Source organism: Lathyrus oleraceus, chromosome 5 (assembly GCF_024323335.1).
Source record: "Lathyrus oleraceus cultivar Zhongwan6 chromosome 5, CAAS_Psat_ZW6_1.0, whole genome shotgun sequence".
Lineage (NCBI taxonomy): Eukaryota > Viridiplantae > Streptophyta > Magnoliopsida > Fabales > Fabaceae > Lathyrus > Lathyrus oleraceus.
Genome location: NC_066583.1, coordinates 139,678,552 through 139,822,730, shown reverse-complemented (window position 1 = coordinate 139,822,730; position 144,179 = coordinate 139,678,552). Strand labels below are relative to the sequence as shown.

Below are 144,179 nucleotides of genomic sequence, written 5' to 3'. Positions count from 1 at the left end.
TCAACTGATGGATTTGGAGGTGGGAGAGGGCTAGAGACACTTCATTCATGTCTAAACAAGTTTCATTTGACATTTCAAAGATCAAGAATGAAGAAAATAAAGTCAGATGGAAACTTTCCAAAAATAGAAAGTGACTTGTAATTCAAAATTGCCAAAAATGGAAAGGTTTTCTCCTCAAAATTACATGTCCAAAAATGCTTCAAATGAACTTTTGTCCAACATGAAAGTTGTAGATCTTGCTCTCACCTTTCCAAAAAGTCCAAGGACATGAATTTCTCATTTGTGGTTGGCAAGTTATGGATTGATCATTGTCAAGAAAAGTTGAATTTCAAAGTTGCATAACTTTTGATTCACAAGGCCAAATGGAGTGAGACTTTTTTGAGCAAAATTCTTTTGATCCCCTCTATCCAAAACAAGCATTACATGTCATGAATTTTGCTCACACAAAAAGTCCATTTTTCAAGTGGACTTAATTTGAATTTTGGAGGGAAAAAGGTGTTTTTGCAAAATATTCATTATTTTCACTCCATTCCATTTGCATCAGCTCACAAACATGTTTTAAAACTTGCTCAAACCAGAAATTGGCACTGTTACATTGCATTGCACATGTGTGGGTGAATTGACCAAATTGCCATTTAGCATGAAAACTTGATTTTCACTAATCCATTGTAATTACACTAATCATGATTACTAACATGTTTAACAATGCATATATAAACTAAATTGTAACTGTTTTCTGATTAGCAACAACAGAATCAAGATCTAGATCTGAAAATCACAAAACCTCTTCACTTTCTCTCTCACTTTTTTTTCCAAAAATCTCCACAAACCTTGCATGAATCTTCACATATCCTTCATTCTTGAGCATTTTTGAAGCTAATTGGAGCAAGAACTAGTGGAATTCAAGCTGAATTTTGGACTGTTGCATCAAGCTTCAACAATGGCAATTCAAGTTTTGAGCTAGATCCAAGGCAATTGAGCAACAAACCTTGTTCCATTCATCAACTCAAGCATCATAGAAGATCTGTTTTGGCATTACAAGGTGTAAAACACGCGTTTCCAGTTTTGCAATTCATAGAAGGTCAGATTTCGATTTTAATGATTCATGAAATTGTTTGATGCTTCTTGTAGATCTTTCTTAGTAGGTCATTCTGCACTTTGTTCCATTAAATTTGGTTGAGAAACGAACAAGTTATGTTGATTTGAAATTTCATGCTCAAAGATGTTTGCATTCGATTCTCTTAAACTAGGAAGAGTTAGGTCAAATTAATGTGATATTGTTGATGTACGTTGGAAGACCTTTCCATTGATGTATGGTTTGTCAAATTTGGTGAACGTTTGTTCTTGGACGTATGAATGTATGAAGAACATTGATGAATGTTGAAATAATTTTCCAGAATTGGCTTTTTGATCTTCATTTCGTGTTTTTGCCATGCTGTTGATGTTTGTGGTACTGTAGCGCGCTACTTTTTTCAAATAGGAACATGCTTCGATCCTTGCCTGAGACAATTCCACTTTGGCTTTTGCAAATTATTTTCATGTGCTTCACATGATTTCACATGCTTCCATTTCATTTTTTTTATTTTTCTTCAACATTCAAAATTCATATTTCCTAAACCATAAATCCAAATTGATTGAAATTTTTTCCACCATGATCCTTGTAATCTCTAGTATTTTTTGGTGATTTTTGTGGAAATTGTGCACGTGTGGTTTTTGGAATGGCCTAGGGTTTGTTTAGATGTATTCTTTCATGCACATTGCTTGATATTTTGATCATGAAATGATGATGCTTAATTGGAAATTCCTGAAATTTTGTATGCATATTCTAGACAGCTTAAGGAAAATTTTGATATGTGGTTTGTGACTTTTGAGTTTCTGGATTGTGAGATATGCTATGATATTTAGAGGTGTGATAATTTGTGTCACACCATTTCATGTCCAACTTCATGATTTTTGTTACCATGCCATATGAATTTGAAATGAGCTGAAATTTTTTATGTTGATACTTCTGGATGTTAGGTTCGCATGTGAATTTTTGTAGAATTTTTGGATGTGTTTCCAATTTGTTTGAGAATTTCCTTTCTGTTTGACCAAATGTGGACCTTTTGTGAGTCATGATTTTAAATGATTTGTGAAATTCTTGATATGTATTGGATGGACTTGAAATTTTGTGGAGTGATTCTAGACATCTTTAAGTGTATCTTGGTTTTGGTTTGGTGCATTTATCATGTTCCTATTCTGTTTTATGACTGCTTGAAGTTGATGCATGATTTAATGCCTTGTTTGGACTTGTTTGAGCTTGCTTTGACTTGTGGATTTTAATTGACTTGCTTCCCTTTGTCCAAATGGCCTGAAGTTTGGTGTGTAGATCATGTTGTGAATGCTGTTTAGACATGGATTTTTTGGAAATTTATTGAAATGTTTGTGAATTGATTTGAATTGGATCTTTCTGTTTGGTCCTTTGAGGTTCTAAATTGCATGCTTTGTACTCTTTGCCTCATGAAATGATAATGGTTGATGATATGAACATGAGACCAATTGGATTTGATTATTAATTGATTGATCTTGATTTTTGATAAGTTTCATGTTCTGTTTTGGTTTATTGTTCCCATTTTGACCCTAGTCTTGTACTAGTGGTTTGTGTTCTCACATTTGAGCTTTGTTTCAGGTCAAAGAGCACAATTGCTTATGCTTGATGATGTGCACTCAATTAGGATTGGTTTATTGCTTGTTTATGACTAACTTGAGTTTGTTTTGTAGGCATTGAGACTTATGCTTAGGCCTTGTGGCTTGCACCTTTGTGCATTGATGCTTGTTATCTGTCTGTGCTGTGGACTTGTAATTTTCTGTTTGACTTTTGTTTGTCTGGTGTGCTGATTATGTTGGATTGATTTCAGGTACATTAGTTGCTATAGTTCATTGTGAACTTGCTTGTGCTGCTGCTTGGTTGTGTTAACCAATTGAGGTAGAATTTCTTTTCTCCATGTAGTCTGGAAGACCTGGCCTGTTACTTGGCCAGGCACCTGTCTGAAGTCCTCCTTAAGAGGCAATGCTTGTGCTTGTTTATCTTTGTCCCCAAGCAGGAAAAGACCTTTGTTAAGGCAATTGGCAGACACAAGAGGTGTGTAGTCCACCTCCTGCTAATCTGTTGAGTCGTCCCTTGGCTCACATTACATGTTGATGCCTTGTGGATCCTAACCCAAGATCCATGTACAGTTGTACAGTTGAGTCGGTGTCATAAGTGTAGAAGGGTTCCCACTTTCTGGACCCACACTTCCTTTGTCTGAAGCTCTCCCTGGCCAGGGATAAGAGCTGTGAGGCACACCCCTCACTTCCACTTCATCTGGCTTCACCCTGACTCTCAATGTCAGGGTTAAGAGCTAACATCACCTGATACAGTTGGCTTGCTTTTGCAGCCTAACCCCTTTGTGTGAGCCCACTTTGTCTGGATATAGTGTGTGCTATTTGTGATTGTTTGCTTTGATTGTTTTGCCTGTTTAGGATTAGATTGCTGCCCGTGCAAGTTAGGATAGAAACCATAACATAGGGCTATGATGCATGATAACATCTAGGCTCGAGTCCAGCTCCCTAGTAGTGTGTCTCCCTTTGTATCTGGTTAGAATTTCTTTCCCGTTCAGGGGAACTACGTTGCCCTGATCCTCATACCAGATGAGGTACGTAGGCAGGAGGCCGTGCGAGGTCTCTCCGGGCACCCTTTTTCTTTTTTGTGTGTGTTTTGCTTGACCGTTGCTAGGCTCGAGTTCCCGACTCCTTAGTAACTTGTTGTTTGTTTCTTCTTGTGTGTGTAGAGATGGATGTAAGCCCAGCAATTGGCATTCCGTATCCTCTTGTTGTGTGCTTGGAGTCCGGTATAAGTCCATCAAGTGGCATCTGGTTTCCAGTGTGGGTTTGTTTGGTTCGGAAGTTGATGTAAGTCCAGCGATTGGCGTTCGGGTTCTATGTTTGCCTTTTTGTGCGTGTGTTTTGTTTCGGCATGCGTGAACCGAACTACGGTAGCTCTGATTCTCGTTCCAGACGAGATACGTAGGCATAGGATGCGATATCCTAGCGAGCCCTCTCCCCTCTTCCTCCACCTGTGTTGTCTTCAGTGTGTGTGTGTGTGTGTGTGATGTTTGTTTTAGCAACCTTTTTCTATCTTTTGAGCGTGGATCTCGTCGAGTACGACGGATGCGTAGGGGTGCTAATACCTTCCCTTCGCATAACCGACTCCCGATCCCATTCTCTTTGGTCACGAGACCATGCTTTTCCCAGGTTTACTTTGAGCGTTTCCTTTCCCTCTTTTGGGATAAATAACGCACGGTGGCGGCTCTGTGTTGTTTTGTTTTAGCCCGCCGGTTGTTTTTCGCGGATGCGACAATATGTAATCAGGTTTGTGAAGTTTGATAAGTCTCTTTAGGGATAATATGTAGGGAGCATTAACCACTCTTTTAATGTTCTAGTAGAGGCTCTTTATAAGGACTTATACTTGGGTCTTGCTTGGGAATTAGTAATGTGCTTCTACTTTTTCTTTGTTGATTGCTTCTTTTTTAATTTAGAGATTGTTAAAGTGAATTCTCCTTCATGTTGAATAAGCTCATCTCCTTGCTCCGTGAAATTTGCCCAAGAGTTATTGAGGAACTCTACATCCACATTTGCGACTTATTTTCCTTTTACTTCAATCACTTGGGTAGCTTCCATAAAAAGGGACAGTTGTGGTTGCGAGTCCTCAGACGGTTGAGAAATAAAATTGAGAGAATTGTGAGGAACAAAAATAAAATCCACATGATGCATTGTCTCATATGTTTCAGGGATGAAATCCCTATGAGGACTATGTTCCCTTATTTCACTATCATTAAAGCATTGAGCAGAAAAATCTTCAGGAGGTTTCGCTGAAGGTTTATGAACACAAGCTGCTTTAGGTTTTGGAATTGGTTGAGTGTTGGTTTTCCTCTAAAGTTTAAAGGCTTGAAAATCATGACCTGTTTTTCTGCAATGTGGGCAAAAGTATGGGAGATTTTTATATTTTATATCTGTGAAGAAAGCAAATCCTTCACGTTCTACCAGTACATTGTGATTTATAGGTGTTACCATGAGAAATCTCTAAGGCATGTTGAGGCGTAATTAATGAAAGGGTCTTGTGAATTTAGGGTTTATACCCCATCAAAGGGTGGAGATGTGCCTGAGATAAGCAAGAGTTGAGAGAAACCTAAGTTATCAAGGGATGAAGCCGACAGAAGAAGCACGTTTGGTCGAAAGGCCATTCCGTCGACTGAAATGAAGCTGGGGACTTCAGAAATTTTGGATCGTGCCAAACACATAGAAGACAGTGTCGCCCTAAATACCTGGGCGGGAGAAATTTGAAATTGGAAAATGACTAGCAGTTACAAGAAGAATAAAGCGCAAGAATATGGAGCAGTTTGCAGAACGTGGATAGAGGAGTTTGCAGATTATGTGGCACGACGTCTGCTAGTTTCAAGGAGTTTTGGCCTATAGGCAGTTTCTTTAGTTTAGTATAAATAGGATATCCCACGAGGGGCTCAAGGTGTTCACCTTGTACTAAAACTCACTTGTAAGAAACTTCTCATTCCCAGCGCGAGGAAGCAAGAGTTTTTAAGAGTGCTATGTACGTGAGTTACCACATTTATTTCGATGCAACTTCCTTACTTTTCAATTGTTCCCGTTGAACATTTTATTTTAATTTCATTTACTTTTGAGTTATCACTTTACGTTGTCGTTGTTAGATGCCCAAAAGTGTTTATTTGAGCTATCATATGTGGGCATCTTTCACTCTATTTCCTTGCTAAATTGTCAAAACCACCTTTGTTTTAGATGAAATGCATTACATTGATAAACGATCTTGGTACCTTTGATTTGTGTGTTATTGTGCAGGAAGAAGGCATGAAATAATTGAAAATGAAGACACAAGAAAGTTGGCAAAGGAACCAAAGAAATCAAGCATTCATCAGCCTGCTCGCTAGGCGAGGGCTGTGGCGAAGCACTCGCTAGGCGAGCGCCCAGCGAAAAGCTCCAGTAAAATATCAATAAATTCGCTAGGCGAGCTGCTAGCGAAGGTGGTAGCGAGTTCGTTCAGTTTTGGTGAAAAGCGCAGCCAGCACTCACTCGCTAGGCGAGGCTCTAGCGAGTTCCCAGCGAGCATTCCAGTAGCCAAACCTCTCAACCTCGCTGGAGCGAAGGTTGAAGCGTGCCCTTTGCTAGGCGAAGGTTTTGTTCGCTAGGCGAACATGACAGTCTGAGATAGACTGTGTCTCTGGGCGCATGTGCCTCTTGTGCCTCAATTTGACCCTCGCTAGGCGAGCCATTCTGCTCGCCTAGCGAGCATGACAACCCAGTACAGCTCTATAAGTAGCAAGTGCCACTTTTGAGAGCCATACCTTAGTTTTACCTAATTTTTCCACTTTTGTACTTTCTTAGAGATATTTTCCAGCATTGTTCTTAGGATCTTTTATGCCCTAGATTTCATTTCTCTTCATCTTGTAACCATCTTCTACAAAAAGAAGGTGGATTCCCATCCAATCTCGATTATCCGACTTGGATGTTGATCAACCTTCTTCCGAAACTTGCCGACCAAGCTACCATGAAAATGAGTAGCTAAGTCATCCATTTGTCAAGGTTAGATGTAGGTGATTACTCGCTTTGTGTGTAAATGTAAGGATCTTCATGTGTAAACTCTTTAATGGTGAATATATGATGAAAACTTTGTTTCTATTTAAAACTCTTTGTGTTGGTTTATGATCGAGAGATGTTTACCAACTCTTGACCTAGGTTTTCATCCAATCTTGTTTGTTAGCTAGAGATAGTAATGAATGATTTTGTTCACCATAAGGTTGAACCAAAAAGTTGTCATTTTGATAGATTGTGTTCGAGAGAAACAATGGATCAAAATGGGAAAACTCACAATGTGTGTTCGAGAGAAACATATTGGGAGGACCTTGTGAAATGATTTATCATCTAAAGGAGTTTATAAGATTGTTGACCGAACAAATACATGCAAAGTGATCATCGAACCCTAACTTTGGCAATATTTCTCATTTATTCAAACCAAAACTTTTACCGCAATTTATTACCTTTTTATGCAAGATAACGTGACAACCAACCAAAACCCTATTGTTACATTGAGCTAGAATTAATACAATCATCGAACGACGGTGATATCTTACAATCCCTGTGGATACGATAACAAAAACCCGACACTTGAAAAACAACTAACAAAATGGCGTCATTGCTGGGGATTGTAAATTGATATTGCGAGCATCGCAATGGTTGTTTAAGTTTTAGCTTGTGAATTTTTGACTTGTGCTTGTAATTTGTTTGGTTTAGTGTGCAGCTTACGTTTTATGCGAGGGTAAATCCCTGTGGATGAACTTCTTTTTGATCCCGAGATCGAGAGAACCGCAAGGAGGCTAAATAGCAAAACGAGACGTAGGAGGCAACAGGCTAGACAACGCCAAGAGCAAGGAGAAAGTTCTTCGACCACAAATCCACCACCATTCATACCAAACATGGAGCCACCACCACCACCACCTATTTCTACTCCATGCATAAATAGTCCAAGGAACACCGCTCAGTTTGCCAACCACACAGGAAGGCAAGCTGAGATGAAAACGGGAACTCTAAATTTATTATATGGAAGTCCATTCACCGGAATGGACCATGAAGACCCATTTGCTTTTCTCACAAAATTTTATGAGATAGCATTGGCTGCCAGAGTGGATCAGGCTCAGGAGCTTCCGTTGTTCAGACGATTATTTCCCCACGCTTTGCTCGGTAAAGCAAAGGATTGGTACTTAGATCAAACACCAGCCGTAATGACAGACTGGAACGTGTTAGAAGAGAAATTCATTGAAAGATTTTTCTCCCATAACCGATTCATGGAATCCAAGACGACCATCTCGGTGTTTTCACAAGGAACCAGTGAATCCTTAAATGAAGCGTGGGAAAGATTCAAGTCCATGCTTCGGAAATGTAAAGGGCATGGATTTGATGAATTGACTCAAATCCATATCTTCAAAAATGGACTTCAACCAAACTGCAAAACGTTGTTGGATGCTACCTCGGGTGGCTCTTTATTGTCAAAAAGTGCCGAAGAAGCCACAAACATCATAAATCGAATGGCTTTAAATGATCTTCAGAGTCAAAGTCGAGGAAACTCTTTGAAGAAGTCGGGAGTGCTTGAGCTAGGGACGAACGATGCCATCCTTGCCCAAAACAAGCTCATCTCACAACAAGTGGAACTCTTAACGCAACAAATCAAAGAGTTAAGAGAACCGTCAAAAGCTAAACAAATAGCTTGTTGTGAACTTTGTAAAGGTGAACATGACACCGGATTTTGTTCACCTCCCGGTTTTGACGAAGTAAACTACATGGCCAATCAACGGGACTATCAACCGAGACAACAACAACAACAACAACAACAACCTTATCAACCGCACCCTCAAAATCAACAACAATTCCAAGGGAACCAAGGGTTCCAACCTAGAAGAAACTATTATCATAACCAAGGTTATGGAGGTGGTTCTTCTAGCCGTCAAAACCCTCCCCAAAATCCGTATCAATCTCAACAGCCGCCGGTCGTCAATTCTAAGTTAGAAGAGACATTGACGCAATTCATGCAAATGTCAATGGCCAATCAAAAGAGCAATGACGCGGCTATAAAAAATCTCGAGACTCAAGTTGGGCAACTTGCCAAGCAACTCGCGGAACAACAAACCGTTCCTAAGGAGCATTGTAAGGCGATCAAATCCTAAGGAGCATTGTAAGGCGATCAAATCCTAAGGAGCATTGTAAGGCGATCATGACGAGAAGTGGGAGGGAGTTGGGTAGTGAGAATAAAAAAAGAGTTGAGAGTGAATAAAGTGAGAAAGAGAAAGAAATTAAGGAGGAAATATTGGAGGAAAATGTTGATGGTGAAGTAGGAGAGTGGAGTGAGGGTGAAGAAGTTGAAAAGAATAAAAATAATGGTGAAGTTGAAAAGAAAAAAAGTGTGGAGATTGAGAAAAATACAAGTGATGAGGTAATAAGGGAGGTAGTGAAAAAGCCTAGATGGAAGAGTGCTAGAGTTGCAAAGGGAAAGGAGGTAGTGAGCGCTACTCCAATCCAAAACCTTCCTTATCCTCATGCCCCGTCCAAAAGGGAGAATGAACGACATTACGCCCGGTTCATGGATATTTTTAAACAGTTGCAAATCAACATTCCATTTGCCGAAGCCTTGGAGCAAATGCCCAAGTATGCCAAATTCATGAAGGACATACTAACAAAAAAGCGGAGGTATACGGAACCGGAGACCATCGTCCTTGATGCGAGCTGTAGTGCCATTATTCAAAGGACGCTTCCTAAGAAAGAGGTTGATCCTAGAAGAGTTACATTGCCGATTAAAATTGGTGGCGTCTATGTCGGGAAAGGACTTATTGACTTGGGGTCAAGCATTAATCTTATACCTTTGTCAATTATCAAGAGACTTGGCAACATTGAGATTAAGTCCATCCGAATGACGTTGCAATTGGCGGATAAGTCGACGACCCATCCTCATGGCGTAGCCCAAGATGTTTTGGTGAAGGTCGACAAATTCTTTTTCCCGGTCGATTTTATTGTTATTGATATGGAGGAAGATGATGATGCTCCGCTCATCTTGGGCCGACCGTTCATGAAGACCGCACGAATGATGATAGATGTTGATGACGGTTTAATGAAGGTGAGAGTTCAAAATGAGGAAGTTACATTCGATCTATTCGAGGCAATGAAGCATTCAAAAGATAGAAATGATAGCTTTCGCATCGATGTGATCGAAGACGCTATTATGGAGGTTTCAAAGCATATTCATGAGATATCTCCTATGGAGTTAGCTCTTGACGACTCATTGGAGGTTTTCACTGTTGAAGAAGAGCTAGCTCTTGAGGAATGCTTAAAGGAACTTGATAGTTTAGACGACCTACAACCATGGGAAGTAGAGGAGGAAAACTTGAAAAAGGAGGTTATTGACGAAAAAGCGCCAATTGAATTGAAAGTGCTACCCTCTACTTTGAAGTATGTATTCCTAGATGAGACCGAGGCAAAGCCGGTCATCATAAGCAACCTTTTGACAAATGAAGAAGAAGCCCGTCTAATCATTGTGCTAAAAACAAATCAAGAAGCCATGGGTTGGACTCTTTCCGATCTAAAAGGAATTAGTCCATCCTATTGTATGCACAAGATTTTGATGGAGGAGGATTTTAAGCCGGTGGCTCAACCACAACGCCGCTTAAATCCTACCATGAAGGAGGTTGTTCGAAAGGAAGTTGTAAAGCTATTGGATGCGGGAATGATTTACCCAATCTCGGATAGTCCGTGGGTTAGTCCTGTGCACGTTGTTCCGAAGAAGGGTGGAATTACCGTAATCCGAAATGACAAGGACGAATTGATCCCTACTAAAGTTGCAACGGGATGGAGAATGTGTATTGATTATAGGCGGTTGAATACCGCGACTCGAAAGGACCATTTTCCACTCCCATTTATGGATCAAATGCTCGAAAGACTATCGGGCCAACAATACTATTGTTTTTTGGACGGCTACTCCGGGTATAACCAAATTGCGGTTGACCCGGTTGATCATGAGAAGACGGCTTTCACGTGTCCGTTTGGAGTGTTCGCATACCGAAAAATGCCCTTTGGGCTGTGCAATGCACCGACAACCTTCCAACGATGTGTGCAAGCCATTTTTGCTGATCTGATAGAGAAAACAATGGAAGTCTTCATGGATGACTTCTCGGTATTTGGTGGGACCTTTAGTCTATGCTTGGCAAACTTGAAAACGGTGTTGGAAAGATGTGTGAAGACCAATTTGGTGCTTAATTGGGAGAAGTGTCACTTCATGGTGACCGAGGGGATCGTGCTAGGCCACAAAGTCTCTTCAAGGGGGCTTGAAGTGGATCGAGCTAAGGTTGAAGTGATAGAAAAGTTACCCCCTCCGGTGAATGTGAAGGGCATCTGTAGCTTTTTGGGGCATGCCGGGTTCTATCGGCGCTTTATCAAGGACTTCTCAAAGGTGGCTAAGCCTTTGAGCAATTTGCTCGCTAAGGACCAGGTATTTCTCTTGACCGATGATTGTTTGCAAGCTTTCGAAACTTTAAAAGAAAAATTGGTTACCGCTCCAATAATAGTCGCTCCCAATTGGAATGAAAATTTTGAACTAATGTGTGATGCGAGCGACTATGCAGTTGGAGCGGTACTTGGCCAAAGAAAAGATAAAAAATTTCATGCGATACATTATGCAAGTAAGGTTCTTAACGAGGCTCAAATAAACTATGCCACCACGGAAAAAGAACTACTTGCAATAGTGTATGCGCTAGAAAAGTTTCGGTCTTATCTTATAGGGTCTAAAGTCGTTGTGTATACCGACCACGCGGCGATTAAATATCTGCTAACCAAACCGGATTCGAAGCAAAGGCTCATCCGTTGGATCCTCTTGTTACAAGAATTTGATGTTGAAATCAAAGACAAGAAGGGGTCGGAAAACTTGGTAGCGGATCATTTATCCCGCTTAGTGAATGTGGAGGTTACCGCGTCTGAAAAGGAAATCCGGGAAGAATTTCCTGATGAAAAACTGTTTAAAGTTCAAGTTAGGCCGTGGTTTGCAGACTTTGCGAACCACAAGGCTAGTGGTTTTGTGCCTTCCGACCTAACTTCGAACCAAAAAAGGAAGTTCCTTTCGGATGCCAAGTATTATGTTTGGGATGACCCATACTTGTTTAAGTTGGATAGTGATAACCTATTAAGGAGATGCGTAACTGGCGATGAAGCGCAGAGCATCCTTTGGCATTGTCACAACTCGCCTTACGGCGGACACTATAATGGGGTTAGAACGGCCACTAAAATTCTTCAATCGGGATTTTATTGGCCCACTATTTTCAAAGACGCACATACCCATGCGCAAAGTTGTGACAGTTGCCAGAGAAGCGGAGGGATTGGTAAGAGAGATGAGATGCCTCTCCAAAATATCCAAGAAGTGGAAGTATTTGATTGTTGGGGCATAGATTTCGTAGGACCATTCCCACCCTCTTATGGGAACGAGTACATGCTTGTCGCAGTCGATTATGTCTCTAAGTGGGTTGAGGCGATTGCCTCACCTCGGGCGGATGCGAAAACGGTGATAAATTTTTTGAAGAAAAACATATTTTCCCGTTTCGGAACCCCCCGAGTGTTGATAAGTGACGGAGGGTCACACTTTTGTAATGCACCTTTGGAAACTATTTTAAAACATTACGGTGTATCGCATAGGGTGACAACTCCGTATCACCCACAGGCTAACGGGCAAGCTGAGGTCTCTAATCGTGAGATTAAGAGAATCCTCGAAAAAACCGTGTCTAATTCAAAAAAGGAGTGGTCCCAAAAATTGGACGAAGCATTATGGGCCTACCGTACGACCTTTAAAGCTCCAATTGGCCTAACTCCCTTTCAATTGGTGTTTGGTAAAACTTTCCACTTGCCGGTTGAATTGGAGCACAAAGCCTTGTGGGCCCTAAAATTTTTAAATTTTGAAAATGAGTTGGCCGGTGACAAAAGGAAGGTGCAACTACTTGAGTTGGAAGAGATGCGCAATGCCGCATACCACTCAAGTCGGTTGTACAAAGAAAAGGCAAAAAAGTACCACGACAAGAAGCTCCGAAGCAAAGAATTTGTGCCCGGACAGTTGGTCCTATTGTTCAACTCCCGGTTGAAATTGTTTCCCGGGAAGTTGAAATCAAAATGGTCCGGGCCATTTCGGGTGAAAGAGGTGAAGGAGTACGGGGCTATTGTCATCGAAGACATGGACAAGAAAGATAGTTGGACCGTGAATGGCCAACGATTGAAAGTTTATCTCGGCGGTCATGTGGATCGCAAGAGCTGTGAATTCCGCTTGATGCTCCTCTGTGAGCATCACACCGTCGAGCTTAGCCGACGTTAAACAAGCGCTAGTTGGGAGGCACCCCAACATTGTAAGTATTTACTGTTTTTTGTGTTGTGTTGTGTTGGGTTTCCTAGTGCTAAAACCATGCTGTATAAACATGAATTGCTGCCTTTGAAAAGGCATTTGCTGTCATGCTCGCTAGCTGCTCGCTAGGCGACGCAGTAGCGAGCAGACTCGCTAGCTGCTCGCTAGGCGAAGCAGCAGCGAGCGCTGCATGACAACACTTATTTAAAATCTCAGCAGGGCACTCATTTTGCCCCAAACACAATTTTTCTGTTTTTCAACTCTGCTGAGGAAATTTTTACAGAGCTCTCCACACTCTCTCATTTGCATCTCTCTCACTAACAACTTGGTTCCCTATTTAAAGATTGCAAACCCTACTCCACTTCACATTTCAATCTATCACTGTAATTAAGGTTTGCCCTACTACATTTTCTTTATGTTTGAACTCTGTATTTCCAATTTGAATGACAATTAGGATGAGTTGTGGTATGGGAAACTTTAGGTTTGCATGAGGGAGTTTAGGTTTTGCAATTTGGGATTTTAGGTTTTGGAATTGGGGATTTTAGGTTTTGCATGTAAATGTGTAATCCCCAATAGCCATAGAACGTTTGTTTAATCGATAAATCATTAGGTTCTGAAATTGAAACCATTAGAGTATGGGTTTTGGGAAATATTCTTTGAACATGCTGAAAACCCCAAAAACCCGTAAGGTTCGCTAGCACTCGCTAGGCGAACCTGGGGCGAGCGTTCGCTGCCACTTCACTAGGCGAAGCAGCAGCGAGCCTGACAGTCTTTTGAAAAATGGTTTTGCTGTCTAATCTGTTTGGTGTGTGTTGTTTCCTTTTATATTTTGCAGATGGAATCAAGGTCTGGAGCGTCAAAGAAAAGAAAGGGAGGAAACACTTCCCGGTCTGTACCTATCCAGTTTGATAACGACAAATTTGTCGGCCCGAAGCAGGCCGCCAGGTACATTTCTCTGGAGAAACGGAAAATTCTTCCGGAGAAGCGATTCCTCATCAACCCCCAAGGCACAAACAGAGCATTTGCCGGGTTGATGGACACTATGAAGTGGGATCGGTTAATTTCCCCACTTGAGCATTATGACATAGCAACGGTGCGTGAGTTTTATGCAAACGCATTGCCTGATGACGACGAGCCCTTTACTTGGATATCTAGAGTGGCCGGGCGTCCAGTTGCATTTGATCGGGATGCCATCAACCGAGTCCTTGGGGAACCGCTCCAGCTGGGAGCTGAAGAGAGGGACACATACCACACTGACCTACGGCTTCACCGGGATGTTCCAGCCATTTTTGCCGCCCTGCTATTAAGGGGGAAATCTGTTGAGCTGAACCCATCTGGGGTTCCAATGAGGTATCACAGGGAGGACATGACTCCCATGGCTCAACTGATACTGCTGTTGGTGCTCACGAACATCCAGCCTAAGTCCCACACCTCTACAGTGCCGATCCCAGTGGCACATTTGGTCTATTCTATCCTCACCAACGTCCAGATCGATGTGGAGAGGATCATCGCTAATGAGCTTAAGTCCGTGATTGAGAGCGGGCTAAAGTCGGGGGCTCGTGTGAATTGTCCCCTAGCTTTCCCGTGCTTGATCATGAGTTTGTGCATTCAGGCAAAGGTGAAGCTTCCGTCTCGGGGTCAGGTAAGGATCCCGCCACCTATCGATGACCGGTACGTGGCCAAATATTGTAGAGCGAAGAATGCCAGAGGCAGTGCAGCTACAGAGAGTACCCGGGCTTCTGATGGTCCTGGTACTTCTACTCCTGGACTTGATCCCTACCTGCGAGCTGTGTGCGATTACAGTTTTGAATGGATGGCGGCATCCCAAAGAGCCAGGATAGATATGCACGACTATATGCAACGGTTACAGCTGCAGGGAAGTGGTGCTCATGCCTTGATGACGCGTGAGCAGTTTCTGCTTAACGCCAACTGGCCTGTGGACAGGCCTGTCTATGGTGAGGGGGCGGGCGCTGGTGCGTCTTCAGGTGCTGCAGCTGATGATGATGATGATGCTGAGGATGATGAGGCTACCGGTTCTGAAGCCGGTAGCGAGGAGGATTCTAAGCCCTTGGAGGATTAAGTTGTTGTATTTTTCAGTTTTTATGTTTATTTCTATTGTATTTTCGGATTATGTATTTTGACTTTGGTTTTGTACTTTTGGGGTGTTTTGTCCCCCATGAACAAATTTAAATTTTCAGTAATGTTATTTATTTATGTTTTTAATTTTGTTTGTTTAATAAATTTTTGGTTGATTGAGTGGCAAACCTTCTAGATTGGTTGCTCCTCAAAGAAGTACCCAATGAAGGTGCATCCGAGCTTGGATGGCAATGATAAGAATAAACAAGTGAATGAGGCTAAGGTACATGGTTACCTTCGGCTAGAATGTTAGAATGCATTAGGAACTTTACTCTTTTTGGTAAATTGAATATTGTCTTTTTGCAACATAATTGAATGAATGTTTCATATAGAACTTAAAACCACAAATTGTGAGGAAACCTCCATTGTACACTTAAATGCTGGATTCTAATAAGTTTTGTTGATTCATTTGATTCATGCTTTGTCTTTTATTATTGTGAATATGTGGAAGCAATTAGAAATGATCAAGGCACTTGTTTCTATCGAGCACAACTACATCCAAAAACAACTTACCTGTGAGCAGAGAGAGTATTCGTTAACCCCTTTGAGCTTAAACAGTTGAATCTCAACTTGAAATAAAGCGAGATTTCAAAAATCTTTTTTTTACAACCCGGAAAATCTTGATTATTGTTCTTTTGCCGTAAAAAGTTAAGAGCATTCACGTAGGGTGAGTAAGAAATAAGTTGGGGAGAATCGGTAAGTACCACAACTCTTGGAAAAAAATGAAAAACCAAGCAAGCATTGAAAATAAAAATATAGAAAAGAAACATCTGTTTTGTAAATATGATGTGAAAGAAAAGAACAAAAATAGAAAGAATGAAAATGAATGCTTTCTTGGAAGAAAAATAGTGAAAAATAAAAATTGAGTTGTGAAATAAGAGTTGTGAGGGTTTCAAATAAGAAACAAATGGAACGAAGTCGAGATGTGTGAATATGTGTACAGTGAATGTCTCTTTTGCATCGGCAATTTCGTTTTCCATGGCCTTAGAAATGACCCTTGTTTGTTAACCTGACCAAGCTTCAACCGAAAAGCCCTTAGTGATCTTCGTGCTTCCACATTACCATTTATAATTGTTAGACATTGTATGAATCGAATTGATTTCTTCATTATTTGTTAGAGAGTGAGATTATTCCCGCGGTTGCAAACGCGTAAATTCTTCATTCCTTATTCGAAGAGGAGAGATAGGGTGATTCATTCAGAATAATATTGTTGTAGATAGATAAATATTTCGGATAGCTATTAAGTTTTAGTTCATGTGTATTATTTTATTCGAACCGTTGGAAACTTGTATATGCTGACTCACTTGTGTTTGAGCCGTTTTATCCAACTTCGGAGAAACCATTTTCTTAAAGCAAATCCTCTTGTCCTTCAAGGGGCATACTTTGCTTGAGGACAAGCAAGAATCTAGTTGGGGAGAGTTGTTAGATGCCCAAAAGTGCTTATTTGAGCTATCATATGTGGGCATCTTTCACTCTATTTCCTTGCTAAATTGTCAAAACCACCTTTGTTTTAGATGAAATGCATTACATTGATAAACGATCTTGGTACCTTTGATTTGTGTGTTATTGTGCAGGAAGAAGGCATGAAATAATTGAAAATGAAGACACAAGAAAGTTGGCAAAGGAACCAAAGAAATCAAGCATTCATCAGCCTGCTCGCTAGGCGAGGGCTGTGGCGAAGCACTCGCTAGGCGAGCGCCCAGCGAAAAGCTCCAGTAAAATATCAATAAATTCGCTAGGCGAGCTGCTAGCGAAGGTGGTAGCGAGTTCATTCAGTTTTGGTGAAAAGCGCAGCCAGCACTCACTCGCTAGGCGAGGCTCTAGCGAGTTCCCAGCGAGCATTCCAGTAGCCAAACCTCTCAACCTCGCTGGAGCGAAGGTTGAAGCGTGCCCTTCGCTAGGCGAAGGTTTTGTTTGCTAGGCGAACATGACAGTCTGAGATAGACTGTGTCTCTGGGCGCAGGTGCCTCTTGTGCCTCAATTTGACCCTCGCTAGGCGAGCCATTCTGCTCGCCTAGCGAGCATGACAGCCCAGTACAGCTCTATAAGTAGCAAGTGCCACTTTTGAGAGCCATACCTTAGTTTTACCTAATTTTTCCACTTTTGTACTTTCTTAGAGATATTTTCCAGCATTGTTCTTAGGATCTTTTATTCCCTAGATTTCATTTCTCTTCATCTTGTAACCATCTTCTACAAAAAGAAGGTGGATTCCCATCCAATCTCGATTATCCGACTTGGATGTTGATCAACCTTCTTCCGAAACTTGCCGACCAAGCTACCATGAAAATGAGTAGCTAAGTCATCCATTTGTCAAGGTTAGATGTAGGTGATTACTCGCTTTGTGTGTAAATGTAAGGATCTTCATGTGTAAACTCTTTAATGGTGAATATATGATGAAAACTTTGTTTCTATTTAAAACTCTTTGTGTTGGTTTATGATCGAGAGATGTTTACCAACTCTTGACCTAGGTTTTCATCCAATCTTGTTTGTTAGCTAGAGATAGTAATGAATGATTTTGTTCACCATAAGGTTGAACCAAAAAGTTGTCATTTTGATAGATTGTGTTCGAGAGAAACAATGGATCAAAATGGGAAAACTCACAATGTGTGTTCGAGAGAAACATATTGGGAGGACCTTGTGAAATGATTTATCATCTAAAGGAGTTTATAAGATTGTTGACCGAACAAATACATGCAAAGTGATCATCGAACCCTAACTTTGGCAATATTTCTCATTTATTCAAACCAAAACTTTTACCGCAATTTATTACCTTTTTATGCAAGATAACGTGACAACCAACCAAAACCCTATTGTTACATTGAGCTAGAATTAATACAACCATCGAACGGCGGTGATATCTTACAATCCCTGTGGATACGATAACAAAAACCCGACACTTGAAAAACAACTAACAGTCGTCTACGCTGTCGACACTAATTCTATTATGATAATAGAGTTCACAAAAAGCGTGTTCGTCATGTACGTCTTTTGAATGTTGTAGTGTTGTCGATCACGAGTCACCCATAGGCTATAGCGTCGTTTAAACCTTTCATGTGGAAAAACCCTGCGCTTGTTCAATACTTTGTCAGGAGCCGTTCCTCACAAAGTTGTTCCGTCGAATTGAATAAGCCACACTTGTACTGGCACATGTCTTAGGATCAACTGGTCGATCCTGCAAGTAACCCTTAAGTTTCAAGCCCTAGGGAGGATCAACGGTTGTTTACCAATTTCCAAAGTAAACAAAATGGCACACCTGATGGGACAGTGCTAGTGCAGTTGCGAAATTGCATGAAACTTAGAATTGGAAAACTATATAGTGAGCCACAAGAAACTTTGGAAATGTCAAATTCCAATACAGATGAAGTGCCACAAGGGACTTTATCCACTATGGAAACAGTAATTTCACAGGTTTCCACTTTGCCCTCGATGACAAGTGCAACCCCAACGATGTCGACTACGGGTGCGGTTGGAACATCAATTCCTCTACCTCCACCGGGGGGTTCAGGATCAATGATAACGACGTTCAAACCTTATATGCCTCGCTTTGGCACCACAGGTCCTCTTTATGGAATGTCGTATTCCTTAATGCCAGGATATCAGTCGACATCAAGTGCAACATTGTTTTCAGACAACGCTCCAAACACGAACCCCTCCTTGCAAGGATCAACGCAATGGGGCAATATTAGGAATAATATTCAAAACAAAACCATGCTGCTCTCGAACACTTCAATAGAGGTGTTGAGGCAGCAAATGGATGATAGTAACCATGAGTTGGTTAATATGTTAACAATCAAATGGGTACAATTTTTAGTCCAATGATACAGGAATCTGCTGAAACAAATAGGCAGGTGGCGAATCAGTTGACGCGCTTGTGTAATTTTCTGGGGGCACTGGCTCGACAGATGGCACAAGTGGTTAGGTAAACCGTTCCTATTCAGATGGAGATAGGGGCAGCAGAAGATGAGACAGTCCACGAGGGACAAATCCTTAGACCCCAACAAAATCAAGGTGTTAAATCAGGAGTCGCAGGACGTAACCAGATGGTATTGGTTAACCAACACCAAGATGTTGATCAAATTGTCGATCAACATCGACAAGAAGACTTAGTAGTAGAAAATAATTTGACAACTATTGTCAAAATGATTATGGCTAGAAATGGTATGGGTGCCACATTGCAAAGGCCACTGTACGCCTCCCCGTTGGCTGAATTTATTCTCCAAGTCGAGGCACCTAGGGGAATGAAAGTGCCTAAGTACACTAAGTTTGGGGGAGAATTTGGTGAATCGACAATAGAGCATGTTTCCAGATATCTAACAGAGTCAGGAGATTTAGCTCATAACAAGTGTTTGAGAGTAAAAAACTTTCCCTCCTCCCTGACTAAGGCTGCCTTCACATGGTTCACTTCTTTGGCCCCAAGTTCAATCGATTCGTGGGCCAAATTAGAAAAGAAGTTCCATGAACAGTTTTATGAAGGACACTCCAAAATTAGTTTGGCAAAATTGTCTAGTATCAAGAGAAGGTTTGCTGAGAGCATCGACGATTATCTGAATCGATTTAGATCATTAAAGGCCAGGTGCTTTACGCAAGTACCAGAACATGAACTTGTTCAGATGGATGCAGGGGGGTTAGATTATTCCATTAGGAAGAAAATAGACCCAACTTTTGTGAAAAGTATGTCACAACTGGCTGATAGAGTTCAACATCTCGAACGGCTAAGGTTAGAAAAAGTTAGACACAATAAGGCTAAGAAAGAAAAAGTAGCGTTTGTTGACTACGACGCGACAAATCCAATATATGAGGCTGATTATGCCTCATCGATTAAATTAAAAATTGACGTGGCTGAGTTAAAGCCAGGATCTGCCTATGAGTGTCGATCATTACTTCCTACGCAAGGAAAAAATCCTGTCGAAAACAATCCAAAATTCCCTTCGAAAACTTATACTTTTGATGTGACAAAGTGTGAGGAAATTTTTGATCTGTTAGTCAAAGATAGTCAAATGGTGGTGCCACCTGGCACTAAAATACCACCATTAGAACAAAGACAGAAAAGAGGATTTTGTAAGTATCATAACTATCTTGGTCATAATACCTCTAATTGTTACCTTTTCAGGGATCTGGTTCAGAAAGCGATTCAAGAAGGCAGGCTGAAATTTGTTGGCCGTAGAATGAAGATCGACGTTGACCCTCTCCACCAGGAGGAAGCTCTATTCGTGGAGCCAGTCGAAATCAACATGGTCGAGATCACCGAATACGATGAGGCCGACATGCTGGAGCAAATAGGTGAAAGCCCGGATATCGACATAGCTGAAGTTTACCCAAGGGATGATGAAGGCTTGGTAAATTTCCTATATTGCTACAAGAATAAGGGTTCACAAGTTTGCCTGTTCCTTAGATGTGGTGCTGTCACCGACAAAGTAGCCACAGAAAATTTCCAAAAGCTACAGTTGGGCAAAAGCAAAAGAAACGGGCCGAACAGAGAGCGCCAGAATGAAAGAGACTCAAAAAAGGCTGTGGAAAATGCTCAGGCGAGGCCTAGGAGCTTCGTACCGTCGGCAAGTGTCCATAGAGGCACTTGGGTCAAGCCTCGGGAAAAACAAGAAACCCCACAAAGGGCTGCTGCTGCTAGAGGAGGTCTAGCAATTAATTATAGGCGTGAGTTCAAGTCTGAAAAAATGACTCATGTCTCTGAAAATTATTTGGGGAAGAATCCCATGTCGAGGACTCAATGGAGACGCTTTCAGAGGCGTAAGCAGGCCGAGAAAGAGGCTGCTAGAGGAATAGCTGGAAAAAGCATGGCCAGTGGGGCGAATGCTGGAAAGAAGGTTGTTATGAAGGTCGACACAGCAGCAAAAGAACGGATCAGAGAGTATGTCCGTCGACCAACTGAGAAATGTTCTGATGAAGTTACTAATGACTTCAATTCAGAATTTGAAGCAAGTTTGGACATCTTGGTCAACATGGTGTCAATTCTACCACAAGAATATAATTGTGTGACTGAAGTGGAGGGTCAGTAGACGATGCTGACGCTGAAGAAATGGCTTTACACCAGCCAAGATGATATTTTGTGTTAAACGATGGTTCTGCTGAAAGCCGAGAAGCAATTTTCGAAAGGCCCACGATGACTATGAAAAATCATTTGAAACCGTTGTTGATTAGAACCAAAGTGGAAGGCGTAACTATCAACAAAGTCCTGGTCGACTGTGGCGCCACTATCAACGTCATGTCACACCATATTCTGAGGAAGATTGGCAAGTATGATACTGACATTAGATCCAACAACATGGTCTTGTCTGACTACGGGGGAAAAACGAAAAGCACCATGGGTGTGATTATGGTGAATATCACAGTGGGTTCAATAACTAGACTGACACTGTTTATGGTGATAGATGCCAAGCTAAGTTACAACTTGTTATTTGGAAGAGAATGGCTCCATGGTGTTGGAGCCGTACCATCTTCAGCACATTAAAGATTGGTGATTTGGAGAGAAGATGAAGTGGTCGAAAAGATCGAAGCCGACCAAGGATACTTCATGGCTGACGTGAATAATGTCGGTAAGAAGGAATTCGAGAGAAAGCTGGCCAACATTTCTCCTTATTTTCCAGCTGAGGATGTGTATGCTAATCTGAGTGAAGCTTTTGTTTCTCTAACTCTACACGAGACTCATGGCTTCATTTGGGATGTGGAACATTTGGATGATCCACCCTATACAGGTATCCGACCGACATGCTGGGGAGATATCATTGATGATGACTGAGCTAGAAGCTCTAAAAAGGATTTTGACATACGTTGCCAAGAACAAAATAAAATCGGCTCTAGAGGCTGAAGAAAACATGGCTGTCAAAGCCTATGTGTTAAAGAAAGAGGGTAATGTGGCTATTGAGCCAAAGCCTCCAAATAAGCCAGTTTTGGCTAAAGGAAACGTCAACATGCAGCGTTTGGACTGTATCTATGACGATGAACCTTTAGGGTTTGAAAAAGACCCAAAGGCACCAGAGAAAATGCGACCAAAAGACCCCTTGGAGGAAGTCGACCTTGGCGAAAATGGCGAAAAAGGCCAACATACATCAGCGCTAACATTGACAAAGAACTAAAATCGAGGTAATATCCTTACATAAAGAATTTAGAGATTGTTTTGCTTGGGATTATAAAGAAATGCCTGGTTTAAGTAGGGATTTGGTCGAACTAAAACTGCCAATAAAAATTGAAAGAAAGCCAGTAAAGCAGACGCCTAGGCGTTTCACACCAGAGATCATGGCAAAGATGAAAGCGGAAGTAGAAAGGCTCCTGAAAAGCAAGTTTATACAAACTGCAAGGTATGTCAAATGGTTGGCCAATATTGTGCCAGCAATTAAGAAAAATGGGTCTTTAAGAGTATGTATTGATTTTAGAGATCTAAATGCTGCTACCCCCAAAGATGAGTATGCCATGCCCGTAGCGGAAATGCTGGTCGATTCAGCCGCTGGTTTTGAATATTTAAGTATGTTAGATGGTTATGCTGGATATAACCAAATTTTTATTGCAGAAGAAGATGTGCCGAAGACGGCGTTTCGATGCCCAGGAACCTTGGGAACATATGAGTGGGTTGTCATGCCATTCGGCTTGAAAAATGCCGGAGCAACGTATCAAAGGGTAATGAACTCAATGTTCCATGATTTTATTGAAGATTTCATGCAAGTATACATTGATGATATTGTGATAAAATCAAATGGTCGACATACTCACGTCGAACATCTTCGAAAGGCCTTTTTAAGGATGAGGAAATATGGATTGAAAATGAACCCATTGAAGTGTGCTTTTTGTGTGAAGGCAGGCGATTTCCTTGGCTTTGTGGTGCATAAAAAAGGTATTGAAGTAAACCAAAGCAAAACAAAAGCCATTATGGACGTCAAGCCTCCGTCGACCAAAAAGGAATTATAATCTTTGTTGGGCAAAATAAATTTTCTTAGAAGATTTATATCAAATTTAAGTGGCAAAACAAAAGCCTTTTCACCACTACTTCGACTGAAGAATGAGGATTTTAAGTGGCAAGAAGAGCACCAAGAGGCTTTTGACAAAATCAAAGAGTATTTGACTAAGCCTCCAATACTGGCCCCTCATGTTAGGAATAGGGCAATGAGGTTGTATATTGAAGCCTCAGAATCGACTATAGGAAGTATGTTAGTCCAAGAGGATGAAAAATGTGTCGAAAGACCTGTGTATTACCTTAGTCGAATACTTAATGATCCTGAAACTTGGTATAATGATATAGAAAAACTATGTCTATGCCTGTATTTCTCTTGTATGAAACTAAAGCAATATATTAAGCCTGTTGATGTGTACATATCTTCTCACTTTGATATTATTAAGCACATGTTATCTAAACCAATTTTGCATAGTCGAATTGGTAAATGGGCTTTGGCGTTAACTGAGTACTCTCTGACATACGTGCCCTTGAAAGCAATGAAAGGGCAAGTAGTGGCAGATTTCCTTGTCGACCATTCAATGGTTAAAATGGCGCAAAATTACGTAGACATAGTGCCATGGAGATTATACTTCGACGGTTCAAGGCATAAGCATGGATCTGGGATAGGAGGAGTCATAATTTATCCAGATGGAATTCCAGCAGAGTTCAAATACAGAATTGAAGAGGTATGCACAAATAATGAAGCATAATATGAGACGTTGATTACAGGACTTTAACTACTGCTAGAATTGGGGGCAAGGAATGTCGAAATTATGGGAGACTCTGAGTTAGTGATTAAGCAGGTATCAAAAGAATACAGGTATGTTAAAGAAAATTTAATCATGTATTTTGTGGTTACCATCAGATTACTCAAGAGGTTTGAGCAAGTCAACCTCCAGCATATACCACGGAAAGAGAACCAGAGAAAGACCAGGATGAAGTGGTCCAAGTAAGAGAGAAAGTACGAGCGACATTGTTATCACCATCAGATTTGTCAATTATAAAGTTAGAAGATGTAGATAAATATCATTTTGAAATTCTGCCCGTCAACGACGAGGGAGAAAGTGATTGGTGTAAACCGATAGTCGACTATTTACGTAATCCTATAGGGTCGACAAATCGAAAGGTAAAATATAGGGCCTTTAGCTACGTCTTGGTGAATGATGAACTATTCAAAAAGACAGTTGAAGGAGTTTTACTAAAATGCCTAGGAGAAAGCGAGGCATATGTGGTTGTGTCTAGTGTACATGGTGGAGCGTGTGGGGCGCATCAAGCGGGTTTGAAGATGAAATGACTCTTGATGCGCTCAGGAGTTTATTGGCCTTCAATGTTGAAAGATTGCATTGAATTTGCTAAAAGCTGCCAGGAATGCCAATTGCATGGGGGCATACAACATGTGCCTGCAAGCGAGTTGCATACAATTGTGAAGCCCTAGTGTCATACCCCAAAATTTGCCTGTTAATTTTTATACTTTCAATAGAGGTCTATTCATTTTTCAAGGGAACACAGACCCCACGCACAGCCTACCAAATCCAGAAGATGACCTGAATTGTCATGCTCGCTAGGCGAGCAAAACCTTTGCTAGGCGAAGCCCACGCTTTCTCCTTCGCTCCAACGAACCTTGTTGATTTTGCTACTGGAATGCTTGCTACCGGCTCGCTAGCTACGCGCCTAGGAAGCAAGTACTAGCTATGCTTTTATCCAAGTCTGGGAGCATTCGCTGGAACACTCGCTGAGTGTTCATCTAGCGAACCCTTCGCTAGCTCACTCGCCTATCGAACTCTTCGCTAGCTCACTCGCCTAGCGAAGCTTGCGGATATACAAAAATTCTGGGCCTGAATTGCCTTCAGTCTGAGCCCACCAAGACACAAAAAATCAGTTATAAATTCCAAGACTTCATTTGAAAAGGGGAGGAAGAAAAAAAAACCCCGGAGATCAGAAAAACAAAAGGGGGAAAAACCCTAGAAGCTAATTCAGAGAACTCATATGCACAAAGGTTACCTCCACCAACCCTATCAGGCATAAACCCTAAGATTGCTCTGCAAACCCAACGGTGCAACTCAACTTCGTCCGATCCCTCCAATCAGGGTTGCCCTATTCCCACTACTCTATGCTCCCAATTTGAAATTTCTAAAATGTATGAGGCATTATGGTTGAATTTGGGAAGGCGGATATCGTTAGGTTTTGCATGTGGGTTTATATATGCATAAATGTGTAAAACAATACTTTGAATATTCGATCACGTAATTCCTGTAATGGATGCCATAGGGTTTGGGGTTTCCGAAATCATACCAGTATCAAAGAAGAACCCAAAACCCGCAGTCGTTCGCTGGTACCTTGCTAAGCGAACATGTGGCGGGGGTTCGCCAGACCCTCGCTAGGCGAGGCAGTAGCGAACATGACAGTAGTTGTTTTTTTTTCTATTTGCATTCTGGTCTATTTTGTAGTTGTTTGACATGTTTTCTATTGCGTTTACACGCTGTTTGCCTGACACTATTATTGCTATGATTCTTTTGTTCGGTGCAACTCTTGATTGCACCCCATCCCGTTATTCTAACATGTTTGCTGAGTTTTTGTAAGGGCTCCCATGATTCTTGAAGAGATAACTCGGTATTCCACTTTATTTGTGGGATACCATTGTGGAGATTTATACTGATTACTTGGCTGATTACATTGCCTTTGAATACGTGATCTTATCCCTCTTTTTATTTCCTTACGATATTACGGTCATGTCCCGCGAATGTGGGGATACCCTTAACAAAGACCCTTTCGATTAAATCATCATCATCCCTAAACAGATAAGTCATAGTCCCTTCGATCAAAAGGTCAATGTCCCTACAAGATAAATTATAGTCCCTCAAACGTTGCCTTCGAATATATGACCTTGTCCCTCGAACGTTGCCTTCGAATATATGACTTTGTCCCTCGATGACCCTTCGTTGTAGCCTACGATTAAATGATGATCGTCCCTTCGAATGCTAAGGTATCCTTACAAATGTTGCCTTCAATGACCAATCGAAGACCCCACGATGTCCCTTTACATCCAAAGGATAAGACTACTTACTTCTCAATAGTAAGGACAATTTTACCCTCCTAAGGATAGGAAATACCTATAAAGACCTTGGTTAGGTATAACTCTTAAATGCTTTCTCACAACTTAAAATACTTTTCACACCTCACACTTTTCAAAACATCTTTTAGAAAATCACCACTTGGTATACATTCGCACCAGAATCATCGCCGAGTTATATTTTTCTAAACAGCTTTCAAAATCAAACGAGATAAACACTTTGTATACATTCGTACAAGAATCATTACAAAGTTAAACTCTCCTTTCAAAATATTTTCTAAACACACCACATTTCTCAAACACTTTCTCAAACACTTTCTCAAACACTTTCTCAAACAAGGAAAACATAAGTGAGTTAAGCGATTAAGAGCCCATGGATAACCATGGATACAAAGGGTGCTAACACCTTCCCTTTGTATAATGTACCTCCCGAACTCAAAATCTAATCAAGGTCTTTCCTGTTCTTTTCCGCCTTTCCTTATTGGATAAAAGAAAAGTCGGTGGCGACTCTTGCTATCCGCAATATAGCTTTTCAAAGCAAAAACACAAAGTCAGTTCACCGTATCACACCTAGCCTTTTCGAGGGTGGGCATTTGATGTTATCGGAGAAATAAAACCAGCCTCGTCGAAACAACAAAGGTATGTTTTGGTCGGTATCAACTATTTCACAAAATGGGTCGAAGTAGTAGCATTAACAAAAGTAGACCAAGAGGCTGTGATAGATTTTGTCCAAAGTCATATCATCTGCAGATTTGGCATCCCAGAAACAATCACAACTGACCAGGGGTCAATTTTTAGTGGTCGAAAAGTGCAAGATTTTGCAAAAGAAATGGGAATCAAATTACTGACTTCTACCTCCTATTACGCACAGGCGAATGGCCAAGTCGAAGCGGCCAATAAGGTGATCATCAGCCTAATAAAGAAACATATAGGCAAGAAGCTAAGAAATTGGCATAAGACGTTAGATCAAGCTTTATGGGCATGTCGAACGTCACCAAAAGAAGCAACTGAAGCAACTCCATTTTGACTGGTATATGGGCACGACGTAGTGTTACCAGTAGAGATTCAGGTTCAGGCAGTCAGAACCCAAAGGCAATATGAAATACCTTCTGAAGATTATTGGAGCATGATGATAGATGAACTGGTCGATTTAGATGAGGAGAGAATGTTAGCCTTGGATTCACTACAAAGGCAGAAAGAAAAAGTCACCAGAGCCTACAATAAAAAGGTGAAAGGAAAAATGTTCGCTGTCGACGATCTAGTTTGGAGAGTGATCTTGCCTATGGATAGAAATGATAGAGTTTTGGGTAAATGGTCCCCTAATTGGGAAGGACCGTTTAAGGTTTTGCAGGCCTTCTCTAATAACGCCTACGAGGTCGAAGAATTGGCACCAGATAGGAGAATCTTAAGGGTAAATGGAAAATACTTGAAAAAGTATAGGCCTCTCCTTCAAGAGGTCAAGATTTTGACAGACTAAATGACTGCCGAATAAATTATGTTGGAGAAAACTATGTTTGAAACCAGCTACAAAAGGCACAGAAAATAAATATACACAATGCTGAAATAGAATGATGACATTAAATTGGCAAAAAGCCATTGTTCAAATATTACACAAAAAATAAAAGCGGTCAAAGTTGACCGAATTTGGATTGAAAAGATTGAAGCTCAAAGTTGTAATGGAGAGACGTAGACTCTAAGGTGTCGGTCTGGGCTTTAAGCTGTTCAAGCTTCTTCTCAACAGTGGAAAGTTCTTCAGCTATCGCCAAGGCATCGCTGGTGGTCTGCTCCACAGTGGCTTGGGCATGTTTTATAACCTTGTCGACAATACTCGACTCCTCCTTAGCAACTGACTCCAGTTCAATGTCCAGCACCGCAATTTGACGACGAAGTTCATCAATTTGCTGGTGTATCTCAGCAACCCTTGTTTGTTTGGAGGTCAATTCTTTTTTTTCCTCCTATATCATCCCCAACAATTTGGTGACCTCTGTGTCAACATTCATCACCAACTCCCATTTCTCCTTCACAAAGGCCTCAGTAGATCCAATCTGGCGTTCATTTTCCCTAACGTTGTCGAGATGGCGCAACATGGGAACCAGAAGTTGTTCTAAAGCGGCCGTTGCACGCTTAGAATATTCTGAAAGCTGAAGATCTTTAAGTTGGGCAAGCACGTGCAAGATCTCTGGGCCGACAGCAGGTTCATGCATGAGCACAAAAGGGAGGTCCGGATTCAAGGCGTGAAAGAGAACTTTGTCCATTAAAGCATTGGTCTTCGTCGCCTCAAAACCCATTTTGCCAGAGTGGTGAAGCTGCTCAGAGTCAGAAGAAGCATCATGCAATCTCCCTAGGTTATGAAGCCTATCAATTGCTTCTAGGGTAGAAGGCTTTATCGCTAACCCCTGGGAAGATGAAGGAGAAGCAACTGACAGAGGAGTAGTTTGAGAAGGTGGGTTTTTAGTGGTGTCGACATCCACTGGTCCCCTTGAATCCTACAAAGGCAAGGAAGCTGAAGAAATACTAGAGTCAGAACTAGTCGAACTGGAATCCGTGTACGTTGCAGGACTAGTAACTGAATCAGAGTCACTATCACTAATCTGGATAGGGAAGCCAATGAACTCACCAGCGGTGTCGACAGATTGTAGTGGGTGAGCTGGAGAAGGCGCCGGCGACGAAGGAGTATAGTCGGCAACAGGGTGAGATGGCTCAGCAGAGGCACCAACCTGTTGTAAGGAAAAAGATGTTTGTAAGAGAAGTCCAGTAATCCAAGGGAAAAGACAGTAAAATAAGTGATTACCTGTGTCTACACAGGGGAAAAAGGCATCTAGATTTTCTTCCCCCAAGACAGCAGCAGCGGGGGTACTAGTCGACTGCGAAGCTCCCACAGTTGGATCAGGGGCTTTGTTAAGAATGGAAGTGTCGACCACAATAGTGTCGGCATCTAAAGAAGAAGCCTCTGGAGTGAGCACTTTATGGTGTCTCTTTTTCTTGGTTTCACCATTCCTAGAGGGAGAATCATGCTTCTTCCTTTTGTGGCCCTGATGACTTTTGGATTTGTGGGAATGCTGAGAAGATGGTTGGGTCGGCTGGGAAGTCGGCTGAAGACATGAAGAGAGGTTATAAGCAGATATTCTAGTCAGAAGATCAGACAAGCCGACAAGAAATACCTCAGATCCTGTGGCGACAGAGCGTTTGTGTTTTTTGGATTTCTTGGAGTGAGAGGAGACAGTTGGGTATGCCGAACGTGGTTGACCCTGCACATAAGTAAGAAGTTAGAGACCACGTAGGGTTTTCCTTAGAAAAATCACAAGGATGAGTGAGACTGCTTCACATAGGTGCATACCGAAGAATTGGGTTTTTTCAAAACTTGAGCAATAAGGCGCTCATCATCATCAGAAGATTTCTCAGGAGCAGCCTGCAATAGGGGAAATGATGGTTAAGAATAAAAAACCGAGGCAAAAGAAAACGGCAATTCAGCCAGAGTCGAACCTGAGTCTCTTGTGTCGAAAGGGTGGGTTCGTTGGCAGGAGTGTGATCCACAGGGTCTAGAGGCATCGCTGTAAAGAAACATATAAAAAACACAAGTGAGCGATGAAATCCAACTGAAAGGAGGTGTTAACTTTCCAGAGAAGTGTTACCAAGTAGTGTGGATTCAAATACGCTAATATATTGAGGATAAATATGAAGTGGCCCTGAGTAGTGAGGCAGATAATGCTTCATCGGTACCACTCTGTCGACCTTTTACTTATAAGCATTTTGTACGTGTGAAAAACGGGACAATAAAACCACTCTGGAACCGAATTGCCAAAGGCCAAAGCCAATGGGCTAGATGGCAAAGGAGGGAACTTGATGTTTCCAAAATGAAGGACGTAAAGATACTTGTCTTTCATGTAACCAGGGATTTTTAGTTTTGGGAGCCTGTCGGTTACCTTCTCCTTTAATTCGGACGCAACCTCAAAGATGGTCCGACGAAGATTATCTGGTCGATACACAACTTAGAAATAGTTCTGAAAAACGCGAATTTGTTTGACATGGAGAGCCTTACACTTGGTCGATTTCGCCTGCAAATAAACAAAAGCCTGAGTTAGTTCAAATAGTTTGGCCTCAGGAGCGTCAATATAAACAGCAAGATACGACTGCCACCAATCATCAAAGTAGAAGAAGGCTAGTCGAAAGGGAGTGGAATGGAGCTTTGGTCGGTTTCCCCAGAGGGTCTCAAGATCTTCCTGGATCATACTCCAGGGTTGATCACAAAGGATATTTGTGAGTAATCCAGGAGAAGAATACATGGACTTGGGAATAAATTGACAAAGGCCAAATTGTCTGGCTACCAAATTAGGTTGATAAACAACTAGGCATGGGTTGCTACCGGAGGTCTCAGCCGACAGAAATCGAGGGACCAAAAGATGTCTCCAGATGAGGAAGGTTTCATTTTTATGCTCATCTTCAGTCGGAGGAAAAGCCCTGGTGAGCCATGCAGGACCTTCAGTTCGACGGCTGAAAGGGGCCATAGAAGGGAGAAAGTTGGCGCGGGTCAGCATGATGTTGAACAAGAGGCGAGACACCTTGAGGTCAGGGAAGGTTTTGTCGACGGGCATCAGAGGGATCAATCGCTTCCAAATGAGGTGTCGTTCCTCTGGGGGACACGCAACCCTTCTCATCCCATAGGGGACTATGTCTTTAGAGAAAATGACATTTAGCCACGACTGTAAGGACCAAAAAGGTCTATGGATCAACACATTTTTCTTCTTTGAATTCTCAGGGTCAAAGAGTTTGATTTGACAGACGACTTCAGACAGAGATTCATAAAGAGAAGCTAAAATTAATTGGCCCAGGGAGATGTCACACTCTTGGTGCAGCTGGGTTGCCAGGAGAGCAAAATGTTTGGCTATATGCATAGATCTGGAGCAGAAAACAAAGCGAGGCAGCCAAAGAGTCAGGAAAGCCACATGTTCTTCGTCGGTCACAGGGCCTGAAGAGGTGGCATGGTGATAAATGAAATTGTTGTACGTCGGCTTGCGAGAGTCACCAACGTTAAACCGCAGAGAGATTGAAGCTACGACTTCACAGTCGAAGACTTCGCCAGTCGGTTTTAAGCCAGTGATGGCAGCAATATCCAAGAGTGTCAGCGTAATCATGCCACACTTGGTATGGAAAGAATTGGTCGAACTATCCCAAAATTGGAGGGAAGCCAATAACGTGCCACAAGATTGGGGAGGGCCACAACGGGCAATCTGTAGAAGGGTGTAGATGGATGTCCTTTTCCAATGGTTAATTTTCTCTATTTCAATCAATCCATCCAGGCGCAAAACTTAGGACAAATCTTGGGAGGAGCAGTCCTAAAATTCCTGTCGACATAACGAAGGGAGAAAGGTTTTTGGGAAGAAACTAAAGGTTTAGAAAGATGACTACTGGGGAAAAGGGAATCTGTTTTGGTTATCTCAGGGCGACGGTTTTCTGGAAGTGGACCTAAAAACGCTAAAGGTTCGTCAGCCAAGGAGAAAGGGATAAATACCTGAGAACGCCAGATTTTTGCCTTCTCTTCTGCGAATGGAGGTTCAGGAACGTACTCCTTACCATCAATGGTGAGAGGATGTGTGAGTTTAGCAGCGGAGGGAAATGATTTACTTTTACTTGAGCTAGCCATGGAAGAAGTCAAAGTTTTTTGGAGAAGAAGGATTGCTCTTTTACTAAAACAGAGTGCAAGAGATTATCGTTTGCTAAAGCAAAAGGCCGAAAAAAGAAAAGAAGAAGAAAGAACAAAGGTTTTATAGGAGTTAAACCATGAGAAAAGAAGAAGAATGAATGTTTGATATTCTATTTTCAACACGTATACCCATGTTCCCACGTCTGCAGACACGTGGAGGAGAGAAGGCAGTTATGACGGTAAGCACATTTCAGTCATAAAGACGTGAAGTGATGGAGACGTGATTTTGTGCGTCTCGAGGAAAAAAGGAAACGTTCGTCATGATTACATGACGTCATCAGCGTGGGACAAACAGGTGTCCCATTAAGTAGAAGTGGAAGTAGTAAGGAGCAAGTCGACATCTCAAAGATGCCATCATCTCACAAACATCGACATTCGAAAATGGCATCTCTGGGGGGCATTTTGTTACCACGAGAAATCTCTAAGGCATGTTGAAGGCGTAATTAATGAAAGGGTCTTGTGAATTTAGGGTTTATACCCCATCAAAGGGTGGAGATGTGCCTGAGATAAGCAAGAGTTGAGAGAAACGTAAGTTATCAAGGGATGAATCCGACAGAAGAAGCATGTTTGGTCAAAAGGCCATTCCATCGACTGAAATGAAGCTAGGAACTTAAGGAATTTTGGATCGTGCCAAACACATAGAAGACAACGTCGCCCTAAATACCTAGGTGGGAGAAATTTGAAATTGGAAAATGACTAGCAGTTACAAGAAGAATAAAGCGCAAGAATATGGAGCAGTTTGCAGAACGTGGATAGAGCAGTTTGCAGATCGTGTGGCACGACGTCTGCTAGTTTCTAGGAGTTTTGGCCTATAGAGAGTTTCTTTAGTTTAGTATAAATAGGATATTCTACGAGGGGCTCGAGGTGTTCACCTTGTACTAAAAATCACTTGTAAGAAACTTCTCATTCCCAGCGCGAGGAAGCAAGAGTTTTTAAGAGTTCTATGTAAGTGAATCACCACATTTATTTCAATGCAACTTCCTTACTTTTCAATTGTTCCCATTGAACATTTTATTTTAATTTCATTTACTTTTGAGTTATCACTTTACGTTGTCGTCTACGCTGTCGACACTGATTCTATTACGATAATAGAGTTCACCAAAAGCGTGTTCGTCGTGTACGTCTTTTGAATGCTGTAGTGTTGTCGGTCACGAGTCACCCATAGGCTATAGCGTCGTTTAAACCTTTCGTATGGAAAAAACCTGCGCTTGTTCAATACTTTGTCAGGAGCCGTTCCTCATAAAGTTGTTCCGTCGAATTGAATAAGCCACACTTGTACTAGCACATGTCTTAGGACCAACTGGTCGATCCTGCAGGTAACCCTTAAGTTTCAAGCCCTAGGGAGGACCAACGATTGTTTACCAATTTCCACAGTAAACAATAGGTTGAGATAAATCCATATCTATCAAGACACAAACATACTAACCAAAAGTTCTATCTATGATTTGGATGAAGTTGTATAAATGCATATTGACGTACCTACATAGCTTGCGATTGCGAATAAAATTCTAAGTCTCCAATATTCCTGAGAGAGACCAAAGAATCTAACCCATACCTGAGCTGAAGTATTATGTTACAATGAGGGATTGAAATCCTTCGATCAAGCAAATAGCTTCAACGATCCTGGGTTTAAACTTAGAGAACCAGAAGCCCTAACTTTTCTCATGTCCTCAACACTTGAAAATGTAAACTCATAATATCATTTCCCAACGATAACATTCCCCAGTTCTTCACTTCCGACCAGAGCAGAGAAAGCTTCACGCAAAGTGCAACCACCGTGAGAGGTGTGTATCCTTTTGGCCATAGAACTCTGAAGATTATTCTTACATTCATTAAGACATGTTTTGTATTCTTCTTTTGGGGTGGTGATAGAAGGTCTATGACCTTGATAGCGGCTTGAGGGAGTTGCAAAATCGGGATGTCACAGACTCCTTTTAGAGCTTGAGCGAAAGACTCCAAAGCTTGTTGAGGCGGTGCCTTTGATGTTGATGGAGTATAGCTTATGGAAAGTTTTTCATGAATCACGGAGGCTATGATGTTTATGGGAAAAGATCTTTGAAATCCTTGGTTATCCTTAAAAAGAGATCTAAAAAAATATCCGGGTGAGACTAATGTACTACAAAAACAAACATTGTCTTATATCTTTTTCTCTCTGCAATAGGGATTTGGATTGTCTCCGATGTTAATTTCACTGGAGGAAATAAAGTGCACATCATTACCTTTAATTCTTTTTAATAATATTTTTGTTGTATTTGATAAAAGAAAATGAAAATGTGTGATTTCACTGGAAAAAAACTTCACGGGAGACAAACTGCTCCCCTGTAATAGAATGACATTTCACTTTTATTTTTATTTTTATATTTTAATATTTTATTATAAAAATAATATCTCAGTTTTTAATATAAAAAATATATAGATGATGATGATGATGGAGTATCTACTTTTAATATATAAAAGTTAATTACCACCATAATTACTTAATTACCCTAATTACAATCCATAATACAGCTACTTTCATGTTCCTATAAGTAATTTCGTACTAAACTCTATTTATACTACTAAAAAATATTACCCTTATTTTATTGTTGTTGCAATCTTATCATTCCAAAATGAAATCAATATTCTGAAATCAAATTAATTAGTCTTTCCCCATCGATCCAATATCTCACAACGATGATTAAGAAATGCATATAAAAGATATACAATTAAGTAGTCTTTCCCCATCGCGCAATATTGTTATAAATAATAAATAAATATATATAAAAGATATATTTATTAAGGAGTCACGGTCCATCAAAAATGTATATTTTAGTTTAAAAAAAATAATAAAGTAGTCATCCAGTACGTTCGCACGAGTCGTGCAATATCATTATATATAGTAAATAAATATATAGTGATGATTAAGTAATGTATATAAAAGATATATTTATTAAGGAGTGACGATCCGTCGAAAATGTATATTTTAATAAGTAAATAAATTGCACAATGTCACTTACTAAATGTATAATGATGATTAAAGAATATATATATATATATATATATATATATATATATATATATATATATATATATATATATATATATATATATATATATATATATATATATATATATATATATATATATATATATATATATATATATATATATATATATATATATATATATATATATATATATATATATATATATATATATATATATATATTAAAACATTATTTTATAAGTGTCTATAAAATGTAATTTACAATTGTATTACAATATTAAATTATCAAATATATTTTTTAAAGGAAATTAATATACAATTATAATTATCAGACTAAATATTAAAACTCTGTATTTGTTTAGTTTTTAGATTTGTAATTTGAAATGTTATAATTGAATCATTTATAACTAATTAATAAAGGATTATCACATTAGTATTTTAATCGTACATTAATTAGATAGTTATAGCGAGATATGCAAAAGTGATTTTTTTTTATTCTTCTCTATTATAAATTATTTATAAATATTATTATATTAAGTAATCTACGTAGTATTTTGCTGTAAATAAAAACATAAGAAATTTGTAAAATTATTTAACATAAGAAATTTTTAAACAGTACATTATTTTAAAAATGTATCTATGTTAAAAAATATTTAATTCTTATTATACTAATATATACATATATATATATATATATATATATATATATATATATATATATATATATATATATATATATATATATATATATATATATATATATATATATATATATATATATATATATATATATATAATATATATATATATATATATATATATATATATATATATATATATATATTATATATATATATATATATATATATATATATATATATATATATATATATATATATATATCATTTCTCCATATTTACACATAGTTAGAGGGTAATGGGCAATTCTTGAATCTCAATCTATAAAGATCTCAAACAGTATTTGTAAAAAAAAAAAAAGTTTAAGACATTAATTTATGATTCTCCACTTTCTATGTGGTAGGATCATCTTCAAATCCAGAGTTATCTCTTCTAAGAGAAGAATCCATTTATTATCTTAAATACAAAAATAAAGCAAAACCCTAAATTATGATTATATGTGCGAAATTACTTCCAAGAACATAAAAAATTCCATTACATTAGTTTTAATCAGGATACATAAGTAAAATTCATAGATATTAATTTTTTAGTAAAAACAATAAATGAAATAATTAAGTAGTCATCTATTCGTTTATTCGCACGGGTCGCGCAATATTGTTATAAATAATAAATAAATAAATATAAAAGATATATTTATTAAGGAGTCACGGTCCATCAAAAATGTATATTTTAGTTTTAAAAAAATAATAAAGTAGTGATCCAGTACGTTCGCACGAGTCGTGCAATATCATTATATATAGTAAATAAATGTATAGTGATGATTAAATAAAAACAGTTTTATTTAAATAAATATAAATGTATAGTCATCCAATATATTTTTATTTACTGTAAACAGTTTTATTGCTTTTGATTTTAATACATTTTTATTATAATTCGGTATACAGAATGTACGTATTTACTATAATTATTCTGTTGAAAGGATAAAATATGTTAGTGCAAAGATAACAGCGGTATAAGATTCAATATGCCAGCGTGTTATTGCAAAATTACATCTATGTAAAATTCAATTAATAATAGATTGACATTGGAATGACCCTATATTATTGTTCATAATAAGTAACCGATTTTAATGTATAGAGTTTGGATCTCAATTAAATCAAATCAAATCAAATAATAAATATACTATTTAAATTTTAAAAATATTCTTATCATATATGGCGGATAAATATCAATAATAATAATAACAATAATAATAATTAATTGGTAGGTAAATTAACAATAATATTAAATAGTTATTTTTAATTTAAAGTTATAATTTAATAACATATAATTATACAATCAAAACAATGTTATATATGTGTAACATTAAAGGTTGGATCCTTTTCAGCATTTTGTCACACACCTCTATCAAATTTATATACTCTTTTTTTTCAGGTTATTAGGTTTGTAATTTTATAGTCATCTAAATTTGCAGTTACATTAATTTTTGAATTTTTTTTCAGTGAAAATGAGTAGAAAGGTTGATTATGTGAAAGACATCAATGACTCAAAAGAAACTTGGCGTCTTGCTGTTCGAATAATGGATGTTTGGAGTGTTGTGAATAATAAGGGTATTAAACATTTGGAGATGATTGTTATGGATTCCTTGATAAATTGTTTTTCTTTTTTTAAGTATAGATTTTTGTATGATAGTTAGTAATTACAACAAAATGCTTTTTTGTATAACATATAAAAAGAAGATTATTTTCATTTTGTTAGGGTGATCGGATTCAGGTCCTTATTCGTCATGACCATTTACTGAAATGGAAAGATGTCATTAAGGAGAATATGACCTGCATTATAAACAATTGCAGTGTCTATAACAATGATTTTCAGTGGAAGGTATGTGATCATTCAAAAAATTTTGTGTTTCTTGGTGGTACCACAATGAAGGCAATCGAACTTCAAAATATTCCACCTAAAGGATATTTCTTTAAAGATTTTGGTGAGATACTTCAAGGCAAATGCAAAACCGATAGACTGGAAGGTAATTTAAATTCTATTATAACTTATATAACTTATATATTTGCAAACACATTCAATAATGAACCTTACTTTAATGTAGATATTATTGGTGCTGTTAGTGAGATAAACCATATCCAATCCAACACTCCGGAGAAGAAAGTTGTTGTTTCTGTTGTGCTGAAAGATTTGAAGTAATGCGCATTGTTTTCATAACTTATGTGTTTGATAAATTTATATATTTTGCATCACTGAATCCCATCATATAATATTGTTTATTTATATTGCAAAATAGGGGTAATTGCATAAATTGCAATTTATGGGAAATCTATGGATCAAAATTTTTGGCTTACTACAATGATCCTAAAAACAATGGAGCTATTGTAATTCTGCTCACTCATGCAATGGTAAAAGATGGCCAAGGTATTACACTATCAGACTTTATAAATACATAGCTGATTTGTATTTTTCATTATACGTTCAATAATTTTTATATTAATTATACAATTTACAGTGTCAAATGCATGCAGTGGTTCCAAATTGTTGATAAATGAAGACATCCCTGAAATTCAAGATTTTATGTCTAAGTATGGATTTTATTTATTTATTTATATTCAGATTATTATACATAATTTTTAATTTCAAAAACAATCTTATTTCTATAGGTTGCCTACTAATGAACAGAAGGAGAAGCCTACTCAATCTGCAAAATCTCTTTCTAATTGGTCTGGTGGTTCTCAGTATTCGCCAGTAGAAAGGTTTGTTCATAATGCGAAACGTATGTCCTTAAGTCAGTTCTGCAAAATCAAACATGTAAGTTGAATACTATAGAGCCGAATTTATCTTTACTATTACAATTATATTGTTTGCTTTTTGAAATTAATATCATTTTTGATTTGCTTTTAGGAAACTTTATGTGTTACTGTAGCAACCACATTGAAACTTTATGTTTTATTAATATCATTTTTGCTGCACAAGGTGTTCTTCGAAGGCACATAATCCTGAAAAAGCTTATGAATGTTCATGTGGGCAAAAAGTCGAACAACCTATACCAAGGGTGAAGAAGTTGATTTTGAAGCGTCTAGCGCTACGCAATTATCAGGCACCAAACCATCCAAGAAATTAAAGATAGAACCATCTTCTTAATTAGAATTTTTGGAAATTTGATATTGAAATATATTTTATGAACTTTTTAACACCAGAATGAGTTTAAGTATGAAGTTGTTAAGAACATGATATGTTTTGGTTATAGGATGTGTTCTTACTTTTTTGAAGTGTTTATTTTGTGGGATTATAATTGACATTTATATTTCATGTATGGTTTAAAGGATGATAATGAGTATTTAATTCATGTGTGTGAAATTATTCAAAATCCTATGTTGTTATGTTGAACATTGTGTTTTGTGTGTTCTTTCAACTACAAAATTTATATGAGTATCATATCTTCAAATGTTATTAAGTATTTTAGATTGATAACAAAATACGTTGTCATCTTATGAAATATGTGTATACGACTAAATTATAAATAGATTATTGCATGTCATGTTTGGTTTCAGCATGCCTAATGGTGTTAGAAATTAAAAAAACAATTACATAAAAATTTATTATGAAATCCTTCAAAACTAATTATAGAAAACATATAGAAACACATTTTTTTACAATTTTTTTCAAAGTCTAATACATATGTTAAAATTGCAGGTAGTTCAGAAATGTTGGAGCAATGTTTGAATCTTGCATTCAACTGAATTAAGGATTTATAAAAAAAACAAGGTATAATTATCATATACAGTGAATTGTCTTTTGATTGGTAATGGAAAATCTACATTGTTTGTTTGAAATGATTAAGTTAAGCATGCAACTATACTTTTTACCAATCTCACGTCATCATATATATTATTATAACTCAACATATTTAAATTATTTATTTGCCAAAATATAGTTGGGGGTTGAAATGAATAATAATGTCCACTGCCTCCTTTCTATTGGCTAGGTCAGTGGAGTATTAAAATAATTCAGCCGTAAGATAATTAATGTTATGCATGATTTGTAATAAATCAATAAGAATATCAATTTTTTATACATTTAGTTGTACAAGAAAATGATTGTAAATAATTAAAGTGGGCTAAGAAAATGGGCCCCACTAAATCCCACTATATATTATATAAAATATAATTAAAAAATTGATTCAAATATATCAAAATACATTAAAAGAGAGTTTTTCATTGGGTAAGGTGATGTATGATATGAGTAATTTCCAATGGTTGAATTATTTTATGGATTTGGGATAAAAAGAGAATTTTGAAATCTTGAATCATGGTGTGGATTTGGAATAAGAGGTGGATTTCCAAAATATGGCGTGTTTTGTTGATTTGAGATACAAAGAGGACTTCCATAATTTTGCATAAAATTGGAGCATGTGTTATGTTGATTGAGGTTCATTTTCAAATGAAATGTGTACACAAAAAAATTAAAATTAAATAAAATAAATTGGTCAAATTTAGACTAGATGTGAGTGAAAAATGTGATAAAATAAATTACCTATTTATACTACTAAAAAATATTACCGTTATTTTATTGTTGTTGCAATCTTATCATTCCAAAATAAAATCAATATCCTGAAATCAAATTAGTTATTATTGTAGTTTTTTAAGGTTGCGGGCAGGTTTTGAATCATCACTTCCTAAAAGGTTGCGGACAGATTTTATATAAATCCAGTTTTTTAAGGACCAAAGAATTGTACGAAGTTAAATCATTTTTGTTGCTGGACTTATTTCTCACAATTTTAACTAAAATTGTGAACCTTTTGTTTCAATATCTTTTGTTGCATTAAACCTTACTGTATCAATTGCAATTAATTTTAACATTTGGTAGTATTCATTACTATATTTTAAAACAAATGAGGTTCTGGTATTTCTTTTACATGGTTTATGTATTTTGGTTAAATAATCATTTATTACGAAGGTTAATATTTGTGCTTTTATACCTCAAATTAGTAACAGATTGAAAAATTTCATCCATTACTAAATAAATATATTTTTATTTCTTATGTCCAAAATCTCAATGATAAATGGAATGTTTATTCATAACATTAACAATGGAATGTTTATTATATATCAATATATCAATAAATTGTAAAAATATTTTTGTATTATATTTTTTGATTATTTTCTTAATATAGTATACAAAAAAATTAAGCAAATTATATTACTATAAATTAATAATGTTTTACTTTATTATGTCCTAAACTGGAAAAAATTATTTGTGAAAATTTTTTGAACCTATTTATTGATCATTTAACATCCATTACATTAAAAAAAAACTCTTATGCAATAAATTTGTGTACGTTGATCCAACTATATATATATATATATATATATATATATATATAAACAAAAAAATATATTATATTTTAATTTTTTAAAAATAAATTATTGCACTTGCGCGACCCGTGCGAACGCACGGATCTTTTACTAGTTGCACATAAAAAATCAACAGAAAAGAATAAAATAAAAATATAATATAATATTAATATTAATATATTAATATAAATTATTGAGATGATTAATAATTACATTTTAAAAAGTATATTTAAATCATTAAAAAATATAAAAAGAATATATTTGAGTATGTTATTTATATTTAAGTATTATTGGTTAAACCTCGATTGAATATTGGTCAAACTTTTAAATCTTAAACTTGTATTTACACCAATTCAATATTAGATATGTTTTTTATTACCTTAATAATAATAAATATTGTGTTAATGATGACATCAAATAATAATAAAAATAATAATGTTGTGTTGCTTATTCTTGAAGGAAGAACAATATTAAGATTCTCTATGCTACTATATTGATAAATATTTCTTGAGTTATATTGATCAAAATAACCCTTTAGCACGATTGATAGCCAAGTTAAAATACATTATTAAATTAAAACTTATTATATGGAATGAAACACCATAACCATAATCTATAACAATTATTTTGAAGTTGTTGATAGATATTTCAAAAGTATTATAACAATGAAAGTTTAAATATTTAAAAAAAAAATTATTGTTTTGGGAGGAAATATGAGACAAATTTTACTCGTTATTTGACAAGACATGACGTTTAATTTTGTTGTAACTTTATTAAATTTACTATCATTACAAATACACAGTAACCTATTGTTTACATATATAGCAAAGTATAGATACACAGAATTTCCTTACGTTGTTTAATGACGGTGTCGAGTTTTGTTTCCATATAGATTTTCTTCATGTCGTTGATTGGAATGGCTAGTATCATTTTCATTGCTGACGCACATTAACTCCATGACAGAATTCGTATAGAAGAACCGTACCGGTTTTGTTCTCTTATAGAAAACGCGTTTTGTGAAAATAAAAGCCAAATTAATTATGTTTGAACTTTGTACTAATATCACTTTCTCACAATCGTACAATATCTTCATGCAAGTTATCATCATATTGTGGTCCAAAAAAAGGCATGGAAGTTTGCTTAATAAGATCAATCAAAAGATACCGTAAGCTCTAACGTATGAGCTAGATTACATTTTCTTGGTTTGTCTTTTGTTTCTGTGCTCCTGCTTTTCAAGCACACATGGCGTTTCAAATTGAACACATGAGACAATTTTATACATTCAATCTTGGAAGTTTTTAAATACACTACGGGGCATACACACAATCACGCAACCAGTATTTTGTTTTTTGTTTTTTATTTGTGGTAATGTGTGCATGTCAATATTATCCTCTTGTCACACTTGAGAGAAAATAAAATATAGAAGATTAATTAACCTTGTTATTGTGATACAATATCAAACAGGTTAGATATATATTGTGATGTGAAATGCAGATTCATCAATTTCATCCAGCTGTGATGCAATATCAAACAAATTACTGTAGTACAATTTTTCTCTATCTGAATGACTAAATCACCACTATATGTGTATCAGTCAACAGAACTATCTATTGATCGTTAATAATTTAGATAAAACAGGTACAACAATCTCCCATCTTTGACTACCATGGAGAAGGCCACGAAAATAGCCACTTAGGAGGATGTGTGGAAGATGAAGTCAATTTTAATGGAATTTTTTTTAAAAACAAAAATAGCCCATTCTCAAACACCTACATACCCTCTTGGAGAAATCATCCAATGATAACCTTGGTAAATGAACTAATAAATGGAAGTAGTCCCAAAACATATATCAACTTCAAAATATTTCAATCAACAACCTACAAAAATCAACAACATCAATACTTAAATCAAATCAACAACCATAAATCAACACTACTAATCACCTCACCAAATGCAAAAACAAAGGTATCGGAATGATAGCCATCAACAACAATTTAAAGAGCAGACTTAGCAGCCTAATCTAACAAAAGAAATTGCTCATACAGATGAAACTTTGAATCATTTCATACAATTCTCACAAGAAAATTTCAAGAACATGCAGTTGACTCAAGAAATAAATAGTAAGAACACTCAAGAATCTGTCAGAAATCTAGAGACATAAATTGTGAAACTTTCAAAGCAGTTGGCAGTTAAATCCACAAATAACTATGAATGAAACAAAGTAGGCAATACAAAGAAGAATGAAAGATTTTATGCAATTCTGGTGCAATTCGACGTCTCACGAATTTTGATTAACAGAGGAAATTCTGTTGGTGTAAGCCCTAGAGGCCAATACTTTTGGTACTTGTATCGAATTATTTATTAATAATAAAAGACATTTTCTTTATTATGGTTGATTAATAAAGTCCCTGGAATAGATAGTCCGTTTAATGTATTAAGTGTGACTTAATCATGAGAGCACATTAAACATAAGGACACTATTCTTAAAGTATCCGTAGTCGAGCTTTAGTGTGAAGTGGGATAACATTAAAACATTAAGACTATTATGTTTGTAGACTGATGATCACATCTCATGGATCATGGATAAAGAGTTATCAAGTCTTAAACATAGGTATGAATATTAGGAGTAATATTTATACCGGATTGACCCGCTATGAGAATACTATATAGAAAGTTATGCAAAGTGTCATAAGTTATTCTCATGGTGATAATAGTGTATACCACTCTTCGACCTGAAACCACTATGGATCCTAGATGTAGAGTCGAGTGCTTTATTGCTGATCCAACGTTGTCCGTAACTGGATAACCATAAAGACAGTTGATGGGTACTCCACAAAGCATGCTGAGGGACATGAGTGTCCTAGATGGAATTTGCCCATCCTGCGTAACAGGATAAATGTCTATGGGCCCAATATTGAATTGGACAAGGATGACACGGTCTATACCTTGTGTTCAATATAGACATAAGGGCAAATGGGTAATTATACACATAATTATTATCACAGGAGGTTTTGTCAGATCACATGACATTTTCGTGTCTTGGGTAGCAGTGATGTGTTGCTAGATACCGCTCACTGTTTATTATGTTAAATGCGTGATTTAATATAATTGCCAACGTCGCGAAAACCTACAGGGTCACACACAAAGGACGGATTGATGAGAGATAGAGCAACTAAGGAACATCGTAAGGTACAGTGTACTTAAGTAGAATATGAAGTATGGTAAGGTACCAAATACTTAAGTGATTTTGGCATATTATGAGATATGGGCTAGAATACGCTTAAGTGGGCTTTTTGGCTTGAAGCCAACACAAGTGGTTCTATAAATAGAACTCTTGTGCAGAAGCATTGTAAGGGAATATAACACAACTGAAGAGTTGGAATTTCGTATCTCTCTTTCTCTCACTCAAGGCCTTCATTCATAACAGCTAGCACTGCGATTGAAGGAATCCGTCCGTGTGGACTGAGTAGAGACGTTGTCATCGTTCAACGTTCGTGATCGCTCCGTGGATTTGTATCCAAGGTTTTGATCGTTACAAGGGATCTGCACCAAAGGTTTGAATCGCCACAAAAGGTAACGATTCTATCACTAATCATGCCCATTCGTAAGGATCACTAAATGGAGAAATTTTTAAATTCCGTTGCGCCTTGGATGACAATTCTCCTTCAAATTCGTGTGCAATCATCTACTCGTATCAGTTTGAAAAAATGGGCATAGATAAAGGAAGCATAATACCATATGATGGCTCGGATTTACAAGCGTTTAATGGAACTACCACTCCCCTAGGGTTACGTAGAGCTAATAGTATATGTAGGAGACGACAGGGACCTCCAGTCCATCAACACTAAGTTCCTGGTCATCCCATGCAAGAGCATTTATAACTGCATGCATCAGGGTAGGCCGTTCACCGCAACATTGAACATCATAGCGTTAGCCGTGCACTTAAACCTCAAGTAGCACAACCTTCATGGAGAGCCAACTGTTTTGGGTGTCGACCTTGAAGCGGCCAAGAAAATATGCCATGCGCTAGAGGGTTCAAGGGGAAGGTGCAACTGTGGAAATCAACGTGACCTTCCTCCCACATATGGCAACTCAGCACGCCCCGACATGACTAAAGAGGGAAGAAACCCATGGAAAAAATAAGAGGCGGGAAAACCGCTCGATTATGTTTCATTATGAATGAAAATACACAAAGTCTAAAATGGTTGTTGCTTTATGATCATGTTTCAGTAATATAGAACCGGGGTACAATCAATGCAGTTGGCGTCCAACTTAAAGATTTCAGGGGTGCTGTTGGTGATGATTTACACGTCCGACCAAAGTAATCAAATCCGCTCAATGTCGAGTGCGGCTCCAGATTTCAGAGGTATTGTTGAAGACGCTTTGCACGTCCAACCAAAGCAATCAAATCCCCACAACTCCTTGCGCGTCTCCAAAGTTTAAGGGTGCTGTCAGAGACACTTTGGACGTCTGAATACATATATAAATCCCCCACAGTGCCTTATATGGCTTAAGAATACAACATTTAAATACCTCATGTCGGAGACGCTTTGCAAGTTTGACTACAACAATCAATTCCGCAAGGATGCTATCGGAGACACTTTGAATGTTCGAATACAACATTCAAATACCTCATGTCAAAGAGCTACATGCAATCTTGCGTAGCTGGTGTACCTCTTTTCAGATCTAGCCAATCCAAGAGATGTCAGTGGTGGAGCCTAGATACGTCCACCTCGATCTGAGCCATAATCTCGAGGAGTGGGACCTGGATTCTCTACCCTTGGTTGGGGAATGATCCTTTGTGACGCTGAGTGTTGTCCAAAAAGCATAGCCATATCTAACCGGTTTCATGTACCTCGTCTGTAAGTACAATTCAAAACATAACCATATTTAACCGGATTCATGCCTTGTTCCTATAAATATGATTCAAAGCATATTTGTGCCTAGTCGGTTCCATGCAAAATCATTAATGGTGCGATTTAAAGCATAAACACATTGAGTTGAGCTCATGCCCGACCAATGTGAATCTAACGAATATATACATCAAACTGAACCAATGATTCACCTACACAAGTATGTTTCTATTACAGCTGTATTCGACTGACTAACCATTTCTCAAAGATAATTTGAACATCTTAATGCGACATAAAGCGGCCATACAAGGCCTCGTAAAAGTCTTAAGAACTCAAAAGAAATCCATGGGTTTTCTCAACTCTCAATATGCAAAAAGTGATGGGAAACTATAGTTTAAAATAGTGCAGTATGAAATCGAAAAGCACAAGCATGCAAAAGGCAATAAAACAAATGAACATCTTTTACAAACCGAAGCCCACAACTCGAAAAATGGCTAAAAAAAGGGGGGCAAAGTTAGGAGATCACTCAAGAATAAAGATGACCCTCTCATATTGAAGTATCCAATTTAGCTTTTGATTTTTTTTTATGCATAGATTCGGTTGCTCGATTTCTTATAGAGTGATTGCTACATTAATCCACCTTAAGTTAGAATATAACTAAATTCAGTACTTTAAGCTTCGGTTTGTTTTTTCTTTGTAAATATTGTATATAGATTATCAAGTTGTTGGATTTCTCATTACGTTGCAAATTCGACTTTGTAATATTATTTTTGCTCGACTTCTTATAGAGTGATTCCTACATGAATCCACTTTAAGTTAACTTAGGGCTAAATTAAGTACTCTAGATTTCGATTTATTTCCGGTCCTTTGGCTTTCTCTTGGGTCTTCTTACAATGAGCTCCTTGTTATTTACATTTAATCAATTAAGTAAATCTTATTTTTGTTAGTTGATTATGTTAATTAAGACTGATTAGCTTGCTAATAAATTTTTATTAGTTTAATTAATTGATTTAATCAATTCTTATGTAATTGATTAAATGATAATTCACTTGTTTAATGAGCTTGTATTTTAATCGCTTTATTATATCCCCAGTCGACAAAACGTATCATTCTTTCATGGTTTGTAATAATATTACTGCTTTCTTTTATCATCCCTAAATTTAGAATTAATCAAGAATAACTTAAAATGAACCATTTCAAAAAAAGAATAAAAATAACACTCGATCCAACATCGAGTAATTTTCACAAGTCAAGTAATGTTCCATAACGTGAGTGCTTAATCCAATGTCAAGTACCTCTTCCACTTCATTTCAAGTTCTTTTTATAATCAACTTCAAACACTTGATCCAACGTCAAGTTGTCCGTTTTCAAAATCCTTTCATAATAAACAACCGATTGACAAAGGGTGGGGTGGAAGTAATTTTCTTTTCCTTTCCCCGAATGTTCATGTGATGACCGCACTTAACCTATTGTTTAAACATTCATTGATCACATCAAAACATTTTTCAACAATCGAATCAAGTTAATTCTTTCATGGACGTAAAATGATTAGAGTGAAATTAATTTTCTCCTCTTTTCCCCGAGTATTCATGTGATGGACGCGCTTAACTTATCGTTCGCGCACTCGTTGCCTGTTAAAGAAACACGACTTGATTCGTCACACAAATTTCGTAAATAATCCGATTGAAAATGGATTAGAGCGGAAGTAATTTTCTCCTCATTTCCCTGAATATTTATGCGATGGCCGCACTTAGCCCACCGTTTGAATAATCGTCAATCATCCAAAAATATTCAAACCAATTAAACTTGTTATCCGCCTTTACGCGACTTCAAAAACTATTTCAGAAACGAGTATGCTTTATCCATATCGACGTGAAACAAACAAATGCTTCAGCCTCCAAGAGCGAGCAATAAGCAAGGTTTAACCATTCGATATGTCTAAAGTATCACTCTATAAAAGCAACCAACAAATAGTTCTTTTCTACAAAGAACTACGCAACTTTGAGTTCTCCATCGCACCTATAGACGACACCTGCTTCTTTAGGAGGAACTCCATGTTGAGGAGTTACTCAGAATGCTGCCAAGATATCAGTATCTTTGGTTTGATCATCATGAGTATAATAAGTCAATTTATAATCTTTAACACCAATTTTGAACCTAACATTTTCTTTCGTTTCTATTTGTGGTGACATAAATCTCCCCTACAATGCATGATTTAAGAATTATAGCAACAACAATAAGGTCTACTCGACATAACTTAGGAGTTAATAAAACCTTTTTACAAATGATCCATCAACTAATATTACCAATGAATCCGAATGGGTCATTGTTAAATTTTACCATGATATTTGATTTGGGAAATACATCATTATTCTATACTCTTTCATATGTATGGCACAACCTAACCGTTTTTTTTTCCGAGTCTCTTATTATTATTATTTTTTTAACTTTGGAATATCATATTCTAATATAAATAATAAAAATTCTTGGCCTTGACAGTGATATACGTTGTATATCTAAATCCTAGATGTAAAAATCGGTAGAATTTTCTCAATAAAAAGAAAAATTGGTAAAAATGATATCTAAGTATAAGTCCTATGATGAGGAAATAAAAAAGAATGACCAATGAGATAGAAAAATGGAATCATAAACAAAGTTCAGGTTCGAATTCCATAGATAATATAGATAGTATTGTCTATAATCTAGATGACTGGGTTGACCTTGAAAAATCAATCATTGAAATTTTAAAACAATTGAATTGATTGGATGGTACCAAGAAAAGATATTATTAACTTAAGTTTATTATTCAATATCATTAGCCACTTGCTTTGTTATCAAACATTTTTTTCTATTCTTAATTTCATTTTTTTTAAACCCCCGATACTTTTCAATATGATAATAACTCCTCCCCCTTCTGATACTGAGGTTTCTGCACTTATAAACAAAAATTTGGGGCGTATCACGCAAATAATCGGTCTGGTACTCGATGTAATTTTTCCACCATGGAAGATGCTGTAGCGGGGTATTCGTTACCTTTAGAGATATTGACTAAATCTAAGGTAAATCATACAAGTCGAGTCGCCACCGCACTTCTATTTATCAAAAGGAATGGCTAGAAAGCGAACAAAAACCTAAAAGTTTTATCGAGTCAAAAACTAGTAAAAAAGTCAGAGATCTGGGTAAGGGGGTTGGTTATGCAATGGGAAGGTATTAGGCACCCAAAGCATCCTAGGTACTCCTAGGGAGCCCTTTTCACACTGGTTGTAAGGTTGGTATTTTGTGAAAATTTGTTTGTGCAAACATGATTGAAGAGATGAGGAGAGAATATACAAGTTATTTACATTTTGTGTTTGGATGGATGAACCCATTGCCTACGTACCATCTTAAAAAAGATTAGGATCAAAACCTCGTAGTTCGGGGTAAAAATCTCAAAATAAGTTGGTGAATTGATTGGTCCAAAAGCCTTAAGGTCTTTTGTTATCCAAGGGAAAAAACTCAACCAAAAACCACAAATCCACCATGTGAGGATAGCTTCAACATGCTAGTGAGGGGTTAACCCTATAATAAGCATGGAAGACTTATTGTCCATCACTAAGGATAAAGGTGAGTATTACATCTACCTCAAGGATAACTCAAACCTAATAGCTAAAGGTTATGAAAAATTTGATTAAGAAGGTGGCCATTGAAACCACAAAAAGACATTTGGATGGGTTGTATTTACCAATCAAAAGTATTTACGAAGTGGTCAAAGTTGACTTAGAAGTTCAATTCAAAATAAGTATTAAGAAAGGAAAGTTTGAAAATCAAAAGCATAAGGCTTAGGTTTCTAATGTTGAAAACAAGTGTTGAATGTTTGCACAAAAGATTTGGCTAGGGTTAGAGTGGAGAGAAGAAGAAGAAAGGCTAAAGTCCTAGGCATACAAGAGGTGAGGGATAAAGAATAAGACCATAATGGAGTTCCTCTCTTGAGATCATATTGATGATCCAAGTAGCTCCCGTCCTTTGGAATAAGCAAACACATAAGCATAAAACTCAAGCAATCAACAATCAAATGAACTCTTGGGAAGCTCCTCAATATATCTTGGATCCCTCTCTCTTAGAAGTTCATGGCAATGGTTCCTCAATTTGGATCAAGTTGGAATCCCTAGCACAAGAACACACACATCAAAAAGTTCTATTAACAATAAAAAAAATGGACAAGAGGGAGTTTGGAATATAGTTCTTTCAATGTTCATCTTCAAACTTTAAGCATTTTAAAGGCATGAGGCCTAGTTGCTCTTTGACATTTAAGCACTCTAAAGGCATGAGGCCTAGTTGCTCTTCAAACTCCACTAGCTTGGGTAAAGTCCTAAAGTCTAAGTCCATTTTGTCCAATTCTTTGCATTTGGTTCACAACAAACAGACAAACACAAGCACAAAAGATATATACATAATTATGTGCTCAAGTGAGCAAAAGGCAAATTGCATTAACATAAACATGTGCTCAAGTGAGCAAAGGGAAAAGCAAATGAATAATATGTACAAGAATAGTAAATTGCATAAGTGTAAAGTGCAAAAAGTAAATGTTAATGGTTAATGGTTAGTGTTAGTAGTTAGTGAGCCATAAGGTAAATTTAGCGCTATGTTAAGCAATCGTAATTGAACTTATGTAGAAGTCACAACTATCTGAGGCCGGTCAATAATAATGTAGGCAACAACACAAGTTAGAAGTCTTGATTAGTGAACCAAGTTCCAACAACTTGCTATGCCAAAAGAAAAGAAAATTGATCTTGTATTGGTTTAAGTCCTTTGCATGATTTAGGAAACAGCCTATCCTTAATGCAAAGCCATTCACTTGATCAAATGATCAAGATGAATGAGATTTGAATCAAGGAAGATTAATTCTCCCTAATCAATGCTAACTTATCAACCTTCAACTCATTGATCAAAAAAAGAAAAGAAGAAGAAGAAGAAGAAGATGAATAATGGAAAATGGAAAAGGAAAGAATAAAGTGCATTAAATGAAATAAAATGTACCAATCAACAAGTGTTGATCAATGACATTGAGGATCATGGTCAAACAATCAAAAACAGAAGTGAGATGAAGATTGGAAGTCAAGAAATGAACAAACTATTTTTGGCATTTTTTAATATTTAAAATAAACTTGAATTAAAATAATAAAGAAAGGTCAAACTTCAAAATCACTTCAAATCAACCTTGAAAGGTCCAAGTGATTTATCCCAAGTTCAACAAATTTCAGCATTTTTAAAAGTCAGAAACTATTTTTAATCAATTAAAAATGAATAAAAATAACCTAATAGAACTAAAATCTCAAATACATCTCAAATCAATTAGAAAATTAATGAGAATATTTTTCATAGATCCATCATCATTCAAATAGGTTAGGAAAATATTTTTGTATTTTTTGAATTTCAACAACTATTTAAAATGAATTAAAAATAACCAGAAAAGAGAAAATTCAAAAAAAATATCAAATGACAAAATAAAAAATATTAAAAATCATTTTTAGAAACTAGAATTAAAATGGAGAAGAATGCAATTGGTCCCATATTTTTTGGATTAAAAATAAAGAAGTTATGAATTTTTGAAAATAAAGGAAATAAAAGAAATTAAATCAAAAATTAATAAAATAAAAAAAAACAAGGAGCGTTTGATCAAGCCTCATTAATTGACGTGGCTGATCAAACGCTCCAGAAGCGCGCTTCCATGGTGAGTCCAAGTCAAACGAGTCACACCTGGCATTAAAACAAGTAATCCAAACGCATGGCTGAGATTAAAACATGGGAAGTGCATCCAACGATCCAGATCAAATCTGGCATGGTGGACGGTGGCCAGCGCCACCGTCTTCTCCGGCGAGCACTCAAGCTCCGGCCAGAGTTGTAGGTCCTCCAAACTCAACCAAAATCCATGATCTAGGTACCAAATTAAAGCTGGGGTGATGTACATCACCCCTTGTAAGACCCCAATTTTGTCCCTGAGATCCCTCATGGCATCATATCATTTCATTACATAGCCTCAAGGATCATCTGAGCATCTTGCCTTCATTTCCTTGGGTTAGGATCTCCTGTGAGTAGTTTGAGATCACCAGGCATTGCTTGCATTGTATATCATTGCTTTTCTTGTTTTAATCACTAACCAAAAGTACCAAAAATATGTCATCTAACATTTGTTTTGCAGTTTAAGCAGTCATCAAGTCATGCAATTCAAGGTTTTCCTTTGTACAAGAGAGGATGGTATTTTCTTGGTGTGAGGACCACATGACATTATATTGAGCTTATATGAGCTAGAGGTTCATTTTGAAGCAAATTCCCCAAGTGGTTGAAGCTCAAATTCATCAGGCATTGTCAAGGTCATCTGAGGACCATATTATCAAGTGTACAGTCAATTGAAGGCTTTGAGGTGTGGGAATTGATCTTAACATCCTCATTCATGTTCAAACAATGCCTATTCATCATGTCAAACATCTACCTTGAAGATTTTGAAGCCAAATCAAAAGTTTTCCAAAATGGAAAGTGACCTGTAATTTCAAGTTTCCAAAAATGGCAAGTTTTTGGTTCACATTCAACTTGACTTTCCAACATCAAATAAGCTTCAAATGAATTTTTGGTCAACATGAAAGTTGAATATCTTTCTCTCCCATTTCCAAAAAGTCCAAGATCATGATCATCTGATGAATGGTTGAGAAGTTATGATCCAATGATTGCAAAGTGTACTTGGAAGTTCAAAGTGCCATAACTTTTGATCCAAAATTCCAAATTGAGTCCCTCTTTTTGCATAATGCTTATCATGACCAATAGTTTCCAAATCCATCATTGCATTGCATGAAAATAAAATCACATGATCATTTGTCCATTCAAGTATTTTGGAGGGAAAATGCCTAATTCAAATTTGGTGCATTACATGAGCTAAATTCCAATTCTATGTTGTTCATGAGCTGATTTTAAGTGATTTTACACCCTCACATGGCACTGTTCACGTGTGCTTTTGCCATGCATAGGTGTATTTGCTAATTTGGTCATACACCTCATATTTCATTAATTCTTCATTAGCCAATGCCTAATCTTTATTACAGCATGATTAAGGGACCATATAAAAGCCAATTTGCTAATCACAATCAGGAGAATAACAGAATTTTAGATCAAATTTTCATTTTCCCTCTCAATTTTCTCTCTCTTCATTTTTGAAATTTCTTCATCCAATTCATCAGAATTCTTGCATAATCGTGTTCAGCATGTGTTATTGAGTAGGATCAAGCTATTGGATTGAAGAATTGGAGCAAGAATCAAGCTATACAAGCATATGAAGATGAACATGGAAGCTTCAATTTGAGCTAGATCCAAGCCTTTTCAGCTGATAATTCGTGCATAAAGCTTCAATACACAAGTTGAGGAGAAGATCTGGACATTGCTGAAGCTTGAATCAAAGAAATCAACTCACTGCTCTCCAAAAAGGTTGGAATTCGAATCTCATGATTCTTCATTTTATTGCCATGAATTGATAGATCTTGCTGTGCTGGTGATGCTGATGCTTTTAGATTATGATTTGGTTAAGAATCTCATGAGATATGATGAATTAAAGTTTTGGTATGCAAAATGTTTTCCTTCGATTTGCCTTATCCATGGAGTTCTAGGCCTAGATAATCATAGATCTGTGTTCCTCATTACGAGACCTTTCGATCCATATGCCTATTGCTAAATTCTGCAAAAATTTGAGTCTTCTCCGCCTGGCTGGCCGGAGAAGACGGTGGAAACCTCCACCAGCCGCCGTCTGTATTTTATGCTAGGGTTTCCTGTGCTGGCGCCACGTTTGAGCTCCGTTGGCAAAACCATTGGCTATCGCTCCTTTGACTGAGCCTTGTGGCATTGACTTAGCTGAGTTGGCGTGCCACTTCATTAAGTGGTGCGTTGTGTTTTGATGCAAAACGTGCTTGCAACCTTGGCTTCCTCTGTTCGATTCCCGGGCCATGCATTTGTTTTGATTTTATTTTCCAACGCTGCTTTGACCATTTCCACCTCTGTTCGATCCTTAGCTTGACAATGTTTATTTGATTTAATTTGAAGCGCTCTTTTACCATGACTACCTCTGTTCGATACCTGGCTTGGACAAATTGTGAATATTATTTTCCAGCGCTTTTGTTAACCTTAGTGTCCTGTGTTCAACACTTACTTCCAGCATATTTTCAAAATTGCATCCAATTTTATTTCCCTCCATATTTCTTTCATTAATTCATTTTATTTCATCAATTTTCAAAAATCACCAAAAATAGCAAATTAATCCAAATTGCTCCCAATTTTTTTCACTTGATTGTATTGATGTCTATTATTTTTAGATGTCATTTGTGTGAATTGATTGCTTCTGGTTTTTTAATTGTGATTGTATGTTTGAACATGTATGCAAAATTACCATGCTTCATTTAATTGATTGTGAAATGCTCATAGTTTGTCCATTTACCTTGAAATTTGACATGCTCATTCATAACATGTAACATGATCTCGTGGCTTTTGTTTGGCATTTTTACCATTTAATCTCACTGTTTTACACACATGGACATATGTTGCAACATTTGGTGTCACATTCTTGATCTTATACTTGTGCATTTTCATTCACATGCCATTTGTTATCTTCTGGACTTAATTTTTGGTATGATGCTTGTTCATAACATGTCAAGTGCACATAAAAATTTTCATGATCATCGGATTCATTTCTGTTTTAATGTGGATTTTCTGTGTTTGATATCCAATTGTGATCACATTGTTTGCCTTTGCTTCATCTTGTTCAATTGATGGCTTTTCTTAATGATTTGGCTTTGGTCCTTTTGAGGCATTCCTTTTGTTTGATTAAACATACTTCATATGAAATATTAACTTTTGGTTTGATTGTTTGCCTTGTCTTTGACCCTAGTCTTGGTACTAGTGGTTTGTACTCACCAATTGTGTTTGTGTTTCAGGTATTTAGCACTAATGATTGGTGTGGCCTCATCATTTGAGATGCCATTTGCTTTGTTTACTAACCTTTATTGTGTTGTAGGTCCCTTGATGTGATGAATTCACTTGAGTGATTGCATTTGAGACTTACCTTGTGTATAACTGTTGGATGATTCCTCTGTTGTCTGTTTGGTTTTTATGAATGTAAATATTGTCTGTTTGGCTTTTGTACAGGTACATTAGTCGCTTTTAGCTCTTGCTTGAGCTTTGCTTTGGTTTGTGGTTGGTTTACCACTTAGGTAACCTCTCTAACTCCATGTAGTCTGGAAGTCCTGTCGCCTTTTTGGCAGGCGTTTGGCTGAAGTCCTCCTTAAGAGGCAATGACTGTGATTGTTTATATTTGTGCTAAAGACCTCCTTGTCGAGGCATGTTACTTGTTAAGACCTCAAGATGAGGCAATTGACAGATAGAAGGGATTTGCAATCAATCCCCTGTTAATCAGTTGAGTCTTTCATTATGCTCGCACTACGTGCTGATGCTTTTGAATAAACACCCAAAATCTTGTATAGAGTCAGTCATGTGGAATAGGGTCCCTCATTCTGGATCCCCACACCTTCTTTGATTCAAGCTCAACCAGGCCAGGGTTAAGAGCATGAGGTCTTACCCTCATTTCCTTTCATCAGCTTCACCCTAACTCTCAATGTTAGTGGTTAAGAGCTCAAAAACACCCCTACAGTTTTGGCTTGTTTGTCGAGGTTGATATGACCCCTTGACTAAAGCCCAACTCTTGTATGAGCCTTTTGTTTGCATATAGGGTGTGATACTTGATTGCTTGTTTGCTTATTTGTGAATCATTCATATGTTTGCTTTTCATGCATGTTTGTTTCTTTTGTGGAGTCAGATGTAAGACCATTGATTGGCTATCTGTTTCCTGTTTCTTTTGTGGAGCTAGATGTAAGACCATTGATTGGCTATCTGTTTCCTGTTTCTTTTGTGGAGCTAGATGTAAGACCATTGATTGGCTATCTGTTTCCTATTTTATTTTGAGGAGTTAGATGTAAGACCATTGATTGGTGTCGCAACCTGAAAAATACAGTGCGCGAAAAAACAACCGGCGAAAGAAAATGACAGAAGAGTCGCCACCGTGCGTTATTCATCCCAAAGGAGGGAAAGGAAATGCTCGAAGTAAACCTGAAAAAGGAAAGGACAAGACGGGGTCTTGCAACCAAATCTTGGGTTCAGGAGTCGGTTATGCGAAGGGAAGGTATTAGCACCCCTACGCATCCGTAGTACTCTACGGGATCCACTTTTGTAGTTCTTGTCTAAAGGGTGTGGGTTTATCTAATGTGTTATTTACTAAAAAAAGGGGGGTTAAATGAAAATGACTCGCGCGGATGTCGCATCCACTGCATACGTATCTCATCTGAATATGAGAATCAGAGTCTTCGTAGCTCGGCTACCTAGGGGTTAAGGGTAATTGTGCTCGCTAAGACATCGCGTCTTATGCCTACGTATCTCATCTGGCCTGAGAATCAGAGCAAGCCGTAGTTCGGCTAACTATGGGGTTATGGATTGGGTTTTGGACGAACGACGTCACTACGCAATCTACCGGATGCTCGACCTTTGGAGACTTACTCGCCTGTAGTAGAAGGAGTTAACGTGTTGCTTTGGGTTTTAGGGTTTGGGATGCTCAAGGGCAAAAAGGCAGTCCTTGACGAAGGAACCGCGGTACCTGCAGGGATACGAACACATACAAAACAAACATGTATAAAGTAAATGAGCCAACAAGGGGCTCAGAAGTAAATAAACAAAAGAAAACAAATGCCTCCTATCGAGGTCTTCCAGCTAAGAAAACGATAAAATGCGGAAAAAAAGTAAAAGTACCACACGGATAAAGATCCGAAGTAACAGCAATTAAAGGAGTAAGAAACCCAGGGATCTCCCAAGCTAATGCCATCAAAGAAAGGTGAGTCAGTACAGGTAATCGGAATGAACCTCCAGGGGGTATCCCACAAATAAAGTGGAAAACCACGCAAGTTATCCCTGCAAAAGTCATGTGAGCCCTCACAAAAACTCAACAAATAGGTTAGAGACAAAAAAAATAGGGTAATCAAGGGTTGCCCCCAAATCAAAATGTAACCACATGAATCATGCTCTTTCAATTCACAAAAAAGCTCACAAAAAGCAACCAAGGGTAGGAGGCCTAAACCTCTTGTCAAACACATGCATCAAAAGGGTATCAAATTCACCCATAATACCTCATACACTTAGAGCATTCAAATTAAAGGCATAAAGATGATGGATATAGGGCAAACCTAATTGGAGAGCTTGATTGAAATTGAGTTGCACCCGTGAGGTTTACAAAATAACCTTTAGGGTTTATGTGAGGCAAATGTGATTCTGTGCAGTTGAGTTCCCTTCAGGGTTTGGAGACTGCTCTGAAGTTTGTTAGCTCTTCTCTCACTATCTTTTTCCTCAGGGTTTTGTTCCAAGGAAACCTCAGAGTATTTTTGCTTTTCTTCCTTTTTCTCAAGTGAAGCCTTGGTATTTATAGACTGAATTTCATGGCTTTGTGGGCTCAAATGAGAGAGGTCCAAGTCCAAGTTTTTCTATTATATATATATATATATATATATATATATATATATATATATATATATATATATATATATATATATATATATATATATATATATATATATATATATATATATATATATATATATATATATATATATTTTTTTTTTTCTTTCTTTTTTTCTTTTTTATTTTTTAAAGTTTCTTGGATCTAATTCTGATTGACATGATGAAATGCTAAATGAATGCATGAATGAGGATGACAAATTTTGGGGTGCTACAGCTGCCCCTATTCAATCATCAGCTAACCCGAGTAGGATGAAAGCGAATAGCTTATCAGACAAACGGGGTGAGCTATGATTGAATACCAAAGACAGACCGAAAATTTGCGCTCTGAGAACACCACAAAAACGCGGAAATACACCGCGCTATTTATTTTTCTTCCGATCCTCTGGCTGGATCTGAATCAGTCTTCTGGCTTAATCTGGAGTTTCGATCCTCTGGCTGAACCTATACTCAATTTAGTCCTCTGGTTGGATATTAATTTTGATCCTCGGGCTGGATACGATTTTGATCTTCTGGCTAGATCTTCTTCGATCTTCTGGCTAGATCTCCTTCGTTTCGATTCTCTGGCTGAATCTATTTCCTTTGATTCTCTGGCTGAATCTACTTCGATCTTCTGGCTAGATCTAAATTGTTGCGATTTTCGATCTTCTGGCTAGATCTTCCTTGTTTCGATTCTCTGGCTGAATCTACTTCGATCTTCTAACTAGATCTGGATTGTTTTGATGATAAATTCCCATCATTAGGATCCCGCATCTGAGGCATGCGCTGGTTGACCCTCTTTTGAAATCTACACCCAACCTTCATATTAGATATGCAGCTTCGAGAATATTCCACTTTTGGGCTTCGTACATATTCTTCGGGCTAGAACATGTTGTAACGACTCCTCAATTAGACTTGGGCTTGCTGGGGAAATAAAGCTTGTAGGCGACTTCACTGGGGAATCTTCAAATTGAGCCTTAGGCTGGCTTAATGGAACACGATTCTCAGGCTGAATCTTCGAAATGACCCTCAGGCTGGATCACTGGAACACGATTCTCAGGCTGAATCTTCGAAATGACCCTCAGGCTGGATCACTGGAAAACGGATCACTGGAAAACGATTCTCAGGCTGAATCTTCGAAATGACCCTCAGGCTGGATCACTGGAACACGATTCTCAGGCTGAATCTTCAAAACAACCCTCAGGCTGGATCACTCACGCTTGATCCTCTGGCTGGATCTCATGACCTTGGTTGTAAAGTAATTCTTCAGTCTGCTTGGAAGAACCTATTTATCAGCTTATGTGTATGCTTGATATGATATGCATGCAAATGCAAATGTTATGCATGGTGTAAAAAGAAATCTGCTTGGGGAAGCAAACTCCGGTAGGGAACAAATCGCTGTATCAATCCTTGAATGCTCTGTGGGGAATGATCCGTCTGCCGGGACCAATGAGCCACCAAAAATAAATTGGCTGCTTGAAAAGTTGACCTTGCGGGGGGAGTATCAACTATGGAAACTTTGTTCGGCGAGGCTCTGTGAGGAGAGTCTGTGGGGAAAACACTTCCTGGGGAAATGTCGTAGGAAACGACCTTTGCTGGGGATATGAACTTGCTAATCGCCCTCAAGCTGGGGATTAACAAATTTGTTAAAAATAATCTGCTGGGGAATGAGATGAACACTGGGAACACCACCCTCTCATCTGTTGGTTATGCAACCACTCCGCTGTTGCTAGGAAGATACAGTCTGACACTGTCAACTCCGCTGGGGATATATAGTCTGGATACTGTCAACTCTGCTGGGGAACATGCTCTGCTGAGGAGAGACTTTGTCAACCGCTTGGGGATGAGGAGTCATGACTTGGCATCCGGTTCCTGTGACCTGCAACCAAAAATACACGTATGCCTCGGGGGAATTACTCGGTTTGAATTCACCGTCCGGGATTAAGCACATTCAAAGCAATTTTAAATGTTTTCCTGTGCAAATCATCTGCAAAAGCCACCATTATGTTCATATGCAATATGTTTTATCAAAAATTCGGACATTTTTGCAAACAAACTGATAAATGAAAAATAAAGAGGCTCTTTAACTGAATTATTCGACTCTTACTGGGGAGAAAATTTGTGCCAGGAATAGGCGAGGGTATCAGGAAGCTGATCCCTAAAAAGAGGTGATCGCTATAAAAAGAGAACTATCCTAATGGCAATGGGGATACGGGGTCCCACCGAGTTTCGACTCTGCTATGGCTCGTATGTCCTCAAGACGCTCTGCTCATCTTGCTTTCTGAAGTGGATGATTAGTCGATCTTTAAACTTCGAAGATTGCCGGATTGAATGAAACGGTGATATAACACTGATGAACTCAGATCACAGTCATTCGCTTATTCCCTAACTTTTGCCTGGATCGCCCCCTTTTCGGGTTTTCAATCCACCGGGATACCCATTTTTTCCTGAGCCGCCCTTTTGGGTTTTCGACTCACCGGGTGTACTCTTTTTTTATATCCCTAATTTTTGCCCGAACCTCTTTATTCTTTTTTTTTGGTTCGTCGGGATGCCCTTTTTTTGCTTGGACTATTCTTTTTATCGTCCAGCGGGTCTATTTTATGCGAAGTATTTTTTTTTAACTGCGTCTGAGTTAATAGGGGACGAGAATCCTTCGCCATCCATGGTTGTTAGCATCAAAGCTCCGCCATAGAAAATCCTTTTAACCACGTACGGACCCTCATAGTTCGGTGTCCATTTGCCCCTGTGATCTGTGTTGGGAGGAAGAAATCTTTTGAGTACCAATTCAACGACTTGATACCCCCGAGGGCGCACTTTCTGACTAAATGCTTTCTTCATTCGTCTTTGACCGAGATACGTCAATTCTGGGTACGTAGTTCCAGCATAGCACCTTAATCATCGAAGACAAGGTAAGCAAAGCATCAACAAATTGGTTTTCTTCAAAAGAAAGTCAACAATCTTCTCGTGTAGTCTCTGTAAGGAGCCAGATGAGGCTGAGGTGTATACCATTTCCCGTTGGTTTGATTGATGACCAAAGCTGAATCCCCGTATACATCCAGGGTTTTAATCTGTATATTGACGGCTTCCTCAAGTCTTAGGATACAAGCTTCGTATTCGGCTTCATTGTTGGTGCAGGGAAAAGTTATTCTGGCACCAAATGGCATATGAACCCTCTTCCGGTGTGATCAACACTACACCAACTCCGCGACCATTGACGTGGACCGCCCCATCAAACATCATAACCCATTTGGATTCAGGGTCAGGCCCCTCCTCCGGGAGTGGTTCCTCTCAATCTTTCGATTTGAGAAACATGATGTCCTCATCAGGAAAGTCAAACCTCATAGGTTGGTAATAATCAATCGGTTGCTCTGCAAGATAGTCTGACAAGACACTTCCCTTGATGGCTTTTTATGAAGTGTATTGGATGTCATACTCTGTCAGTATCATTTGTCACCTAGTAACCTTTCCGGTAAGTGCTGGGTTTTCAAAAATATACTTGACTGGATCCATTTTTGATATCAATAGAGTCGTGTGAGTCAACATATATTGTCTTAGTCGGCGAGCAGCCCATGCCAAAGCGCAGTAAGTTTTCTCGAGCAATGAGTATCTTTGTTCACAGTCGGTAAACTTTTGCTAAGGTAGTATATTGCATGCTCTTTTCGACCTGACTCGTCATGCTGACCGAGCACACAACCCATTGACCTTTCTAACATAGTCAAGTACATGATCAACGGTCTTTCCTCTCGGCCTGTAGACTTGCCCCGATCTTGATCTCTTTCTTGTCGTCTGCGGTACCGATGTTGACGGTCTCAATCACCTCCTGATAAGGTGTAATAGCTCGGTCTTCCTGTTTCAACAATCTGGCTAACCCTTCAGGCAATTCACAATCTTCCTCAACCCCTTCTTCGGCTTAATAGATAGGATTGTCGAAGTCATACTTGGCCATAGCAGTGTCGTTAGTAGTGAGATCCGGGTGGTCCGCTCTGCATGATGGAGGATCATGCTTTACCTTAGAATGAGAGATTTTTTTTGGAAAGAAAGAAAAAACGAAAAAAGAAACATTGCCATTTTTTTGTAAAAGTAAAAAAAAACTGAAAGAAAGAGAACACAAAATTGTTTGCAAAAGCCGTCCTTTATTGATGATAAAAATAATTGCGAAATGTAACTAAATGGATGGCCCTACAAATGAGCCGTTACACCTTGGGCAAAGTGTAAGACTTTATTATGCATGTAATAAAGGAAAACAATAAAAATCACTCTTTCAGTAGAGTAACCCAAACGGTTTTTTCAGACGACCAATTGTCGAGCTTTTCTCCCGGGACACACGGGCGAATCCAGCTATCTAAGTCACAGTCGCTGTCAGCCTTGTCTTCATCTGCAGCATTGACGATGTGGGGAGAAACCAAACCCCCACTGGAGAGAGTACCGATTTCATTCTTCTGAGATCCCGGAGCATACCCCAATCCAAACTTGTCTTCTTTGATGACTGACTCCACAAATTTGCCCCAGCCTTGGGCATTACCAGCTTTAACCACTTCGACAGCTTGCTTGTATGAAGAGATAGAAGTCCCGACCTTCTCAAACTCAGGTGAAAAGACAGCTTCGGGCGCGACCTCATTTATGTTTATGGCTTCGAAGCCCTGACACAGCATCTCGTGCATCTCGCCGTCCATCTCTACATACTTAAATGTAGACAGGTGGCTAACAAAAATATCCTCTTCACCACAGACAGTGACGACCTGACCTTCTAGTTCATATTTGAGCTTCTGGTGGAGGGTAGAAGTAACAACACCGACAACATGAATCCAAGGCTGACCTAGCAGACAACTATAGGCAGGCTGGATATCCATCTCATAAAAGGTGCTCTTGAACACCTGCGGTCCAATCTTAACTGGCAACTTAACTTCGCCAAAGACAGCTCTTTTAGAGCCATCAAAAGCCCTCACAACTAAGTTACTTGGCCTCAGGATGGTGTCATCGCAATCCAACTTCGTTAAGGCTTTCTTTGGAAGAACATTCAGAGAAGAGCCTGTATCAACCAAAACATGGGAAAACACCACCCCTTTGCACTCCATTGTGATATGCAAGGCTTTGTTGTGATTCCTGCCCTCAGATGTCAGGTCATTATCGGTGAAACCTAGCCCCCGGCTAGCGTTTACATTGGAAACTACCGACTCTAGATGGTTAACAGTTATCTCCGGTGGAACATAGGCCATATTCAGTACTTTCAACAAGGCTGCTCTGTGCGCCTCAGAGCACAGCAATAATGACAGAATAGAGATCTTTGAGGGTGTCTGATTTAGCTGGTCGACTACCTTGTAGTCACTTTTCTTGATAATCATCATAAACTCATCCACTTCTTTCTCGAATGCGGTCTTAGGAGGATCTTCCTCAGTAGTAACCTCTTCGGCGGCCATCTGTTTCCCTTTAGCCTTGGCAGCTGCCTTGGCTTCAGTATTCGCGCGTAATGTTGATGGTGCAAATAGGCGTCCACTACGAGTGAAGCCACCAACCCCTCCAACATTGTCTACAACGGAGCTACCAATGTCAATGTCTTCTTCGTTAACTTTCTGCCCCTGGCAGTAGATATCAGCCCCATAGTGCCACGGGATAGCACTGTCTTTCTCATACGGAACGGGTCCTGGTATTGTGATGGTGATCGGACCAACCAAAGTCGGTTGAGGGCTGTCAGAGTAAATTGCAACTGGTGCTGAACTTTCGATGTTCACCGCTGCTGGTTCTGTACTTTCTGGGAAATATATTGTTGTCGAAGCGAGTCTCTCGGGAACATATATTTCTTCAGGAGTGAAATAAAACGTCACCGTCGATACATCATTCTTCACTGGACGGGCCTGATCGAACTAAAGACAACCTTCATCTATCAGTTGCTGAATACCCCTTCTCAAACTGTCACATCCGTTTTCGGCAGCTTGACAATTTCTGCATTCTTCCCCACAGCCCGGGAAAATCTATCCTTTCAGAAGTCGGTCTTTAACCACCGATAGCGAAGTCTTCACCTTAGTCACATCAGAAACCAAATTCAAAGTTTCCCCACTATCAACAGCATTAATCCTCTGCCCGCCGTGAGCCAGCATCGGGTTCTGGATAACATTAGGCACCGGAGCAAAATTGATAGCCTGAGCATCTCTCAAATCTTGTACCTTTAATTGGAGAGCCTTGCAATTATCTGTAGTATGGCCAGGTGCGTTGGAGTGAAAAACACATCTGGCGTTGACATCATAACCTCTAGGCAAATTATTGGGATCGATTGGTGGGGCCAGAGTACTCAACGTAACCAGATTCATGTCAATTAGCTTGGGAAGTAATACTGAATAAGGCATTGGGATTGGCTCGATGACCCGGTCCGTCTGCCTTGGACGTTGTTGATAGTGTCTCTGCTGACCCGGATTACCTCCTTGTTATTGATTGTTGTACCTGGGTTGTTGTTGCGGATGATATTGCGATTGAGGAACAGGTGTTGGAATAGTGACTGCGGCCACTTGATCTTGATAATAATTAGGGCGTCCTCTACCCCTGACTCTGCCGGCATACACAATGCTTGCCTCGCCTTCTTTTCTTCGCTGACCGTTACCAGCAAACGGTCTCTTGGGACCTGATGAGTTGGAAGCACTATTGTCTTGAATTCGGCCCATCTTCAACAGACTCTCGATTCTTTCTCCAGCAATTACTATCTCTGCAAAGTTGATTGACGGGCAAGCAACCAATCTCTCAATATAATTGCCTTGAAGAGTGTTCATGAACATGTCCGCCATCTCCCTTTCAGACATAGGGGGTTGGACGGACGCAGCAATCTGTCTCCAACGCTGAGCATACTCTCTAAAGGTTTCCTTGGCAGTCTGAGACATACCTTGCAACAAGGTCCGATTTGGAGCCATGTCCGAGTTGTATTAATATTGCTTGACAAAATCCTCTGCCAAGTCTTTCCAGCTCTTGATGGTAGTACGAGACAAATGAGAATACCATTCACGAGAAGCTCCAGTTAGGTTGTCTTCAAAATAGTACATCCACAGCTTTTCATCTTCCGTGTGAGCTCTCAACCTTCCCAGATAAGATTGGAGATGAGTGCGTGGGCAAGAAGCCCCGTTGTATTTCTCAAAAGTAAGGGGTTTGAACTTGTGAGGAATCCTTACTCCCTGAACCAGACCAAGATTTGTGACATCAAAGCCTAAGGAATTTCGAGACTCCAATGATTTGAGCTTCTCAGCAAGCTCATCCATACGGCGAGTGGTCTCGAGGGCCTCGTCGTGCAAAGAAAATTGATCATACTGATAATCTTCAGTAACGGGGCGCCCGTTAATCCGAATTCCTTGATTCACATTGTACCTTCCGTCAATACCATTTCCAACATTCCCTGTGTTGCCAACATTACCCAGGTTTCCATCAGCATTTGCGTTACCCGCGTTACCAGTGTTCACAGGGTCATCAGCGTTCCCAGGGTTACCAGGGTTTCCCTCAGCATTTGGTATCTCCACCTCCGGATCGGGTCTCGGTTGCTCAACCAATTCCCTCAACTTTTCCTGGCCTTCTGCCATACCAGTCATCAATGTCATGAACTGATCCATCCTTTCACGCATATCAGCCAGCTCTTTCTGTACTTGGTCCATCGCTAGCTGTGGACGATTTTCCTTTATCGGGTACCTGTGGACTCGCTTGGGACCAATAACTGTCTGATACAGGGAACAAACATTAGACACTGCGGTGACACCTGCAAAACAGACAAGGGTTAATATACATGGTATGCGATGCACTGCTTGTTCAGTTTTAAGGCACCCCCGTTTTGAAAGGGAATACCCTGCAAATGAATAAGCATGAGATGTTGGATGCAAATATGCAGATGATGTTATGCAATGCAAAGGCATGTCAATCAGAATTGATGGATCCGCTTGAACATCTGTCAGGTTGCACTGCCTGGAGAGAAATTCACTGAGGAATATAATACAAGACCAAAACTCTGCTCCAGAAAACTGGGTTGGTTGGAGGTTAAGGTTTCCTGAATTTAGCCCGCCCCTCACTGGTAGGTTCTAAGAACAGAAGTTCGTCAGCTTCAGCCATTCAGTCGCGAATAATACGTTTACCACTGAAGGTTTGGTATTATTACGGGACAAAAGACCTCCATTGACTCCCCTCAACAGGACATCCTAATAGCAAGTTCCCAGTCTCGGGATCCTCGGATTGAGCAGCGAGAATGCACCCACCAGAGCTAACATAATCACGTCTCGGAGGAGAGGCCTCGACTGAGTTCTCGGGAAATGGTCACCAGAGTCGACGATTTCTAGAGGAACATCCTGCCGTTACGGAACACCCGTAAGACATAATATATCCAAAAGAAACCTCATCTGGGTGTGGTTCTTCACGAACGACTTAACGTAGCAACACGCCACGCAAGCCTCATGATAATCCACTCTGAAACCTGTGTGTACACTCAAGCCTGGGTAATGGGCTTATCTCTCATAGAACACCCCATCCCAACAAACAAACAAACAAATCCAACAGATACAACAGATGCATGCAAGCAGGTAAGCAAATAAATGTACAAAAGCATGAACACCCAATAAACAAGAAATCACACAAGCTAGGAGGGACTCGCTTAGGGAAGATGGACCAGCAAGAGGTCAACTTCTTAGTGTCCCCAGTAGAGTCGCCAGCTGTCGTAACCTGAAAAATACAGTGCGCGAAAAAACAATCGGCGAAAGAAAATGACAGAAGAGTCGCCACCGTGCGTTATTCATCCCAAAGGAGGGAAAGGAAACGCTCGAAGTAAACCTGAAAAAGGAAAGGACAAGACGGGGTCTTGCAACCAAATCTTGGGTTCGGGAGTCGGTTATGCGAAGGGAAGGTATTAGCACCCCTACGCATCCGTAGTACTCTACGGGATCCACTTTTGTAGTTCTTGTCTAAAGGGTGTGGGTTTATCTAATGTGTTATTTACTAAAAAAAGGGGGGTTAAATGAAAATGACTCGCGCGGATGTCGTATCCATTGCATACGTATCTCATCTGAATATGAGAATCAGAGTCTTCGTAGCTCGGCTACCTAGGGGTTAAGGGTAATTGTGCTCGCTAAGACATCGCGTCTTATGCCTACGTATCTCATCTGGCCTGAGAATCAGAGCAAGCCGTAGTTCGGCTAACTATGGGGTTATGGATTGGGTTTTGGACGAACGACGTCACTACGCAATCTACCGGATGCTCGACCTTTGGAGACTTACTCGCCTGTAGTAGAAGGAGTTAACGTGTTGCTTTGGGTTTTAGGGTTTGGGATGCTCAAGGGCAAAAAGGCAGTCCTTGACGAAGGAACCGCGCTACCTGCAGGGATACGAACACATACAAAACAAACATGTATAAAGTAAATGAGCCAACAAGGGGCTCAGAAGTAAATAAACAAAAGAAAACAAATGCCTCCTATCGAGGTCTTCCAGCTAAGAAAACGATAAAATGCGGAAAAAAGGTAAAAGTACCACACGGATAAAGATCCGAAGTAACAACAATTAAAGGAGTAAGAAACCCAGGGATCTCCCAAGCTAATGCCATCAAAGAAAGGTGAGTCAGTATAGGTAATCGGAATGAACCTCCAGGGGGTATCCCACAAATAAAGTGGAAAACTACGCAAGTTATCCCTGCAAAAGTCATGTGAGCCCTCACAAAAACTCAACAAACAGGTTAGAGACAAAAAAATAGGGTAATCAAGGGTTGCCCCCAAATTAAAATGTAACCACATGAATCATGCTCTTTCAATTCACAAAAAAGCTCACAAAAAGCAACCAAGGGTAGGAGGCCTAAACCTCTTGTCAAACACATGCATCAAAAGGGTATCAAATTCACCCATAATACCTCATACATTTAGAGAATTCAAATTAAAGGCATAAAGATGATGGATATAAGGCAAACCTGATTGGAGAGCTTGATTGAAATTGAGTTGCACCCGTGAGGTTTACAAAACAACCTTTAGCGTTTATGTGAGGCAAATGTGATTCTGTGCAGTTGAGTTCCCTTCAGGGTTTGGAGGCTGCTCTGAACTTTGTTAGCTCTTCTCTCACTATCTTTTTCCTCAGGGTTTTGTTCCAAGGAAACCTCAGAGTATTTTTGCTTCTCTTCCTTTTTCTCAAGTGAAGCCTCGGTATTTATAGACTGAATTTCATGGCTTTGTGGGCTTAAATGAGAGAGGTCCAAGTCCAAGTTTTTCTATTATTTTTTTTTTATTATTATTATTTTTTTAAAGTTTCTTGGATCTAATTTTGATTGACATGATAAAATGCAATATGAAATGCTAAATGAATGCATGAATGAGGAGGGCAAATTTTGGGGTGTTACAATTGGCTATCTGTTTCCTGTTTTGTTATGTGGAGTTAGATGTAAGACCATTGATTGGCTGTGTGTTTCCAGTTTGTTTTTGGAGTTGGATGTAAGACCATTAATTGGCACTCCGTTTCCAGTTTTTGTTGTTCTCTTATGAGACCCTGTCTATTTGCTTATTGCTTTGTGTTGCCTAATTCCAAAGGAACTTACTTGGATCATTTCTATGATCTTGAGAAAGCAACTCCTGTGTGTGGCTTTGTTCCCTTAACCCTTTTGTGCTTAACCTTGATCCATATTTTTCACCCTTAACCCAAACCAGAAAATCTTTTGTGCAAACATTTGACTTGTTTTCAACATTAGAAACCTAGGCCTTATGCCTCTGATTTTCAAACTTTCTTTTCATAATACTCATTTTGAATTGAACTTTAAGTCAACTTTGACTATCTTTGTGAATACTTCTAATTGGTTAATTCAACTCACTCAATTGCTTTTATGGCTCTTGTCCACTCCTTAATCAAATTTTCATGCATTAGCCATAGATCTGAATTATCTTAGTGGTTGATGTAAATCTCACCTTTTGTCCTTAGTGATTGAATTGTAAGACTTCCATGCTTATTATAGGGCATAATCCCTCACTAGCATGTCGAAGCTGTTCTCACATGGTGGACTTGTGGTTGTTCAGGTCGAGTTTTCTCCCTTTGATAATGAAAGACCTTAAGGCTTTTGTTTAAAATCAATCCACACACTGTTTCGAAATCTTTTACCCGAACTACGGGGTTTTGATCCTTATCTTTCATGAAAAGGTACGTAGGCAATGGGTTCATCCATCCAAACACAAAAATGTAAATAAACTTGTATATTCTTCTCTCATCTCTTCAATCATGTTTGCACAAAATAATTTCATAAACAATAACCAATACAACAAGTTGTGAAAAGGGCTCCCTAGGAGTACCTAGGATGTTGTGGGTGCCTAACACCTTCCCATGACATAACCAACCCCCTTACCCAGATCTCTGACCCTATCTTTTACTAGTTTTTTTTGTAAAACTTTATAGGTTTTTGTTCGCTTTCTAACCATTCCTTTGGATAAATAGAAGTGCGGTGGCGACTCGACTTTGTATGATTTATCTTGGATCTAGTTAATATTTCCAATGGTAACGAATACACCGCTACAGAAAAGTGGCGACTCCACTGGGGAAATCCCTTCCTGGTGGGTTTTGCCAACTTTTCACACTTGTTGTGTTATACTTGTTTATGATATATTTTTGGTGCAATTTGGGATTACTGTATTGGTTGTAATGTTTGAATTGCTTAATATATATCAATTGCTTGCTTGCTTGGGGATCTCTGTGAGATGAGTTCTATACCTGAACTCGAGTGCACCTTATGATAGGAGAATGACATAGTCTCGTCGACTTGTGTGGAGTTATTCCTTAGCAAGTTGACTTGCGAGTCCATTCACTTGGTGGAGGTCATGTTGGGATCAATAATGTCACACGAGTTATTCAATGAGATATTTCCAGATGCAATAAATGTTAATATTTCAAAAATGAGAATTTTTTTCAAGGAACTTAAGGGGTTTCTTTGCAAAAATTTTCAGACATGGAAAGACAAAGAGTTATTCAATGAGATATTTCCAGATGCAATAAATGTTAATATTTCAAAAATTTGCAAATAAAACCCTAGAGTTCTGTTGAAATAAAAACAAATCATATGCACCAGCATTTCATGCATCATTTGCATAAGCAGGTGTTGTTCTCAGCCTCTGGTCCTGTGATCTGACTCTGTTGCTCTTCATTTATTTTGAAGTCTGACTCACCGGTACTACACCAGAGCCAACTCTTCCAGATTGATGGATCATCTAGAGCAAGAGAACCGTGAGCTCAAAGAGGAAATCACCAGACTAAGTGCTTTTGATGGAATTATTCCTGGTTAGCCACTTGTCTTCCTTCTCATACATAGATGCTGAGGATAAAGTTGGAACTCCTTTCCAAGCTTTATCTATAGCTGAGCCTGTTGAGAAGAGAACTCCTTCATTTGCTTCCTATCGAGATGCGAAATTGGCCATTGAATGTGGTGCAATTGCTGGTCTAGGAAAAATGATCGAGCTTGAAGACAATAAGTCCCGGGCTGGCATTGGCTTTTCTTCTGGGGTCTTCAATGAGAAAGGGCTGTTCAAGAATGGAGATTTCATCCACGCCGGTCAGAAGGAGGAAGCTGCTGCTATCTTAGAAGAGGATGCAGAGGACTCTGATAATTTTGTCATCCCTGGAGGGGTCTGCCACAATTGGGTCGCTGTGGATGTTCCTACAGTTATCCATAAATCAAAGTAATAATCACTTTGTTTAAAAACTCTTCTCCCATGCCAAAAGGAGAAGTGATGACATTGTTGGCAACATTAATACAATGATGTTTTCATTCAATAAATTCATGTTAAATGTTTGTTTTTCCATTTGTTTTCACTTTTTGCTTTTTGCATGAAATTGGTGATCACAAAAAACCCTAAAAAACAAGAATAAAAGCAATCTTTTCATCTGCATAATGATTGCCTTGTTTGATTTCTAAAAAAAGCTTTCATATCCAAAATCATTATGCAGGTTGATTTTCAAACCCATTGAACATAATGATCCAACGCCATCTCCCAATTTTGAATTCCCTGTATTCGAAGCAGAGGAAGATGATGTTGAAGGGATTCCTGACGAGATTACCCGTCTTCTTGAGCATGAAAAGAAGATCATTCAGCCGCATCTCGAGAACCCGTAAACAGTCAAATTGGGGTTTTACAAAAAAAAAAGGGTGAAAAACAAAATCAAAATCAAAATCAAATAAAAAAATCAAAATCAAAATCAAAATAAAAAAAAAAAGAAGAAAAAGTGATGACACCTTCAAACCCCAAGTTGACTGATGCCGAATGGGTTCAGAGTCGTTATGACCAGCTGAATTTGATCGAAGAGAAGAGATTGACTGCCACGTGCCATGGTCAGTTATATCAACAAAGAATGAAGAAAGCATTCGATAAGAAGGTCAAGCCTCGTGTGTTCCGAGAAGGTGACCTTGTGCTCAAGAAAGTCTTGTCTTTCGCGCCCGATTCCAGGGGCAAGTAGACTCCAAACTACGAGGGTCCATATGTTGTCAAGCGAGCCTTTTCAGGCGGTGCTTTGATGCTTACAACTATGGATGGGGAGGATTTCACTCGTCCTGTGAATTCAGATGCAGTAAAGAAATACTTCGCCTAAAAAGAAAAACAGAATAGCTCGCTAAGTTGAAAACCCGAAAGGGCGGCTTAGGCAAAAATGAGCGTCTCAGTGGATTAGACCCGAAAGGGCAATCCAGGCAAAAATTAGAGACATGAGAAAAAAAACGAATATTTGCATCCCGCTAGATTGAGTACCTCATCATGGGGCAATCTAGGTAAAAATTAGGGATTTGGCAAGTAACTGCATCTTGACAAGACTGTGCTCTACATCTATCATCTATCAGAGATTCCTGTTCATTCGTCGTCAACTGAAGCTTCGAATACATCGAATCCGGAATTGGTGGAGAAATGGTCATTATGTTCAATGTAGCCCTTTCCAATATATATCACCAATTTCAAACTTGTAAAAATCTATGGAGTCTTGCCATTTGCAGGCTACCATTCCATCAAATGAATTTGAGCCTTTATCCAATTATTTGCACTCTTATTTGTTTCAATTCAACAAATGTTTTGCATGTTTTAATTGATAAAATATCATTGTTTTCAAAATAAACAAGATTTTCACAAACAGTTTTTAAACAAAGTGACACATTCACAATGATCAAAAGATACTTAGGAGATCCTCAGTGCTCTCCCAAGGGTGGTATGATTCCCAACAGGGTAAGACATTTGTTCATATCCCTGGAATTTGATTGCATCTCTCTTTTTCCGGAGCCTTTTATGGTTTTCTCCCGAGCAGGTTGCCTTTCTTGGCTTCGTTCCCTCGCCAGAGTGTTGGGACGATTTATTCACACTCCAGATTCCCAATAGAGCAGTAATTTTCTCCCCTCGGGTGTGTTCTCTCTGGAAGATTGGATTTGGTGATTTCTTCCTCAACGAAGTCAGTTGAAGCAGTAGTCTTCCCTTCATTCATCAGATAGGCTCCCCAGTAGAGCTTCTCATGTGGTAGATTCCCTACCGAGATATTGCTGTTTCCTGGCATATCTAGATCCCAGCTAGAGTGATTGGTCTGTTGGATCTTATTTACGATGATGTTATCCCCTTCAGATGATATTGCTGTTTTTCTCTGATCCGCATAGTTTTTGGTGATGGATTTTATCTGTGATAATTCATCCCAAGCAGAGCAGAGTTGTTGGTATGGTGGATCTTACCTGTGTTGACGGTTTCCCCAACCAGAGTTGCTTTTGTGACAGATTCTACTTGCACAATTAAGCACTTCTCCCAGCTGAGAACGATGATTCATCCCTGCGATGATTTTGTGTTTTCATTGCTTCCTCAACAGAGTTACAGCTGTAGCAGATTTCGGCCTGTGCAATGAATCTTTTCTTTCCAGCTGAGACTTTTGGGTTTATCCCTAAGCAGAGTGTTTGCTGAGATGTTCACCACTCTCCCCCTCAGCGGAAGAACGATTTTTCTCTCCTCAGCAGAGCGTGCTCTCTCAGTAGATTCCTCAGTGGAGTTCCTGATTGATCCCCCAATGGATGTGCTCTCAGTGGTTTTCCCCCCAGTAGAGTTGTCAGTAGACGTCCCCAGTGGAGTTACTGACAGTATCCCCAACCAGAGTTGCTTGTGTGGCAAATTCTACTCGTGCATTCTGTCCTCCTCAGCAGTGTCTGCCTGTGTTGTGGACTCTTTTCCTTAGCGGAGTTGTTGGTGTGATGAGCTTTATCTATGTTGATCTATCCCCAACAGAGATACTATTGTTTTTTGGTATCCGGATCTCCCAAGCATGAGTTGCTGTTGTGGCTGTTTTGCCTGTGCGATGATTCCTTTCCTTAACCGGATTGTTTGATGATCCATCATTCAGAGATTTTGTGATTTCTGTGATATCTCTGATTCTCCTGCAGAGTCTTTGCTTCCTAGCATCTCAGATCTCCAGCAGATTGGATACTCTCCATCAGAGTTTCTGGCTTTCTCTCTTGAGATGTAGTACCGAACGTTTGATTCCTGGCCCTATTTGTGTTAGATATGTCTGTTTGTCAGCATTCATCATACATAAACCATGCATATACATGCATAATCATTAACATTCAGATATTCATGTTGCATTCTTTTCTATATATCTTTTGTTTGTTGTCTACTGCTAGTTGGTGATATACATTTCCCCAAGCAGATGGGTATGTCTGATCCTTCAAAATAGAGTCAGCCCCTTAAGCAGAAAGTGTCTATCTTTCCTGCCATTTCCCCACTGAGTTCTATCCTCGTGGATGACGGTTGCTTCCGTTTCCTCCCAACACACACATTGGGATGGAGTTTCCCTAATTGAGTTATATCCTCATTAGGATGAGTCTTGATTCAATTTGCCTTTTTGGTTTGATCCTAAATTGGCGTTTGAGACTGTTTTGGTGTTCCTCAGTAAGGTCACCAATGGTTTTTCACCTTATCTTCAGTCCTATTTCTTTGGCTTCTACCTATAACCCGGTAGCTGTAAGTCCTATTTCTCTGGCTTCTACCTACAACCCGGTAGCTGTAAGTCCTATTTCTTTGGCTTCTACCCAGTAACCGGTAGTTGTAAGTCCTATCTTTATGGTCTTCTACCTACTAACCGGTAGTTGTAAATCCTACTTTTCATCCCCTAGAAGAGGTAACCTTTGTGGTTCATTCTGGTTGATGGCGGATTTTGTGGTCTTCTACCCAATATTTGATAGTCGTAAATCCTATTGTTTCACCCTCCCCATCGGAGTTTGTGCTTTCCCGCGGTATAAATGAATGTCTGCTCAGTAACCGACAATCATTCATCTTATCCCCAGTGGAATTTGTGGCTTCTACCTACAACCCGGTAGCTGTAAGTCCTATTTCTCTGGCTTCTACCTACAACCCGGTAGCTGTAAGTCCTATTTCTTTGGCTTCTACCTACAACCCAGTAGCTGTAAGTCCTATTTCTTTGGTTTCTACCTACAACCCGGTAGCTGTAAGTCCTATTTCTTTGGCTTCTACCTACAACCCGATAGCTGTAAGTCCTATTTCTCTGGCTTCTACCTACAACCCGGTAGCTGTAAGTCCTATTTCTTTGGCTTCTACCCAGTAACCGGTAGTTGTAAGTCCTATCTTTATGGTCTTCTACCTACTAACCGGTAGTTGTAAATCCTACTTTTCATCCCCTAGAAGAGGTAACCTTTGTGGTTCATTCTGGTTGATGGCGGATTTTGTGGTCTTCTACCCAATATTCGGTAGTCGTAAATCCTATTGTTTCACCCTCCCCATCGGAGTTTGTGCTTTCCCGCGGTATAAATAAATGTCTGCTCAGTAACCGACAATCATTCATCTTATCCCCGGCGGAGTTTGTGGTTTTCTACCCAGTAACCGGTAGTTGTAAATCCTATTTTCTTGCTCTCCAGCAAAATTTGTGGTTTTATACCATGTTGGTGGTTATAAACCCTAATTGTTTTTCCCCATGCGGAGTGGTGATCCTTTCGCTCCTCATCAGAGTTTGTGGTCTCTACCCAGTATCCGGTAGTTGTAAATCCTATTCTCTCCCTTTTGCAGAGTTTACCTTTTTTGTTCATCCTAGTTGATGACGGTTACTCTTTGGCGGTTATCATTATCCAGTATTCGATATTGATTTTCCTTGCCCTCTTTTGGATAATTGCTTTGATTAATCAATGTTATCCCCAACGGGTTGTTCCCCTTTTTATGGATAATTGCTTTGATTAAGCAATGTTATCCCCGTCGGGTTGTTCCCCTTTTTGTGGATAATTGCTTTGATTAAGCAATGTTATCCCCAACGGGTCGTTCCCCTTTTGTGGATAATTGTTCTGAGTAAGCAATTTATCCCCAGTGGGTTTTCCTTCATTTACCGTTTGTCGGTGATGTTTGTTGCTCCCCCTCTTTTGGATAATTGCCGTATACTCGCAATTCGTCCCCAGTGAGTCATCTTTCATCTACCCTGTTGTCGTTGGTAACGATTGTTTCTCCCTTGATTGGTCATCTTTATATACCTAGGTTGGTATCCCGATGCCTTTCTCCTTCGGTTGATTTATCCTTTGTTAACCCAGTAACCGGTTGTGGATAATCTTCCATGCGAGTATATTATCTATGTTCTGACGGTAATAGATAATATATCTCATGCACTCTTCTGCCGAAACCTTTTGGTCTTTCCCCAGTTGAGTAAGATTCGTATTTCCTGTTTTGGAATCAAATATCCCTTTCCGTGGTTTTCTACCCAGTAGTCGGTAGATGTAATCCCCTATTTGCGGTTATCTTCATCCAATATTCGGTGTTGATATTTCCCCCCTTTTTTTGTTTGGATAATTACCGTATGCTTGCAATTTATCCCCTGTGAGTCACCTCTCATTTATCCTTTGTTGATAATGATTGTTTCTCCCTTTGGTTGGTCACCTATTATATACCCAGTAACCGGTATCCCTGGTGTTCCTCCCATGCGAGTATATTATCCATGTTCTGACGGTAATGGATAATATATCTCATGCACTCTTTGGTCGAAGTCTTTTGTTGTTCTTCCCCAATTGAGTAAGATTCGTATTCCTTGTGGAATCGAATGTCCATCCTTTAACAAGTCTGCTTTTCCAGCTTTCTTCAGGATGATGAGTGTTTTGGCTCACAAACAACCTCACGTTTCAGACGATTTATCCTTTTCTAACCTACAACCCGGTTGTGGATAATCTTCCATGCAAGTATATTAGCCACGTTCTGACGGTAATGGATAATACATCTCATGCACTCTTGAGTCGAAGCCTTTCGTGTTTCCCCAGTTGAGTAAGATTCGTTGTCCCTTTGCGGAATCGAATATTTTACCCCTTTTGTTTGGATAATTGCCGTATGCTTGCAATTTATCCCCAGTGAGTCATCTCTCGTCTACCGTTTTGTTTCTGGTAACGATTGTTTCTCCTTTTCGGTCGACTTATCCTTTTCCAACCTACAACCCGGTTACGGATAATCTTCCATGCGAGTATATTATCTACGTTATGACGGCAATAGATAATATATCTCATGCACTCTTCAGTCGAAGTTTTGTCTTTCTTCAGTTGAGTAAGATTCGTATTCCTTGTGGAGTCGAGTGTCCATCCTTTAACAAGTTTGCTTTTGCTCTCTTCCAGGATGATGAGTGTTTTGGAACACAAACCAATTCACTATTTCGGTCGATTTATCCTTTAACAACCTACAACCCGGTTACGGATAATCTTCCATGCGAGTATATTATCTACGTTATGACGGCAATAGATAATATATCTCATGCACTCTTCAGTCGAAGTTTTGTCTTTCTTCAGTTGAGTAAGATTCGTATTCCTTGTGGAGTCGAGTGTCCATCCTTTAACAAGTTTGCTTTTGCTCTCTTCCAGGATGATGAGTGTTTTGGAACACAAACCAATTCACTATTTCGGTTGATTTATCCTTTAACAACCTACAACCCGGTTACGGATAATCTTCCATGCGAGTATATTATCTACGGTATGACGACAATAGATAATATATCTCATGCACTCTTCAGTCGAAGTTTTGTCTTTCTTCAGTTGAGTAAGATTCATATTCCTTGTGGAATCGAATGTCCATCCTTTAACAAGTTTGCTTTTGCTTTCTTTCAGGATGATGAGTGTCTTGGAACACAAACCAATTCACGCCTCGCTCGCTCACCTATTATATACCCAGTAACCGGTATCCCTGGTGTTCCTTCCTTTCGAGTATACTATCCATGTTCTGACGGTAATGGATAATATATCTCATGCACTCTTTGGTTGAAGCCTTCTGTCCTTCCCCCATTCGAGTAAGATTCGTTTTCCCTTTGCGGAGTCGAATGTCCATCCTGTAAGTCGATTTGCTTTCTCAAGCCCTTCTTTCGGATGATGAGTGTTTTGGAACACACACCAATTCACGTCTTGGTCGGTCACCTATTATATACCCAGTAACCGGTATCCCTGGTGTTCCTTCCTTTCTGCTCCCTATTATGACCTCGGTCCCCTGTGGAGTCAGATTTTTCTGAGTCGAAACATGCCTTTTCAGGTCTTCCTCAAATGATTTGGTCGATTGATATCTCTCACCCGTACACAGGTCTTAAATATTCATTCTTCCCGAGCTTGTTACTCACTAACCGGTAACACCTCATTCCTTTTGCTTCCTCTGGAAAGTCTTTTGAGATTTCCCCAGCGGAGTTACTGTGGTGATTCGCCTTTTTGCTGTGTTGGCGTAACTCCCCAATACATGCATTTTTCCCGGTAGAGTTGTCTTGTCAGCTCTTTCCCTAGCCCGAGTCCGGATTTTCATCCGATGTATCCTTTTGTGGGTAGCTTTGCTGTGTTGGTGTTTTTCCCAGCACACGCATCTTTGAGTCAGCTTGAGTCTTTCCATCGGATTTGCTTTCCTTTGGAACTTTTTTCCCCAGTGTTAGTCCTTTACTCCCCAGTAAGGTCTCCAGTTTCAAGTCGTGTCCTGCTCACGCATTTTTCTTTTCTTATTCCCATAAGAGTCCCGTTAGAGTCTCTGTCCCATTAGGAAGTGCATTATTCCTATTGATTTTCATATTTCTCCTGATTCCCATAAGAGTCCCGTTAGAGTCTCGGGGAGATCAGAGTCACAAAAACTCAAATTGTTACAAGCGGTGATGTTTGCAACAATGTTATCAAACTGTTCTAGCGTGACATCGTGATCTACGTACGCCACATCTAACACCTTCTGCAGAGCTTCTCGGTGTGGTTCTGAATTCAATAGTAGTGATAACACATATATTTTGGATGGCGTTTGTAGAAGCTGGTCTACAACGTTGTACTCGCTTCTTTTGATGAGCCTCAACATCTCATCACAATCTTCTTTCGCATTGCCACTCGGGCCAACAGAAGCAGGATTTTCCAACATAGAGGAGGGCTTAGCAACAAGTGCCGGATTCAGAGTGCTCACAACATTCCCAATCGGGCGTTCAACAAAATCAGCATCAACACTTCCTCGAGCATCAACTTGAGGTTTCATCGGAGCTGAAAATACACGACCGCTGCGGGTCAAACCACTGACGTCCGCAACATTTACAACAGACGAAGAGGGCAAGGGCACCTCTTTCCACTTTCCAATGCTGCAGCATTGTAGCGATAAGGAAACGCCTTCTCGGAGGAGTACGGTACAGGTCCGGCAGGCTTGATGACGAGAGCTGGAGAAACCTTCTGCTTGCTACCATCATACTTGATGACAACAGGCTCAGGTATCCGAAATACCGGAGAAATTACGTTGACTTCGGGCTCATCTTCGTCAACATTTCTGTTTTGAAGGATCTCAATGACTCCTTCGTCCAACATCTCTGCGCACCTAGCGACACCCTCTTTGGTTGACAGAACAGACTCTGCATCTATCATGGTCGTGCTCATAATGACTATAATCACACAGCAAACGATGCAACTCAACCAGCGATTGCCGGATATGGCTGACGTATTTAACTTTGTACTTGCCAGGACAGCCCTGGACCATATTAACAGACTTCCCATGCTCGGGCAATGGGTTCTTCTTCACATTCAGACCTACGTCCTCGAAAAAAAATCCCATTTCTCACAAGGTATTGCACCTTTGTCTTCAAGGGATAACAGTTCTCTACGTCGTGTCCAGGAGCACCAGAATGATACACACAATGAAGCTCAGGCTTGTACCACCACTGGGGGTTAACAGGTACAGCGGGAGGGTCTCGCGGAGTGATTAACTTTCTATCGATCAGAGATGGATAGAGTTCAGCGTAAGTCATCAGAATTGGATCAAAGGTGACCCTCTTCCTCTCATAGCTGGTACTAGCATTGTTGTTGTTGTTTCGAGGCTGGTAGGCCTGCTGTCGCGGATGCTGTTGTTGTTGTTGTTGATGATATTGCTGAGTTTGCGGTTGTTGATAATGTTGAGCTTCCCTGAAAACCGGTGCTATATGAGCCACCTGATGCTGACTATTGACCGGCCGAGCAATCTTCCTCTTCACAGAGGGTCTTCTCTTGACATGGGAAGACACAACATGTGCCTCTCCCTCCTTCTTTGCAAAGCTTCCATATCTCTTTGCTAAAGAGCCTTCTTCTCGAGTTAAGCGTCCTTCACGAACCCCTTCTTCCAATCTCATCCCCATATTCACCATCTCGGTGAAGTCTGAGGGAGCGCTGACTATCATCCTCTCATAATAGAACGAGCTCAAGGTCTTCAAGAAGATCTTGGTCATCTCTTTCTCCTCAAGGGGAGGCACTATCTGAGCTGCCAATTCGCGCCACCTCTGGGCGTATTCTTTGAAGGTCTCCTTATCCTTCTGCGACATTACTCTCAATTGGTCCCTATCAGGAGCCATATCCATATTATATTTATACTGCTTGACGAAGGCCTCGCCAAGATCGTTGAAAGAACGGATGTTCGAACTTTCCAGACCCATGTACCATCGGAGAACGACACCAGATAGACTGTCCTGGAAATAGTGGATGAGCAGTTGATCGTTATCAGTTTGCGTCGACATCTTGCGAGCATACATCACAAGATGGCTGAGTGGGCACGTATTCCCTTTAATCTTCTCAAAGTCCGGCACTTTGAATTTAATAGGGATCTTCACGTTGGGCACAAGGCACAACTCAACAACACTCTTACCAAAGAGGTCTTTCCCCCTCAAAGTCTTCAGTTCCTTGCGAAGCTCAAGGAATTGGTCTTTCATGTCGTCCATCTTCTCATAAACGTCTGGGCCCTCGGATGGCTCAGAATGATAGATGGTATCTTCAACCCTTGGTAAAGTGTGCACGATAGGAGGTGGCATTGAAAGGACCGGGCTAGATGCCGGAAAAGAAGCAAGAGTTGGAGCAAAACCCTCTAGCATAAAGTTGGCATGCATTCCCCAAGGGAATCCGAATGGCATAGATGGCACAAAGTGAGCTGTTGCAGCAGGCACAGTAGAAGTCACGATCTCAGAAATGACCGTCCTCTGAGGAGGAGTTGTAGGTGTTGGAGAAGACTGGCTCTGAGTGGCTAAGAATGACTCCATCAGGGCAGTCAATCTGGCTACTTCCTCCTTTAGCTCGCGATTCTCTTGTTCCAAATGATCCATCAGTCTCGAAGAATTGGCTCTGGTGTAGTACCGGTGAGTCAACTTGTCTTTAAAATAAATGAAGAACACGGAGTTAGACCATAGGACAAGAAGCCTGGAGCAAAACCTGCTTATGCACATGATGCATGCAATGCTCGTGCATATGATTTGTTTTTTATTTCAGAGGAACTTTAAGAGTTCTACTTGCAAATTTTAGGAAATATTACGTTTTTATCACATAGGGAAACATCTCATCAATAATATCTGGGAAATATTTTCACACCAAAGGAGTACAACATTGGTAACCAAATTCAAGAAAAAAGGAAAATAATCATTCTATGGATCCCTAAAAACAATCATCTAAAGCTCGGGATACAGGAAGATAAGATGCACGAAGCCTCTTAACCTCCTCCTCATAGGCTACCTCCATATCTGCCTTCTCCTTGGCGAGTCGATCGTACTTCCTCTTCCAGAACCTAGAAAACTGAGGAAGTAGAGAAGTCCATGCATCATTAGGATCATCAATGACCTGATGTTCGAGAAACTCAATCAAAGCATCCTTCTCCTTAATCTGCTGAAGCAACTCTTCTCGTTCACGGATCCAAGCACGTGAACGGTCTTCGTCTCTCAACTCCTCTACTCCTTGGTCAGGGAGGGTTGAAGGCCCAGCCATAACCAAAGGCGTAGGTTTTGGATACTCGTAAGGCATGAGATACTCAGAAGCTCTCTTCCTAACTCAAGCAGTGTAAGGCTCCAAAGCGACACAGTTCTTAGGACCCAACTCATTCCTTCCTTTCCTATGAATCTTGCGCCAAGCGCGAACCATCCTGCCCTTCAAGCCTTGGGGATCTTTACCCTCCTGAAAGAACACACCTTCTAAAAGAATGTTATTGGGTTTATCCTTTAGGGGGAACCCAAGTTGACGACGTGCCAAAACAGGATTGTAGTTAATCCCACCACATGTACCAAGACGAGTGTAGCGGGGTATTCGTTACCATTAGAGATATTGACTAAATCCAAGGTAAATCATACAAGTCGAGTCGCCACCATACTTCTATTTATCCAAAGGAATGGTTAGAAAGCGAACAAAAACCTAAAAGTTTTATCGAATCAAAAACTAGTAAAAATGTCTGAGATCTGGGTAAGGGGGTTGGTTATGCAATGGGAAGGTGTTAGGCACCTAAAACATCCTAGGTACTCCTAGGGAGCCCTTTTCATACTTGTTGTAAGGTTGGTAATTTGTGAAAACTTATTTGTGCAAACATAACTGAAGGGATGAGAAAAGCGTGTATGTTTATCTAATGTACTACTTACTAAAAGAAGGGTCAAAAGAAAATGACTCGCACGGACGTCGCATCCACTGCATACGTATCTCATCTGAATCTAAGAATCAGAGTCTTCGTAGCTCGGCTACCTATGGGTTAAAGAGGAGTGTGCTCGCTAAGACATCGCGTCTTATGCCTACGTATCTCATCTGGGATGAAAATCAGAGCAAAGCGTAGTTCGACCACCTATGGGGTAAGGGTTGTGTTTTGGGGTGAACGACGTTACTACGCAACCTATCGGATGCTCGACCTTTGGAGACTTACTCGCCTGTAGTAGAAGGAGATAACGTGTTCTTAGGAGAAGAAAAATCAATGAGTTTGGGGTGTTTAGGGATGCTCATGCAAAAAGGCAGTCCTAGATGAAGGAACCGCGCTACCTTAAATGACATGCCACGAGAGGCTATACGAAACCTAAGAAATCGGTAACATGCGGAAAAAGTAAAGGGATCGAGAGATCTATCGTACAAATAAAGATCCGAAGTAACATCAATTAAAGAGATAAGAAACCCAGAGATCTCTTAAGCTAGCACCATCAAAAAAAGTGAGTCAGTACAGGTAATCGGAATAGACCTCAAGGTGGTACCCCACAAATAAAATGGAACACAAAGCAATCTCTGCAAGAGTCATGTGAGCCCTCACAAAACAAAACTCAACACACAGGTTAGAGAAACAAGATAGGGTAATCAAGAGTTGCCCCCAAATCAAAATGTAACCACATGAATCATGCCATTAAAATTCACAAAAAGCTCACAAAAAGCAACCAAGGGTAGGAGGCCTAAACCTCTTGTCAAACACATGCATCAAAAGGGTATCAAATTCACCCATAATACCTCATACATTCAGAGCATTCAAATTAAAAGCATAAAGTAATAGGAATAAGGCAAACCTGACTGGAGAGATCGAATGAAATTGAATTGCCCGGTTGGGTTTGCAAAGCAATCTGAGGGTTTATATGAGATGGAATTGGCTCTTTACAGATGAGTTCCCTTCAGTCTCTGGAGGTTGCCCTGAACTCTGTTAGCTCTTCTCTCACTATCTTTTTCCCTGCCAGGGTAATAGGAATAGAATTGCCTTTTGTTTCACTGAAACTCTGAATTTATAACCTGATTTTTGTGGACCTTTGGGCTCAAATGAGAGAGGCCCAAGTCCAAAAATTTTCTGTTATATTCTATTTTTTTTCTTTTTTTTTAAACACGTGGGCTTCGCCTAGCGAGCATGACAGTTCATGAACAAACTTTTGCTCCTTCAAGATTAACGTTTTGACTGACGAATAGACCCCATTTGAACCTGTTGGAAGTATCTCAAGCCATTCCCTTGTGTTGACTGATCATCTAAATAGAACCCACAAAGTGTCTTGGATGATACTCAAGCTTCAAACAAAAGATGTTAGTGACACATTTTTGTGCTTTTGGTTAGTAAACAAAAGTAAGAGAAACAATGATGTATAATTCAAGCATGCTTGGTGATCTCAAACCAATCACAAGGAGTCCCACCCAAAGGCAAAGGGAACTAAGATGCTAAAGATCCTTGAGGCAATGCAAATGCAATGTTATGATGCCATGAGGGATCTTAGGGTCAAAATTGGGGTCTTATAGATGCCTCTATTTAAGGTCATTCTAGCCGGAGAAGTGAAGGTTAAAATCTTCGTCTCGACGGGGTAGAATGGGCTTCAATAATAACAAAGAGACGAATTTTGGTCCCTAAGAGACCTCATGATGCAAATGTAGGTATGAAGAATGGTAGCACTCTGTGGAGATATGTGTCCACAAAAGCAAAGAAATCAGAAGCCACTGATAATCCATATGAGCAATTCACTCCATGGGACCAAGACCCTGGGGACTCTCCTGGGGATAGAAAAGGGATAAAAATGCGCGAGCAGGTCACGACTCAAAGCGTGGGGAACCAAATTCCAAAGGGAAAAGATCCAATGGAAAGACTCGAGCTGACTCGAAGATGCATGTATTGGGGAATATGCCAATACAGCAAAAAACTATCCACAACGGATACTTCGGATAAAATCCGGATGAAAACAATCCACTAAGGGACTTCGCTGGGGATGTCCACAAGGACACTCCTGGGAAAGCAGCGGGACGAGGTATTATCGGTTACTGGGTAATAAGCTCAAAGAGACATGTGATCTGAACGCCAGGTATGAGGGTGAGAGATACAACATGCTCAGGAAGAATGAATATCTAAGACCGGTATAAGGGTGATAGATATCAATCGACCAAATCATCTGAGGAAGACCTAAAAGGTATATTTCAACTCAGGAACTCTGACTCCACAGGGGGACAAAAAGTCATAATAGGGAGCAGAAAGGGAGGAACACCAGGGATACCGGTTACTGGGCATATAATAGGTGACCAACCAAGGCGTGAATTGGGGAATATTCCCAAAACACTCATCATCCAAAAGAGGGCTAAAAGCAAACTCGATTACAGGATGGATATTCGACTCCACAAAGGGGATACGAATCTTACTCAACTGGGGAAGAACAAAAGGCTTCAGACCCGAGAGTGCATGAGATATACTATCTATTACCGTTAGAACATAGATAATATACTCGCATGGACGATTATCCACAACCGGTTACTGGGTTAATAAAGGATAAATCGACCGAAAAGAAAAGGCATCAGGATACCGAAACTAGGTATATAATGATGACCAATTCAGGGGAGAAACAATCGTTACCAACAACAACAAGGTAGACGGGAGATGACCCGCTGGGGATAAATTGCGTAATCAGGGAAATTATCCAAGCAGATGAGGGGATATCATCACCGAATATTGGATGAAGATAACTGTCACCAATTAAAGATGAGCAAAAATAGTTACTCTGCAAAAAGGGAAGAAATAGGGTTTACAACTACCGGTATGAGGGTAGAGAACCACAGACTCCGCCGGGGATAATAATTACTATTTATTGAGCAATTATTCATTTACCATGGGGAAACAAGAAAAGAGTCTCAAGAGACCGATCTAGGATCAAACTAGATAGGCACACCAAATCAAGACTTGTCCCGGTGAGGATATAACTCAATGGGGAAAACCATCCCAGTATATGTGTTGGGAAGGAACAAAAACAATCAACATCCACGAGGATATAACCCGGTGGGGAATATGGAAGAAAGGATAAACATTTTCTGCTTATGGAGCTGACTCTATATGGAGAGATCAGACACAGACATCTGCTCGGGGAAGTATATCACCAAATAGCAGGAGACAGCAAACAACGATATATGGCAAAGAATGCAACATGAATATCTGAATGTTATAATTATGCATGAATATGCGTGGTTTATGTATGATGTATGCTGACAGACAGACATATCTAACACAACCAGGTCCAGGAATCAACCACCCGGTACTACATCTCAAGAGAGAAAGCCAAGTTCACCGGGGAGTATTCAATCTGCTGGGGATCAGAGATACCAGGAAGCAAAGAACTCTGCAAGGGATGAATCATCAATCATTCCAGCTGGGGACGAGAGTTATCACAGACAAGGTCCACCACACCAACAACTCTACTGGGGAATCTATCCGAGGAGATAAAGGATTAATCGGGATCAACCACCAAATACCGCTCTTGCCCAAAGAGATCCAAGCTGCTGAGGAAGAAAGATTGCTACTCTGCTGAAGGGAAGAGAGGTGACTCTCAACAAGCAATCCACTTGGTAGGATAAACCACAAGGGGTTCCGGAGGGAGGAGATACAGTCATGCCAGGAATATGGGCAAAAATCTTACCCTGTTGGGGATCGTACCACCCTTGGGAGAGCACTAAGGATCTCCTAAGTATCCTTTCGTCATTGTGAATGTTCACTTTGTTTAAAAACAAATTATAAAAAATTTGATCGTTTAAAACAATGATATTTTCTTAATCAAAACATGCAAAACATTTGTTGAATAGAAACAGATAAGAGTGCCAATACTTGGATAAAAGGCTCAAATTTATTTGATAGAATGGTAGTCTGCGAATGGCAAGACTCCATAGATCTTTACAAATTTGAAATTGGTGATATATATTGGAAAAGGGCTACATTGAACATAATGACAATTTCTCCACCAATTCTGAATCCGATGTATTTGAAGCTTTGGCTGATAATGAGCAAGGATCTCTGACGGACGACAGTTGTAGAACAAAGTCTTGTCAGGATGCAGTTACTTGCCAAATCCCTAATTTTTGCCTAGATTGCCCCAGGATGAGGTACTCAATCTAGCGGGATACATATATCATTATTATATATATTTTTTTGTGTCTCTAACTTTTGCCTGGATCGCCCTTTCGGGTTTTCAATCCACCGAGACGCTCATTTTTGCCTAAGCCGCCCTTTCGAGTTTTCAACTTAGCGAGCTATTTAGTTTTTATTTTTTTAGGCGAAGTATTTCTTGACTTCATCTGAATTCACAGGACGAGTGAAATCCTCCCCATCCATAGTTGTAAGTATCAAAGCACCGCCTGAAAAGGCTCTCTTAACAACATATGGACCTTCATAGTTTGGAATCCACTTGCCCCTGGAATCGGGCGCGAAAGACAAGACTTTCTTGAGCACAAGGTCACCTTCTCGGAACACACGAGGCTTGACCTTCTTATCAAAAGCTTTCTTCATTCTCTGCTGATATAACTGACCATGGCACATGGCAGTCAATCTCTTCTCTTCAATCAAGTTTAGTTGGTCATAACGACTCTGAACCCATTCAGCATCAGTCAACTTGGCCTCCATCAAGACTCTCATTGATGGGATCTCCACCTCTACTGGGAGTACAGCCTCCATGCCATAAACAAGAGAGAAAGGGATTGCCCCTGTTGAAGTGCGGACAGATGTACGATAGCCATGCAAAGCGAATGGTAGCATCTCATGCCAATCTCTGTACCTAACAACCATCTTCTGGATAATTTTCTTAATGTTCTTATTAGCAGCTTCAACAGCCCCATTCATCTTGGGTCTGTACGGAGAACAATTATGATGTGCAATCTTGAACTCGCTACACAACTCTTTCATCATTTTGTTGTTCAAGTTAGATCCATTATCAGTAATGATCTTATCTGGCACACCATATCGGCATATGAGTTGATTCTTGATAAACTTCACGACCACCTGCCTGGTCACATTTGCATACGACGCCGCTTTAACCCACTTGGTGAAGTAATCAATTGCTACGAGAATAAATCTGTGTCCATTGGACGCTTTCGGCTCTATCATGCCAATCATGTCAATTCCCCTCATGGAGAAAGGCCATGGTGATGAGATCACATTCAAAAGTGTCGGGGGAATATGAATCTTATCAGCATAAATCTGACACTTGTGGCATTTCTTCACAAATTTGCAGCAGTCAGACTCTATTGTCAGCCAATAGTAGCCTGCTCTCAACATCTTTCTAGCCATGGCATATCCATTGGAATGAGTACCAAATGAACCCTCATGGACCTCAGTCATCAACAGGTCTGCTTCGTGTCTATCCACGCATCTGAGCAGAACCATGTCAAAATTTCTTTTGTAAAACACTTCGCCATTGAGGTAGAAACTGCCTGACAATCTCCTCAAAGTCTTCCTATCTTTTACAGATGCCCCAGGTGGGTAAATCTGGCTCTGAAGGAAACACTTGATATCATGATACCACGACTTATCATCTTTTACTTCTTCTACTGCAAATACATGAGCTGGTCTGTCCAAGCGCATCACGGTGATATTGGGGACTTCATTCCATAATTTAACCATAATCATTAAAGCAAGCGTAGCAAGAGCATCTGCCATCCGATTCTCATCTCGAGAAATATGATGGAAGTCAACCTTAGTAAAGAACGTTGAAATCCTCCTCGCATAATCTCTGTATGGAATGAGGCCAGGCTGATTCGTTTCCCATTCACCCTTAATCTGATTAACAACGAGGGCCGAATCACCATATACAACAAGATGCTTGATCCTTTAGATCAATACATTCCTCCAATCCCATAATACAGGCCTCATACTCAGCCATATTATTCGTGCATTTGAAAGTTAGCCTTGCTGTAAAAGGAATATGCACGCCCTGAGGAGTAATAATCACGGCCCTAATACCATTTCCATACTGATTTACAGCGCCATCAAACACCATACTCCATCTGGAACCAGGCTATGGCCCTTCATTAAGTGTAGGCTCATCACAATCTTTCGTTTTTAAATACAGAATCTCCTCATCCGGGAAGTCATACTGAACTGACTGATAATCTTCAATAGGCTGATGTGCCAAATGGTCAGCCAAGATACTACCTTTAATAGCCTTCTGAGCTCGATACTCAATATCATACTCAGACAAAAACATCTGCCAACGGGCAATCCTTCCAGTTAAAGTAGGCTTCTCAAATATATACTTGATTGGGTCCATTCTGGATATCAACCAAGTGGTATGATTTATCATATACTGGCGTAAGCGCTTAGTAGCCCAAGCCAAAGCACAACATGTCTTTTCAAGCATTGAGTATCGAGACTCACAATCAGTGAACTTCTTACTCAGGTAGTAAATAGCATACTCCTTCTTCCCTGATTCGTCTTGCTGACCAAGGACACAACCCATCGAGTCTTCAAGAACAGTCAGATACATGATCAAAGGTCTTCCCTCTACAGGCGGAGACAGAATCAGAGGCTTAGACAGATATCCTTTAATACTGTTGAAAGCTTTCTGGCAATCCTCGGTCCAATCACGGGACTAATCTTTCTGGAGGAGCTTGAATATAGGCGCACATGTGGCAGTCATGTGGGATATGAATCTGGAGATATAATTCAAGCGGCCAAGAAAACCTCGGACTTGCTTCTCAGTTTTGGGCGCAGGCATCTCTTGTATTGCTTTGACCTTTGCAGGATCAACCTCAATACCTCTTTCACTAACAATGAAGCCCAAGAACTTGCCAGAACGGACTCCAAATATACACTTGTTGGGATTCAGACGAAGCTTATATTTCCTCAAACGCTGGAAAAGCTTCAACAAATGCTCTACATGTTCAACTTCCGTTCTTGACTTAGTAATCATATCGTCAACATATACCTCAATCTCCTTGTGCATCATATCATGAAACAAGTTGGTCATAGCTCGTTGATACGTGGCTCCGGCGTTCTCCAAACCGAAGGGTATCACTCGATAACAGAATGTTCCCCAAGGTGTGATGAATGTTGTCTTCTCCATATCCTCGGGTGCCATTTTAATCTGATTATATCCGGAAAATCCATCCATAAACGAGAAGACTTTGAATTTAGCTGTATTATCTACCAACATATCAATATGTGGTAGAGGGAAATCATCTTTCGGACTAGCTTTATTCAAGTCTCTATAGTCCACACACATCCGGACTTTTCCATCTTTCTTAGGCACGGGCACAATATTGGCCACCCATTGAGGATATATAGAAGTCACCAGGAACCCCGCATCAATTTGCTTATGAACTTCCTCTTTGATCTTCACTGCCATATCAGTATCTAGACCAGGCATGTCTTCATATGACTAGGAAAAGACGTCAACATATTCTCGTAGCAACTTAATCAACCCCTTCTTAACAGATTCTTCCAGAAGTGCCCCAATCTTCACCCCTCGCACACAATCTTCAGACCCCAAGTTGACTGTTTCCAGATTCTCAAGATGCGGCTGAATGATCTTCTCTTCATGCTCAAGTAGCCGGGTGATCTCATCAGGAATCTCTTCAACATCATCTTCCTCTGCCTCAAATACAGGGAATTCAAAATTGGGAGATGGTGTTGGGTCATTATGTTTAATGGGTCTAGAAATCAGCCTGCATAATGATTTTTGGATATGAAAAGCTTTAGATTTCAAACAAGGCAAATCATTATGTAGATGAGAAGGTTGATTTTATTTTATTTTTTAGGGTTTTATGTGATCACCAATTTCATGCAAAAACAAAAAGGGAAAATAAATGGGAAAAACAAACATTTAACATGAATTTATTAAATGAAAATATCATTGTATTTATGCGCCATCAATGTCATCACTCCTCCTTTTGGCATGGGAGAAGGGTTTTTAAACAAAGTGATCATTACGTTGACTTATGGATAACTGTTGGAATATCCACAGCGACCCAATTGTTACAGACCCCACCAGAGATGATGAAGTTGCCAGAATCCTTTGTATCTTCTTCTAAAACGGCAGTAGCCTCCTCATCTAGACCAATGTGGATGAAACCTCCACTCTTGAATAACCCTTGCTTGTTGAAAGTACCAGAAGAAAAACCTATGCCAGCCCGGGACTCGTTGTCTTCTAACTCAATCATTTTTCCTAAACCAGTGGTTGCACCATGCTCAATGGCCAACTTTGCATCTTTGTAGGAAGCAAATAAAGGAGTTCTCTTCTCAATAGGCTCAGCAATAGATAAAGCTTGGAAAGGAGTTCCAATTTCAACCTCAGCATCTATATAAGAGAAGGAAGACAAATGGCTAACCAGGAGAGCCCTTTCTCCCCCTACCACCACCAGCTTCTTGTTTTTCACGAATTTCAATCTCTGGTGTAGGGTGGACGTCACGGCGCCTGCCTCGTGAATCCATGGTCTGCCTAAGAGACAACTATACGATGGGTGAATGCCCATAACCTGGAAGGTAATCTGAAAATCACTTGGTCCGATCTTGATTGGGAGATCAACTTCCCCAATCACAGTTTTGCGAGACCCATCGAAAGCCTTCACAACTACCCCACTCTGCCTCATGGGAGGCCCTTGATATGATAGCTTTGAGAGAGTGGACTTTGGCAATACGTTCAATGATGACCCGGTGTCCACCAACACATTGGACATGGCGTCATCTTTGCAATCCATAGATATATGTAATGCCAAGTTGTGGTCTCTTCCCTCCTCAGGGAGATCAGAGTCACAAAAACTCAGGTTGTTACAAGCAGTAATGTTTGCGACAATGCTATCGAATTGCTCCAAAGTGACATCGTGATCCACATATGCCACATCCAACACCTTCTGCAGAGCCTCTCGGTGTGGTTCTGAATTTAAGAGTAAGGATAACACAGATATTTTGGATGGCGTTTGTAGAAGTTGGTCTACAACATTGTACTCGCTTCTTTTGATGAGCCTCAGCATCTCATCACAGTCTTCTTTCACATTGCCACTCGGGCCAACAGAAGTAGGAGTTTTCAGTACGGAGGAGAGCTTAACAGCAAGTGCCGGATTCAGAGAATTCACAACGTTCCTGATCGGGCGTTCAACAAAATCAGCATTAATTTGAGGCTTCGGCGGTGCTGAAAATACACGGCCGCTACGGGTCAAACCGCTAACATCGGAAATATTCACAACAGAAGAAGAGGGCAAGGACACCTCTTTCCCATTCTCTACTGCTATGGCGTTGTAGCGATAGGGAACTGCCTTTTCAGAAGAGTAAGGCCCAGGACCAGCAGGCTTAATGATTAGAGCGGGACAAGCTTTCTGCTTGTTACCATTGTACTTAATGATAACAGGTTCGGGCATTCGAAACACTAGGGAGATCACATTGACCTCGGGCTCATTTTCATCAACATTCCTGTTTTGAAGGATCTCAATCACTCCTTCATCCAGCATTTCCTGAACATCCTTGCGCACCTGGCAACAACCCAATCGGTTAACAGGGCAGACTCGGCATCTATCATGGTCATGCTCATAATGACTGTAATCACATAGCAAACGGTGCATCCCGACGAGAGATTGTTGAATATGACTGACATATTTGACCTTGTATTTGCCAGGGCAACCCTGGATCATGTTGACAGATTTCCCATGCTCGGGCAATGGGTTCTTCTTCACATTAGGGCCTACGTCCTCAAAACATAGAATACCACACCTCACAAGGTCTTGAACCTTGGTCTTCAAAGGGTAACAATTCTCCACGTCGTGGCCGGGAGCACCAGAATGGTAAACACAATGTAACTCAGGCTTATACCACCACTGGGGGTTAGCAGGTATAGCCGATGGGTCTCTCGGAGTAATCAACTTCCTTTCTATCAAAAAGGGATATAACTCTGCGTACGTCATAGGAATAGGATCGAAGGTGACCCTTTTCCTCTCGTAACTCGTGCTGGTTTGATTACTGTTTCGAGGCTGGTAGGCCTGCTGCTGCGGTCAGTGTTGCTGTTGCTGATATTGCTGAGGTGGTTGCTGATTGTTGCTATGCTGCTGATACTGTTGATTGTCTCTGAAAATAGGTGCTATATGAGCCACCTGGTGCTGGTTACTGGCGGGACGCACAGTCTTCCTCCTCACAGAGGGTCTTCTTGGTTTCTCATGGGAGATCACAGCATGTGCCTCTCCATCTTTCTTCTTTGCAAATGCCCCATAATGTTTGGCAGAAAAGCCTTCTTCTCTAGTTAACCGTCCTTCACGGACCCCTTCTTCTAGACGCATCCCCATATTCACCATCTCGGTGAAGTCAGAAGGAGCGCTAGCAATCATCCGCTCATAATAAAAAGAACTTAAAGTCTTCAAAAAGATCTTAGTCATCTCTTTCTCTTCTAGCGGAGGCACGATCTGTGCTGCCACCTCTCGCCACCTCTGGGCGTACTCCTTAAATGTTTCTTTATCCTTTTGGGACATGGCTCTCAATTGATCTCTATCGGGAGCCATATCCACGTTGTACTTGTACTGCTTGACGAAGGCTTCGTTGAGATCATTGAAGGATCGGATGTTCGCGCTGTCTAAACCCATGTACCAACGCAAAGCGGCACCAGACAGACTGTCCTGAAAGTAGTGGATGAGTAGTTGGTCATTATCGGTTTGAGTTGACATCTTCCTGGCATACATGACCAGGTGGCTGAGAGGACAAGTATTTCCTTTGTACTTTTCAAAATCAGGGACCTTGAATTTCACAGGGATCTTCACATTTGGAACCAAGCAGAGTTCGGCAGCAGACTTGCCGAAAAGATCCTTCCCTCTGAGAGTTTTCAATTCCTTACGAAGCTCAAGAAATTGATCGTTCATAGCATCCATCTTCTCATAAACATCTAGACCCTCAGACGGCTCAGAATGATAGATGGTGTCGTCTACCTTGGGCAAAGTATGCACGACAAGAGGAGGAACGGCAAGGACCGGGCTAGATGCCGACAGAGAAGCAAAGGTAGGAACAAGACCCTCAGACATGAAATTGGGAGGCATCCTCCACGGGAATCCGGTTGGCATGGCTGTTGGAACAAAGTGTGCACTGGCAGCGGGCACAGTAGAGGAGATAATCTCGGAGATAACTGTCTTCTGGGGAGGAGTTGAAGGTGTCAGAGAGGACTGACTCTGGGCAGCCATGAGTGACTCCATTAGGGCAGTCAATCTGGCCACTTCCTCTCTCAGCTCGCGGTTCTCTTTCTCTAAGTGATCCATCAGTCTTGAAATGTTGGCTCTAGTGTAGTACCGGTGAGTCAGCTTGTCTTCAAAATAAATGAAGGACACAGAGTTAGACCACAGGGCAAGGGACCGGAAACAAAACCTGCTTATGCATATGATGCATGCAATGTTTGTGCATATGATTTGTTTTTTATTTCAAAGGAACTTTAGAGTTTTATTTGCAAATTCTGGAAATATTAAGCATTTTATCACATATGGAAATATCTCATCAAATAATATCAGGGAAAAGAAGTGCAGCATCGTCAATCATATACAAGAGAAAAGGAAAATAATCATCCTATGGATCCCTAGAAACAATCATCTAAAGCTCGGGACACAGGAAGATAAGATGCGCGAAGCCTCTTCACCTCTCTCTCGTAGGCTGCCTCCATATCGGCCTTCTCTTTGGCGAGTCGATCATACTTCCTCTTCCAGAACTTAGAAGACTGAGGAAGTAGAGAAGTCCATACATCATCAGGGTCATCAATAACCTGATGCTCAAGAAACTCAATCAACGCATCCTTCTCCTTAATCTGCTGAAGCAACTCTTCACGTTCACGGATCCAGGCACGTGAACGGTCTTCGTCTCTCAACTCCTCTACTCCTTGATTAGGGAGGGTTGAAGGCCCATCCATAATCATAGGTGTAGGTCTCGGATACTCGTAAGGCATGAGATACTCAGACACCCTCTTCCTAACCCAAACAGTGTAAGGCTCCAAAGCGATGCAATTCTTAGGACCCAACTCTTTCCTTCCTTTCTTATGAATCTTGCGCCAAGCGCGGACCATCCTAGCTTTCAAGCCTTGGGGATCTTTACCATTCTGAAAGAATACACCCTCTAACAGAATGTTATTGGGTTTATCCTTTAAGGGGAACCCAAGCTGCCTACGTGCCAAAACAGGATTGTAGTTAATCCCACCACATGTACCAAGAAGAGGTACATTGGAGAATTCGCCACAAGAGTCAATAATCTGCACACCATTATACACACGGTTATACCAAGAGATATCATCATTAGTGAGAGACATAAGCCTCGTGGACCATCGTAGACATTCCTTGTTCTCCTTGAAAGCGACCGTCTGCGGTAAGTGAGAAATAAACCACTTATACAACAGAGGCAAATAACACACAATGGCGCCACCACCCTTTGCATTCCTCATATGCAAAGAGAAGTAGGTGTCACCCAATAGAGTCGGAACGGTATTAAGAGTAGAGAAGATCCTAATAGCGTTCACATCCACAAACTTGTCGATGTTGGGGAACAATACCAATCCATAGATGAGAAGTACAAATATGGCTTCAAAGGCATCCTCACTCATGGCCTTCCCATATATAGTGGCTTGAGCAATGAGGAACTCAGAAGGGAGACCTTGAATTCCACCTTTGGTAGTCATATTAGCACCAACCAGAGATTCATCTATGTGTAACATGTCAGCTATCTCTTGAGAAGTAGGAATACTCTCCAAGCCACTGAACGACAACTCGTCTAGAATAGGTATACCCACAAGGTAAGCATACTCCTCAAGGGTAGGCAAAAGCTGGAAATCCGGAAACGTGAAGCAACGGTACAAGGGATCATAAAACTGCACCAGTACACTCACCAATCCTTCATCCACCTGAGTAGTCAGAAGAGGAAGAAGTTTCCCAAAACGAGCCTTGAAACCCAAAGGATCTAATACATAGGATGTCAGATTCCTTAACTCTTTCAAATCTGGTTGCCTGAAGCTGTACTTCTTTGTATTCCTTCTTTGTCTTTCCATGTCTGAAAATTTTGCAAATAAACCCCTTAAGTTCCTTGAATTTTTTCTTATTTATTGATGATATGGATGCAAATGGGTGCATGAATGCATGAATGCAATAATCATACTCAAGGATCAAGCAAAGCACACCAAACAAAGGTCATGGGATGGATCATGTTATCCTTAATATCAACCATCCATTTTGGTGGATTATGGTTTACACCTTATCAACACCCAAGTTCCATTGATATTAAGGATACCTGAACGGATCAACCATGAATCAAGGGTTTGTTGTAAGTCACGAGCATGGAGTTAGGTTAAGAACCACCCAAAGGGAGTGTACTAAGGTTTAAACCTGCCAAAATGTTCTACAAGAGGTTCCCATAGTCATCATCCCATATTTAAGATATTATTGGAGAAACGACTACTCGTATTCCGAAAATATTCTCAAGAGAGACTCTTATGAGTGTAGTATCGCGTAACAATTGTATCAAATCTTACACTTGAACGACTTTCGCACTACATCCTAAGAATAGGCCAAGATGGGCTTGGTAAACTAAGGTGCTTGGCTTCTAAGGTCTATATTGGAAAGAGTAATGTCTAACCACAACTTACTTGTGTGACATTATTGATCCCAACATGACCTCCATTAAGTGAATGGACTTGCAAGTCAACTTGTTAAGGAAGAACTCCACACAAGTCAACAAGACTATGCCATTCTCCTATCCTAAGTGCACTCGAGTTCGGGTATAGAACTCATCTCACAAAGATCACCAAGCATACAAGGAATTAATATTCAAGCAATTCAATCATTACATACAATACAGTAATCCCAAATTGCACAAAAATATGTCACAAAAAAAATACAATACAACAAATATGAAAAGTAGGCAAAACCCACGCGTTTTCACCCTTTATTCCCCAGCAGAGTCGCCACTTTTCTGTAGCGGGGTATTCGTTACCATTAGAGATATTGACTAAATCCAAGGTAAATCATACAAGTCGAGTCGCCACCGCACTTCTATTTATCCAAAGGAATGGTTAGAAAGCGAACAAAAACCTAAAAGTTTTATCGAATCAAAAACTAGTAAAAATGTCTGAGATCTGGGTAAGGGGGTTGGTTATGCAATGGGAAGGTGTTAGGAACCCAAAACATCCTAGGTACTCCTAGGTAGCCCTTTTCATACTTGTTGTAAGGTTGGTATTTTGTGAAAACTTATTTGTGCAAACATAACTGAAGGGATGAGAAAAGCGTGTATGTTTATCTAATGTACTACTTACTAAAAGAAGGGTCAAAAGAAAATGACTCACACGGACGTCGCATCCACTGCATACGTATCTCATCTGAATCTGAGAATCAGAGTCTTCGTAGCTCGGCTACCTATGGGTTAAAGAGGAGTGTGCTCGCTAAGACATCACGTCTTATGCCTATGTATCTCATCTGGGATGAAAATCAAAGAAAAACGTAGTTCGGCCACCTATGGGGTAAGGGTTGTATTTTGGGGATGAACGACGTTACTACGTAATCTACCGGATGCTCGACCTTTGGAGACTTACTCGCCTGTAGTAGAAGGAGATAACATGTTCTTAGGAGAAGAAAAATCAATGAGTTTGGGGTGTTTAGGTATGCTCATGCAAAAAGGCAGTCCTAGATGAAGGAACCACGCTACCTTAAATGACATGCCACGAGAGGCTATACGAAACCTAAGAAATCGGTAACATGCGGGAAAAGTAAAGGGATCGAGAGATCTACCGTACGGATAAAGATCCGAAGTAACATCAATTAAAGAGATAAGAAACCCAGAGATCTCTCAAGCTAGCACCATCAAAGAAAGTGAGTCAGTACAGGTAATCGGAATAGACCTCTAGGTGGTACCCCATAAATAAAGTGGAACAGCAAGCAATCTCTGCAAGAGCACAAAACAAAACTCAACAAACAGGTTAGAGAAACAAGATAGGGTAATCAAGAGTTGCACCCAATTTAAAATGTAACCACATGAATCATGCCATTAAAATTCACAAAAAGCTCACAAAAAGCAACCAAGGGTAGGAGGCCTAAACCTCTTGTCAAACACATGCATCAAAAGGGTGTCAAATTCACCCATAATACCTCATACATTCAGAGCATTCAAATTAAAAGCATAAAGTAATGGGAATAAGGCAAACCTGACTAGAGAGATCGAATGAAATTGAATTTCCCGATTGGGTTTGCAAAGCAATCTGAGGGTTTATATGAGATGGAATTGGCTCTTTGCAGATGAGTTCCCTTCAGTCTCTAGAGGTTGCCCTAAACTCTGTTAGCTCTTCTCTCACTATCTTTTTCCCTGCCAGGGTAATAGGAATAGAATTGCCTTTTGTTTCACTGAAACTCTGAATTTATAACCTGATTTTTGTGGACCTGTGGGCTCAAATGAGAGAGGCCCAAGTCCAAAAATTTTATGTTATATTTTTTTTCTTCGTTTTTCGTTCTTTTTTTCTTTTTTTTTTAAACACGTGGGCTTCGCCTAGAGAGCATGATAGTTCATGAACAAACTTTTGCTCCTTCAAGATTAACGTTTTGACTAACGAATAGACCCCATTTGAACCTGTTGGAAGTATCTCAAGCCATTCCCTTGTGTTGACTGATCATCTAAATAGAACCCACAAAGTTTCTTGGATGATACTCAAGCTTCAAACAAAAGATGTTAGTGACACATTTTTGTGCTTTTGGTTAGTAAACAAATGTAAGAGAAACAATGATGTATAATTCAAGCATGCTTGGTGATCTCAAACCAAGCACAAGGAGTCCCACCCAAAGGCAAAGGGAACCAAGATGCTAAAGATCCTTGAGGCAATGCAAATGCAATGTTATGATGCCATGAGGGATCTTAGGGTCAAAATTAGGGTCTTACAAAGAGGTACATTGGAGAATTCACCACAAGAGTCGATAATCTGCACACCATCATACGCACGGTTATTGTAACACCCCGATTTAAACTAAGAGAATTATTTAATTAAGTTAATATTATGTTATTAATTTAATTAAATAAAGTTGAAATTTTGGGAATTATTATTATTATTATAGATGTTATTTATTTTAATAATAATTAAATAAATAAAATAAATGGAATATGAAGAGTGGAAGGGTAAAGGTGGAATTGGATATAAGAGGCCAAAAGGAGAACTCAGTTGGTTTTCACGTGTTTTGCTTCAGAGTCAGAAAAAGAGAAAGAACTGCAGAAGAGAAAGGGAAGGAAGAGGAAAAGGCCAAAGAGTGCTCAGAGTTTCCTTCAATCCAAAGAGGTAAGGGTCTGAATCTTATTAAACGTTAATATGCGAGCAATTTCGCGATATCTGTTGGATCGTTGATAGATTTTGGGAATTTTAGGGAGATTGGGAAAGTTGGGGTTTTGAGGGAAATTGTCCGATCTGTGAGTTTTGTGACGTTATATGTATTGTAATCGAAGTATGTTGTGTATATATAACTGTTGAATGTTGATTTTGGATTGTTAGCCGTGTGGTGTGAGTTATAGCGAGCAAAGAGGCAAAGCTGCGCTGGTTTTCGTAGCAGGGGAGTTCTGTTCGCGCGCGTTCGCGGCGCGAAGCTCAGTTCGCGGCGCGAACTGAGCAGGATTCAGAGGAGTTCTGTAATTCACTGTTCGCGACGCGACCCTTCGTTCGCGGCGCGAACTGAAGCGAAATTGATGATTCGCGACGCGAACCTATGTTGGCGGCGCGAACTGATAAATCCAGAATCTGATGTTAATGAGTTTGGAGTACGTTGAGTTGCGAGACTCTTAGTAGGTCGCTGTAATTGTATTATAACAATTAATAGTGATTATATGATGGTGTATGAGGTGTTTATGATGATTACATGTTGAATGTACATGTTTAATAATAAATGTGTTATGTAATGATGTGAAATCGATGAAATGTTGTTGTTGTTTTGTTGAGTTGTATATCATGTTATTAATGATGATGATAACATGACTATATGATGTTGTTGTTGCTATGATGATTATTATGCATGTTTGATGTGCATGCATTCATGAAAGGCCGATGCCTAGTGATGAACGGACTGAGTTCCAATGATGTTGTTGACTCCGGGCTTGTTGAGAGGCTTGGTTCCTTACGGGGAACTCGGATTCTATGGTGATGAATCTGGGAGTGGTGATCCTGTAGTGGTCACAAAATGGGTATACCGAGTCGTGTTGAGTCATGCATGGGTGTGTGCATTGCAATTGATGTGTTGTCTTGTTGATGTTCATGAGTTTGTTGATTATAATGATGATTATGATGAACTGTGTTGACATGTGTGCAATATAATTATATTATATTCTGTCGTTATATTATTGTTTAATAATGTAATTCTCACCCCTTCTGCATGTGTTTATGTTCATCCATGATGAACAATGTGCAGATAAAGAGGAGTAGCTAGTGTTGAGGTTGAAGAATAAGTGTAGAGTTATTCTACAGAGTCGAGTCAAATGCTCTGGTCATGTGACACCGGGGTTATGGGATTCGATAGATATTATGTTATTATTTCCGTTGTTCATGATGGTTAACATGTTGAGATCTTTTGTTGAGATAAATGTTGAAACATTTTATGAATTGTTAAATGATGAATTATAATAATTGTGTGTTGTCCGCTGCGAAGTTTTATTAAAATCAATAATATGTTTTATAATGAGATGTGATAAATGTTGAATTGAAAGAAATGTAAACTCTTCTACATGTCGTACTCTGATAAATTATTTAAATATGTCGTTTGGGTAGAAGGGTGTTACAGTTATACCAAAAGATATCGTCATTAGTGAGAGACATAAGTCTCGTGGACCACCGTAGACATCCCTTGTTCTCCTTGAAGGCGACCGTCTGTGGTAAGTGTGAAATAAACCACTTATGCAACAGAGGCAAACAGCATACAATGGCACCACCACCCTTTGCATTCCTCATATGCAAAGAAAAATAAGTGTCACCCAACAGAGTCGGAACAGGATTAAGAGTAGAGAGAATCCTAATGGCGTTCACATCCACAAACTTGTCGATATTGGGGAACAACACTAACCCATAGATGAGAAGTACAAATATGGCTTCAAAGGCATCCTCACTCATGACCTTCCCATACACGGTAGCTTGAGCAACGAGGAACTCAGAAGGGAGACCTTGAATTCCACCTTTGGTAGTCATATGAGCACCAACCAAAGATTCATCTATATGCAACATGTCAGCTATCTCTCGAGAAGTAGGAATACTTTCCAAGCCACTGAACGACAACTGGTCTAGAATAGGTATACCCACAAGGTAGGCATATTCTTCAAGCGTGGGCAAAAGCTGAAAATCCGGAAATGTGAAGCAACGGTACAAAGGATCATAAAACTGCACCAATACACTCATCAATCCTTCATCAACCTGAGTAGTCAGAAGAGGAAGAAGTTTTCTAAAACGAGCCTTGAAACCCAAAGGATCTAATACATAGGATGTCAAATTCCTTAGTTCTTTCAGGTCTGGTTGTCTGAAACTGTACTTCTTTGTATTCCTTCTTTGTCTTTCCATAAAATTTGCAAATAGACCTCTTAAGTTCCTTGAAGATTTTCTTATTTTTTGATGATACGAATGCAAATGGGTGCATGAATGCATGAATGCAACAAACACACTCAAGGATCAAGCAAAGCACACCAAACAAAGGTCATGGGATGAATCATCTTATCCTTAATATCAATCATCCATTTTGGTGGATTATGGTTTACACCTTATCAACACCCAAGTTCCATTGATATTAAGGATACATGAACGAATCAACCATGAATCAAGGGTTTGTTGCAAGTCACGAGCATGGAGTCTCGGTTAAGAGCCACCCAAAGGGAGTGTACTAGGGTTTAACCTGCCGAACATGTTTTACAAGAGGTTCCCATAGTCATCATCCCATCTTTCGGATATTATCGGAGAAACGACTACTCGTATTCCAAAAATATTCTCAAGAGAGACTCTTATGAGTGTAGTATCGCGTAACAATCGTATCAAATCTTACACTTGAACGACTTTCGCACTACATCCTAAATATAGGCCAAGATGGGCTTGGTAAACTAAGGTCCTTGGCTTCTAAGGTCTATATTGGAAAGAGTAATGTCTAACCACAACTACTTGTGTGACATTATTGATCCCAACATGACCTCCACCAAGTGAATGGACTTGCAAGTCAACTTGCTAAGGAATAACTCCACACAAGTCAACAAGACTACGTCATTCTCCTATCCTAAGTGCACTCGAGTTCGGGTATAAAACTCATCTCACAAAGACCACCAAGCATACAAGGAATTAATATTCAAGCAATTCAATCATTACATACAATACAGTAATCCCAAATTGCACAAAAATATGTCACAAAATAATATACAATACAATACAACATGAAAAGTAGGCAAAACCCACTAGGCAAATGTCCCCAGCAGAGTCGCCACTTTTCTGTAGCAGGGTATTCGTTACCTTTAGAGATATTGACTAAATCTAAGGTAAATCATACAAGTCGAGTCGCCACCGCACTTCTATTTATCCAAAGGAATGGTTAGAAAGCGAACAAAAACCTAAAAGTTTTATCGAGTCAAAAACTAGTAAAAAAGTCAGAGATCTGGGTAAGGGGGTTGGTTATGCAATGGGAAGGTATTAGGCACCCAAAGCATCCTAGGTACTCCTAGGGAGCCCTTTTCACATTGGTTATAAGGTTGGTATTTTGTGAAAATTTGTTTGTGCAAACAAGATTGAAGATATGAGGAGAGAATATACAAGTTATTTACATTTTGTGTTTGGATGGATGAACCCATTGCCTACGTACCATCTTAAAAAAGATTAGGATCAAAACCTCGTAGTTCGGGGTAAAGATCTCAAAATAATTTGGTGAATTGATTGGTCCAAAAGCCTTAAGGTCTGTTGTTATCCAAGGGAGAAAACTCAACCAAAAACCACAAATCCACCATGTGAGGATAGCTTCAACATGCTAGTGAGGGGTTAACCCTATAATAAGCATGGAAGACTTATTGTCCATCACTAAGGATAAAGGTGAGTATTACATCTACCTCAAGGATAACTCAAACCTAATAGCTAAAGGTTATGAAAAATTTGATTAAGAAGGTGGCCATTGAAACCACAAAAAGACATTTGGATGGGTTGTATTTACCAATGAAAAGTATTTACAAAGTGGTCAAAGTTGACTTAGAAGTTCAATTCAAAATAAGTATTAAGAAAGGAAAGTTTGAAAATCAAAAGCATAAGGCTTAGGTTTCTAATGTTGAAAACAAGTGTTGAATGTTTGCACAAAAGATTTGGCTAGGGTTAGAGTGGAGAGAAGAAGAAGAAAGGCTAAAGTCCTAGGCATACAAGAGGTGAGGGATAAAGAATAAGACCACAATGGAGTTCCTCTCTTGAGATCATATTGATGATCCAAGTAGCTCCCGTCCATTGGAATAAGCAAACACATAAGCATAAAACTCAAGCAATCAACAGTCAAATGAACTCTTGGGAAGCTCCTCAATATATCTTGGATCCCTCTCTCTTAGAAGTTCATGGCAATGGCTCCTCAATTTGGATCAAGTTGGAATCCCTAGCACAAGAACACACACATCAAAAAGTTCTATTAACAATAAAAAAAAATGGACAAGAGGGAGTTTGGAATATAGTCCTTTCAATGTTCATCTTCAAACTTTAAGCATTCTAAAGGCATGAGGCCTAGTTGCTCTTTGACATTTAAGCACTCTAAAGGCATGAGGCCTAGTTTCTCTTCAAACTCCACTAGCTTGCGTAAAGTCCTAAAGTTTAAGTTCATTTTGTCCAATTCTTTGCATTTGGTTCACAACAAACAGACAAACACAAGCACAAAAGATATATACACAATTATGTGCTCAAGTGAGCAAAAGGCAAATTGCATTAACATAAACATGTGCTCAAGTGAGAAAAGGGAAAAGCAAATGAATAATATGTACAAGAATAGTAAATTGCATAAGTGTAAAGTGCAAAAAGTAAATGTTAATGGTTAATGGTTAGTGTTAGTAGTTAGTGAGCCATAAGGCAAATTAAGCGCTATGTTAAGCAATCGTAATTGGACTTATGTAGAAGTCACAACTATCTGAGGCCGGTCAATAATAATGTAGGCAACAACACAAGTTAGAAGTCTTGATTAGTGAACCAAGTTCCAACAACTTGCCATGCCAAAAGAAAAGAGAATTGATCTTGTATTGGTTTAAGTCCTTTGCATGATTTAGGAAACAACATATCCTTAATGCAAAGCCATTCACTTGATCAAATGATCAAGATGGATGAGATTTGAATCAAGGAAGATTGAGTCTCCCTAATCAATGCTAACTTATCAACCTTCAACTCATTGATCAAAAAAAGAAAAGAAGAAGAAGAAGAAGATGAATAATGAAAAATGGAAAAGGAAAGAATAAAGTGCATTAAATGAAATAAAATGTACCAATCAACAAGTGTTGACCAATGACATTGAGGATCATGGTCAAACAATCAAAAATAGAAGTGAGATGAAGATTGGAAGTCAAGAAATGAACAAACTATTTTTGGCATTTTTTAATATTTAAAATAAACTTGAATTAAAATAATAAAGAAATGTCAAACTTCAAAATCACTTCAAATCAACCTTGAAAGGTCCAAGTGATTTATCCCAAGTTCAATAAGGTCAAACAAAGTTTGACAAAAAATTTCAGCATTTTTAAAAGTCAGAAACTATTTTTAATCAATTAAAAATGAATAAAAATAACCTAATAGAACTAAAATCTCAAATACATCTCAAATCAATTAGAAAATTGATGAGAATATTTTTCATAGATCCATCATCATTCAAATAGGTTAGAAACATATTTTTGTATTTTTTGAATATCAACAACTATTTAAAATGAATTAAAAATAACCAGAAAAGAGAAAATTCACAAAAAATATCAAATGACAAAATAAAACATATTAAACATCATTTTTAGAAACTAGAATTAAAATGGAGAAGAATGCAATTGGTCCCATATTTTTTGGATTAAAAATAAAGAAGTTATGAATTTTTGAAAATAAAGGAAATAAAAGAAATTAAATCAGAAATTAATAAAAAAAAAAACAAGGAGCTTCTGATCAAGCCTCATTAATTGACATGGCTGATCAAACGCTCCAGAAGCGCACTTCCATGGTGAGTCCAAGTCAAACGCGTCACACCTGACATTAAAGCAAGTAATCCAAACGCATGGCTGAGATTAAAACATGGGAAGTGCATCCAACGATCCAGATCAAATTTGGCATGGTGGACGGTGGCCAACGCCACCGTCTTCTCCGGCGAGCACTCAAGCTCCGGCCAGAGTTGCAGGTCCTCCAAACTCAACCAAAATCCACGATCTAGGTACCAAATTAAAGTTGGGGTGATATACATCACCCCTGTGCCATCTATTTCTACTCTAGATCTCCATAATGAGAGAAATCAGAGGTTGAAATTTGATGGTGTTCATCATGAACTTGTTAGATTTTGAAAATTAAGCACACAACAATGATGCCTCTATAGAGAGGACTTCAGACAACACAATAGCCAAGCAAATAGATCAATGATTAGTGAGTTTTGAAGAAAAAACCAGTTGAGGATCACCTTTGGATTGTGAAGATTTGAGTTGATTTCCTTGCTTCCTTTGGCCAAACAGAAGTTGTATAGATTGGATAATGAAGGTCTAGGAACTTTAGATCTAAAGATTCAACCAGATTTAGTTGAATTTTAGATCTGAAAAATTGAAGAAAATATGAACTAGTTCCTTTGGTAATGGCTATGGATTCAGTTGTGCAGCATATCAGGCGCCTTTAGGTTGGTTTATGATGGGGGTATACACCTTTATTTATAGCTGAAATTGGCTGAGCAAGTGAGCTTTCTCGTGTGCATGACAAATGGATATTCTTTGCATGGGCTTGCATGATCATGTAGAAGGCCCAAACTCAATTGCATTTGCATGCTGATGATCAATCAAATGGATTTGGACGTGCAGATGGCAATGCAATGGCTTGTGTAATGAGTTTCAACATGTTATGCACAATTATGCCTAAAACTTCACCTCTTCGAAAATGCCACTTGAAAAATTGAAACATAGGCATGTGGGTAATGGTTGGAAAGGTCTTGTCATAAGGAACAAATGTTATGTTGGCCAAAAACTCATTTGAAGTGTGGAAATTTATGAAAACAAGCCATGAAGTTCATAGTGCAAAACATGCCTTTGAAAATTTGGCCAAATTGGACCAACTTCAAGCCCTTCTGGTTTGATGATGCAAGCTCCAAATGAAAAAACCTCCATCATTAAAGTTGTAGATATTTTCAAGACAATCAAAATGGACTTAAATTTTGCATCATTTGGATTTTTGATGAAGAAGTTATGGGCACGTGAAGTTGGACTTTTTTGCCTTTCAATGCATTTAGCACAAAGTGACCTATAATGTTTTGCATTATCACATGTATTTATTTTGAGATTTTGAACTTTTGTTCAACATAACATTTTAAGTAGACATATTAAGATTTCCAATGCATTTGATCCCACCTCAAAATCATAAAAAATGAATGAGTTATGTCCTTGGGAAGTTGACCTAAAATTAGGGTTTCAGTCAAAATGACCTATAATGTCTTGGAATGGGATATGACCTTCCAAGCTTCAAATAAATTCTTGATGAACATGAAAGTTTTTCATATTGTCCTTAATAACATTTTTTTCTTTTGGGATCATATCCATTTGACCAACCCATAAAAAGTTAGGTCTCAATGTAGTTCAAAATAGTCAGATGGATTGACTGATCAACTTCTCAAGTCCACAACTCATATCTTGATGAATTGATGATTGAAGGCACTCAAATAAGTTCAAATATGCATGAAATGGTGAATTAAATAACTTCCCTTGATTGTATTTGACCATGCGCTGAGGTTTCTTCCTAAGCAAGGCATTATGGATGATCAGCTGAATTAGGGTTTCCTTGAGGAACAAACCTCAAACCCTTTGACTTGCTTTGATCAAAATGATGTATTGAGATACTTGAGAGGCATATTTGATGGGTAAGAGCTTTGGGAACCATTGCCATGCTTGCGTTCATCTTCTCTTGACCATATATTTGTACCAATGATCTCATAGAAGCTCTTGACCTTGTGATTGCTCAAGCTACAAACAAAAGATGTTAGTGACATATTTTTGTGCTTTTGGTTAGTAAATAAAAAATGAGAAAAGCAATGATATACAATTTCAAGCATGCTTGGTGATCTCAAACCACTCACAAGAGGTCCCACCCAAAGGCAAGGGGAACCAAGATGCTTATGATCCTTGAGGCTTTGGAAATGCAATGTTATGATGCCATGAGAGATCTTAGGGACAAAATTGAGGTCTTACAGATGCCTTATATTTACAACGCTCTGATAGTTTAAGGTCAAGATACGGTTGGCCAACAAATTCACGTAACTTGTGAAGTACAACAATTATTAGGAAATAATCGAATTAAAGTTGTAGCTATGAGTGCTACAAATAGTCTAAAAAGAGGAATGTAAGTGATTGACACAAGAGCTACTCTAAGTGTTCCAGTCGATGGAGCAACCCTAGGTCGAATGTTCAATGTGTTAGATTTTCTGGATCAAGTTTTTATTATTGTCTTTTCTCCTTTTGTATTAAACTTCTTTACTATTAATAGGTATGGTCTTGGACTATGAATAATGATATTTTTTTAGAGTTTGACTACTTGATTGATTCACTAATTTCTATTATGTCAATATTTGTTGGGATTCTGGTTCTCATTTATAGTGATAGTTATATGTCTCCTAATCAAGGCTATTTGAGATTTTTTATTTATATAAAATTTTTAATACTTAAATGTTAGGATTAGTTACTGGTTCAAATTTGATACAAGTTTATATTTTTTGGGAAATGGTTGAAATACGTTCTTATTTATTAATAGGCTTTTGGTTCACACATCCTATTGTGGCAAATGCTTATCAAAAAGCGTTTGTAATGAATCGTGTATGTGACTTTGGTCTATTATTAGGAGTTTTAGGTTTTTATTGGATAACCGGTAGTTTGGAATTTAGGGATTTATTTCAAATATCCGATAACTTAATTGATAAGAATGAGGTGAATATTATTTTTGTTATTTTGTGTGTCCTCTTGTTATTTTGCGGATCAGTTGCAAAATCTGCCCAATTCCCTTTTCATGTACGGTTACCAGATGCTATGGAAGGTCCTACTCCTATTTCTGCTCTTATACATGTTGCGACTATGGTAGCAACGGTAATTTTTCTTGAAGCTCCATAATAACACTAGTATTAGGAGCTACTTTAGCTATAGTTGAAAAAGATATTAAGAAAAATTTAGCCTATTCTACAATGTCTTAATTGGGTTATATGATGTTAGCTTTAGGTATGTGCTCTTATCGTGCCTTTTTATTTTATTTGATTACTCATACTTATTCAAAAGCATTGTTATTTTTATGATCTAGATCCCATTATTCATTCAATGGAAGCTATTGTTGGATATTCTCGAGATCAAAGTCAAAATATGGTTCTTATGGGCGGTTTAACAAAACATGCGCCAATTATAAAAATTGTTTTTTTAATAGGTACACTTTCTTTTTGTGGTATCCCACCTTTTGCTTGTCATTGGTTCAATGATGAGATTCTTAATGATAGTTGGTTGTATTCACCAATTTTCGCAATAATAGCTTATTCTACCGCAAGATTAACAACATTTTATATGTTCCAAATTTATTTACTTGTTTTTGAAGGATATTTAAACATTTATTTTCAAAATTTTAATGGAAAGAAAAATAGTTCATTCTATTCAATATCTTTAAGGCGGCAAATAAGAAGAAAATATTAAAAAAGAAAATTCATTTATTAGCTTTATTAACGATGAATAATAATGAAAAGAACTGATGTTTTTGAATAAAAAATATTATTTTATATTATTTTTATAATTTCTATCAAAATAAACAAATATTGTTAGTTTTGATGTATTAATTTATCCTCATCCTCGCTCTATAGATGATAATTTTTATTTTACAATTTTTATTTATTTATGATTTATGAATAATCAATCATTTTTCTTAATATTTTTTTAATATATATAAATTAAAAAATGACTAATCTAACATAGGAATGAATAGTAATATTCATTAATGAATATATTACGTTTTATAATATTTTGTTTCACTGGAATTTTCTTATTGGCTGGTTTTCACTTTGTACTTTCCAATATTGGGACCATTCTGCAAAGATTTAGAACAATTAAGAATATCGAATTCTATTTCTATATCCAATTTTATTAACCGAACCCCTTTACAAAAGAGATAAAACAAACGCATAAGAAACAAAATTCATCAAGAATCTAAATATATTTTATTCTTTTTATTTTTTTGGTATGGAATATACACATCAATCTTCATGGATCATACCTTTCATCCCTCTTCCAATTCCTATTTTAATAGGATAGGACTTCTAATTTTTTCCACAACAAAAAATATTCTCCGTATGTGGGCTTTTCCTAGTATTTTATTGTTAACCATAGTTAAGATTTTTTCGATTGATTTATCTATTCATCAAATCGATAATAGTTCTACCTATCAATAGGTATGGTCTTGGACTATAAATAATGATCTTTCTTTAGAGTTTGGCTATTTGATCTATTCACTTATTTCTATTATGTCAATATTAATCACTAGTGTTGATATTCTGGTTCTTATTTATAGTGATAATTATATGTCTCATGATCAAGGCTATTTGAGATTTTTTACTTATATAAGTTTTTTTAATACTATATAAGTTTTTTTAATACTTCAATGTTAGGATTAATTACTAGTTCAAATTTGATACAAGTTTATATTTTTTGACAATTGGCTGGAATGTGGTCTTAATTACTAATAGACTTTTGGTTCACACGTCCTATTGCGGCAAATGCTTGTCAAAAAGCATTTGTAACGAATCGTGTATGGGACTTTGGTTTATTATTAGGAATTTTAGGTTTTTATTGGATAAGTGGTAATTTGGAATTTATGGATTTATTTCAAATATTCAATAACTTAATTTATAAGAATCAGGTGAATATTAATTTTATCATTTTGTGTGCCCTCTTTTTATTTTGCAGATCAATTGCAAAATCTGCCCAATTCCCTCTTCATGTATGGTTACCAGATGCTATGGATGGTCCCACTCCTATTCCTGCTCTTATACATGTTGCAATTATGGTAGCAGCGAGAATTTTTCTTGTAGCTCGACATCTTCCTCTTTTCATAGTTATACCCTCCAATAATAACTTGAATAACTTTGATAGGTATAATAACACTAGTATTAGGAGCTACTTTAGATATTGCTAAAAAAGATATTAATAAAAATTTAGTCTATTCTATAATGTCTCAATTGGGTTATATGATGTTAGCTTTAGGTATGGGCTCTTATCGCACCGTTTTATTTCATTTGATTACTCATGCTTATTCAAAAGCATTGTTGTTTTTATGATCTGGATCCCATTATTCATTCAATGGAAGCTATTGTTGGATATTTTCTGGATCAAAGTCAAAATATGGTTCTTATGGGTTGTTTAACAAAACATGCACCAATTATAAAAATGACTTTTTTAATAGATACCCTTTCTCTTTGTGGTATCCCATATTTTGCTTGTTTTCGATTCAAGGATGAGATTCTTAATGATAGTTGGTTGCATTCACCAATTTTCGCAATAATAGCTTGTTCAACCGCAAAATTAAAAACATTTTATATGTTTCGAATTTATTTACTTGTTTTTGAAGGATAAATGTTCATTTTCAAAATTTCAATGGAAAGAAAAATAGTTCATTCTATTCAATATCTTTGTGGGGGAAAGAAGAAAAAAATATTAAAAAAGAAAATTTATTTATTAGCTTTATTAATAAGGAGTAATAATGAAAATACTTTTTTTTCGGGAGATGACATATTCACATCGAAGAAATCGAAATGTCAAAAGCATAAGACATCCTTTTCTTGATAGTGCCCATTTTGGTACTAAAAACATTCTTCTTTTTTATCCTCACGAATCAGAAAATACTATGATATTTTCTATACTTGTATTAATACTATTTACTTTCTTTGTTGGGTCCATTGGGATTTCTTACAGCCAGGAAGGAATAAATTTGGATATTATCTAAATTGTTAATTCCGTCTATAGATCTTTTACATCAAAATTCAAAGAATCATGTGGATCGGTATGAATTTTTTATAACTGCAACTTTTTTTGGTGGGTATAGCTTTTTTCGAAAAATATTTATAGTGTATTTTTTCTATAAATCGATTTTTGTCTTTACAAAATTTAAACTTCTTTAATTTATTTCAAAAAAGCGTTCCTAAAAAAATGATTGCTGACAAAATAGTCAATATTATATATGATTGGTCATATAATCGTGGTTCTATAGATGCTTTTTTTGAAGTATCTTTAATTGCGAGTGTAAGAAAGTTAGCTAAATTCAATTCTATTTTTGATAGACAAGTAATTGGTGGAATTTCAAATGGAGTTGGTATTTCTAGTTATTTTTTATAGGAGAGGCTATCAAATATGTGGGAGTAGGGCGAATTTCTTTGTATATTTTCTTTTTTGTATTTATCTTTAGTAATGTGTTATTATATATTTTTTTTCTATATTTATATAATAAAATTATGTAACATAATAAAATCTACTGAATTATGGTAGAGTTGTTTATGAATGTCTCATCTCAAAAGCTTCGGGTAAATCACGAAAGTTATCGTAGTAACAAAAGTATAAATTATTTTCTCTTTTTTGTTTGGAAAGATTCATGGGAGAAGGAAGGGAATTGAATATGCACATGGTGGATTCACAATCCACTGCCTTGATCTACTTGGCTACATCTGCCCTCTAACTATGTCTAAATTACATAACTTTTTATACCTTTTCATTATTCTTTTCTTCTAGTCTTCCAAAATATTAGAAAATAAGAAAATATTAATTTTTGTATATGTATATTGAAAAAGAATACTAACAAAAAGTAAGGGAGTAATATCCACAATGTTGATATTACTCCTTTACTTTCAAAAACCGATCAATAATATCAAAATTAGATGAATCGACCCAGACCAACTTACTAATGGGCTCCCTTAATACATTACAAAATTTAGCTTTAACCATGTTGATTGAGATACCACCCTATCTATTGAGCGAGTCAAAGTGAGCTGAGAGACAGGTTAAATACTTGTCAATGTTGAAAAAGTTTTCCGAATTTGTCAGATAGAAGTTGGAAGCTAGAAATATGGTCAGGTAAAATAAATATTTAATTTGGTGATGTTCGATTGTTATTGTGAAAATTGTTTTATGTTGAAATGTGCAGTTGTATGTGAGTTATTTGAGGAAAAACAACTTTTGAAATTTGGGGTTGTGATGACAGTACATCATTGTATAAATTTAGTTGAAGAATCAGACCAAAGCAAATGAAAGATGAGTTAAAATGAAGAAGAAAGACCAAAGAATGAGAAAAAAATAGCTAACTGTGAAGATTATGGACTTAGTGAAAATTTGAGTGAAAAATGAGGGGAAAAAAGAGTGCAGCTTCAAAAATAATCACATTCACCATCGCGCACGTGATATGGCCATAAAAGCTGCATTGCACGTGCGATTGAAGTCATCAAGCGCGTGATGGTCCTTTTTTTTGGGCTTTTTCTGACGCGTCTGGTCCATTATGAGCTCTTTTTAAGGGGAAATTTTGCACTTTGATAAAGATTATGAAAAATTTGAGAGCAAAGCACGGTTTTAAGAGCATCAAGGGTGATTTTTAGGGCATTTAAAGCCATTGGAGGTCATTAATTCAAGGGAATTCATATGTTATTTTTTATCTACCACATGTGGTATTGTTATATGAATTATGAGCAGCTAAACTCTTCTAGGTTAGGTTTTGTTATGATGAACCTATTTCAATATTGTTGGATTCTATGTTGATTTGACTTTGTATGAATCTTTTGATCTATATTGCCATTCAATTGCTTATTTTTCTTAGTGCTTTTTATTTGAGATGCTCTTTTAAATTAATTTTGGGCACATAGGGAATACAAACCGTTAGTCTATTATTTGGACCTAGGGTAATTATTGTACTTACGTTGGTTGAATAGGAATATGAGACCCCGAGTAGTGGCATAGAGAATTAACATTATACATATCGCCTAATCCTGCTTACGCTGACAAACTAGGGATAGAAATCTATGAGTGGTGGTTAGTGAGTTATTTTGTAAGGGATCGCCTTTATCGGTTTTGTTAATTCACCGTGGGGTTATAGTGATAAGATCATTCATACAAAGAATCAAATATCTACAATAGCGGAATAAGGGATTCTAAAACACAACCTGATTGCTTTCATAATTCTATTTAATCTCTTATTTACTTTTCGCACTGAAACTCGAAAACCCCCATTTTTTACTAGTTTTTATACATTTCACACATTTTGTCTTGTTAGAAGTAATCTCTATGGATTCAATATTTTTATTACTTCGACATTATCAGTACACTTGCTGAGAAGTCAACAAGCTCCATCACCAAAAGTTACGTAACTATTGAAGTAAGATTCAACTCCTTAAGATATGTCTTTTCTCTAGTCATGTGTCTGGAATACCCACTATCAAATACCAATCTTATCTTGAGGAAACTATGATAGAAGTATGAGCTATGAAACTATTGGCAACTGCTTTGGGTTTCCATTGCTTCTTAGCTCGAACCTTCTTTCCAATTTTTCTCTTTAGTCTGGGTTGAGTAAATTACTAAGGGTAACGATATAATTTGTAACAATAAGGCCTTATATGTATAAGTCTACCATAGTGGTGACATCTCTTTCTATAGTTCTTATAACCTCTGTGTTGAGGGTACACGTGTCGAGCACGAGGCTGAGACATGAGGTCCAACATCTGAAACTCAATCTTCTTCTTAGGAAGGACAAAATTCTTAGCGGAAATTTTTCTTTTCTTACTCATGCTGGATTCAAAACCTATTCCCTTCATATTTTTGGACATATTTCCAACTTCCAATATCTCATCTAGCATATTTGAACCATTGTTCAACATATGCACATATTTTATCATATTTTCAAGTTTAGAATTTAGTAGAGCTACTTCTTCTTCCAGACATATGATGGTTGAGAGAAGCTTCTCTTTTTCCTTCTAAAACACACCTACGGTTTTCTTTTAATTCTGCACTATTATCCAATCTTCCTCCCACCTGGTGTACAAAAGCTTGTATGTTGCAGCTAGCTCTTCATCAGTCATGTATTCATCACCAAACACACTATCAGATTCAAATTTTCAAGTGAAAGACATTACAAAATTAGTAGTTTCACTATCAAAATCAAAATTAGTCCAAGTAATAAATAATCCTTTTTTGTGCTTCTTGAGAAACGTAGGGCATTCGGTTTTGATATGACCAAAGCCTTCACATTCAAAACATCTAAGTCCATTGCCTTGTCTTCTTATATGCCCTTACTCTGGGGACCAATGTCAAACAAGATGTCTTGCATATTTATACTCCATTTTCTATCCAACTTCTTCAATGCTTTGTTGAACTTTCTTCCAACAAAAACTATAGCCTATACAAAACTTTCTTCAGTATCCTTATCACTTTGATCTTCATTCTCTTGAGTGTTCGATACAAAAGCTTCACCTTTGTTCTTCTTTTCAGATCTTCCATTTATATAAACTACAAAGGTTTTAAGAGAGAGAATAAGTTCATCAATATTAAAGGTCATTAAGTCTTGAGCTTCTTCAATGGTTGTTACTTTCATGTCAAGCTTATGAGGTAAAGATCTGAGAATCTATCTATCCAGCTTTTCTTCTGACATATTTTCTCCTAAAGAAAAATAATTGTTGGCTATGTCATGCAGTCTAATGTTGAAATCAGATATGGATTCATCTTCCAACATTCTCATATTTTCAAACTTAGTTGTGAGGATTTGTATCCTTAAATCCTAACCTTAGATGTGCCTTTATGAGTAATATTGAGAATCTTCCAAGCTTCTTTAACTTCAGTACAAGAGTTGATTAGTTTGAACATGTTCTTGTCCATACTATTGAATATATCATCAAGGCTTTATCGTTTCCAAGAGCTTCATCATCTTCATCTTGGGACCAACCAACTTCCGGATTTAAGCTTGTTGAACCATCTTGAGAAGTGATCACAAGATGTTTTCCACCTTTAACCACAACCTTCCAAGTTTTGCTCTTAATGGATTTGAGAAAAAACAACAATTTTTGCTTTCCAATATTCATAATTTGTACCATCTAAAACATGTGGTATGTTGACAATATCTCTATCCTTAGTGTTGTCCATTTGAACAAAAGATACCTTCTCTGGAGCTTACCCAAACAGAACAAATTTCCTGCTCTGATGCCAATTGAAATTATTTTCCTATGGGGACATCTGTTGGACACGGTGTTGGGATAACTGGCCCAACTTGTTAAACCAGTAAGATAACAATATAACAACATCAATAACACAATGCAGAAAGCTATAAAATAACACAAGAGATTGGTAACCCAATTCGGTGAAACCACACATATGTCTAAGGGGCACTCTAGCCAAGAAAGGAAATTCACTACTTCGAATTAGTATAATTAGTCTTATATGAATATCAACCCCATGATGTTCAATGCCTCTTCCTAATCCTACTAACTTTCTATTTAAGACCCCCCTTAAATATGAGAACCCTTTTCACTTTCTCTCAATCTCAATAACAACTCTATTGATTATTGAATTTATAGCTCAACTAAGACAAACCAACAACTATGCCAAGTTACTGAAACATAGAGTGGTGTACACAAAGATTCAACACTAATACACCATTAGTGTGGAATACAAGAAACAAAGACTCACAAACCCTAGGCACTTAGAACTTAATCTTGTGCACAAAACTCATGAGTAAAACAAATAATTAAGTCTCCTTATATAGAAATCTCTTCTGGGCTTTTTCCTCTTAGATATTTGCATTTAATTCGTCCAAAATAATAGCTGAAGTAGTTGGATTTAATTTTCTCCATAAATATCTCCAGCAAAAGATATGATTTGTAATTTTCCAAATTCAAATTTAAGTTTCCATTAAAATCTGATTTGATCTTCAACAACTATCAAACAAATAAAAAAACATTTCTAAGCAATCTGCAATAAATCTGATTGAATTCCAATTAGAAACTTCGCACCAAAAAACATTTCTAAACAATCTACAACAAATATGATGAATACTAACGTATTACGATAAGTCAAATATGAATGATTAAACAAATAAAGATGCAAACTTATCTTTAGGGTTTGATAAACTTGACGATCTGTTGATGGAAAACAAAGAATAATCTAAAGCATCATCTCATGCCACTCAATCATGTGTCAATATAAGAAGTAATATCTAACAAGGACATGAGGCAATATTTGGTGATCTCCGAACTTAGTAATGAGTGAATGGTTGTAAGGTAAAAGGACTTTATCGTAAAAGTATATGGCTAAAAGCACACGCACACTAAAACATTTTCAAACTGTTGTATAAAATAAAGTATCTTAAAAAATGTTTTAAAGTTGTTTCGGTGACTTTGAAGCTATTAAAATGGCTAGAGGGAAAATTTTAGCTTATCTAATCGATTAAGTCCTTTGTCTAATCGGTTAGGTTAGTTCAAACTTATGCCCCAAGAAATTCAGACAATGCCTTAATGATGCACAACGACTAGATATATTTTCCTTTCTTTATGAAACTTAAAAACGATTATTTTTATCTTCTAATAGATTAGACACATGTGCCAATAGATTAGATTGTTACAAAATATATTGAATGAAATTTCCTTTTTCTCGTTCAAATTATCCATAATTGTGTTTTGACACTTTCATCTCTCTCTCTCTCTCTCTCTCTATATATATATATATATGTATATATATATATATATATATATATATATATATATATATATATATATAAACATTTCTATAACTTTATCTCATTATGTTTTTAATCCAAGTTCTTTTGTGAGAAAAATCCTTTTGTGAGTGAGATCATTTTGTAATTCTAGAATGGGTGGAATTGTAAAATTCCTCAGGGGAACCCTTTGTGTATACCTTGGTTGAATATTGTCCAATTAGGGATTTGATTATGTTAAAACTAAACCCTTAACAAGCTTTCATTTGGGATTAGGTATGTTAGTCCTAGTTTAGGTTGGAGATTAACATGTGATAAAATCTCTTAGGTTCTTGGTTAGCCTGATATTAAAACAAAGATAGGTTGAAGCTCAACTCGATACTTAAGAGCCTCACAGGTTTGTGATCAACCTGATGTTAAAATCTCACAGGGTTTTGATTATCCCTGTTAAAACCAAGGTATTAAACTCAAAGGTTATGGAACTTGAAGACTAACCTCTCCAAGGTCCGTTTTATGGAGAAAAGACTAACCACTTCAATCCATAGCTTGGAAAGGAAGATTGGCCCATTCACTCTCAAGTTGATTATGAAGAAAAGACGTAAATGCACACATCTATTTGTAGCGGTAAATTCATGATCATCAAGCTATGGATAAGCTAGAGATCAAATAACAAGAGTCGCCACCACACTTTTATTGTTTCCAAGGGAAAAGGGAAAAAGTACGAACAAAACCCAAAAAGTAAGAAGTTTTCAAATCAAAACTAATAAAATGTTAGAGATTACAGGTAAGGGGGTTGGTTACACAGAGGGAAGGTTTTAGCACCCAAAGTGTCCTAGGTACTCCTAGGGAGCCCTTTTTGTGTGCATATGTATTTGGTACAAAAATGATGTTTACAAACAAATAGAATGGGGGGATGAGAAAAGAATTCATTGATTATATTTTTGTGTTTGGCAAGACCTTCGGTCTTGTGCCTACGTACCAACATAAAAATGAGGGATCAAAACCTCGTAGTTCGTGATACAAATTTCAAAGTGGATGTATTGCTTTTAACAAAATTTAGTTTGAAAGGCACAAAGTGTAACACCCTTCTAAAATACCCCAATAAATAATTAAAACAACCAAACATAAATCAGAGTATATATGCAATTTAAGGGTGTCACACTTGACACTTCACACCATGTTCCAATTTAACTCGTCATGCTCATTTATTCATCAAAATAAACATTTGCATAATTCGCAGCGGATAGAAATTAACAACAACATGCAAAACATGTAACACATTACATGTAAGGTTATTCAACAACCAAACCGAAAACAAGGCAAAACATCCCGTCCCGATGTTACATCTACCAGAGCATGACTCACTAAGGAACTACACTAGACTCCAAGGACTAGCTTCTACTCAATCACTGCACGTTACCTGAAACATAGTTGTAAGGGTGAGTTCCTCAATCGATATAATAAGCATTATAAAATATCATGTAATGCTAAGTAAATGAACACATCTCATCACCCTAATCATATCACACATTCAGTAACAGCAACATCAACTCATACTCATAATCATGCTCAACATAAACATCAAAACACACGTATAATATTGGAACACATCCATTCATATTATACACCATACATACATTATGCAATGAGACTCCATGCATGCGGTACCGACTATTCGTGAACATATAGTTCAACCTCACCGATCAAATCCAGATACGGCTACCAAGCTCACTAGTCCCACTCATTTGAGACGTAGTGACTCACTCACTAATTCCTCACCATGGGAATTAGCTACCACCCCAAGGGCTATGCTATGCACGCTAATCACCTAGCATGCAAACATCAACAACAATCCACAATAACTCACTCACTAATTCCTCACCATGGGAATTAGCTACCACCATAAAGGCCACAATATGCAAGCTAAATCACTTAGTCATGCAAACATCAACAATCATCCATAATGGACATCTGCTCACACTCTAAGCCATAAACAGTCCATTCACAATTGCATACATAATAGACACATCCACAGCATTATGCATACAATCATACATCATCCACATATTTATCACATAATCATATCATGCCACATAATCAATCACAGTATTAGCACGCTCTACTAATACCCCTACCGCTCAAAACAACGGGAAATGATCCCTATTATATCATACGCCAATATAGGCCAAACATCAAACATGCACACCACATTTAAATATAATTTTTTCACTTTTCACACAGTGTTAACCGGTTAACGCCCTGGGTTAACCGGTTAACGCAACACAGAACACGCTTCCTGGCAATTCACAACAGTGTTAACCGGTTAACACCCTGGGTTAACCGGTTAACGCAAGACAGACAGCAATATTTCACAATTCATAACAGTGTTAACCGGTTAACACCCTGGGTTAACCGGTTAACGCAAGACAGAAAGCTGTTCCTGCGCTAACACGAAGCAGAATGCAGAATTCTCCGCATTTTCCGCCGTTGGAGGACTTCCGGACCTCCGATTCCAATTCCGTAAAAAGCTACACTTTCAGAAAATCAAGACTCATCCAATTATAGATTCAATTACAACTTTAACATAACTTATTCATCTCAATTTTTCAGCATTCAACATCCCAATTAGGGTCAAATCAATGGCTTATCACTACCCATTACATGTTAACCCATAATACCCATTAAACGACGATAAACCCCCCTTACCTGAGTTAATCCGGCAATTCTTTTAGCTTCAAGCTTTTCCCTTCTTCAACCCTTGTTCTCTTGCTCTTCCTCTTTGCCCTTTTCTCACTTTCTGTCGCTTCTCTGGTTTTCACGTGAAAAAACCCTTTTTACCAAATGGAACTCTTTATATATATATTCCAACTTTATTATTCCAATTTATATTATTCCAATAATAATAATAATTCCAATAATAATCCAATTATTTAATTAAATTAATAAATATACTATTAACTTAATTTAAATAATTATCATATTTTATCGGGGTGTTACAACTCTCCCCCACTAAAAGAGTTTTCGTCCTCGAAAACATACCTCAAACGAATAACTCAGGATAAGACTCCTTCATCTGACTCTCAAGCTCCCAAGTCACATTGCCACCTGCTGGTCCTCCCCAAGCTACCTTTGCCAAAGCAATCTCTTTACCCCGCAACTGCTTCAACTCTCGATCCTCGATCCTCATAGGTGATGTTTCAACAGTCAGGTTATCTCTCATCTGTACATCATCTACTTGGACAACATGCGACGGATCAGGAATGTACCTCCTCAACTGAGACACATGAAAAACCTCATGCAAATTCGCAAGTGACGGCGGTAAAGCGATACGATAGGCTACCTCCCCTATCCTCTCCAAAATCTGATAAGGACCAATAAATCGAGGTGTCAACTTCTTCGACTTCAAAGCTCGACCAACCCCAGTTATCGGAGTAACACGAAGAAACACATGATCTCCCTCTTGAAACTCAAGTGATTTCCTCCTCTTGTCGTGGTAACTCTTCTGACGACTCTGAGTAATCCTCATCTTCTCCTGAATCATCTTAATCTTTTCCGTAGTTTGTTGAATAATCTCCGGTCCAACCACAGCACTCTCACCAGACTCATACCAACATAAAGGTGTCCGACATCTCCTACCATACAAAGCTTCAAACGGTGCCATACCAATGCTCGAATGAAAACTATTGTTGTAGGTAAACTCAATCAAAGGTAAATAACAATCCCAAGCACCTCCCTTTTCCAAAACACAAGCCCTCAAAAGATCCTCCAGTGACTGAATCGTCCTCTCAGTCTGACCATCAGTCTGCAGATGATATGCAGAACTCAATCTCAGCTTAGTTCCCAAAGCCCTTTGCAAACCTTCCCAGAACTTCGATGTAAATCTAGGATCTCTGTCCGAAACAATACTCGACGGAATACCATGCAAACTTACAATTTTCTCAATATACAACTCAGCTAATCTCTCTAACGGATAATCCATTCTGATCGGAATGAAATGAGCCGATTTTGTCAATCTGTCAACAATCACCCAAATAGCTTCAAAATTCTTAATTGTCCTCGGTAAACCAGAAACAAAATCCATACTGATACTATCCCACTTCCACTCTGGAATAGCCAACGGTTGCATTAGCCCAGACGGCTTCTGATGCTCAATCTTTGACTTCTGACAAGTCAAACAAGAATAAACAAAACTCGCAATTTCTCTTTTCATTCCCGGCCACCAAAATAACTTTTTCAAATCATGATACATCTTCGTAGCCCCAGGATGAATACTCAGACCACTACGATGTCCTTCCTCAAGAATACTCTTCTTAAGTTCGGTAACATCCGGAATACACACCCGATTACCAAATTTCAAAACACCATTCTCATCAACTCTGAATTCACCACCTTGACCTTGATTCACTAGAGTCAACTTATCAACCAAAAGCACATCGGATTTTTGACCCTCTCTAATCTCATCCAGAATACCACTCGTTAACTTCAACATTCCCAATTTAACACTATTGTGAGTACTCTCACACACCAAACTCAAGTCTCTAAACTGCTCAATTAAATCCAATTCCTTAACCATTAACATAGACATATGCAATGATTTCCGACTCAATGCATCAGCCACTACGTTTGCTTTACCCGGATGGTAATTCAAACCAAAGTCATAATCCTTCAGAAACTCTAACCATCTCCTCTGTCTCATATTCAGCTCTTTCTGATCAAACAAATACTTTAAACTTTTATGGTCACTGAAAACCTCAAATCTTGACCCGTACAAGTAATGCCTCCATAACTTCAGAACAAATACCACAGCTGCCAACTCTAAATCGTGTGTTGGATAGTTCCTCTCATGAACCTTCAGTTGTCTCGAAGCATAAGCTACAACCTGCTTATTCTGCATCAAAACACCACCCAAACCCAACAATGAAGCATCACAGTAAACCTCAAATGGTTCCGATGGACTTGGTAATATCAGAATAGGAGCAGTAGCTAACCTTCTCTTTAACTCTTGGAAACCTTCTTCACATTTTGAGTCCCAAACAAACGCTTGCCCCTTTCTAGTCAACATCGTCAACGGTAACGCCAACTTAGAAAATCCCTCAATGAATTTCCTATAATAACCTACAAGTCCAAGAAAACTCCTTATCTCAGAAACTGACTTCGGAGCTTCCCACTTGGATACCGCTTCTATCTTAGAAGGATCAACAGCAACACCACCTCTTGAAATCACATGACCAAGAAAACTAACCTCTTCTAACCAAAATTCACACTTAGACAGTTTAGCAAATAACTTCTTTTCTCGTAGAACTCCTAAAACCACTCTCAAATGTTCAACATGCTCTTCTTCAGATTTCGAATATACCAAAATATCGTCAATAAACACCACAACAAACTTGTCTAGGTACGGATGGAAAATCCTATTCATATACTCCATAAATACTCCAGGCGCATTAGTCACACCAAAAGGCATTACAGAATACTCATAATGTCCATACCTTGTCCTGAAAGCAGTCTTCTGAATATCCTCAGTTTTCACACGTATTTGATGATACCCCGATCTCAAATCTATTTTGCTGAACACACTCGCACCAACCAACTGATCCATCAAATCATCAATCCTCGGCAAAGGATACCGATTCTTGATCGTCACTTTATTCAGTTGCCTGTAGTCCACACACAACCTCATAGTACCTTCTTTCTTCTTAACCAATAACACTGGTGCACCCCACGGTGACACACTCGGACGAATAAATTTCTTATCCAACAGATCTTCCAGCTGACTCTTCAATTCAGTTAACTCAACAGCAGACATACGGTACGGAGCCATCGACATCGGCCTAGTACCAGGTACCAAATCAATCGAGAACTCAACTTCACGCTCTGGCGGTAATTCATTCACTTCTTCAGGAAACACATCAGGGAAATCACACACCACGGCTAGATCGCAAATCACCAGTTTATCTTTAGCCTCCAAAGTCGCTAACAGCATAAACAACTCTGCCCCATCTGCTACTGCCTCATCATAGGGAGTGTAATACTTCGACAGCTCTGTGAACTTAGCAGCATACTCAGTAACAGACCGGTTGCCCTGCTTCAATTCTAAGAACTCTATCTCTTTCTTTCCTCTGACATCCTCTGGAAAGTACTTCCTCAGGAATCTCTCTCTGAACACCGCCCAAGTGATCTCAGCACTCCCAACAGCTTCCAACTCAGTGCGGACAGCAACCCACCAATCATCTGCTTCCTCAGACAGCATATGCGTACCGAACCTGACCTTCTGGTTATCGGCACACTCAGTCACTCGGAAGATCCTCTCGATCTCCTTCAACCACTTCTGAGCACCATCTGGATCGTATGCTCCCTTGAACATTGGAGGATTGTTCTTCTGGAACTCACTCAGTTGACGAGCAGCTCCCAATCCCACAACATTCGGATTTCCTCCAAGTACTCCAGCTAGCATACCCAGAGCCTCAGCAATCGCAACATCATCTCTACCTCTTCCAGCCATCTCTATTCTGAAAACCCAACAAGCTAAAACAATAAGTACTGATAGGGTTACACAACACCTATCACGTACAGGGAAACAGAATAATTACGACTCGACTAGACCGACTATGCTCTGATACCACTAATGTAACACCCTTCTAAAATACCCCAATAAATAATTAAAACAACCAAACATAAATCAGAGTATATATGCAATTTAAGGGTGTCACACTTGACACTTCACACCATGTTCCAATTTAACTCGTCATGCTCATTTATTCATCAAAATAAACATTTGCATAATTCGCAGCGGATAGAAATTAACAACAACATGCAAAACATGTAACACATTACATGTAAGGTTATTCAACAACCAAACCGAAAACAAGGCAAAACATCCCGTCCCGATGTTACATCTACCAGAGCATGGCCAAGTCCTTTAGCATAGGAATGTTGCCTAAGTTCTAAGTCCATTTGTCCAAGATCAAGCCAACTCAGTCCAGACAAAAGTTTTTTAGGATTTTGTTGTTATTATGTACATTAATGGTCAAAGACCACACAAACAAGCAAATTATACACAAACAAAATATACCACACAATATGGTCCAAGTGAACAAAGTGAAAATTGCATTAATATAAACAATTAGAATGATATGATTAATGGCAAATGTGTAAAAGCTAGAATTAAATGACATTAAAGTAAATGGCTTGAAATTAAAAGTTAGTTGTTAATAGGTTAGAAGTTAGTATTGTTTTGCTTTTGCTTTTCATTCTTAGACATCCTTTGGAGAACACTCAACCCACTTATCACAAGCATGGATCCTTGAACCAAGACATCTTCCAAAGGAAGGAAGAAAGGTCAAGTTTCCACACAATACCATGAAAGAAGGGAGACTTACAATCTCACTAACTAGAATGTTATACCTTTTATGTCACAAATTTAGCGCTATGTTAAGCAATCTTAATTGGACTTATGTAGAAGTCACAACTATTTGAGGTCGGGCAATAGAATTTTGGTGTTAATGCATGTTAGAGATATAGTATTATGGATTATGCTCATGAAACATACCACACACAAAAAGAATATGCAAAAGGTGTGGCCTAATCTCATCCATACTCATGTTAATTTTTCAATCAACTAGCTTTATGACTTTGAGATGTCATAGGCCAAATTAGGTGAATGCATAAAGAAGGGGAATGAGATGAAGAGGGAGGGGAATAAATGATAACTCAAATTGGTCAAAGGAGGATTTTTACCAAATTAATATCATCCATTCATTTTGGGAGATGGAATGTACATTTCATCAATCCCCTAAATCCAATGATATTAACTTGACAAAGTCAAATCAACCTTGACCAAGGCCCAACAACAAGAGTCAAACACAAACAAGTCATCACAATTGTTCAACACAATTATTTGGCATTTATTCAAATTAAAAAAATACTAAAATAATACATTTAAATTAAATATGGTTTGTCAAATTCCTAAAACCTCATCAAAACACCAAATAAATGGCCATGAGATTTATCATAGGTCAAACAAGGTAAAAAGACCTTGGAGAAAAATTTTCATAATTTTTTAAAGACTTAAAAGTATTTTTAAACAATTAAAAACAAATGCAAAATCAATTAAATCATGAAAAATATTAATAATGATCCAAAAAATAATTTTAATCCAGAATATGAAAGAGGAAATTATTTGAAATTTTTTGGTGAAACTCATATTTTTTTGGATCAATATTAAAATGAATATGGATTAATGAAAATAAAGCAATTAAAATGAAATTCAAATAATCACAAAAAACGTGGACCACTTGATCTCCCTCATTAATTGAGGTGGCATATCAAGTGGCATCCAACGCACGTTCCATGGTAGACTTGAGTCAACGCGACACATGCATGGTAATTAAAAACAACGCACGAGATTAAAACAATTTAAAAGGGATCAATGACTCTGAACCGTGCCAACACATCACCGGCCTCCAAAGGCCGGTCATCTTCTCTGGTGACCCTGGCCGGACTGGTTCACTCATCACCATCAAAAAATGAAAAAGGAGGACATGATCTGAAAGAAAAAATGGCGTAGAGCACGAATCTGACCTCAATTTTAACTAACTCCTCACATATAGAAAGATATGAGGAGTTGAATTTTGAGGTGTGTCAACTGAGTTGCTTCGATTTGACCTCTAAGCAACTCAATCTTCTTGCCTATACTGGTAGGACTTCAGACAACCAAAGAATCAAGAGAATTGAGCAAGATTGAGACAGAATCAAAGAGATGAAATTTTCTGGAAAATACCTTCAATGCAGGTCTGGATTCAATTGTTCTTGCCTTGGCTCGTGCTTGATCTCACTCAGAATGCTTGCAGAAGTAGAATGAAATGCACAAAAGGTCTTGGATCCCTGGAGTTTTGAATCTCAAAACAGTGAGATTCAAACTCAATTTCAAGATGAAATTCTCAGGATTATCCTCTCAAATGGAAGGGTTAGGGGCAGTGGCAGAGCCAAATAAAAAAATTTGGGATGACCGCTAACGTAAAATAAAGATTATAAATAAAATGTAAATAGTATTTTAATTAAAACATTAAAGTTAAAATAAATACAAAGTTAATTACTAAAAATTTAAATTACATGACTTAAAACTACCTTAAAGTAATGCTTTACGCGTTCCGAGTGACTTAAAATCGTCAATAATTGACTCCGAACTAATGCTTGCACTAATCTCCCTTTCAATATATACTGTCATGCTATCTCCAAGAAACCCATCATCCATCTTGTTTCTCAACTTAGTCTTAATAATTTTCATTGCTGAAAAAGACCTCTCAATTGTGGCCGTAGAAACGAGAAGAGTCATGATAAGATGAAATAGTCTATCAATCAAGAAGTAAGTTTCAGCCTGTCCAGATGCAACCAAACATGAACATAGTTCTTGAGTAGTTGATAAACTATTCAAGTTTGATGCTTGACGAGCAACAAATAGAAAATGTTGGGGTTGAAATTGGAAATTATTATTCTCTTGATCACTAAAATCCATAGGATAATATTTTTTAACTAAAGAACAAATAGTATCAATGCTAAAAACTTTATATACATCCCTTAGGAGATAAAGAACAAGAAAGAGTTAACAAATCCATTCCCTGCTCACTGAATCTGCTATTAAACTCTTGTAACTGTTTGTCAATGGTAATGAAAAAGATTTCAACTTTAAAGTAATGTTGAATTGTGACTTGATTCTCTTCAAGACGGGAGCGTCCAAATCTTGTTGTTGAATGAACATCATTAAGATCAGGAATCTCAATACCATGCTTTTCACAAAAAGATACCACTTTAGTAAACAATATATCCCAACCATTTTCTCTAAAACCTTGAATAAGATGTTTTGTTGAACGAACCAAGTTCATAGCATTAACTATATCTTGATTTTTTTAAGGCTTGACAAAGCATATCTGTTATTCCCATGATTTCTTTCATCAAGTTAAAATAAATATAAAATCAAATGCCTTCAAGTAATTGTAACAACTATCTGCATCCCCACGTGTAGCATAACTCCCTCTATCTTTTGCAATTTTTTTAAAAACTAAACAAGTTGCTTCATACATGTTTATCAAGCTAGAAATTGAATCATAATGTGATCCCCAACGAGTATCTCCAGTTCGTTTCAATGTACCAACTTGATTTGCACCTTTACCAGTTACAATCTCATCAATCTCTAACAAATAAGCAATTTCTTCTAATTGGGCAGCTTGTAACTCATCATGACGCTTTGTAGAAGAACAAACAACATTCACAACAAAGATCAGCTTCTCAAAAAATTTATGAACATGTTTGACTTCTCTTGATGATGTAACTAATGCAAGTTGCAATAGATGAGCAAAACAATGAACATAGTATGCATAAGGACAATCCTTCATAAAGAGGGCTTGTAAACCATTCCATTCTCCTCTCATATTGCTAGCAACATCATACCCTTGGCCACGAATGTTAGAAACATCAAGGTTATGTCGAGAAAGTATATCACATATTGCTTCCTTAAGAGTTAAAGATGTGGTGTCTTTAACATGTGCCTCATCAAAAAATCTCTCTTGTATTAAACCAACTTTATCAACAAATCTTAATACAAGAGCCATTTGTTCCTTTTTTGACTCATCACGAGCTTCATCAACAAGGATACAAAATTTGAAATCACCAATTTCCTCACGAATACTCTTTTTCACCCTACTAGAAAGAATTTGCAAGAGCTTTTCTTGAATTTGATGTGAAGTATACTTGCAATTTTGTGGAGCATTTTCCAACACAACTTTTGCAACTTCATCATTGTAGGATGCTAAAAGTTTCAATAACTCAAGAAAGTTACCTTGATTTCTTGATTTGCTACTTTCGTCGTGACCCCTAAAAGCACAAGCTTGTAGTGTTAACCAACGAGCAGTGTCATTTGAAGTCTTGAGTCGTAACCGATTATTCATTCTTTGACTTGAACTTTGTACTTGAATAACATTTCTAATATGACCATCTTGATTCAACAAGTCTTGACAAGATTTCATTGCATTGTTGTGTGGTGAGCAAGGACCTTCCCTATGTGTTTAAGAAAGGAACACTATTTTCCATTCCTAACTTTCTTCCAATTTCTAAAACCCATAGAAATAAAGACAAGTGACCCGGGACGTCCACTTAGTTTTTTGCTAAAAAGGTAACATGGTAAGCAATATGCGGCATCTTCAGATGGTGAATATTCTAACCATGATGGAAATATGCTAAACCAAGTATGTTGAAACCTTCTCGGATGATCCTCGTTACCGGACAAAGGATAGTTTTCTAAATGAATTTGATATGGACCCTATTTTAGATAAGCTCTTCGTATTGCATCCACTTGATTTGGTGGATATTGCCAAATCGGAGGACGCTTTCCAGGATCGCGTTCCAAAGAATTTTCAAAACCATGATGCTCTTCAATTGTTGGATTCTCAAGAACTGTTTCAGATTTGGATGTCGGGATTATAATTTCATCATCTCTCTCTTCTCTTTCAATTTCACATGCTTTCCTTTTGAAAAAAGAATCAATTTTCCCATTATTCATCTTTACTCTTCCTATAATATCATATCAGATCCAAAAATCAATTTAGAGAACATAAAAATTAAAAGAGAAAAAAATTAATAAACTTAATTAATCAACTTTAATCCGTTTTCAAATACCGGTAACTTCACTATTAGAAATTAGCAGCAACAATGATTAAATAAATCTTATTACAGTGTATAACTATATTTGTAAATTACAGTGTTATGAATTGGCTTAATAAACCTCGTATAGATTATTTTAACACATTAAGAAAGAAGAACCCTAAAAATCTCAAAAACACAAATCAAGCAATCACTTTAATTTGTTACTTTTTATAAAAGAAGAATGAATAATTCTTTTACCTGTTAGATGTCGATCACTTTAATCTGTTCCGATTCCGATGCCAGTAGCAAACCTATATGAGAAAGAAAGGAAAGGTAGGAGCTTTTTACCGTATCTGTATTTTAACCTAACTTTGAATGAAAAAGAAAAAAAAAAATAATTTTAATTTAAAATAAGGATGTTTTAGTAATTTAATATATATGAATTAAAAAAAATAAAAAGTTGAGGGGTGGCCGTGGCCTTCCCACGCCCCCCTCAATTCCGCCACTAGTTAGGGGTCTAGGATCAAAACTGGCACGAATGTCTGTTGAATTCTGAGCATATGGAGCTCTATTTATAGCTGGATCATGTGATATTTGCACCTTCCAAATGACTTTCCAAAATTGGCAATGGATGATGCATGGGTGCATGGGCGTGTACAGGCCCATGAGATTATTGCTTTAGGTCCACAATTGAGTGTGAGAGAGTCTGAAATCAACTTGGATTGCAAGGCAAGTGTACATGGAAACTTGAAGTTTGATCTTTGCCAAATGATGATGCAATGTTCAAGCCATGCGCAACCTATTCAATTCCTATCCAAAATGGATGAACTTGGACTTTTTGGAAAGGTTAGATCAAGAGGAACAACTTTCATGTTTAATAATTTTCCATTTGAAGCTTGTATCATGATAAATTTTGAGGTGGAAGTTTGGAAATTTTAACATGTCGAAAATTTTTCTATGTGTCAAGCCATATATCTCAATATTCTACCTTGCTTAACTTTTTATGTGAGCTTCAAATGAGAAAAGTGTCTTCATCAAAGTTGTATCTATTTCAAATACCTTCAAAATGGCCACCAATTTCATGTCATTTGGATTTGAAATGATAGAGTTATGCATTTTTGAAGTTTGGAAAAATCACTTGTTCAATGGTATAGGTTAAAAGTGACCTATAATGTAGCCTCATATCACATGCTCATAAAAGTTGAATTAGATCTCACTCCAAACATCAAAGTTAAAGTATACATCTTGAATTTGATTGCGAAACTTGGAAATATTTCATCTCATAAAAATTGATCAAGTTATGGCCTTGGGACGTTGACATTCAAATTAGGGTTTAGACAAAATGACCTATAATGTTTCAACATAGAAAATGATTTTCTAAGCAAAACTAGCTCTAGGTCTCAACATTAAAGTTGTTTGGAATGTCATTTAGAGTAAGTTTTATCTTGGAATCATTTTTATATGGTGAAAATTGTAGGAGATAGGGTCTAGGGAGACCCAGTTTTGATTCGATGAATTCATCTGGCCAACCACCATCAACCAACTTGCTAATCTTCAACTCTCTTGACTTTCTAGGATCATGGTAGATCATATATGCATAAGATGATTAATTTTTAAGTTCCCATTGAGAAATTTGATCAAATGGCAAGATAGCTTGTTGGAGAAGTTACTCAAGATACCTAGTCAAACTAGGGTTTCCAAGGAAAATCACCCTCAAAATTTTGAAGAAAACTTGATCAATATAACATGTAGGAATCAATGGAACTCATATATGATACTCATAACCATTCTTGGATCAATTCAAGGTTGTGCTCTTGTCATGAGGGTCTCAAACCCTAGAATGAACTTGATAGATCAATGGAGATCATGCCCTACCTACAAAAGAGTTAGGCAAATACAAAGACATATTTTTGGTATTTTGGTTAGTGAAAATGATAAAATACAAGTATGATACAATCATATAGTGCTTTGTGTGTCTCTCCCAAAACAAACCCTATGAAAAGGGGTAAGGAGGATGCCAATGTATGATCCCAATGCTAATGCTTATGATGAAAGTGCATGAGGGATCTTAGGGTCAAAATTGGGGTCTTACAGCTGCCCCTATTTAAGGACATTCTAACTGAGGAGGTGAAGGTTAAAATCTTCATGTCGACTCAGTAGAATGGGCTTAAATAACAACACAAAAACAAATTTTGGAACCTAAGAGACCTCATGATGCAAATGTTATGAATGAAAAAGTAAATTCTTTGTGGGTCAGGATGAAACTGAAGCACTTGAATCATGTAGGAAAAGCGATTTCACTTAGGAAACACGCACTCAACTCGACTGGGGAAGAAATAAACTTCCACACAAGAGGAGCAGAAATCTATTATCTACTACCTGTTACTGGGTGAGGAGATAATAAAGATCTGACAGAGAGGACATTCATCATCGGTTAGGATGAACATATCAAGGATGACTCGTTGAGAACCCACAAGAGAGAGTATTCAATACCGGTTACTGGGTAAGAATAGCCTTGCTGGGGAGAACTGCAGAAAATAGGATTTACAACTACCAGTTACTAGGCAGAAGATCAAGGGTGAGAATATCCGTCATCGATCAAGATGAACATATCAAGGATAAACTCGACAAGGAAGAAAATCCGTCATCGTTTAGGATGAACATATCAAGGATAAACTTGCCTGGGAAATGTCAAGGAGGATACCCGTCATCCGTTAAGATGAACATATCAAGGATGAACCAACTAAACAAAAAGTAGGAATTACATCTATCGAATGCTGGATAGAAGACCATAAAAGAGAAAATTCGTCACCGGTGAGGATGAACATATCAAGGATAGACTCTGAGAGGGGAGAAAATAGGAATTATATCTATCAGTTACTGGATAGAATACCAAGAGAGAGAATTTGTCACTGGTTAAAGTGAACATATCAAGGATCAACTTTGTAGAGGGGACAAAAGCAGGATTTACAACTATCGGTTACTGGGTATAAGACCACAAAGAGAAGGAAACCCGTCATCGGTTAGGATGAACATATCAAGGATTAACTATCTGGGAAACAAGAATAGGGATTACAACTACCCTTTTACTAGGTAGAATACCAAATGTGAGAATATCCGTCATCGGTTAGGATGAACATATAAAGGATAGACTCAGGCAGAGGAAAGAAAGATATTCGTCACCGGTTAGGATGAACATATCAATGATATACTTCCTAGGGAATCAGATCCGCTGGGGACTCTACTGAGAAGAAAAACAGGGATACTTTTGCCATGCTTTGGGCAAGAAGTAACAAACTGCAAACTAAGAAGAATATTACCAGTTACTGGGCAATAAACTCTTAGGAGACTCGAAGCATCTATCTAGGTAGGAGCTAGAAAGAAACAGTCAAACAAGACTCAACACAACGAGGACATAACTCAGGGGAGTGGTTCCATCCAGATGAACAATTGGGGACGAAACTAAAATAATAATCATCCACGAGGAAACAACTCAATGGGGAAGAGGAGAAAGGTTAAAGTCTTTTTGCCTAAGGGGCTGACGCTCTACAATTGAGAGAGGACAGACACCAGAATTTGTATGGGGATAAAGTACCGCCATACAGGGAATGAGAATCTCAAACCAACAAGTTAATTAGATATGCAAATATGCAATTATGAAATTATATGAATGTATATATATATATATATATATATATATATATATATATATATATATATATATATATATATGATGATTATGGTGACAAGAACGATCACAAAGGATACAAAGGTGTCGCAAAGAAATCGAATCATCGGTACAATCCTCGGTCAATCCACAAAATATGGAGACAACTGCTGGAGAATAGAGAGATCATCAATCCAAAAAGCTCAACCCTAACTAGGGAAGGAGGAGATCTGCTGAGGAAAGAGAAATATCATCGAATTTGTGGGGAATTTTAGGTCAACACCATAAAAATGGGAGACAACCCTACAGGGAAATAAACTACTCAGAAACCAGGAGGAAACTTTGACTGGGGAGCAAGTCGAATGGCGATTGGAGGGGAAACCAATACGATCTACTAGGGAGATCAACCACTTCTGCTGAAGGAACATAAACTCCACTGGGGAGGGCAGAAACTCTGTCGGGGGAGACAAGCCGCAGGGTACCTGAATCAACCAACTCAGATAGGGAAAAGGAACGAAACTCCACTGGGGAATCAAAAACTCCACCGAGGAACTGAATCAACACAATCGTCTACGGATACCCGAAGAGTTAACTGCTTAGGGAACCTTTGATGTTTCACACTCAAGGACTTGTTATCCATCGAAATGCTGTTGATATTTCTTTTCAATTGCTTTGGAAAATTCTTGCTTTTATATGTTTTAAGAAAAAGAGATTTTGATTAAAAATTTTAATTTCAAAAAGATCATAATAAAATTTAAACTATTGGCTGAAATAAATAAGAGTAGGAACAGTTGGATAAAACCTCAACTTTATTTGATAGAATGGTAGTCTGTAAATGACAAGACTCCATAGATTTTTTCAAAGCTGAAAATGGTAATTTACATGGAAAAGGGTTACATTGAATACAAATGATCCTTAATCCTTCTACCAACTCTTGATATCCGCTGTGCTCTTGACCGCTGTCGGGGTGATGAATTTATGTCAACCCTTGCGCTCAATCAGGTCTTCAAAACACTGAAGATCAGCAAAATGCAGTTACTTGCCATAATCCCTAATTTTTGCATAAGTTTCCCCAAGGCGGGGTACTCAACTTATCGGGAAATTCTTTCTGTTTTATGTCTCTAATTTTTGCCTGGATCTCCCTTTCGGGTTTTCAATACACCGAGACGCTCATTTTTTGCCTAAGCCGCCCTTTCGGGTTTTCAACTTAGCGAGCTGTTCTTTTCTTTTTAGGCGAAGTATTTCTTGACTACATCTGCGTTCACAGGACGAGTGAACTCTTCACCATCCATAGTTGTAAGTATCAATGCGCCGCCTGAAAAGGCTCTTTTAACAACATATGGGCCTTCATAATTAGGAGTCCACTTCCCTCTAGAATCTGGTTTAAACGTCAAAATATTCTTGAGCACAAGATCACCTTCTCTGAACACACGAGGTCTGACCTTCTTACCAAAATCTTTCTTCATCCTTTGTTGATATAACTGACCATGACACATGACAGTTAATCTTTTCTCTTCAATCATATTCAACTGGAAAACCTGGTCTGACACCATTCAACGTCAGTCAACTTGGCTTCCATGAGCACGTGTAATTAAGGAATCTCAACCTCTACGGGGAGCACTGCTTCCATACCATATACAAGAGAGAAAGGGGTTGCCCCTGTTGAAGTGAGGATGGATGTATGATACCCTTGTAAAGAAAATGGGAGCATCTCATGCCAATCTTTGTATGTGACAACCATCTTCTGAATAATCTTCTTAATGTTCTTATTTGCAGCTTCAACAACCCCATTCATCCTGGGTCTGTAGGGGGAAGAATTATGATGTGCAATCTTGAAGTCTTTACAAAGAGCTTCCACCATATTGTTATTCAAGTTCGATCCATTATCAGTAATGATCTTGCTTGGCACACCATAACAACATATGATCTGATTCTTGATAAACCTTACAATAACTTGCTTGGTTACATTTGCATACGTTACCGCTTCAACCCATTTTGTGAAATAGTCAATTCCCACCAAAATGAAACGATATCCATTTGAAGCTTTAGGTTCAATCATCCCAATCATATAAATTCCCCATATGGAGAAGGGCCACGGGGAAGAGATAACATTCAATAGTGTTGGAGGAACATGAATCTTATCAGCATAAATTTGACACTTGTGGCATTTCTTCACAAACTTGCGACAGTCAGATTCCATTGTTAGCCAATAGTAACCTGCTCGCAACATCTTCTTCGCCATTGCATGTCCATTGGAATGAGTACCAAAGGAACCTTCATGCAGTTCGGTCATCAACAAGTCTGCTTCGTGTCTATCCACGCATCTGAGCAAAACCATGTCGAAGTTTCTCTTGTATATTATATCACCATTCAAGTAGAAATTACCGGCTAATCTTCTCAAAGCCTTCTTATCTTTCAAAGATTCCCCAGGCGGATAAATATGACTTTGGAGGAAACATTTGATGTCATAATACCACAGCTTCTCCTCTTTGATCTCCTCCACAGCAAAAACATGATCTGGCCTATCAAGATGCATTATGGACAAGTTGGGAACTTCATTCCAATACTTCACTACAATCATTAACGCCAATGTTGCAAGAGCATCTGCCATCCATTTTTCATCTCGAGGGATATGATGAAACTCAACCTTTGTACAGAAAGTTGAAATCCTCCTCGCATAATCTCTATATGGTACTAAACCGGGTTAATTTGTCTCCCATTCTCCTTTGATTTGATTCACAACCAAAGCCGAATCACCAAAGACATCCAAATATTTGATTCTGAGATTCATGGCCTCTTCAAGCCCCATAATGCAAGCTTCATATTCTGCCATATTGTTTGTACACTTGAAAGTCAACCTAGCTGTAAATGTTAGATGCGTGCCTTGAGGAGTAATAATCACTGCCCCAATTCCATTTCCAAATTGATTAACAACTCCATCAAATACCATGCCCCAATGGGAACCAGGTTCTGGCCCTTCTTCAAGCAATGGTTCATCACAATCTTTCATTTTCAAGTACAAAATCTCTTCATCCAGAAAATCATACTGCACTGACTGATAATCTTCAATCGGTTGGTGAGCCAAATGGTCAGCTAAGATACTACCTTTGATCGCTTTTTGAGATCGGTATTCGATATGATACTCTGACAGCAACATCTGCCAACGGGCAATTCTCCCAGTTAAAGCAGGCTTTTCAAATATATACTTGATTGGGTCCATTTTGGATATCAACCAAGTGGTATGATTCAACATATACTGGCGCAGACGCTTAGCAACCTAAGCCAATGCGCAATAAGTATTCTCAAGCATAGGATACCGAGTCTCACAGTCGGTGAACTTCTTACTGAGGTAGTAAATTGAAAATTCTTTCTTTCCAATCTCGTCCTGCTGACCAAGAACACAACCCATACTATCTTTGAGCACAACCAGATACATGATCAACGGTCTTCCTTCAACAGGTGGAGACAAAATCGGAGGTTCAATCAGATATTCCTTGATACTGTCAAAAGCTTTCTAGCAATCTTCGGCCCAATCACAAAACTGATCTTTCCGAAGAAGCTTGAATATAGGCGCACATGTGGCAGTCATGTGGGAAATGAATATGGAAATATAATTCAAGCGGCCGAGAAAACCTCTAACTTGCTTCTCAGTTTTGGGCGCAAGCATCTGTTGTATTGCTTTGACCTTGGCAGGATCAACTTCAATACCTTTCTCGCTGACAATAAAGCCCAACAACTTACCAGAACAAACACCAAAAGTGCACTTATTGGGATTCAAGTGGAGTTTATACTTCCTCATACGCTGGAATAGCTTCAACAAATGCTCAACATGTTCCTCCTCATCAATTGATTTAACAATCATGTCATCGACATATACTTCGATCTCTTTATGCATCATATCATGAAAGAGAGTAGTCATTGCTCTTTGGCAATGTTGATTCCTTAGGATTGGCAGTAATTTTAGAAAACAAATAATGTAATCATCTCTGTTGTTTTAATATGTTGGGTTGAAGAAAGTCAACATCTGGACCAACATGTCATGTACGATGTCACGACATCAGGTCTGTGACATCGCACATGTGTAGGAAACTGAATTAATTAATTCAGTATATGTCATGGGATCAGCAAGGATATCTGGTGAATATCCTAACTCCCATGTGGAGGTCTTGAAGACTAAATCAGAATATATATAGGCTCTAAACATGGAGATATATATGGAGAGAGTTTAGGAACTTGAAGACCTTGTTTGTAGCAGAATTTTTCTGCTGAAGTTGCAACAGCAAAGAACAAGTCTGCTGCAGTTTTCTGAAGGCCCAAATCCAGTTGGGTGATTAGGTTATAAATAGCTGATTGTAATCTAGTTTTTGTAAGCCTCTTAGAATGAATTTTTAAGGGTGTGTGTAAGGTAAACCTCCCAATCTGTGGGAAGGTTACCATGTGTCTCTCAGTGGTAAACCTGAGAGTGTTTGTCACTCAAAGCCCGTAGGCAAGAGTGATTATGTTCTTGAATGAAGCTGTGAAGCAAGTTCAAGGTGTTTGCACATTACATTGTAATTGTAGTGATAGGAATGGAAACTGGAGGTTTCTATCTAGGAGTTCCTAGGTATAGATTGCATTGGGTAGGGATTAAGTGATGAGTTGTAAACGGGGGAGTTTAACTCTGAATTGATACTACTAATAGTGGATCTTCTTCCTGGCTTGGTAGCCCCCAGATGTAGGTCATGTTGGACTGAACTGGGTTAACAATTTCCTGTGTTTGTTTACCTACTGCATGTTATAATCATGTCTGCCATAATTCAGGTTGTGTTACAGTCTGCCAATCAAGTTAATAACAAACCTGATACATAGCCTTCTGTTGGAATGTCAATCAGAATGTTTTGACATTCATCAACAACAGCACATACTGTTTAATAAGCTGATGAATTCAGTTCAGTATGTAGTGAAGTCTGGTTTTAAAAAGTATATCAGACCTGGCTAAAAGAGCAGTGTGAAATTGTCAAACTGGATGTCTTGACAGTTCTTCCAGTAAGCTGATACTGAAGTAGAGACTGGTTGGTCTTTTACAGTACAGCAAATTTAGCAGTCTGTGTTCAGGAACTAAACAGACTGAGCATATGGTTCTGGGCTTGGATGTCAGACGGAATGTTGTGACATTCACTCCTGACAGCATATGCTATATTGTTGGATGGTTAGTTTTTCTGTTTCAGGATTTTTCTCAGGCTATTCTTCAGGAATCCACCAGCTGATCTAAAATCTAGGAAACTAACAACTAAGCTACAATTAATGAACCTAACAAATAATCGATTTGTTAGCTCCTTAATAAGTGGAGATTAGTTTAACTTGTTACAACCTTTAATCTAGGAAATACAAGTACATGACCAACAAACTGGAACAATGTAACAGATGATGTCCAAAACAGGATTGAGACATCGTGCTGATATCTGTGTAGGAAAACAACAGAAGTGAAGGTTATGGTGCACATAACAAATTATTCCTCCTCTATAGGATGACATAGAAGGAGAGGTTGTGACACTGTGAAAAGGTGCACAATAGTACAGAGTGTAATAACTGTCTTGCTGTAATAAGTACAATGTTAGATCAGATGTCATGACTTGAAGTAGAACATCTGAATACTGACTACACCAGAATTTCAATTGGTATCAGAGCAGGCATCCTGTTCTGTCTCTGGATGAGATCCATGGGTGATACTTTCTGGTATCTTGCAAGGAGTTATGTTAGTACTGATGCTGGAACCTGTGTAAGGTTCTGTAATTCCCTGAATGGTCCCTTGAAGTAGGTGGATGGACTGTTCATGACAGGAATGGTGTGTACCTGTCTCTGGAGGTTGGCAATTGGCCTGTGTGTGGGACAGCTGTGCCAGTAATAAATCACATTCAAACCTGGTATGGTCTTGGAGGCCAATCTGGTGAAGTGTGTGTTCATAGGTTGAGTTGTATTATGATTTCCGCTGCATAATACATGGCAGAACTCAAACTCTGATGTAGTTTCCCTCCATGTGGATGAAAGGCTGCTGTGTTCAAGATCTCATCATAATCTACTGAAGATGTCAAAGATACTTGAGTCTCCTCAAGTCCACTCATCATGACGTTCTCGCTTCAGGATGGTAAGAGTCACTTAACTACTGATCCTTTTACTCTCTTGAGTAGTGTATATGAAGACCTTGAAGACCTTCAAGGAAGGTTTGTTCCAAGGAGGTGGAACCAATGTTCTATGTGATGTTAGAACATGTTGTTCAACAAGTATGCAGCTACTGGTTGAAGATCAGATGTATTAGGGCTCAAACAAAGGGATAATTCTGTTTGGAACCTACTCCTGACCTGGAAGAGGAGACATCTGTGTGTGCTAAGTTGACAAGGGCAGAGTCAACTGGGTGTGTGCTCAAGAAGGTCATCCCTAGAAGTTGAGCTGGTTGAGATGTGACATTGTGCAATCTCCTGCTGTTAGGCATCTTCCTGCAATTTGATCAGGATTGGATAGTTGTTCCCTGAAGTACTATGGTGTGTTGGAAGACAAGTCTCCTGGATGTTAGCAGTCAACAATGGGGTAACCTGATTGTGATATCATTTAAGGGGGTTGGAACCATGAATCTTGTTATTCAAACACCACGTTCAGAAGTGGCAGTTCTTACTCGGAGTGAGAATATGAAGATTCAGAGGTTGGTTGAGGTAATATGCTCTGGCAATGCATATCTACTATTGACTGATGTGTGTCTCACAAGTACTTATGATCAGCTGAAGTCTGATTGGTCTGATTGGAGGAGTTAGTTGCCACTGGTAGGGATAGTGTATGTCATATTGAGACATATGTATACAATGCATGGATACTAGTGTGGAGTCTCCATGATTGTTAAGTTGAGGGGGAGCTTTGGTTAACCTCCTCAAGTTTGGTCAGCCTTGGGTCTGGTTGGCTGTTGACCTGTGTCACATGGGTTCTGGTTGATGTGTGACACATTTGCAAGGAAGGATTCATCTCTCTCATTCCTAAGGGTGAATCTAATCTGGAAAGAGTCTCAAGACTGTTGAGGTGCTTGCAAGCAGAAGATGTTGACACAAGAAGAGTATTTTCAAAATATTCTTATGGTGGAAGTATCTGAAGGGATGATTGGGAAAGGATTTAAGATCAATGTCTACTTGTGCCAAGTGCAAGTGTTTAATTGATTATCCTTGGAGCTCAAGATAACTGATGTTCTTAAAGATGTTGGAACATCACTTCTTCAAGACCCTGTGCAGAATCACAGGAAGGACAGTACATTGGCTTATGATCTATCTCTTTGGTGGCAGCAAAAGCATATGATCTCTGAAAAGGGTTCCTGGCAAGAAACATGTTCAGCCTTGGTATGTACAAGAAGAAGAAGACATCATAGTCTTGATGGTGGTTACTTGGATCAGTTTATTTCTGATCTAGGTAAGGAAGTGCATCAGCTTATGCACACTGTGAAGTCAAGAACAAGTGGCAGCAGTCTTGACATCATGGAAACAGCCTTGCCTTAGGATGTGGAATCCTTGGTAAAGCTGAAGGGTTAGTTTCTAACTGGTCCTTCTGAAGACTCACACATCAGAGTGTCTGATGTCTTTGGAGAAGAAGCAGGGATTCATCAAGGTGTGAGCTTGGATGACTTAACTGCAAACCTGCAGGATGGAGGTTGTTTACTCAAACTTGGTTCCACAATCAAGTCTATGAGAACATTGAACTCTTGTTCTGTGAAGGGAGGAAGTTCTTTCAAGTGGCAGAAGAAGGAGCTGAATTCAACAGCTAGATGTCAAAACACAATGTTGTGACATTTGGTTCAACATCAGACGCTTAGTTGGTGAAGTGGCACATCAACTTGAGATAGAAAGGTCTACAGGGTTGTTGATTGGATACTTCAAAAACTTGAAGTTCTAGTCTTACTTGGAAGGTCAGAATATCTTTGGGAGAAGTCTGATAAATTTGGGGAGGTCAAAAAGCAGCATTTGACCTTTTCATGTGAGGATTCATGAAGGAGGTAATCAACCAGTGGCATTTGGTCCATCTCAGAAGTGAGTTCTAAGAATCAAGATAATCAACATATGGCAGCAGATTATTCTTGAGTAAGGTCTGAGACTAATTACTTTCGAGTAGAAAAGTAGGAAGTTGAAGACAAAAGGAGGGGCTTCCATTCATCCCTTGGAGCTTGTGGTAGAAGTTCTGAGCTATCTAGGGAAGACTGTCTCTGGTAGTGGGATGAGAGTGTATATATCCCAATGTATGTCTGGATTCCTCTGGCCCAAGATGAGGTCTCAGTAATATCTGAAGTCTATCAGATAGTGCTCCCTGTGATGCTGTGAAGGAAGTCTCAGCTGATGTTCAAACATCTTGTGAAGTGATCTTCTGTTCTGGTTAAAAGAGAAATTGACACAGAGTGTGGATGTGTTCAGCCAAGAGGGTTGGACAGAGGGTGCGCTCTTGAAGACATGAAGATGCGTCTTATGTTTTCCTTTCATCAAGTGGTCTGGAATCTCTTTGAATCAGGAAGTATGTGAAGGTTCAACCTTGGGGTGTTGTATATGATCATGTGTGACCTCCAAGAGAGTAGGTTGTCCATGACAGGGGGAGTGTGTCCATGTGCTGCAAGTAATCACCAAGCTTGTGGTCTATGTGCTCTCAGATAACGGGGTATGGCAACCTGTTAGTCTTCAGGATGCTGTGATGTGTGGCAAGGCTGAGTGAGCAGAAGAATGTCTGACCGGATGTCATGACATTGCCCTGGACAGTGCTGTTAATTCCTTCTGAATCTTAAAGTCATTAGGAATTATGAGGGTGATGTGGCTAAGTCTGATTAACCAGAATAAGCCTGATGGCTACAGCTGTGTGGTACAGGGGGAGTAACCATCAACTGAAGCGTGTAAAGTTGGCTGTAGCAGTGCTAGGTGTCAAGTCTCTACTGGAGGTATGACAGAGGTCTTGTTGAATACTGGCTGAATGCAGGAATGTTAAGACATCGCGCGCAACGTGTCTGACTGCATATATGGAATGGTCTCCATGCACTGAACGGCTGTTTTGGAAAAGAAACAGTCAAGAGCTATAAAAGGTATTCAAAGATAGTCTGAGATTTTGTTGGTGATTCTCTGACTGTTTCTCAGCAAAAATAAATGCATCTTGACCAAGCATTTATTTCGACCGGAAATTCCTAGGCACGGACAGGACTATTTAAAGGATGCAAGAGCCCTCCTCTCCCCACAACAGATACACTCCAATCCCAGAATCATGGGGTATGTTAAGGTCTGGGCAAGCTGCGCCTGGATATGGTTTTGTGAAGGGTGCCTTTACAAATGTTTAGCTAAAAAGGGGGAGAGAAAGAAACGTCCTGGGGTCGAGAAGCAAACAGATCACTGTGGTAACAAACAGAATGTTGGGGTTGGGGTTAAACACAAAATTCACCAACTGAAATTCACCAACTGAAATACCACTTGTGTCTTGTGATCTGAGTTAAGAGAACAGTTGTGCCCTGTGATCTGAGTTACACTGTCTATGTACTCAGCATTACATACTCTTCAGGAAGCTCTCCTGTTGAAGGGAAGGGTTCTGGAACAACTGAGCCTTGTTTCTCTTCTTCCTCATGTACACCAACATTGGTGCTCAAGGTGGGGGAGATGATAACAGAGGATTATTTGTTTTAGCTAAAATTTGCCAAAGGGGGAGATTGTTGATTCCTTAGGATTGGCAGTAATTTTAGAAAACAAATAATGTAATCATCTCTGTTGTTTTAATATGTTGGGTTGAAGAAAGTCAACATCTGGACCAACATGTCATGTACGATGTCACGGCATCAGGTCTGTGACATCGCACATGTGTAGGAAACTGAATTAATTAATTCAGTATATGTCATGGGATCAGCAAGGATATCTGGTGAATATCCTAACTCCCATGTGGAGGTCTTGAAGACTAAATCAGAATATATATAGGCTTTAAACATGGAGATATATATGGAGAGAGTTTAGGAACTTGAAGACCTTGTTTGTAGCAGAATTTTTCTGCTGAAGTTGCAACAGCAAAGAACAAGTCTGCTGCAGTTTTCTGAAGGCCCAAATCCAGTTGGGTGATTAGGTTATAAATAGCTGATTGTAATCTAGTTTTTGTAAGCCGCTTAGAATGAATTTTTAAGGGTGTGTGTAAGGTAAACCTCCCAATCTGTGGGAAGGTTACCATGTGTCTCTCAGTGGTAAACCTGAGAGTGTTTGTCACTCAAAGCCTGTAGGCAAGAGTGATTATGTTCTTGAATGAAGCTGTGAAGCAAGTTCAAGGTGTTTGCACATTACATTGTAATTGTAGTGATAGGAATGGAAACTGGAGGTTTCTATCTAGGAGTTCCTAGGTATAGATTGCATTGGGTAGGGATTAAGTGATGAGTTGTAAACGGGGGAGTTTAACTCTGAATTGATACTACTAATAGTGGATCTTCTTCCTGGCTTGGTAGCCCCCAGATGTAGGTCATGTTGGACTGAACTGGGTTAACAATTTCCTGTGTTTGTTTACCTACTGCATGTTATAATCATGTCTGCCATAATTCAGGTTGTGTTACAGTCTGCCAATCAAGTTAATAACAAACCTGATACATAGCCTTCTGTTGGAATGTCAATCAGAATGTTTTGACATTCATCAACAACAGCACATACTGTTTAATAAGCTGATGAATTCAGTTCAGTATGTAGTGAAGTCTGGTTTTAAAAAGTATATCAGACCTGGCTAAAAGAGCAGTGTGAAATTGTCAAACTGGATGTCTTGACAGTTCTTCCAGTAAGCTGATACTGAAGTAGAGACTGGTTGGTCTTTTACAGTACAGCAAATTTAGCAGTCTGTGTTCAGGAACTAAACAGACTGAGCATATGGTTCTGGGCTTGGATGTCAGACGGAATGTTGTGACATTCACTCCTGACAGCATATGCTATATTGTTGGATGGTTAGTTTTTCTGTTTCAGGATTTTTCTCAGGCTATTCTTCAGGAATCCACCAGCTGATCTAAAATCTAGGAAACTAACAACTAAGCTACAATTAATGAACCTAACAAATAATCGATTTGTTAGCTCCTTAATAAGTGGAGATTAGTTTAACTTGTTACAACCTTTAATCTAGGAAATACAAGTACATGACCAACAAACTGGAACAATGTAACAGATGATGTCCAAAACAGGATTGAGACATCGTGCTGATATCTGTGTAGGAAAACAACAGAAGTGAAGGTTATGGTGCACATAACAAATTATTCCTCCTCTATAGGATGACATAGAAGGAGAGGTTGTGACACTGTGAAAAGGTGCACAATAGTACAGAGTGTAATAACTGTCTTGCTGTAATAAGTACAATGTTAGATCAGATGTCATGACTTGAAGTAGAACATCTGAATACTGACACACCAGAATTTCAGGCAAGTTGCACCAGCATTCTTTAGACTGAAAGGCATCACTCTATAACATAATGTTCCCCAAGGTGTAATGAATGTGGTCTTCTCCATATCTTCGGGTGCCATCTTGATCTGACTATATCTGGAAAATCCATCCATAAACTAAAAGACTTTGAATTTAGAAGTATTGTCTACCAACATATCAATGTGTGGTAGAGGGAAATCATCTTTCAGACTGGCTTTATTCAAATCTCTATAGTCAACACACATGCAGACTTTTCCATCTTTCTTCGACACTGACACAATATTGGCCACCCATTGCGGATACTCAGCAGTCACAAGGAAACCGACATCAATCTGCTTCTGCATTTCCTCTCTAATCTTCACAACCATATCACGATGCGTTCTTCTCAACTTCTGCTTGACTGGCGGGAATTCTGGCTTCAACGACAATCAATGCTCCACAATCTCATAATCCAAACCAGGCATGTCTTGATAGGACTTGGCAAACACATCTAAATACTCTCGAAGAAGATCAATCAAACCCTTCTTGACTTCTGGACACAGTTGAGACCCAATCTTGACTTCCTTCACATCATCCTCAGAACCCAAATTGACTAACTCGACCTGCTCTTCGAACAACTGAATGGTATTTTCATCTTGCTCAAGAAGACGAGATAATTCATCACTCACTTCTACATCACTTTCCTCCTCGGCCTCAAACACAGGGAATTCAAAATTTGGAGAAGGAGAAGGATCATTGTATTCAATAGGGTTAGGAACCAACCTGCATAATGATTTGATATTTTGATTTTAGAGAAGTGAATTTGTGACCAAATATTATGCAGATGGACAATTATATTATTTATTTATATTTTTTGTGATTACCATTTTCAGAATAAAGCAAAAAGTAAAAATAAAACATCATAGATGTGGATGAATAGAATTAATTTTATTAATGATCAATTTGAAAATGCCCAAACAATGCTCACTTCTCCCTTAGGAATAGGAGAAGGTTTTTAAAACATATAAAAGCAATTACTTAGATCGATGCAAAATAACAGGAATATCAACAGCAGTCCAATTGTCGCAAGCCTTTCCATGCGTCAATAAATTGGTCCAGTCTTCCTCTTCGTCAACCTCTAGCACAACAGCTAAGTGTTGTTCATTGCCATGAATGAACCCTCCGCTACAGAAGCTAAGTTGCATATCTTCAGTCCTTGCAGTTGATGAACCTCTCTGGAACCCCAAACCGGTTCTGCCTTTGTTGTCGGAGACCTCTACCACGCGCCCCCACTGGTCAACTTCGCCTTCTTCCACAATCTTCTTGGCATCTTTCAACGAGGACATAGGTGCCCCAACTCTCTCTTCAGCAGCAATAGATAAGGCTTGGAACGGAGTTCCAACCTCATCCTCAGCCTCAATATAAGAGAAAGATGACAAATGGCTAACCAATAGTGCCTTCTCGCCACCGACAATCACAAGCTTGCCATTCTTCACAAATTTGAGTTTCTGGTGCAAAATGGAGGTAACAGCTCCTGCCTCATGGTTCCATGGCCTTCCCAACAAGCAACTGTAGGCCGGGTGGATATCCATTACTTGGAAAGTAATTTGAAAATCACTCGGACCTATCTTAACTGGAAGGTCCACTTCACCAATAACCGTTTTGCATGAACCATCAAAAGCTTTGACGATTATGCCGCTATACCTCATGGGCGCTCCTTGGTAATATAGCTTTACAAAGTTGACTTCGGAAGCACATTTAGTGACGAACCGGTGTCAACAAGCACATTTGACAAAGCATCCTATTTGCAATTCATAGAAATGTGCAAATCCAGATTATGATTCCTTCCCTCCTCAGGGAGTTCTTCATCACAAAAGCTAAGATTATTGCAAGAAGTGATGTTAGCCATGATATGATCGAATTGGTCCACTATAACATCATGTTTTACAAACGCTTGCTCTAGAACTCTCTGTAGTGCTTCTCTGTGCGCTTCAAAATTCATGAGCAGAGTCAACACTGAGATCTTTGAGGGGGTTTGGAGCAACTGCTCCGCCATATTAAACTCGCTTCTTTTGATTAACCGAAGTACCTCATCATCATCATTGGGTTTCAAATTACTGGATTCACTAGACTTACCTTTTGAAAATCTAACTGGGTCTTCAACAGGCACTTCCACCTTCTTACTCACAACTGATTCTTCTTTATCTTTTGGGAACACCGCCCAAACACTCGACCACTGCGGGTCACCTTAGTAACATCAGCAATGCTCACTACTGAACTAGTCGTAGGTAACTGGACCTCTTGACCATCCTTCATCGTTGTAGAATTGTACTGATACGACACAACTTTATCAGATGAATACGAGACTGGGCCCACTAACCATATTACCAACAACGATACTGATCTTTGACTGTTGCTGTTACCGGAGTCATACTAGATAACCAACTTCTCAGGCTGCTTGAAAACAATCACTATGACATTAAAATTGTCATCTACATGACGAGATTGAAAAATTTGAATCATGCCTTCATCCATCAATTGTTG

At 38.6% G+C, this 144,179-nt stretch overlaps 2 pseudogenes; both read left to right on the top strand.

Annotated features, from left to right (window-relative positions):
- The first annotated feature begins 106,270 nt into the window (after positions 1-106,270).
- Positions 106,271-106,818, top strand: LOC127078503 (NAD(P)H-quinone oxidoreductase subunit 5, chloroplastic-like; annotated as a pseudogene).
- A 1,412-nt stretch (positions 106,819-108,230) lies between these two features.
- LOC127078500 (NAD(P)H-quinone oxidoreductase subunit 5, chloroplastic-like) lies at positions 108,231-108,837 on the top strand (annotated as a pseudogene).
- Positions 108,838-144,179: the final 35,342 nt, after the last annotated feature.